General features: G+C 36.1%; 8 protein-coding genes and 2 pseudogenes across 11 annotated transcripts in view; 9 read left to right on the top strand and 1 right to left on the bottom strand.

Moving 5' to 3' along the window:
* Nucleotides 1–425, top strand: part of LOC122294971 — a 1,630-nt pseudogene extending 1,205 nt beyond the window's left edge.
* Nucleotides 426–32,539: 32,114 nt separating this feature from the next.
* LOC122293724 lies at nt 32,540–33,157 on the top strand. Its single transcript, XM_043102217.1, has one exon. It carries the CDS (start codon nt 32,540–32,542, stop codon nt 33,155–33,157), a length of 618 nt encoding a protein of 205 aa, XP_042958151.1.
* A 9,799-nt stretch (nt 33,158–42,956) lies between these two features.
* On the top strand, nt 42,957–67,043 carry LOC122293359. 2 transcript variants are annotated; one of them, XR_006237250.1, is made up of 5 exons: nt 42,957–43,204; nt 44,277–44,459; nt 55,608–55,792; nt 60,971–61,149; nt 66,713–67,043. XR_006237250.1 is itself a non-coding variant. In XM_043101918.1 (4 exons), exons 2-3 carry the CDS (start codon nt 44,298–44,300, stop codon nt 55,773–55,775), a joined length of 330 nt encoding a protein of 109 aa, XP_042957852.1. In that variant the 5' UTR covers nt 42,961–43,204; nt 44,277–44,297; the 3' UTR covers nt 55,776–55,792; nt 66,713–67,043. The 2 variants fall into 2 exon arrangements, 1 of the variants encoding a protein (XP_042957852.1); XM_043101918.1 differs by lacking the exon at nt 60,971–61,149 and having other exon boundaries at nt 42,961–43,204.
* A 2,805-nt stretch (nt 67,044–69,848) lies between these two features.
* Nucleotides 69,849–70,229, top strand: LOC122293723 (protein GL2-INTERACTING REPRESSOR 1-like). Its single transcript, XM_043102216.1, has one exon. The coding sequence runs from the start codon at nt 69,849–69,851 to the stop codon at nt 70,227–70,229; it is 381 nt and encodes a 126-aa protein (XP_042958150.1).
* A 17,442-nt stretch (nt 70,230–87,671) lies between these two features.
* LOC122293294 (probable CCR4-associated factor 1 homolog 11) lies at nt 87,672–88,770 on the top strand. The gene has a single exon (XM_043101826.1). The coding sequence runs from the start codon at nt 87,855–87,857 to the stop codon at nt 88,695–88,697; it is 843 nt and encodes a 280-aa protein (XP_042957760.1). The 5' UTR covers nt 87,672–87,854; the 3' UTR covers nt 88,698–88,770.
* A 2,871-nt stretch (nt 88,771–91,641) lies between these two features.
* Nucleotides 91,642–92,874, top strand: LOC122293721. Its single transcript, XM_043102215.1, has one exon. It carries the CDS (start codon nt 91,642–91,644, stop codon nt 92,872–92,874), a length of 1,233 nt encoding a protein of 410 aa, XP_042958149.1.
* A 3,428-nt stretch (nt 92,875–96,302) lies between these two features.
* LOC122293720 lies at nt 96,303–107,288 on the top strand. The gene is made up of 2 exons (XM_043102214.1): nt 96,303–96,969; nt 107,218–107,288. The coding sequence occupies exons 1-2, from the start codon at nt 96,303–96,305 to the stop codon at nt 107,286–107,288; spliced, it is 738 nt and encodes a 245-aa protein (XP_042958148.1).
* A 2,781-nt stretch (nt 107,289–110,069) lies between these two features.
* LOC122293193 lies at nt 110,070–112,348 on the bottom strand. 3 transcript variants are annotated; one of them, XM_043101690.1, is made up of 2 exons: nt 112,203–112,348; nt 110,070–110,566 (listed from the first exon to the last, which is right to left on the bottom strand). In XM_043101690.1, exons 1-2 carry the CDS (start codon nt 112,290–112,292, stop codon nt 110,318–110,320), a joined length of 339 nt encoding a protein of 112 aa, XP_042957624.1. In that variant the 5' UTR covers nt 112,293–112,348; the 3' UTR covers nt 110,070–110,317. The 3 variants fall into 3 exon arrangements, with proteins under 3 accessions (XP_042957624.1, XP_042957625.1, XP_042957626.1); XM_043101691.1 differs by having other exon boundaries at nt 112,162–112,347; XM_043101692.1 differs by having other exon boundaries at nt 112,166–112,347.
* Nucleotides 112,349–126,806: 14,458 nt separating this feature from the next.
* LOC122295204 lies at nt 126,807–127,906 on the top strand (annotated as a pseudogene).
* Nucleotides 127,907–137,035: 9,129 nt separating this feature from the next.
* LOC122294675 (nuclear speckle splicing regulatory protein 1-like) overlaps nt 137,036–144,179 on the top strand; it is an 8,380-nt gene continuing 1,236 nt past the window's right edge. The window contains exons 1-4 of the mRNA XM_043103588.1: nt 137,036–137,253; nt 138,861–139,053; nt 139,158–139,280; nt 140,294–140,512. Of these exons, the coding sequence (XP_042959522.1) occupies nt 138,886–139,053; nt 139,158–139,280; nt 140,294–140,512 (510 nt within the window). The 5' untranslated portion in view covers nt 137,036–137,253; nt 138,861–138,885. The remainder of the gene's footprint in view (nt 137,254–138,860; nt 139,054–139,157; nt 139,281–140,293; nt 140,513–144,179) is intronic.

Here is a 144,179-nt window from a genome sequence, read left to right as displayed (position 1 = left end):
CAACAGTGGAACTTGGACAGTTTGGCATTCGTGTGAATTGTGTATCGCCTTATCTAGTTGCTACACCATTGGCAAAGGATTTCTTGAAACTTGATGACAATGGAGTTTACAGTGTTTATTCCAACCTTAAAGGCAGTCTCCTTAAACCAGAGGATGTGGCTGAAGCTCTTCTTTATTTGGGAAGTGACGAGTCAAAGTATGTCAGTGGACACAATCTTTTGCTAGATGGAGGCTTCACCATTGTCAATCCAGGCTTTTCCATGTTTGTACCATCCTGATATATGAATGAAATTGTACATCCGTACGTACTAGTATATATATATATACAAGAAAAATAACTTTTTGCCTCAGTTAAATTAGTTGCAAAAAACATAAAATGCGTCTCGATTATTGAAATAAAGAGCCATTTTATGTTTTTTGCGATAAATTTAGGTGACGTAAAAAGCTATTTTCTTGTAAATCAAGCAAATCTATTCAAATTCCCAACGTACCCCTGTAAAACCACGAAATTGTCTACCAATTTCCTTGAACAAATAAGTTAGATCTCAATTATTAAAATTATGAAACGAATCAAATACTTTAAAATAAATAATCAAACTTGCAAAATACAACGATTGGTTACAAAGGGAAACCCTTTAAAGAACTCTTTAAAGGTAAAACCCTACGGGGCAGCCAAACTCAGGAAAGTCAATCTTATTTTTTGAAGAACAATTACAAGCAATAATCAATTACAAAACCTTTGCAATTCGACTCTCTTACTTGCCTAGACAAACGACCCGTTTGTCTTCTACTGCAGTAGCAGCCAGAACCTCTGGCGATCTTCAAATGTTGACTTCCCTTCTGGAACTCCAGAGGCTGAAATCCAATCGATGTTGCTTCACACTCAAAGCACGATCACACTCAAGAAGATATGAAAAATCCCATGAAAATTCTCAAGTGAATTTTCTCTCATAAACGCTCAGAATCTCCTCTGTAAAATTCGTGGCTTGAAGTCCTTGAGAAGATACAAAACCAAATCCCTTTAAATAGAAAGTCTAAAAAGAGTTCTAGTTGCAGTAGGACTCTACTGATGGTTAGCAACAGACGCGAAAACGCGTCCCGACGGACTGCTAATATTTCGTGATAACTTCTTCTGATATATACTAAACTCTGTTTCAGATTTCTTCTGGATAAGGGCAAAACTATCAGAACTCGATTTTGACTTCAGGGCCTTATCTAAACAACTCTTAAAACTTCTAGATAGACTCAATATTGTTTAGATACAAATCAATACTTATTTTACATTCATTCAAATTTAATCAAATAATGATAAGATAAACCTTATCATTTATCCAAATTTAATCAAATAATGATAAGATAAACCTTATCATTTAGTCATCTAATCTTAGCCAATTTTTACCTTTACAATCTCCCCCTTTGGCGGATTGGTGACAAAACCAACTTGATGAATGTCTTGCATATACAATCTTCCCTTTGGTGGATCGGTCACAAAACCAACTTGATGAATGTAGTGTGTACCTAAGACAAAAACAACCAGCAGACCAAGATCCCGTGAAAAATATCTTAATACAGTAATGATAAGAAATGACATAGAACATTCTTTGAAACTAGTCCCAATAATAATCAAAGGTTAGATGTAATGTAAACCTACAAAAAGAAAGTGTTCTAGTCATCATCAATAACCATGTTCAATACTTAGTTCTCCCCCTCAGTATTCTACTTCTCCCCCTAGAGTATATAGTTCTCCCCCTCAATATTTTGTTGCTCCCCTTTTTATATTTTCAGCAAATTCATTAAACTCCCACTTACTCAAACTCCCCCTAAATTTCATAATATCAAAATATTCCAATGTGCTCTTCCAATACTCTCCCTTTTTGTCACTAATCTGACAAGACACAAAATAGAATAAATATCACTTATGTGTGCCAAGATGAAAATACTAAGGAAGACATGATGAACAACTCCCATGTGTCTCAATTTTTCATGGATTAAATGCACATGATGTATGAGCATGAATGTATGTTAAGCAATGAACAAAGGATTGAGACAATTTGGTTGAGACAAAAAAACAAATACTTGGTGGGCATACCATGAAAACCGAATGACAAAGATCAAGAACCCACTCAAAAAACGTCCTCAATACATGCATATAGTAGATATAACAAAAAAAAACAATTGAATTTTTTTTTAATTTTTTTTTATATAAAAAAAAACAAAAGGGCAAGTAACATGCCTAGATGCACCTTAATTCAAATATAGTGTAACTCACAAAACAAATTCAATAGAGTACACCCTCTTATTTGTAACAATCACTATGGATGTTCACTTCTCATAAGATCATCAATGTCAAAGTTCATGTGAGTGTGTGAGTGAGTATACTTATACCATAGCATTTTTATGAACTCCTTTCTTCAATATCTTTTTTTTTTTTTTTTGATACCTTTGTTCATGAAAGATACCTTTTTATAGATGCTCACAAGAGTTTGTTGCTTCACCTTAAAAGTCAAACTTTATGTTAGGGCCTAGATGCATGAGCATCTCCTCTAAACACTAGTTTGTACACCCCCTTTTTGTGTTCATATTTGTTGCTCATCTTTTTCCATAATGATTAGAGCAAGGATTTTTTCTATAAGAACTTTAAGGTAGTAGATCCGTGTAGGGTGTTTGTCTTTTTCCGCAATGAATTAACACCGACTTTTTCTATATGGATCAACTCTTTGTGTTTGGCAAGAGGAGAGCTCTTTATTGATGTACTAGGTTCAACTAGTATTAGTCAATTCAAGGCATGAACTCCCTCTTTGATGAGCATCTCATTAAATGATGGGAACTTTAATTATATAAAAAAAACATACATATAAGTTTCTCACTGTGCATTGAAAATGAACTTTGCCAAGATAATCCATAGGGTTAGTATGCACAAAATGAATTGCACAAAGTAGAGAGATGCATAGGTTCAGGAATTTATTAAGTGAGAACACAAATGCTCAAACTTTGACATATCAAGCATGCACTTTCCTTAAAGAAAAGTTTTGAACCAAATCAGAATTTTTTTTTATATTATATTTTTCTTATTTAAAACTGAAAAACAGAAATATAAAACAAAACAGAAAAATAAAATGCATGTCCTAGGCTAATGCAATAATATAACGGATGCAAGAACATGCAAGTAATCCTATCCATTAATGTGACATGACATCCTCTTTGACCACCCATTTTGCTTTAAATTTTGGCCTATTCTTTTTATCACCATCACTTTGTATGATCTTTTCTTTATTTTGAAAGCAAAAATCTGCTATTTCACCAATTTTGAGATTTAAAAAATTGATTTGTTGACTCATATCACAAATTTGATTCTCTAGACTATTTCCTTTCCTTTTTGGATTTCTTTCACATTCATTTTTCTTCACTTTATTCAAGTTAAAGCAATTTGGCCTTATATGACCAATAACACCACAATAATGACAAGTAGGAATAAACTTACCTTGGTTGGGCTTCTTTGTCATTGATCTATCATGTGAGACTCTTGAAACATGAGTTGTAGACACGGCCTTCTTTGGAGTTTCCTCATCTTGACTTCCTTTAACAAAAATGATATCTTTTGATGAGGTGGCAGCGGATAATGAGTCTTTAAGTTCCATACCTTGGGAAGTCATATACCCCAAACCCGTGCGATCACAACTAGATTTTTGAAAACTCAACATCTCTTCTAGTTTCTATGTTGCTGTTTTTTCTTGAACCTTTTCCAATTCCTTTTCTAATGCAATTTTTTGATCCCTTAATCTTGCTATTTCAATATCAGAAATTTTGAATGCCTCAGACAAGTTATTTTTCTCACTCTCCATATTAGTGAATTTCTTGTACAGCTTCTTGTTGAGTTTCTTTAATTTGATCACTTCTTCACACACATCATTGTAAGCTTCTTGTAAACTCAACTCATGATCATCCACAACTAGAGCAACCTCCGAATCACTATTGTCATCATCACTTTCAGATTTTGTTAGCTCAATATCAGAAAAATCATTAACAACAGTAGAAAAAGCCACAAAAGTATTGTCATGATCAGATGATGAACTTAAAGTTTCAGATTCTGAACTATCACTAAGTGTGACATTCAATACTTTTCCTTTACTTTTCTTGAAATTTGGACATTCAATTCTTATATGACCATAACCAGAACATTCATGACACTTTATTTTATCAGATTTATCTTTATTCCATTTTTCAAAATAAGTTTTCTTTGCAGAAAATTCTTTACCTCTTTTTTCCTTTCCACTATACTTTTTATTAAACATGAATTTTCTGAACTTTCTTACTATAAGATCTATATCCTCATTGTTAAAATTTTCTTCATCAGAAAAATCATCTTGATTTTCTTCTATAGTTTTTAAAGCAATAGACTTACCTTTTCTTACTTGAGGAAGCGAAGATTCATACGTTTGTAAAGAACCTACCAATTCTTCTACCTTTATTGCATCAAGATCTTTACTTTCTTCAATAGCGGTAACTTTGAGTCGAAATCTTTCAGGTAAAGACCTTAGAATCTTCCTCACGATCCTTGAATCCTCCACCTTCTCGCCAAGATTAAACCTGGAATTCACAATATCATTCAGTTTAGCATAAAAATCATTAAAATTTTCGTCTTCCAACATTTTAATCTCTTCAAATTTTGAAGTTAGCATTTGCAATTTCGAATTTTTTACTATTCTTGTGCCTTCATGTGTAACCTCCAAAATATCCCAAGCTTCTTTAGCAATCTCACACATGGAGATTCTTTTAAATTCTTCGGAGGATACCGCCATGAAAATAGCGTTAAGTCCTTTGCTATTCAAATTGCAATTGTTGATTTCATCTTTTGTCCAAGTATCTATAGATGCCTCGGGTTTAGTCCATCCTCGTTCAACCAAATGCCATACACGTTCATCTAAAGACTTGAGAAAAGCCCTCATACAAACTTTCCAATAAGCATAGTTTTCCCCATCGAAGTATGGTGGAACGTGTAATGACGTCGACATGATCTACAAGGGCACGGATCACACTAGAATGAGTGAACCACGCTCTGATGCCAATTGAAATTCCCAACGTACCCCTGTAAAACCACGAAATTGTCTACCAATTTCCTTGAACAAATAAGTTAGATCTCAATTATTAAAATTATGAAACGAATCAAATACTTTAAAATAAATAATCAAACTGGCAAAACACAACGATTGGTTACGAAGGGAAACCCTTTAAAGAACTCTTTAAAGGTAAAACCCTACAGGGCAGCCAAACCCAGGAAAGTCAATCTTATTTTTTGAAGAACAATTACAAGCAATAATCAATTACAAAACTTTTGCAATTCGACTCTCTTACTTGCCTAGACAAACGACCCGTTTGTCTTCTACTGCAGTAGCAGCCAGAACCTCTGGCGATCTTCAAATGTTGACTTCCCTTCTGGAACTCCAGAGGCTGAAATCCAATCGATGTTGCTTCACACTCAAAGCACGATCACACTCAAGAAGATATGAAAAATCCCATGAAAATTCTCAAGTGAATTTTCTCTCATAAACGCTCAGAATCTCCTCTGTAAAATTCGTGGCTTGAAGTCCTTGAGAAGATACAAAACCAAATCCCTTTAAATAGAAAGTCTGAAAAGAATTCTAGTTGCAGTAGGACTCTGCTGACGGTTAGCAACAGACGCGAAAACGCGTCCCGACGGACTGCTAACATTTCGTGATAACTTCTTCTGATATATACTAAACTCTGTTTCAGATTTCTTCTGGATAAGGGCAAAACTATCAGAACTCGATTTTGACTTCAGGGCCTTATCTAAACAACTCCTAAAACTTCTAGATAGACTCAATATTGTTTAGATACAAATCAATACTTATTTTACATTTATCCAAATTTAATCAAATAATGATAATATAAACCTTATCATTTATCCAAATTTAATCAAATAATGATAAGATAAACCTTATCATTTAGTTATCTAATCCTAGCCAATTTTTGCCTTTACATCTATCATATTTGAAATTTTTTATCTCATATTAGTTGTATATAAAGTTTGGTTATAAAACAATGAAATCTTATCTCTGTGTTAGCAAGTGAAATCTTAGAAGCAAGTTGTGATTTCTGGGTCAATTCACAATGGGGGGAATTTCATATAATTTCTCAGCCTTTGCTTTTATGAACAAAATGTTTGTCATTTGTGATGACCTGTCGCATCGTGCACATGCAAATGAGAGTAAAATGCTTAAAGATGAAGAAAAATAAGTACGTAAATAAAAGGAAAAAAGAAATAGATATGTTTGACATGTGAAAGCATGCATTATGAAATATCTAATTTAAACCGGCCGCTCAAAAAGCAAAATCTAGGAACTCATGAAAATTGTACACAAGAGAAGAAATTAACGTAACTCAGGCTTAGTTTTTCTAATTGTTCTACGAGTGAATCTAGCGTACAAGTCTTCAATCGATTTGAGTTCGTTTTCATCCGATAATTGAGTGTACTACATAAATAAACTAGAGACACACCCAAACACCCACAACTTAGATACCTTTTCCAAGAGAGAATAGAGCTTTCTGAAAGATGATGATTGTACCAGCTTAGTCTCACACCACCAGAAGAAAGTACCCCAAAAATCCTTTAATCAAGGGGATTTTATCTGGGCAGCATTGCACTCGATCAATGCCTGCTGGCGTCAGCTGGGCCAATCATGCATGATTTAATGCATGCTAGAGTGTTTCTTATTATGTCGTGTGACCATTCTACAATCTTTAGGTAATTGGAGGATGCTTGGGTTTATAGTTCTACCAATCCTCCATTACTTTTTTTTTTTTTTTGGAAAGCTTAATTTTTCTTAACGGCAAATTAGCTGATCATAGATAGTTTCGAACCATATAAACAATTGAAAAACCTAACCCTAATTATTGTTGAATACCTTGTTATTCTCATTATTTATGCCTTTGGACACTATATATTATATCCTTTGAATCCTGACTGGTCATGTATTGAAAAATATTTTCAGATCTGTTGTTAGATAAATACTCTGAGTGAAGGTGAAAAAAATGCATTTTACTGCCCAAATTTCCAACAATACCAATATTAATATTTATGTTGAGATTGAGACATTTGAATTCGACATATGTTTTAAGTTTAATTTGTTTTATCACAGCTTGTTCAACATGACAGGGAATCAAGCATGCATGCACTCTCCCACTAATTATTCATGTTGAGCATGCTTTTAGTGGAATTGTACTTTATTTTCTTTTTTCTTTTGAATATTTTTCAAATATATTTAAATATTTTAAAGAAATACATACATACACTAGTAATCATTTCTTTAATCATTAAAAAATTAAAAAATTAAAATGCATATGCAGTCAAACTCAGAGGACAAAATGAGGGGACAAATTAGTATTTTCCATTTAAATAATATAATATCTTATGATAATATTTTAATATCGTCTTATTCATATTTCAAGACTACTTAATAATTAATTTAAATTTTCTCTCGCTTACCTCTCTAAGTGCTAATAATAAAAGGATGAGAAAAATATTTATGTCATGATGAAATGTTTTTGATCAAGTGATTATGAAGTTAGTATTATTATATTGTTAGTTGAGAGGAAGGTGTACTAAATAATATGGTAGTGGAGGGAGGAAGCATCTAAAATTGCATGATAAACGTGAATCATCACGCTATAAATGAACGTGGCTTGAATATTCTTCAATCTACCCCAAATAATTTATTTAATATAATATTCTTTATTTTATACTAAATAGATACCATCCATTTCTAATAAAATCAAATCGAAAGAATCCTGTCCCATTGACAAAGGGCTTTTTTTTTTTCTTTTTTTTTTTAAACTTGATGAAGATGGAGTTCACCGTATTTATTCCAACTTAGTATCATTTGATTACACAGATGAGATAAAATGAGTTAAGATGAGATAAGATAAAAGTTAAAAGTTAAATAAAATCTTATTTAAATATTTATTTTATTTTAAGATTTGAAAAAAGTTGAATTATTTATTATATTTTATATAAGAGTTTAAAAAAATTATAATGATTATATAAAATAAGATAATTTCATCTGTATAATCAAATCAGCCTAAGTAGGGTCCTCAAGCCAGAGGATGTGGCTGAGGCTGCTCTTTATCTGGGAAGCGAGAGTCAAAGTTGTCAATCAAGGCTTTTCCATGTTTGTACCATCCTGATATATGAGTAAAATTGTCATCAAGCATATCTTCCATTTTCGAAATATTTTTATTTATTTATTAAAGGGCTCTCATACTTATGCTATAAATTAGCTTATGGAACAATGAAATTTTACCCCTGTATAAATCTATAGTCAGAAACTTCATGACTTAAAGACTTAAATGATCGATGATGATTTTCAAAACGTTTGAAATAATTAACATAGAATACTTTTTAAGTGACATGAGAAACTCTTCACAGATCCTTGACTTTATGCCATATTTGTTACCAACAAAAGTAATGAAACCCAAAATGTTAATGAGGAACTATAAAATGAGCAATCACTCCATCTCTCTTAGCAATGTTTTACGAAAAGCTGAAATTATAGCAATGAAAGTAGGTTTTGTATTAGCAGTGAAACCTTATAAGCAAGATGTCCCCTATTCCCAAAAGAAAAAGTTGTCCTTTGTTTCGCTAATTGTTGGGTCAATTTATACTCGGGGGCAGGGCGATTTTACATAATTTATCAGTCTCTTTTCCTATGAAGGAAATGTTTGCCATTTGTGATGATCCGTTGCATTGTGCACATGTATGAGTCTAAAATGCTTAAAGATGCTATGAAAGAAACATAAGTTATGAGACTCAAAGTGATAAGAAGTATGCGACCCCTTTCTTAGATTAATGTGCTTGGGTGTTGAGGTGATTTCAAAATATTTGAATTGATCTGTTAATGGTAGTGAGTTAAGATGTTTGAGTGGCTTTTGTGGGTCGCATTTAATGTAACACCCTAATGAAAGCTCAAATCACATATGGGCCTATACTTTAAAAAAACTAGTCAATGATACAGTTGGAACCACATTAAAGACATTTTAAGGTGTAAAAAAATTCTCCTTACAAAGCAATGTAGGATTTCATGCACCATTTTTCCTTATCAATCATATAGGGTATCACAATGTCCCATTCTTAAATTCCCAACGTCTTCCTCAGGCCAATCTGTCTTAGATAGCACGACTCAATTGGATTCTCATTAGAATTGTTATAAAAGGTAAGAATTTATCATTCTCAAGTAATGTGAGATTTCATATATCACCAGTCCTTATCACTCATATGGGCTATTACATTTAATGTCTATTGGTGCCGTGATGTTTCATTTAATGTATGGCATGTTCCTCAGTCTCGGTATGTCCCTTTTGAGTAGCCTTGTATCACATCACGACATGCCTCCTTCAGAACTTCATTAGCCAATCTTATATTCTCTAATGCTCCATGTTTTCATTACACCATCAATGCTAACCTATTCCCCCGTCTCCCTTCTTCGAGATTACATGTGCCGATCTCCAGGGTCTCTACCCTAATTTGTATCCCACACTATATATGTTGCTAGCATATACTTCACTAGTACCTTCCTCCCCAATCGTGGGCTCCTCGCCTTTGCCTAAGTGACCTATGTGAATCTCGCCTATCTCCTAATACTCCTACCCATTGAGACTCATGCTTCTTGACATTCCTGTCTTTTGAGATTCATGCCTTTTAACATTCCAACTTATTGAGATTTGCTTATGGAACATTCTAGGTGGTGGTTAAGACTCTCCCTAGGCAGGGCCCATGCCTTAGCCTCCTATTTGTCATCACGTCACATTGTTTTGAATTCCCACATCCAATCAGTATGGGCTCAATCTTCGTTCTTGTATAAAATCTCACTCTTCTTCCCCTTTCATTTCTCCATTTTTTGTCGCACAATCCTTTTCTTTCTACTTTTTGCAGCTTGTTCTTCTTTCCACTTCCATCCCTTATTGCTCTTCGTCTAGCACTATTTCCTTCATAGCAATGGGTTCTCATAAACCCTCTTATGCTTCTACACTTCGTCCTATCATCCATCATCTTCTTGGCTATTGTTATTGCATCAATTGTTGCTCCTTATAAAGCTTCGCCTCCTTTGATGATATAATCAACTTCACAGCTAATGATTGGCACTCTAATGTGTCAAAAACTAAGCTAGAGCATCTAACGTCCAATTAGGGCATTTTTTATAAGATTGAGCGGGACAAGATGGTTGGGATGTTCCACTCTAGGTTGTGGTTTCCTTTTGTTCCGAGATTATGAACTTTTTGAATCTTAGTCTAGTTCAAATTAACACTAACGTCTAGCATATCCTCATAGCCTACAATGTGTTGTGGAGACAAGTGTTGGAATGGGAACGGGTCCCGAATGATAACATTACAACATGAGAGTTCGTCTACCTATACCACCCCAAGTCAATGAGTAGCCATATCTACAACTTTTTATCACACAAGGGGCACAAGCTAATAGAATTAGAGTTGCAATACTCCCACATTAAGACCTAGGACAATCGTCTTTTTAGGGTGAAGTCCCCTAGGGTAAGTTTCTCATTTGAACGACTTGGGGTTAGTGCTCCTCCATGCCCTTTTGCTTAGCAATAAATGTTTGAAGAATGTTTTCAAGCCAATCTTATCAACTTCTAGGTGGACGAGGACCCACATTGACATTTATCTATTGTGATTCTTTTAAAGAGGACATTCATTGGCATCTTTGGGGACCCAAAGTTTCACATGTTGACCACGACTATTTCCATGCCTTCCACATCTAGATTTCCACTCCTATCTAAGAGGCAAACAAGAGATACCCCATCAATTTTTCAAAAAAATCACCCTTGGGAGTCTCCATGTGGTGGTCCCATGAGCAATAAACCCAGATTCAAAGTTCCTCCTCCTCCCTTTGTTAGTGAGTCCTTGGCTAGAGCTTTTTCAACATTGACACTTGACATAGGCCTCTACAAGTGTCGAAGAAAAGCGTTCTCAAATAGACATGGCTTGATGTGCAACTCCAAGTGGTCTCCCTACCTCCCATGCAACTCCTTTGGCTTTACCTCCATCTTGTCCTACGAGGCCAAGATTTGTATGAATGAATATCTTTGACCTCGGGTTGCTAGGAGAAAGCCATGGAGTCAGCCTTAATGATCAGCCCAATCAGGCAACCACTTCTTTCTAGGGAGTCTCCCATGGTTGAAGCCAATGATAGTTTGATTGAGGTCTTTGAGGTGTAGAAGCTTGAGCCCGGAGTTTTCAATTTGGAGGGTGAGGACCATTTTGATATCACTACTCATGAGGGCGGATATTTCTTTGTTGAGGTCCCAATAGGGTTGGAAGAAAATGGTGTGGGCCTCACAGGTTATGCTATGAGTGAAAAGTAGCATTTCATTCTAGTTCAGCTCAAGTCCAACGTCAAGTGTAACATCCCACAATAAATTCAGTAGATTTTCTTTTGGTTTTAGGAACGTTGTCAAAAACTCAAAAAGGTCTCATGAATCACGTAATCGCTCAAGTTCTAACTTGTGAGGATAATCATTTTCTTACCCACTTGAATGTTATAAATGAGATTTTATTTATTTAAGGTACTTAAGACCATGAGAATAAGAAACAATTTTTTCCATTAGTGTCAAGTGAATATTTAGAATTTTACGGTGTAATAAAACAATTTTCATTTTGTAACACCCCAGCTAAAACACTCATAAGGACTTAAACAATTAGCTCCCTTAATCTTAGTTAGTATAAGTTGTTATTGTTGGAAATACGATTTCAGATTATTTTAGCATGAGAATCACATTTTAAATCATGGGAAGATCTCTAGTATTTTATTTTGGATTAATTACAAAGAGGCCAATAGGGGAATGACACTTGGCATCCTTAGTGAGCTAAGCTATAAGGGCTAAGTATGGATGGATTAAGAGGTAAGCCCAATAGGGTTTAGGGCCTTAATCACTAAGGATGTGATGTGCTAAGAATAGATGCCATAAACCAAGACCTATGTGGATTTAAGAAGCTTAGGCCTTTCTTGAAAGGCCTTAGAAATTAGGCCCAAACATGAAGAAGGCATGAAGCCTTTGGGCCTAACTTGGTGATAGTGGAGACCTTTGGCCCAACTTTAGAAAGACATACGATTTTGACCCAATTTTGGTAGACCTTTGAGACCATATATGAGCTCTCAAATCTGGACATAAGGTCCACTTATTGACCACACCGAAAGCCCACAACCAAGAGCTTTACACAAATAGCCCTACAAGCCCAACAAGGCCCAAAAGCCTTGTCCTCCATTTTTACATCATACCATTGGTTTCCCTCAAGCTCAAGAAGTACCCCACGCCCCTAAGGTCCCCATTTGAACATAATTAAGCTTCTAGCTTGAGTTTAGGACATTAATCAATTTACACATGATTAATGACCTTTAAACCATGTTTTAAGCTTAATATTTTTTTAAATTATTTCCCACATTTTTTTGGATCTGAAATTTATTGATTTTATTATAGAATCGCATCATTATTAGACCAAATTAAAAGTTTAATCTTGACCCAACACATGTTATTTTCCCTACACAAACTTTTCTTTTATAGGTAAACAATTGTATTAACAAGATTAGGCATAGTCCAAGTATACAAGATGGTATATATACAAAGATAACACCTATTTAGGTATTTTCCCTACACATACTTATTAGAAAGAATGAAAGAAAAAAAAGTGTACTTGTACATCTGATTCACATAAATCTCAGAGAGCATAAAGGATGCTCCAATCCTATTGTAAGATATATAGTGTAAACAAAATGCCATGGGGAAAGGAACATATTTTCTTCACTGATAATTTGCGTTCCCTAGATTGTTACACTCCCAAGTCCCATCTCCTAATCTCTTACACTGCTTTAATTGAAACTAGACAAACATCCAACTAGTAAAGCATAATGGGCATTTTTCAATTAGAGATCAACTCCCTTTCTCCTCAATTGTAAATAAACTATAGTGTCAGTTTATGTTCATGCCACCAATCTGTGTACTCCATAGACTAGCCATCTCCATCGAACACTTGACACATTATTTGGCTCGTATGTAAGGCATAATAAGCATTGTTATATATATTAAAAAAAAAAAAAAAACAACAACAACAACACCAACTCCCCCTCCTCATTAATTTGATACAAAATTATGATGCCAACAAACAACCCACATAAGAGGAGCTAGTCTTGGAAACATCCCTATCTCATCCCAATCATGGAAAATACATCTGATCTTTTCCCACGGTGGAGAAGGTCTCCAATCAGTATTTCCCACGAACACAAAATTTTTTTCCCTCCACCGAACTGGCCAAGAAACGAACTTATTCCCACAAGTCATGTTTGTTCTGGGAAATAATACTTTTTTCGGCGAGTTATTTCCAACGAGAAACCCATAGGACGTTTTTGTGAGGAGAAAAAAAAAACCTATTTAATTCCCACGGAATATTTCCATTTTGCCACGAAGTACCTCTATGGGAAAAAGCAGAATCTGTTGTAGCGTGGAAAGCAGTTCCATGATACTGATTATTTGAATATTCTAATGAACTCAATGTCTTACCTTGCAATGAGGCTCTTGAGGGACAAAAGGGAGGGGGAGTGGAGATCCATAGTTGTTTTTAGCTGAAATTGCAAAGATTAAAAAGCGTATACATCAAGCAAACCATGAACCACTACTTTTCATAGAAAACAATTTCCAAGAAAAGAGAATCATAGGCATTCGATCCTGAGCAAATAACGACCTTATCTTAACTCCAGAGTAATTAGATAATGATGATTTAGCACTGATTATGGTCTCAACATCCTATCCCATAAACTTGATCCTGGTTTTTCAACTCTAATCCTACTAAAACGTTAATTTGAGGTCAACTCCAAGTGCCCCTAGCTCATACAATTGAAAGGATAAAATCAAAAAATAAAAACCAAATGTGCAACTTCAGTACTTCAATGAAGTGAATCTCATATGGAGAGAGGGAGAGCATGGTTTAAGTTCAAGATCTATCCACAAAGGAGCCGGAGGAGGTTAAAAAAAAAATGAAGTGCCTTGTTGCAGTGAACAGTAAATTATGCCAATATCAGATCCAATTTTAAAAACTGTTCATACCAAAAATGCAAAATTTTATAGCAGGTAAATTGGTAGAGCTTTTATAAGATTTCACTGCGTAATTACAACAACAATAAACATATATAGAAAGGCACCCCAATGATGTAAATTAGTCACATTTATGTACTATTTGGATAGTGAGTTGGGATGAAAGTTGAATAAAATATTGTTTGAATATTATTTGTTAATATTATTTATATTAATTTAATATTTGAAAAAATTTAATTATTTATTATATTTTAAATAAAAATTTTAAAAAATTATAATAATGAGATGAGATGAATCACTTCTTACATCCAAACGGGACTTAACATCTATATCAGTAGTGATTAAGAAATAAATAAGAGAAGAACGACGTTCGTTTTGATTCTCCACTCAAGAAGTTTGCCTTTCTGATCTTTCCTGAAATGGAGAAGAGGTGAGTCCCAGAAACGTAATTCCAGTTTCAAATGGCCATTATGAGAATCGGGAAACTCTAAGCTTGATTCAACCATACAAGCACGATCAAAAAAAGAAAAATAAAAGGAAATAGAACATATATAGTCACGTTTCAACCCAAGAAGATAAGATGACTGGAAAAAAAGATATAAGAAGCAGCACATAAAATACCCATATAAAAATGCAGATCCTATAAGCTTCGTATATGAAACAAATGGAGTAAAAAACAAAATGTGAACATAATAAACAAAATAGTAGAAGAAGGAGAAGGCGTGTGACCATGGTGGGCATAAATATAGCCATGTCTCCAAGAGTAAATGAGATCTCCTGGTTTCAGTTTGTCCCTATCGATTTTGTTCGAGAGATATCCCATATTTTCTGAATTTTGTCCTACTGCAAGCCTGGAAGTGGAGAGAGATAGAGAGACACAAAACTTATAAAACGCAATGGCTTCCTTAGCCTCTACGCCTTCTTTAATTCTTTAGGATTTAGGACACTCGCAAGCAAGGCCCACCAGGAAGACAACTTTCGTTTTCGCCACTAGTTGCTTATATGTACTTTTTGAAAGAAAGATTAAAGTTGGTGGAATACATTCCTTGTATTTTCATTAAGTATAAATAGTGTTACAACATACGTATAGTTTACACTTGATAAGCTTTGCTAACAACCTTTTGAATAAGCACATATTGTTACAGATAATGATTACCTACGATAGAAACTAACTTAGATAAGATCTAAGTGCTGCTATTGTAGATAACTACTTAACTGATTGAGTTACACTAGGACACTTCAACTTAAGGTTATAAGCACTGCTATGTTGAGATGATAAGCACTGTTGTGCTGTTTCCTTAACAGCCCCTCTCAAACTCATGGGAGGAGCTATGACCATGAGTTTGTCTTGAAGAAATAAGAACCGTGAAGATGAAAGTCCCTTTGTAAATATATTTGCACATTGCTCAGCTGTAGGAATTTGTTCAGTAACAATGTCCTTGTGTAAAATCTTCTCTCTAATAAAATGATAGTCCACTTCAATGTGCTTGGTTCTTGCATGGAAGATTGGATTTGAAGCTAAGGCAAGTGCACCAATATTATCACACCAAATGCAGGGAGATGACAGCAGAGGAACCTCAAGTTCCTTGAATAACATCCTTAGCCAATATAATTCTACAGTAACTATTGCCATGGATCTATATTATGCTTCTGTGCTAGATCTAGATACAACAGGTTGCTTCTTAGCCTGCCAGGAGATTAAGTTAGGACCAAGAAATACTCCATAGCCACTGGTAGATCTACGATCAATAGGATCACCTGCCCAATCAGAGTCATAGTAGGCTTGAAGTTGTATAGGGCCTGCTGTAAAGTATAAGCCATAGTCTGGAGTCCCTTTCAAATCTCGTAGTACTCTTTTTGCTGCCTTGAAATGAGTTGTGGTAGGAGAAGCTAGAAATTGACATAGCTGATTCACTGAATAAGAAATATTAGGCCTAGTGAGTGTACAATATTGTAATGCTCCGATTATATGTCTGTAGAGAGTTGGGTCTGGTAAAGGGTCTCCATCAAATTTAGACAATTTGCTCCCTGATACACAAGGTGCTGAGTATGGTTTGGCACCAACCATGTCAACACAATCTAAAAGATCAATTATATACTTAGCTTGACTGAGATGAAGCCCTGTGTTATCCCTACAAACCTGTATTCCCAAGAAATAGGAAAGGTCTCCAAGATCCTTCAGCTTAAACTCAGTTTGTAAATTACAAATGAGTGTGCCAGTTATAATAATATCATCTACATAAATCAACACAAAAATGTGCATAGAAGATTTATGAAGTATCAACTAATGAACCAGTGAATCCTAGATTAAGCAAGGCTTGAGTGAGTCGATGAAACCAAGCCCGTGAGGCCTGTTTTAGACCATAAAGTGCCTTTTGAAGTTTACACACATAGGTTGGATGTTGAGGACTAGTAAAACCCATAGGCTGCTCCATATATACCTCCTCAGTTAAATGGCCATGCAGAAATGCATTAGACACATCTAACTGCTTAATAGGCCACTGAAATGTAACTGCAAGACTAAGCAATAGACGTATGGTTGCTGGCTTAATAACAAGATTGAATGTCTCAGAAAAATCAATACCATCTCTCTGCTCAAACCCCTTTGCCACCAATCTTGCCTTGTACCTCTCAATAGATCCATCTGGTTTATGTTTTAGCTTATAGACCCATTTGTTTCGAATAACATTTCTGTTAGATGGCCTGGGACACAGTGACCAAGTACCATTATCAAGCAAGGCTTGGTACTCACATTCCATAGCAGCACACCATTTGGGATCTGCAATTGCTTGAGAAAAAGTAGTAGGCTCTCGAGGAAGTGAGGTGATAACTAGTACTTTAAGAGGATGTTTGGTGGACTTGGCTGAATGATATAATTGGAAGTCTAGGAAGGACTTAGGCTTGAAGGTCCCAGCCATGGATCTGGTAACCATATGTGAGGAAGAGGATGGAATGGGAATTACAGGACCTGTCTCTGGAATTAGAGGAGCAGTATCAATTGTATTTGTCTCAAGAGTAGGAAAGACAGAGGAGGTAGGACTCAAGTTTTCTGGTATAGGGATAGATGAATCAGCAGAGCTATTTTGAGGAGTAGTGGCAAGATTGGAGTGAGAATGATCTATAGAATCATATGACTGAGTAGGCATAGAGTTAGAAACAAACTGAGAGAAGTCTAGAAGAATAAATTTTTGTGGGAAAGACTCTGCAGTAGAGTCTGTAGAGTGGAATTGATCATGTGCAGGAAACAATTCTTCATCAAACACCACATGTCTTGATACATAAATACGACTGTTGGATAAATCAAGACACTTATAACCCTTTTGGTTTGGACTGTACCCTATAAAAATATACTGCTTACTACAAAATTGAAGTTTGTGTTTTGTGTATGGTCTCAAGAGAGGGTAACAGGCACATCCAAAGACTCTTAAGAAGGTATAGTCAGGTTCTTGATGATAGAGTTTGATGTATGGAGTATCATGTTGAAGGACTGGTGTGGGCAACCTATTGATCAAAAAGATAGCAGTTTGGAATGCATCAAGCCAGTATTTGGAAGGTAAATGTGATTGAGCTAACAATGCAAGGCCTGTTTCAAGAATATGTAGGTGCTTGCGCTCAGCCACCCCATTTTGTTGGGATGTTTGAGGGCAAGTGATTCTATGGTGAATCCCATTATCAGCAAGGTATTTGATAAACAATTGAGAAGTGTATTCTCCACCTCCATCACTTTGAAACTATTTGATTTTGGTGGAGAGTTCATTTTCAATTATGCACTTAAACTGAACAAAGTTAGAGAAGAATTCTGATTTGTGTTTGAGAGGAATAAGCCAAGAATAACGAGTGAAATCATCCACTATTATTGCAATATTTACTACCATTTATTGATAAAATAGGAGAAGTCCAAATGTCACTATGGACAATCTCTAAAGGAGCAGTAGTCACATGACTTGAAGACTTAAAAGGAAGCTATTTATTATTTCCTAGCTGACATGAGACACAAATGGACTGACTAGACTCAAGTTTAGACACTGGGAGATGCTGGTTTTTGATTACATGCTATAGCAAAGAATGATGAGGGTGACCCAATCGATTGTGCCAAATGGAAGTAGTGGTCTTGATTCCAGTCATAGCCATAGGTGATCTTGTCTTTTTGATGTCTAATTGTTTCAGCTTCACAGGATAGAGTCCATCCTCACTAGGCCCCTGTAGCAGAATCTTCCCTGTGATTTTGTCCTTCACAACAAAGTGTTTATTAGTTAGCTTAAACCAACAACGATTATCTCTACAGAAACGATTTATAGAGAGTAAATTGGTTGAAACAGCAAGACAATGGAGTATATTTTTGAGTTTAACAGTGGAATTTTTGGTTACAAAAGAAGATGAGCCAATGTGAGAGATTGAGAGTCCACTACCATTTCCCACAGCAACTGCTTCTTTGCCTTGATATGGTTGCTGAATGGTCAGATTTTCCAAGTTTGTTGTGACATGGTTGTTGGCTCCACTGTCAGCAAGTCATTCCTCATTATCTTCATGCAAGAAATTCGATTGAGAAACCATGGCTGCAAGTTCCTTGGGTGGATGTCTGCCTTGGAAGGCAAAGTCCATACGATGGAAGTAGTCTAGTCCTTGATGATTGTTCTTTCCACATATTTGACAAGGAGTTCGATTAGTATCACTAGAAAAATGAACATAAGAAGATTTACCTTGTTGAGAACTGCCAGAATAGTGTTTCTTTGGAGTTGAGTTCTTTGCTCCTTATGAGAATTTGTGAGAAAAATTTGAACCAAACCTTGGCTTAGGACTACCTTTGCTTGAGTACAAAGCAAAAGATGTGCTTTCAGGAGTATTTTGATGCTCAAGCATTTGCTCATAGCTGAGCAACTCTGATTGGAATTCTTCAAGAGTCATACAATTATCTTTGGCAGCAAAGGAATAAGAAGTAATGAAAGGGTTGTATTGAAGATGTAAACCTCCTATAATGTAGGAAATTAAATCTTCATCTTCCACTGGTTTTCCTACCAATGCAAGCTGATCAGCAAGAGTTTTGGCAGCTTGAATAAATTCAGTGCAATTTTTGGATCCCTACTTCATATTCTGCAATTGTCTCCTGAGGTGATTCACCCGAGATAATGAAGGAGATGCATATCTATTTGCTAATGCACTCCAAACTTGACGTGAAGTATCAAGTCCATACACAATAGGAACTACCTTTTCAAATAAGGTAGCAATAAACCAGCTAAGTATGCACTGGTCTTTCTTCTCCCAGATTAAATAATCAGGATTCAGCATATCTTGGCTAGAGATCTTCTCATCTTTGGGAAGATACTTGGGAGGAGGAGGTTCAGACCCATCACAATGCCCATAAGCCCATTGGATCGAAGAATAGGCATAAATTGGCATATCCAGATGAGATAGTTACTATCATCAAGCTTGGTAGGAGCAAGATGAGCAGTGTTAGGAAGTGAAAAAGAGGGAGTGGAAATTGCAGCAGCTTTGCTGGATTCTACCATTGAAATATGAGTGGTGTTAACCTTGGTTTGCTCTGGTACCATGAAAGAAAGATTAAAGTTGGCGGAATACATTCCTTGTATTTTCATTGAGTATAAATAGTGTTACAACATATGTATAGTTTACACTTGATAAGCTTTGCTAACAACCTTTGGAATAAGCACATATTGTTACAGATAATGATTACCTACAATAGAAACTAACTTAGATAAGATCTAAGTGCTGCTGCTGTAGATAATTACTTCACTGATTGAGTTACACTAGGACACTTCAACTTAAGGTGATAAGCACTGCTATGTTGAGATGATAAGCACTGCTATGCTGTTTCCTTAACACTTTTTTCAGTACTGAAAAGTTGAGAGAATTTATTTAATTTCCACTCGAGAGGTTTTGGCTCTCGTGAAGGTCTTTTAGCCCTGCTTTCGTGCGTGGAGGTTCCTTTTCCCATGCGTGGGATTCTTATGCTGTGGTTGTAGTTTTATTATGGAAAGAAGCATAGACTAGCTTTGTAAAAGTCTCTCACTATCAGAACAGGAACAAGAGGAAAGAGAAGATATTCATTGATGACAAATTGTTTGAGAATTCCAAAACCAGAGGAGAGAGGTGCCCAATGGTTTCACTTCTTACATATAAGCATTACAATAAGGAAGCTTTTAAGCAAATCATGAAGAAGATTTGACGTCCAATGAAGAAGATTTCCTTTAAAGATCAGGGGTCCACATTGTCATTGGTAAAGTTTGAGGACTGCATAGAGAAGGAATGGGTGCAACGAGAAGGACCTTGGTCATTTGATAAGAACCTTGTGCTGATGAAAGATTTCGAGGGAGAGCTTCAGGTCAACAAGATTACCATCACGTAGGCAACTTTCTGGATTCGAATGTATGACCTTCCACTATATGCTATGAATGAGAGGGTGGCGAGACTCATTTGTGACAATATAGGAATGGTGGAAGACATTGACGTGAAATGAGGGGAGGTTGCATTAGGTTAATTCATTGGGATCAGAGTAAAGATTAAATATCTCAAAACCTCTAATGAAAGTAGTGGTGTACAAGAACCGTCTAATCCGGCCGGGAACCAAACAGACCGGGTGCTAGAGTAAGAAAACGGCCGAAACCGACAAGGAATAGGTCAGAGAGTGGCAGAAATTGATGAAAATCGATATCGACCGGTTCAATGCTGGTTCCCTTGGAAAACCACTGAACTAGCCAATCAATTAAAATTATTTTTTTTTAAAAAATACCCTACTCAAAACGAAACCATTCCACTTAAGTTAAACTGGAACGGCATCGTTTTATTCAAAACGTATGAAAAACAAATATGTATGAAACGATGTTGTTTCGAGATTGGGTCATATTCTTCCCCAGACCTTACCCGATTAGTTTCTCCTCTGCAACTCTCTCTCTTTCTCTTCTCTCAGAAGAAAAACGTAGGCAAAGTGAACCGAACACCAATCGAGAATTGCCAGAGAACTATTGGAGTCAATACAGCCAATTTTCTTCCTTCCCATCTACCAATCGTATAGGTTTTAGTCTGTCGACATAGTCAGTGTTATTACTCACTACAGTGACAGAATTGCGATTTTAATTATTTGAGGTAGTTAGAAGTGTCAAAATACGTTATGGTCTGCGCCACTACACTCAGTTGAATATTTAGGATTTTATGGCGCAATAACCAATTTTCATAATTTCGGACGAAATGCTTGTTCGAAATTGTGAAATTATTTTTAGGGGTACTTCGGGGTTAAGTTTTGGTAAACGATTTTCACTATATGTTAATATGAATTTTTAGGATTTTTCAATACTAAGTTTATTATGCATTTTTTCGGAGTGAATAGTAACCTCGATAAGTATACTAAGTGCAGTGTTTTCAAAATCACAGTGTGGAATGTCCAAATTAGGTTAGAGAAGTTTTATTTGGACACTTGGCAAGATCTTAGCCACACATAGTAAATAGTATTAGACATTTGGCACAAAGATAAACTATTAGGTAGATTTGTGAAGGAAATCAAGGTGTGAGATCATGCCACTTAAGCAAAACTTTTTTTTTATCTGATCAACCAATTTGAGTCAGATCAAAGAGGTTTTCAACCCTAGTGAAACCCTAAATGGTTGGAATCTAATTGAAACCCCAAAATTTTGGTTGAAACCGAATCCCTAAACGGTTTCCCCAAACCCTAAAGTTGGCCTTCAAACCCTTTTTGACCCAATTTCTAGCATTGTATTTAATCACTTGATTAAATTACTTCCACATGCTATTAATTTCTCAAATTCTTGTTATGACATCATTATCCAACATTTTAAACCTTGAAAATTTGATTGGGACAAGAAAAATTGGATTTGGGCTTGATAGTATCTCAAACCCTAACCAAACCCCCTTTAAACCCCAAATTGAAGTCCACTTGGTTGAGGCCCACCAAGGCCCACGAATTTGGCCACATTGGCAAAGCTTCTTGAAGAATTTTCCTCCCCCACATGGCAGACCATTCACTGCCTTTGGCTGCACCCAATAGTGCCTTGATGTGAAGGAGAATCCATCTAATCAACCTTCATTCCTCACAGCTTCTGCAGGCAGTCCTTTGCCCCTCTCTATTCTCCACTTTATGTCACATAGCCACTTACAATCAAGGGTCAGTCAAGTCCATATCTTCCCCCTCCAGAAGTCTTGAGTCGTGCAAGACACACTTCCTTCCCTTTCATTACTTCTTCACCCCGTTCTTAGAGAGAAACCCAAAAGAGCTCTCTCAGACAGATTTCTGGGTCTTTTGGCGTGGAGGTTTTTGACCTTTTGTAAGTATTTTCACACAATGAATCCTTCATAAAAATTGTTCTTCTTGGAGTCTAGTTTTTGTAGATATATTATTTGTCTCATTACATGATCATTTGTTTGGTTAAAAGTATTCTTAACTAGGGAAAGGTCATTCTGGTCGTGAAACTAGAGAGTATGTTATGTTTGAGAGTTTTTGACCAAGCTAATGGACATATCTTGATCCGAAAATTTTATGGAGTGTTATTAGCATGTGTTTATGAGTTTTCATTGAAGTTTTTTTTCATGACTAAAGTTTTTGATGATAGATTTTCTTAGATCTAGAAACTTGAAAACTGGAAGTGGAAAAACGGTTTTTGTTTAGAGAAAGTTTGAATATTTCGAGATTTGATCGTACTCTAAAGGGTTTTATATTTTTATATGATGATCCTAAGTCTCTTATTTGCATGTAAGGATCTTATTTTGAAGATATTTAGTATTATTTTTAAGAGAATTTTGGTTAGACCTAAGATTTGATGTTTTTGCATTATATCCATGTTTTATTGATTTTTAGCCATATGATTTTAAGTTTGATGGTTGGATATTCTTTACAACACATTTTTAAACCATGTGATGCTTTATTTCAGAGATCTCACCTTCTTAAGCCATTGATCAAGAGATTTATCAAAGCTAGTTGAGGAAAAAGTTTCTGTTTTTGGACTAAGTGTAAAACCAAAAACTCCAAGTGTTATTTTGTGATTTTGGTGACTTTAGTTTGATGATTTAAATCATGGTTGATGTTAGGATGATGTTATGAATATGTTAGAAGTAAGATTTTATTTTTTTAGAATTCTTGGAGATGTTTTGATTTAGGGTCAAAGTTTGTAATTCAAGTGTTTGGATCCTTTTACAAAACGTTTGGTGTTAATTATTAGCTTTTTCTAAATGGATGTTTTAAGTATGGTTTTAAACTTAGGATAGGAAGATCCTTGTTGCAAAATTTTGGATTAAGCATGAGTTTTGAAGTTGGAAGGAATTGCAACAAAAATCAAGAGAAATGGCCTATGGATGTTTCGACCGTAGTGTGTTTTCCATAGTTGTGTTTTGTTTTAAATTTTTCTGAGTGATATTTGAGTTAGGACAAAATTTACATGAAGAATATAAATTTTAGAAATTTTTGGAGTTAAGATGTGAAATCCCTAAGTTATAAGTAAAATTGTAATTTTTCCATATGTAGAGGGTAAAATGGTAATACATGTGGAAAAATGACAATTTTACTCTAAGTTAACTTGTTTTCATGTTTCTAATTGTTAGTAATTAAATTTCTAACTTTTAAAATACCCTCTTATAGTTCCTCATGTTTTACGTTTTATTCTCGTAGAACGCGACGATCCAAATAAGTTAGCTCTTAACTTACTATTAGTTTATTATACATGTGTGATGGGTAAGGAAACTACAGTTTTTATATGTATGTTACCATATATGTCATGTCATGCCATGTCATTACATGTTTATCTATTATGCATGATTTATTCTGTCATGAATATTTATCTATTACACAATCTATTCTGTCATATATTGCTATATGTTATAAGTATGCCAAGTTAAGTATGCCATATATTACATGTATGTCATATTATGTAATATTCACTATTACAAGTATGTCATGTTAAGTATGATATCTGTTACATGTTTGGTTATGTTACGAAATGTTTCCATCTCAAGTAAGTCATGTCTTTCGAGTTACGTTTAAGTCAGTTATGTCTAACATACTCACAATGTAATCATTATGATTGTCCGAGCATCTCCACTTGTAATGCACACGAGATACTTTTGGTGAAATCATTTTGATTGTCAGAATGCCATTCAAGTTCAGTTATGCAGATACTCTTAGCGTAATCATTCTGATTGTTAGGGTATCTTATTTAAAATACTCGTGATGGAATCATTCTGATTGTCAGAGTATTACCAAGCACTCCTGGTGTAATCATTCTGATTGTTAGGGTACGTGTTTTAAAATACTCGTGATGGAATCATTCTAATTGTCAGAGTATTACTAGGTACTTCTAGTGTAATCATTCTGATTGCTAGGGTACGTGTTTTAAAATTCTCATGATGGAATCATTCTGATTATCTGAGTATCTCTGATAGAATATGTTGGGCAGAATCATTCTGATTGTTCATTATTCCTGACAAAATGACTACCGGAATCATTTGATTGTCAGAATTCAAGTCAAGGTTTATGTCAAGAAGTTAAGAATAAGCAATCATGGTAACCCCATGAAATAAGAATAAGCAATCATGGTGACCTATGAGATAAGAATAAGTTTCAGATAAAGTCCACGTTAAGTCAAGTTTCAGATTAAGTTCATGTTATGTTATGTTATGCTCACGTACATGTTATGTTCATGTTCACGTTAAGTTTCAAGTTCATGTTCATATTATGTTATATTCACGTTTATGTTATGTTCAAGATCACGTTCATATTATGTTATGTTCATGTTCATGTTATGTTTCAAGTTCACGTTCATGTCATGTTATGTTCACGTACATGTTATTTTCAAGTTCACATTCATGTTATGTTATGTTATGTTATGTTCATGTTCACATTGTGTCTCAAGTTCACGTTTATGTTATGTATGCTCAGGTTTATGTTAAGTTCAAGTTCATATTTATGTTATATATGTTCACGTTCATGCTATGTTTCAAGTCCATGTTATGTTTCAAGTTCACATTCATGTTATGTTGCTAGTCCATGTTTTGTTTTAAGTTCAGGTTCATGTCATGCTAAGTTAAGTTCAATTCACGTTTCAGTTTAGGTTATGTCAGTTACGCCATGTTATATGTCAAGTTATGCTATGCTTACTTACAACTTTAATTGTGCATTCATGTTTTTACTGCCATGCATGCATCATTAACCTGTGTGGGAGTTTCATGTTAATTTAATGAGATTTGTAATCAAATCTCACCATGGTAGTCCCAACTACCATTCCCTATGAATGGTAGTCGATGTGTCAGGATCAGAGTAAGGAGCAGACTTTGGTAGACTGGAGGAGGTTGACTAGACGCCGCAGACACGACGCGGAGCTTACAGCTTCCATAGTTAGTTTCTGGACAGTATTCTGGCCTCGTTAGTCAATTTACTCAACAAACTTCCTCAATAGTGTATTTTGGTAATGTAAATATGGAGTCTGGTCTCCCATGTTTTTGAAATTACAGTTTTCTAAGACTCGTACTGAAATCGTAGATGTTTATTTTGTTAAGTATGCTTGGATTACGATTTAACTATTTGGGATATTATAAGTTTGGTGCATAGTATTGCTCAAGAAAAAAAAAATTATCCGCTGCGAATATTGCATGATGCTAGATGCATGTTAGGAAAATTGCGTCTTATATGTCATGAACGGGGGCAGGTAACCTTATGTTGCATGTCCCGACACTTCAGATGTCCTTCCGATCCCAAACGAAAATCTGGGGCTGTCATAGGCAATATGGAATTGCTGTCTGCTCTTCAAGGAAGATCACAAGGGAGATGAATCAGGAACTTACAAGGACATTCACAACAACAAAAGTTGAGGAAACTTTGCACCAAATGAATCCTACTAAAGCACCTGGTCCAAATGGCATGGTACCTATTTTCTTCCAACCGTACTGGCATATTGTTGGAAACTCAGTCACCAATTTTGTGCTGCAAGCACTAAATGAAGGTCAATTTCCTCTCTCTTTAAATCACACTTTTATAACTTTGATTCCCAAAACGCCTGAAAAAGTATCAAAATATATGCCTTTTAGCCTTTATATTGTTGTCTATATAAATTGCTCCCAAAATTCTTAGCTAATAGGATAAAGTTGAGCCTACCTGCTGTTATCTCCATAACTCAGAGTGCTTTTGTACCTGGTAGAATAATTTCTAATAAAATCCAATTGCTTATGAAATGATCCATTTTTTTAGGAATAAAAGAGCAAGGAAATCACGTGCTTAAAGTTAGATATAAGCAAAGCCTATGATAGGCTCGAATGGAACTACCTGGAAGAGGTTATGGTGCATATGGGTTTTGACGAAAAATGGATACAACCGATCATACTTTGTGTAAAGAAAATTTCCTTCTCAATTCTTGTAGATGGGGAACCTATAGGGTCTATCATTCCAACCAGGGGAGTAAGGTAGGAAGATCCATTATCTCCCTACCTCTTCTTACTTTGTACTGAAGGATTGGTTACTTTGTTGCATCAAGCTGAACATTCCAAACTAATAAAAGGCATCAAAATCTGCCGAGGAGCCCCTCTAGTAAGCCACCTTCTATTTACAGATGATAGTTTGCTTTATTGTAAAGCAACACTCAAGGAAAATGTAGTTGTGCAAAGACTCTTGGAGACTTATGAGAGGGCCTTAGGTCAAAGAATAAATAGATATAAGACTTCCATGGTATTCAACAAAAATGTACACTCAAAAACTTAAAAGGAGATCTTTTCTTATTGGGGCATCCAAGAATTCTAGCAATATGACAAGTATCTAGGCCTCCCTCCAATGATTGGAAGATCAAAACATAAAGCTTTCTCGGATATCAAGCATAGAGTTTGGCAAAAATTGCAGAGTTGGAAGGAAAAGCTCCTATCACAAGGTGGTAAACAAGTCCTCATCAAAGTTGTTGCCCTATCCATCCGAACTTAGGGCCTATTTGGGATTGCGGTGGGAGGTTTAAAAAGTGTGGTAGAACGGTATAAAGTGCTTATATGACAAAATTTATCCGTTTGGTAGTTTTACATTAAAGTACTTCTAAACCAAGAAAAAGTAGAAAACTACGTTTCAACAAAAGCACCAAAGTGATGCTTTTTATCAAAAGCACTTCAGAAAAAGTAATCTCTATTTTATCGTGCTATGTACATTACGAAATGACCCACACCATTTTAGCAAAATGACAACTTTGCCCATCTATATTTTTTATTATTCTCATATAATCTACTCAAGACTTTGTCCATCAATATTTTTCATTATTCTCCTATCACTTATGCATCGTTGAAAAAATTTTCTTTTTCATTATAATTATTGAAAACTTTATTAGACTATTTTTGTTATTATTTTACTATAATATTTTATTTTTATCAAGTATATGTCCTTTTATGTCAAAAAGTGTTTTTTAAATTTGTTTCCAAACAAATTAGTATGTTTAAAAGTGCTATAGACATACGGATCCCAAACAATAAATAGTTTATTAATAATAGAGCTTATTGCGTTAAGTTCTAAGCCATAAGCTTTAAGTTAAAAGTAATATTTTCTACTGCAATCCCAAACATGCACTTACTCGATGAGTTATTTTAAGCTCCCTGCTTCTTGGTGCCTTAAACGAGAGCAAATGATGGCTAAGTTTTGGTGGGATTAGACAAATGAGGAAAATAAAATTTATTGGGTGAACTGGAAGAAAATGTGTGATCCTAAAGGTATAGGTGGCGCGGGCTTCAAGGATCTTAGAATCTTTAATGATGCACTTCTTGCCAAGCAAGGTTGCAGGCTCATGCATAATGATGATAGTTCATTGCATAAGGTTTTCAAAGCTAGATATTTCCCACATGAAAAATTCCTTGATGCTAAGTTGGGCTATAACTGTTGTTATGCATGGAAGGGAATTTGGTCTGTCCAGACTAAATTGGCTCAAGGTTGCAGATGGAGAGTAGGCAATGGGGAAGATTTAGACGTATGGAATGATTGTTGGATCAAAGGTTTCAAAGACCTTAAGATGCATAGGAGGGAAGGGGAGCCTATGGAGTCTGGAGACAAAATGAAGGACCTGATTTATCCTTATAGTAGATGGTGGGATGTTTCTGAAGTTAGAAGAATGCTACCTCCTGTAGCAGTAGATAAGGTCCTCAAGTTGATCATCAATCCATCAAACCATGTAGATAAAATGCTATGGGAGTTGGAGAAAAATGGAAATTACGGTGTCAAAAGTGCTTATAGGCTGTTTAGAAATGTGGAAGCCAATAGTTTATAGGGGAAAACTTCAGATGCTAGCATACACAAACAAATTTGGAAAGGCATTTGGAAACTTAGTATCTCCAACAAAGTAAAATCTTTTCTTGGAGGGCATGCAGGGATAGGCTTCCTACAAAGTTTAATCTGAAAAAAAGGCAGATAGCAGAGGATGATGTTTGCCAATTGTGTTCAAAGTCTATTGAAGACAATACTCATGCATTGTATCAGTGTCTACATTTGAGAGAAAGCTGGAACAATTTTTTTCCTGATTTAAATATTGCTACCTCCAACATACTTTCTCTGTATATTGCCAGACATGTGCAAGAGAGCAAGAAAATGGGAGCTTTGGAATTGTTTTTCCTTATAGCATGGGGCTACTGGTTCAGAAGGAACCAGTGACTGTTTGAAGATAAACAGCTTTCAACAGAGGAAGTGATTAATCAAACTTTGAGTCTACAAAAAATTTCAAGACAATCAAGGGAGTTTCTCGGGGCAGCATGAACAAAAGTATTAAGTGGCGACTTCCTGCTTAGGGTGTGTTTAAACTTAATGTGGATGGGGCTAATTTTCATGAACAAGGTAGTGCAGGTGTTGGTCTAGTTCTTTGAGACAGTTCAAGCAAGGTTCTTATGGCAGCTAGCAAGAAGGACCTAGCAGTCCAAGATTCATCAAAGATTGAAGTGCTTGCTATCCTTAGAGGCTTACTACCATGTATTCCTCTTGACCTTGTTTTACCACCCTTTCCCTCACCTTGTTTTACCTTCTTCAAACCTTCACTCTTCTCATTCCCCACCACCCCTTCATTCCCCTTTCTTTTCTTTGAATCAAATCCCTCTATACTTTTTCCCCCTCCCCTTTCTCTCTAACCCTACGTTTCCATCTCCCATTGGTTTCATTTTCTTCTTCTTTCCCTTGGCCATCTACCATGTGAGGACTACCTTCCCTCTCTTTTTCCCCTCTTCTGCTCTCGATGAATTTTTTCTTCCTCCCTAGCTCCTCCTTCATACTGTCCCTATGTTCCTTTTTTCCCCCCCATCACCAACTCCACCAAACTACCCTTTGAAGGATTACCATCTACTTCCCTTCCTTCCCTACATTCAATCCTCTCTTCCAAAACTACTTCCTTGTTTTCATTACCCAAATCCCCCTTCTAACTCCTCTTCATCCCTAACCAATTGATTTTTCCTTAACAACTACCTTCTCTTTTATCCCTTGACTCCCTCCATCCACCAGACTCACCCTTGCCTCTATCGAGCCTTTATTTCCCACTTAGCCATCACAGCCTCCCTCTCTCTTCATAAGGTTTTTTTTTTCCATACTCCACCTTGTGGATTCTTCTCAACACGCAGCCATGGACCAAATTGATCCTTCTCCACCTTAGTCTCTTCTTGCACTGAACAACCATTATCATTGTGTACCATCCAACCACATTTTAAGCACATCTTTGGTAACTTTTCATACTTCAAATTCACCCAAATTCCCTCACCATTCACCGTGATGAACCTTCCTTTAGCGATTGCCTTTCAATTTGGAATCTCAACCCTTACCTTTAAGAACTTCACCAACCTATTCCATCCTCTGGAACATCCACCTCTATCACTCTTCTCACCGATCCCCCAATTTGCAATCCACATTTTTCATTCATACAACTCAGGAGTAAGTTATGTACCTGGATCCAAAAGGCTTCCCTTTCAAACTTCAAATTGCTTGGTTGTGTAATGCATTAAACAATTGGAGTATGAATAAGTGATTATCGAAGAGCCACGGACGTCCCTCTATCACCCTCATTTTTTCTGCTTGGGTTGCAAATGTAATGCTGAAAATGTTGCTTCCGATCTCTTGGAATCTTGCCTGTCTACTCACCCTCCACACTTTAGCTATGGTAGCAGCAATTACCTCTCTCCCTATTGTTCGATCCATATAGACTTTGCCCACTAAACTCCTATCCCCCTTTACCTTTTTTCTTCTCCTCCACTCCATTTAACTCAATCTTCATACTTTCCTCCTCTGTCAAATGCAAAGTTTCCAATAGTTCCTCCAATCTCTCTACTCCTCCACCCACCGTCTCCGCCATTCATGGAGAAAGTTAGTTAGAATATTCCCCACTCACACCACCTCTGGTTTCCCCAAGAGAATCTAGAGAGAAGACTAGAACTATCTACAAGTCTTTGAATACAAAGCAAAACTGATATTGTACCGATTAATTAATTATTAAGATCATCATGTAATGTAATTCATGTACAATTTATGAAGAAAATTGTGTAGAGTATTGTGCATTTTAGACAATAACATATATTGCATCATGCATGAGATCAAATGTTGGGAAAAGGAAATTTTGAGATAGTATCCTAATCACATGCAATTTTGGGGTACATGATAGCTTGTCCTTGTAGCTTTCTAAACTTATTGGACAAGGGATTTGAAGCTAATATATATATGGAAAATGCTAGTAGAGCCCCTCAACGTTACTACTCATGTATTTTAATTTTTTTAATTTATTTTTTTACTTAATAGTTAAGGAACTAATTATTAGTGAAATTATATATATTTTTTTATTTTTTTCCTAATAATTAAGGATGTTAAAAAAATATTTTCAAAAAATTAATAAAAAAAATTAATCCCTATATTTGTGCTAGCAGTAAGCCTAGCGATAAGTGCTGAGCGGCCCACTAGCACCTTCCAATAAATATATCCTAATGGAACTTAATTAATTATTCCATGGCCAGCTTTAGTTAATCACATATAAAAGGTGAGATCGAGTAGTTTGATAGGAAGCAACCAATATATGTGGGCTGATAGGCAGCAAGCAAAACTGACAATTCTATCCTGCAACCTTCCCATCAACCGGCTAAACATCTCCTCATCCTGACAAAGTCACATCTGTGGATAAAAAAATTTAGAAAGAAATCTTGTAAAAGCAAAACTAAAGGGAAACAATTCAGTCCTGGAACAAAAATTCCATGCTCTAACAAGCCCACACTTAGTCAAGAAGAGACGAAATCAAAAGCAACACAATTGGTCAAGAGGTGCATAAGCATACAAAGTCGAGCAATAGAGGGACAAAAAAGGAAAACAAAAAATGGTAGAAAGAACAATAGGGACATAAGGTAAATGTAAAAATAAGAAAGTGCAAAAAGAGAAAGCAGAGTTGGAAGATGGAAAACTGAACATTCGGAAGTTCGTTGTGTCCTATCTCAGTAGTGAGAAATGGAAAATGGCTTGTTTTCTGCCATAACCAATTATATCTCTCCTTCATTCATCCGTTCATTCCAATTTCTTTTCTTACTTACTCTGTAACCTCACAGTAGTAGCTTCCAACCTCCATTGTGTTCAACAACAACCACCAGCAACTTTAGAAGATGCCGATCAGATCATCCTCGTAGGCCATATCTGCCGACCTCTTTTTTTCCTTTCGGTCTAGGATGATTTTGCCTTCTTAGCTAAAGGGATATTTGGTATCCACATGCTCATTATAATGAAAGCCAAATAGCCAAGTGCAAATCCAACAATGAGTCTTATGTAGACACATTGAAGATAATAGGCAACACTTCCAACTTATTAGGAAAGAGAGCACTCCAATTAATACAAAGAGCATTCAAGATATACTGATCTAAAGGTTGGTCATCTTTGTTACGTCACACCTCTATAAATAACACCCTTTGGGTAACACATGTAATTCATTCATTCACTTACTCGATATAACTTCTTTAACTTAGGCATCATAGTTTCACTGGGCACCTCATGTTGCCCTATTATTTCATTGTAGGTATCCATGCAATTGGTGGTGTGAAACACGTCCTTAACAGTAGCACCATCTATGGGATCTTTACAAACTTCAACGTGATTTTTACATGCCAACTACCACACGATCACAAGCAACCAGAGATCAAGAGTTGAACATGAAAGAGATCGAAGCGAGGTAGGCAGATATAGAAGAGAAGCTTAAGAAAGCAATAGCCCTAGTAGAGTAGTTACAAAAAGAGAATGAGGAATTAAAGTGGTAGCACACTGCTACGCCACCAGTCAATAATGACCAAACAGAAGGAGACGCCCATAGTGCAGGGGAGGTCAATGCCGAAGAGTTAGAAAAGAAGAAACGAAAAGTCTTGTTGATAAATATGAAGAGATGGCAAGGAAGATGGGAGGCTCTTCCTCTATGGAGCAATTGCTAAACCAAACGGATCTCTCCTACAGTGAATGAGTGATGGCAGTACCACTCCCGCCTAAGTTCAAAGTCCCTCAGATTGATATGTACGATGGATCTAGAGATCATATGGATCACTTGGATAATTTCAAAGCACACATGACTCTCCACGACTTTCCAGGAGAAATCACCTATCGTGCCTTCCCACTAAACTTGAAAAGGATTGCACGTGATTGGTTTGGAACTCTACAGCCAGGGTCCATCAATAGCTTCGAAGAATTGGCCAAGCAATTCTTAACACAATTCATGGTGAGTAGACAATGTTGCGGCTCTACAGCCTACCTTCTTACCATTAAACAAAGAGAAGGAGAGAGCTTCAAAGCCTACTTGATCCAATTTAAAAAAGAGAGGTTGTCCACTGAAGATCAAGATGAAAAGATCACACTTGATGCTTTATTGGGAGGTATCTGGCCCCAAAGCTCATTCATAACCGAACTGGCTAGAAAAACCCCCTCAACTTTGAGGGAATTTATGAATAAGGATGACGACTATGTCAATGCGGAAGACACATTACAGGCTCTATTGGAGCCAAGGAAGCAGGAAGTGAAGTCCAAATCCAAAAACTCAAATAGAGACAAAAAAGAAAGTTATTTCAAGTCATCAGGGCGGAGAGCGTGAGAGACACTTCACCCAATAGGACCAAGGGCCCCGCCTGGTCCACAACAACTTGAACGCGCAAGAGAAGTCAGCGACTATAGGGAAAGAAGTGTGCCCACCCACTAAGGGCCAGGGCTATTGTAAGTACCATCAATCAGATACTCACTGGATAGAAGATTGGTCAGCTATGAAGAAGAGGGTAGCAAAGTTGACAGGAAGTGGGGAGCTTGAACGAATGTTAGCTGAATATGTGAGGCCAACAAGAGAACAAATTTGCAGGTGTGAACCCAGACAGAGTAGAAGCCCAAAAAGGCAGTGGCATGATAGAGAGTGCAGGCAAGAAACTCCCCACCAAACACGTGACCAAGATCAAGCCCCATTGGGAGAGATCCGTACAATATCAAGAGGATTTTCAGGCAAAGGGGTAACAACATCCAGTGAAAAGGTGCACAGACGTTAAGCTAGATATCATAAGGTGTACTTAGTAGATAAGCCTTTCAAGTACCCCAGGCTGAGTGTCTCTCCAACCATCTCCTTTGGAGATGAAGACTGTGAAGGCGTCTTATACCCACACAACGATTCCTTGGTGGTTACTTTGCTGGTTGCGAACTACGTTACCAGACAGAGATACTAATTGAAAACAAGAGTTCCACTGACATCCTGTTTTAGGATGCTTTCACTAAGATGGGCATTAGTTCTAATATGCTACGCCTATCACCCACCCCCCTAAAGGGGGTTCTCTAGTGAAGTTGTCCAGCCTATGGGCGCCATCTTGCTACCAGTCACAATGGGGCAGGAAGACAACATGGTCACAACAATGGCAGGTTTCTTGGTTGTTAAAACTCCATCATCATATAACGCCATATTAGGGCACCTAAATCTAAATTGTTTAAAGGTTGTCACTTCTACTTACAACTTAAAAATGAAGTTCACGATAGAGGTGGGCACTGACGAGGTAAGAAGAAAACAGATCCTGGCAAGAGAATGTTATTTGCAGAACTCAAGGTGGTGGCACCATCAGTATTTGTTGTTGAGAAAAGTGTTAAGCCACCACCCCCACCATTGATTGTTAATGAACAAAACACTAAAGCATGGGATGAGAGCAACTTGATGCAAGCAAAGGCAAATGAACCTTTGGATTTGGTAACACTCCATTTAGACCATCCAAACGCCACCACCCGTATAGGGACAAGACTTTCACCCGAGTATAGAGGGGCGTTGAAAGAGTTGTTGATTGAACATAGGGATGTATTTGCTTAGAGCTATGAAGATATGCCCTGCATTGACAATGCCATCATGAAGCATAGGTTATGTGTTGATCCAGTGGCATAAAAATTGCGTCAAAAGAGAAGAACCTCAGCATAGGAAAGTGCACAGCCATAGTTGAGGAAATTGATCATCTGTTGGCGATAGGATTACCCAGAGTAGCTTTCCAACATGGTATTAGTAAAGAAAGTAAATTGAAAGTAGAGGATGTGTGTTGACTTTATAAATCTAAATAAAGTTGTCCCAAGGACAAATTTCCATTGCCGAGGATAGATCTTATCATAGACTCCACGGCATGAGCAAGTCAAATGAGGAGAAAAAAACATTTATTACTAATAGAGGTCTTTATTTTTATCGAGTAATGCCATTTGGTTTAAAAAATGCAAGGGCAACTTACCAAAGACTGGTCAATAGGATGTTCAAACAACAAATTGGGAAGACTATGGAAGTATATGTTGATACCTATTGGTGAAAAGCAAAGAACATGCCCATCACTTGGTTGATTTACAAGAGTCTTTTGCTGTGCCTCACAAATACAAGATGAAATTAAATCCAGCAAAGTGTGCTTTTGGCATGGATTTTGAAAAGTTCTTAGTTTTCATAGATTCCAAAAAGTTATTAGGCTTCATATTCTCTAAAAGGGGCATTGAAGCAAACCCTGAGAAGATCGATTTCATACTGAACATGAAGCTGCCCCAAAACAACAACGACGCCCAATGACTAGCGGGAAAAATAGTAACCTTAAACAAGTTTGTTTCAAGGTCCATAGACAAATGTCTTCCTTTTTTAGGGTTTGAAGGATGGTCCATTCATGGAATAAAGAATGTGATTTGGCTTTTCAAGAGTTGAAACAGTACCTTTCCAACCCGTCGCTATTAAAGCAGCCTAATCGTGGAAATACCCTATACGTACATTAAGCGGTATCTCCACATGCCGTTTCTACAGTCCTAGTTAAAAAGGAGGGTGCCACCCAAGCACCAATTTACTATACGAGCTGCGCAATAAGAGGCACCGAAGCCCTATACCCAAGAATGGATGTTAGCGTTTGCCTTAGTAATGGCTGCTAGAAGGTTAAGCCCATACTTTCAAGCCCATCCCGTGAAGGTGTTGACTGAACACCCACTTGGAAGAATCTTGCATAAGCCTGACCCCGCAAGCAAGTTGGCCGCATGGTTAGTGGAACTTAGTGAGTTCGATATTGAATATATACCCAAGAGTGTAGTTAAGGGGCAAGCTTTCGCAAACTCCGTCGTCGAGTTCACAAGGTCTTACTTACATATTAGAAAAGCGTTGGCAAATTTAGGCAATTTCTTTTCTTACTTACATATTAGAAAAGCAAATGTCTTCATAATTCCCGCATAAAAAAATTGCCTAAATTTTAGGACTCATCTTGGTAGCCACGTACGTGCTTTAGGAATTTGAATTTGGAAATCCTAATTCGAGACAAATTTATAGCCCTTTAAGATATCTTTCTAAGCATCAAGAATCGCATCAATCCAACATGTGAGTGGAAAGTTACAATTAAAATACTAAAATATATCCAGTTTATCTTCTAGTGAATTTCGAACTTGGACTTCTTGTAGTTTGCTTTTATGATTTTTTTTCCTTTTTTTTTTTCCTGATCCAAATTGCTCTCAAACTCCATGAAAATCCTCATTTGAATTTAACTGGGCTTTAACTTGCATTTTTATAGACTCTAAAATTAAATATAAAAATCTGCTTAGGAGTTTTCCGATATAAATAGAAATTCAATTTAAAAATACACATTAATTTCGATTATTTATATTCACATTTTAACATTTTAATCTAATAATAGGGTATTTAGCAAGCTATTATTGGCCGAATGCACTCCAAGATGCCAAAGAATTTGCAAAGAAGTGCATATCTATGCCCCATATCCCTCATTCCCCCCAGAGAAGCTATTTTCTATAGCAGCACCTTGGCCATTTGCCCAGTGGGGAGTTGATTTAGTCGGCCCCTTCCCACCAAGAAAGAGGGGCGTGAAGCACCTCATAATAGTCATGGACTATTTTACAAAATGGGTGGAGGCGGAACCCTTAACAACCATAACTGCGAAGACCGTCACCAAGTTATTGTGGAAAAATATAATTTGCCAATTTAAGATCCCTTACAGTATAATATCAAACAATGGGAAATAATTTGACTCAAAGTATTACAACGAATGGTGCAAGGAGCTAGGAATCCAAGCCAAGTATTCATTACCTAGGCACCCACAAGCCAACGAACAGGCAGAGTGGATCAAAAGTCTTTACTTGGGATCTGAAAGAAGAAGCTAACAAAACAAGAAAGAAGAATATGTAGTAGAGCTCCCAAGAGTATTATGGGCATACAGGACAACAGTAAAGACCCCAACAGGCAAGATACCATTTACATTGACTTTTGGAAGCGAAACATTTGCTCTAGTGGAAATATGTATGCCTACACACTGAACTCACCATTTTAATCAAGCAGAGAATGACAAAGCATCGGAGGAGCACCTTGACCTCCTGGAAAAAAAAAAAAAGAGAGAAGAAGCCGAGATCCAGAATGTCCTCCACAAAAGGCGGACATAACACTACAATCAACAGGTCAAGCCCAGATCCTTCAAAGTAGGTGACCAAGTCCTTAAAGAAATGAGAGTAAACACAAGACTAAGGAAAGCTGGGGCCATGTTGGGAAGGGCCGTACATAGTGATAGCCAACCACCGATCGAGATCATACCGCCTTAAAGACAGCCATGGAAAGGAGTTGTAGCACCTTGAGGAAATTCTACCCTTAGTTGTTATTCGCTTTTCTTTTCTCCCATGTATTCAATAAAGACAAGATCAATAAAAATAGGCGGTTTGTCCAGTTTGCGTGCCCACGATTCCCATACTTAGCCACTAAAGTCGAGCCAGAGACTCCCAGTGTAGTGAAATGAGAGTGGAGCTAACTACTATACCTAGTCACCAAAGTCAAGTCCAAAACTCGCGGTACAACCAAAATGGCATGGAGGCCAAAAGACCCCACGACCCCATACTTAGCCGCCAAAGTCAAGTCAGAGACTCGTGATGCAACAAAACGGGCGTGGAGATCAAAATACTTAATATTTCCTATACTTAGCCACCAAAAGTTAAGTCAAAGACTCACAATGTAGCGAAATGGGCATATAGGTTAAAAGACCCCACGATACCTATACTTAGCCACCAAAGTCGAGTCGAACACTTGCAGTGTAGTGAAATGGGGATGGAGATCAAAAGACCCTATAACCCACATACTTAGCCTCAAAGATGAATCAAAGACTCACAGTGTAGCGAAATGGGGCTGGAGGTCAAAAGACTCCACGACTCCTATACTTAGCCACCAAAGTCAAGTAAAAAACTCACGGTGCAGCAAAATGGGTATAGAGGTCAAAAGGCGCTACGACCCCCATACTTAGCCACTAAAGATGAGTTAAAGACTCAATGTGCAGCAAAATGGGCATGGAGGTCAAAAGACACCACGACTCCTATACTTAGCTACGAAAATCGAGTTGAAGACTCACAGTGCATCCAAAAGGGCATGGATGCCAAAAGACTACATGACCTTCATACTTAGCTACCAAAATCGAGTCAGAGACTCGTGGTGCAGCCAAATGGGTGTGAAGGTCACCACGACTCCTATACTTAGTGACCAAAGTTGAGTAAAAAACTTACGGTGTAGCCAAAAGGGCTTGGAGGCCAAAATACCCTATTACCCCCATACTTAGCTACCAAAGTCGAGTTAGAGACTCCCGGTGTAGCCAAATCAGTGTAGAGGTCAAAAGACCCAACGACTCCTATACTTAGTCACCAAATTCAAGTAAAAAACTCACGATACAGCCAAATGGACTTGAAGGTCAAAAAACCCCATGACTCTCATACTTACCTACAAGGAGGCGACATATATACAAAGCACAGACTCAATGCCAATTTGTCCAAAAGAATATACAAGTCCTGGTTACAAAAACTCAAATTGATACAACTATTTGAGAAACAAACACAAAAGCTAAGATCTTCAAGAAGAAGGAGCTGATGGAGGCTTTGAGGATGTCGAGGGTGGCGACAAGTTCAAGAAAGCGTCAGGCATGCTCTTGCGCCCCAAGGAGTCAACAAATTGGAGCACTGCATTGTTGGGCTTGAAATTGTCAAGTTTTAAATGCTTTAGGTTAGTTAGGGTGAGCCAACATATGAGCTTGCAGGTGAGCCATGCCAGCTGCATATCCCTCACCTTCTTATCCAATTGGAACACTGCACTATTGGGCTTGAAATTGTCAAGTTTGAAACGCCTCAGGTCAATTTGAGGATGAGCCAACATATGAGCTTGCAAATGCGCCATGCCAGCCTCATATCCCTCACCTTCTTATCCAAATTTAGTAGGGTTTGGTTCTATCTATCTTGACAAGCATAAAGGGCTACCCAATTTTTCTTGTAAGTGTCAAACCTCTAGCGCAGGTCTTCATAAGACCCCTTAATGTCGGACAATTGGACATTAAACTCCCTCTAAGCTGCATCATGTGACACCTTAGCCCTCGAGAACTCAAGGGAAAACTATTTACAACTCTCCTCAAAAGCAGCTAGTGCTTAAGCATGCTACGAATAGTCTTGCTCAGCAACAACCAACTGCTGTTGAGAGGATTCCAACTCCTCCCTAGCATCATGCAGTTGGGCACGAGCTAGGTCACGCTCAGATTCTGCCAAGCGAAGGGCAAAGCCTTGCTTGGCATTAAGGGAACCAACATGAAGTAACTGCCCTCGCAGCTCAGAAGCCTCATAATGGAGGATATCAAGTTTGCCTTCCAGAGAGCGAATGTGTCCATTAGCTAGGTAAGACTCCACGTCAGTTTTCTCAACTAGCAATTGAGAAATCTCCCATTTATCATAGAAGGCAAACTTTTACAGCTCGTGAACCTCAAACTCCAGATTGGACTAGTCGTTAATGATCTAGGCTGCCAAGCTGTCTTCGCCCTATAAGATACAACAACAAGTTAAGGCGTGTGCATATAAATAAAGGAGAAAAGCGGTAACAACATAGGAAAAAAAGTTATACTGGAGTGAAGAAGCTCTTCAGTCAAGCCCTCATCTTGGGGAGGGGAACTCACGTGAGAAGGGCCCTCAACCCCCTCCCCTGACTTGATGACCCTCCACTTGAACCCTTCCTAAGGGATGTATCTCTAGCACAATAGAAGGAATTGTGGTTTCTACTAGCATAATGGGCTTGACAATGGACTCCACCTCTAGCGTAGAAGTTTAATGGGCTAGAGTGGCATTGAGATCTTCTTCATCTCTACTAACATCTTCTTCATTACCTTCTATTACATGATTTCCCCCCAACGACCCATCCCCCTCCCTAGGGGTTGAAGTTTCCATGACGCCGCCGAATGAGGAAAGGGAAGGTGAGGGGATAGAGCCCGTTCATTGCCTATCGAAGGGGTATACCCCCAAAATTAGTTGCAGGTAAAGTGCTGGGGCTAGAAATTTGACATTGGTGCTATCTTAGGAGTCACGATCCCAGCCATACCAATAGAGAAGGCGTTGAAAATCTCAAAGTTGGATTCGCCACCGCTAGGTGTAGAAGCAAGAAGGGAAAGAAACTCGAAAGGTAGAGTACTCATCAAATTTGACCCTTTAGCATGTATTTTGAAATCAAAGGCTATGACCAAGTCAACAAGGGCTAGGCCCATAAGTCCATCAAGATCATCCAGCCTGGGAGAGGTAAGTGGCAATGTAGGCATGGTAGGCATAGTAGGTGCCTCCCTTCCAAAATTAGGCTCAGCGCTAGAATCAATGGTTCTATCTACACCCACGTCAACATCCATGCCCTTAACATCTTTATTTTGGAGGCCGGTAGGCATCTCACCCTCTGTCTGGCGAGGGTGCTTCACGGGAGTTTTAGAAGAAGGCAAAGAAGCAGGCCTCTTTTTGGAAGAAGCCCTTTTCACAGCCTTTATTTTACGCCCCTTTAAGTGGGAGTGGTTGGGTACAGAAACCTATCTATATTGGCTGGCGTCAACAGTTTATCCATCCAAAAGGCACCTTCGTTGCCTTCACTATCATGTTCCTGAGCCCAGTTAAGGATTGCATCAATGCATTCTTGTTCATGACCAGTAAGGTTAATAAGAATCTTCTTGTCATCAAGGATCTTTCTTGAGTTGTCTCAAATGGAAAGTTAAGAACATCTTTTTTAGAGATTGAATTCTCAACACTTCCAGCAAGAAGGAAAAATTTCCTAGTCCAACCTTTGGCATTAGAATAGTAGGGTTCAAAGGCCGCCAATCGTTGAGAATGAACATGAAAACTACAGATATTAGTTGGTAGTCGGCTTACGGAGTAGAAGGAAAAGAATTCCTAACTCGTCAAATTTGGGTATCTCTCCCCCAAGGGTTCCAAAACCATGCAAAAAACCATGCAGGAGCTTAAAAGTACACGCCAAGTGCATGAGTGAAGTTGGTAGGGGATATCTGAAGAAGATTAAGAATATCATGAACGGGACGACAAAATGACAGGCGCAATCCATGCGATAGTGCACAAGCCGTGAGAGCAACTCTCTCAGAGAAACCTTCCTCGTCTATAGCACCAGAGCCCTCAGGAGGAATGATGAATTCGACTGAATCAGGAACACGACAAGAAGTCCTTAACTTTGTCAACTCTCGAGTAGTGATGGTGGAGCGCAGGGTAAATCTCTCGAAAGAATGGGACATTTGGCCCTTGGAGATTGACGAGGAGAAGAGTCACGGTGAGCCATTTGGTGATTGTATTGAAGAGAATGAGTTTGAAGTGATGAGGGATTGTGAGTTTTCGGAGGGGGAATGCAGGGAACGGAAAACTTGAAAAGTGAAAATGAGCCAAGGAAATGGAAAAGGCAGCTAGAAGAAGGCAATGATGAGAGATTCTTGGAAAATTGAGCAATCACTTCTGCGTCGTCAATTATCATTCTTGAAAATAAAGAGTGAAAGTGCGAGAGCAGTTACAGACGTATGTCACATCTGGGGCATGCAGGGAATTCACTGACTGCATAAGGAAATACCTTAATTAGCATAAAGCTAGAGGGGCAAATCCTAGACTTGCCACGTGTCCAAAGCCCAACAAGGTAGACAAGAAGACATGATATGTTTAATTTCCCATGAAGAAAATTAACGGGGTAATTGGAAGAAATATTTAGTATCCACGAACCCGTTATAATAAAAGCCCAATAACTAAGTGCAAATCCAATTATGAGTCTTATGGATACACATTGAAGATAATAGGTAATACCTCCAACTTATTAGGAAAGAGATCATTCCAATTAATACGGAGAACATTCAAGATATACTCTGGATGTTAGTCATCTTTGCTATGTCATACCTCTGTAAATAACACCAAAAAATAATACATTTACATTCATTCATAAACTTTAAAGGAATTAATTTTTTAAAAGCTTAACTTTAAACATGATGTGATGGGTATATATGTTTTACACTCTTCAATTAAAACTTGACATGTAGGTCATATACGTTATTCACAATGGATGCGAGTTGAGAGTAGCAAAAGCCTTTTACCTTTCGATCAACAAATCTCTAAGCCCTCTTTCTCTTCTCCATTCTCCCTCTAAAGTCCTAAACTCCACTCTCATCTCCCACTCTCTTTCTCTTCTCCTCTCTCGTTTCCCTATTCATCAATCGGTCTCTCTCTCATCTCCTTCAATTGCAAGCCAGAAACAATGCTTGTGCATCAGTAGGCCAATCATTTTGTTGGGTTGTTACTCAAAGTTTTGAATTACATCAAGAAGGACATAAAAGGAATTACCCTTTGTTGTTACCTTGGAACCACTGAGGAAGAATTAAGAAAATTATTTCTTAAATAAAAGTGAAGAAGGTTATTGCAAAATATATGACTTAAATGCAATCATCTTTCAACATTTGGGTCTCTATCTTATATATATATATATATATATATATATATAATTTGGTGAAATGATACGTGTGCTATATTGGAGGGCTGAATGAAGCTTGAACCTATGTTGTAGATTTCATTTTGCTGATGTTGAAGTGGAGTTTGATTCCTTGGTGATTGCTAACTGTCTGTCTAGAAAGGTTTAGATGCATTGGTTGTGAGAGAAATCAAACCTCGAGAGTTTCGGCTTTAGGAGAGAGTGAAAATCAAACCTTTGGAAGAGAGAGAGTGAGAGGAGAAAGAGAGATCGAATTTGGAGGGTAGAGAAAAAGAAAAAGAGATCAATTTAGAAAGAGGTATACGGCAAGGATAATGATAGACTTACAATCATTTTACCATTATTTTATCATTCTTAGTGTATTTTTTTAATCTTCTTTTTAAGTTTTTTTTTTTATATTTTTAATCATTAAGAAAAAAAATTTTAAAAATAAAAAAGATTTTAAAAATTTAAAAAAAAATAGTAAAAACATAATAGGAGAGCGGTAAACCTATAGAAGAATAATTGCACGGGTTGTTTCGCACTTAAAACTTTATATATAACGTTACTCTCAAACAAAATTTCTATTTTCTCATTTTCCAAAAGAAAAAAAATTCTATTTTCTCTTAGGAAAAAGGCATACGCGATGACGCATAAAAGATGGAAGTCCGTCCAGTCCGGTCTAGAGATGCACTGGCATACACATAAAAGAAGCGAACGTCTACTTTCCAGCAATCTACGGTTGGTGGTACCTTTTTCAACTCTTCCATTGTTGTGCGTACCACTAACAACCGATAAGGCAGACACAAAAAACGCTTTCCAAGTTTGAAGAAAGTGCAAGCACCCGTCCCGAGGAAGTCGATCATGAAGTTAGGGTTTTCTTGCCGGCACCAGTCTGTGAGTCTTCTCTAGGTTTTTATTTTTATTGGTATTGCACGTTGATCACGAGTTTTTGGTTTGTTTGGTGGCTACCAAATCGCTGGGAAAGAAATGAAATCAGTGTTTGAATTCTTCACTGGGCTTAATGTAACCTGTTTAAATTTTTTGGGACCTTTTACATTTCCATGGTTTGCCTTTTCTTCTAAAAGGGAAAAAAAGAACAGAAAATTAACTGCGTTGAAGTTAATTGAACTATTTCTGTCGAGTGGAGTTTTTCAAGTTCTGGAAACCTAATAGCACGTTGAAAGTTAAAAATAAAAAATAAAAATTGCTTTTGTCTCTTTCCTCTTTTTTCCAACAGTTTCGCTTAGCTATCAAACACCGAAAAAAAATACTATCGAACTGCTAGAGTTTTATGGCTGAATTTCTTTTCTTTCAGTGTAATAGCTTATTTGTTTTTTTCTTTCTTGGTTTCGGTTCAGTTCTCATATAATTTTTTGTAAGGGTTTTAGGTTATGGTCATAGATTTTGTGAATTTAAAAGTTGTTTTGAATTGTGCTGCATCATTTATCTTATCAAAAGATCGGTGATGTTATTTTTATTATTATCTGTACTTCCGTTGATTTTAACTTCATTTGGTTGCTTGGAAACGAGGGAATATGTAATGCCCCAATGGAAGGCCCAAACCACATAGCTTATACTCTAAAAAGACTAGTCAGTGATACAATTGGAGCTCCATTGGAACTTTATAAAGAGCAAGAACTTCTCCTTCCCAAGCAATGTGGGATCCCATACACCACCTGCCCTTAATCTTATCATATAGGGGTATCACAGAATATAATTAAGTTTAGAGTTAAGAATCTTGGGGGATTCATTGCTGGAAAGTCATGTTCTCTAAGGGCGCTTTTATGGCCCTGTGGTTGGACTGACAAGTATGAAAATCAAATAATATAGGATATTGCTTGTAGAACTCCATTTCTGTTTTTTCCCCAGTTTTCTTTTAGGTCAAAAGGAGGGTTTTCTTGCTGGAGATGTTGTGGTATGGCAAGTGTAATACAGTGATGCTTATAGAACTTCTTACATTGTACAGGTTTTGTGAGAGCTGCTTGCAATGATGTCAAGACCCATGTTGCTTGTTTTTCTGTTGCTTATACTTATCATCACTTCTCAGTTTGAGTGGAAGCAACAACTTGTCTTTGACCTTGACTCAACTCCCAGCATCTCACCGAAGCACCCCCAAATTTCAAAGAGGGAAGAAGCTGTAAAGGAGAAGGTAAGAAGCCTCTCGTATCTTTTGGTTATTGGGCGAAGATGTTGGTTGTGTGAAAACCTTTTTCTTTGTCTCAAAGATATATCACAGTCAGTTATGATGCTTTTAATATTCAGTAATCTGCATATGATCATTAGTGTGTTGATTGTTCTTGGACCTGCAAACTTCTTTTGTGAATTTGGTCCCTTAGTTAAAGTTGCAGAGCCTGAATCTCCTAACTTAGTTAAGGTTATAAATTGTCTTTTAAGATGTAATCTCTGATTGCAGATGCCGGCATCGATAATGAATGCATTTATCAAAAAAAAAGATGTAATCTCTGATTGCTGTTTTTTATTTTACAGGGTTAAACTTAATTTTTTGCATGAGTTCATTATTTTGAGAAACCAAGCCTAGATTGCTTAGGATTTATTGCCGGTATTCAGAATAGAATTAAGTTATGATGTTGACCTTGCAATTCTTCTTTTCAGTCAAGACAATGATGCAGTCAGGCCTTAAGGTGTGAAAAAATTTCTTTGGTGTTTTTTATATCGTTGTGGGAAACATCATACAAAATATCCTATGGCTAGAATGTGTGTGCATAACTGGAAGGAAGTTGCCTTTTTGTGCATGAACATGAATGTTATCTTTAATGGGGGCACAAAAGGGATATAACATTAACAATCTTTCCCTGCAATTATCTCTACATTATCCTTAGCTCTTTGATTTTTCCATTTAATGCAATTAAAAAATGATTTACACCCCCTCTCAAATATATATGTATATATATGTCTTGTGCTTGTAGTTGTATTCCCTACATTAACTTGTGAACCACTATTGTATGTGTAACTTGTAAGCAAAATGGAGAGATTTTCAATTGTTTGTTCACTGCTCAATTACTATGGAGCTACCTGCCTGTCTTTGTGGTTTATGCTATGGTATGGGTTGTTGGTGTATTAAACCCACTTCATTCAGGAATAGGGCATGGAGTGTGGTTCCAGGCTCTTATGAGGACTGTGTGGTGGGAACGAAATAATGGACTTTTGCAGGGACACAGCCCTTCTATTGATATAATCAAGTGTTGTATTGTATAATTGCCTCAGTGGTTTTTGAGGTCTTTAATTGCTCATACCGACTTGGATTGCCCAATTTGTTTTATCATTTTATCTATTGCTGACATAATTTGAAGAGCTGCAGTCAGCATGGATGTATGTGCATTTTTTACATATTCTCCGGTGAGGTTGAAACTCTCTCTCTCTCTAGAAACTCTCTCTAGAAACTCTCTCTCTCGCTAGAAATTCTTTCAATCATGCGAGTTTGATTAAGTATTTAGATTCATGGGTTTCTCAAAGACTTTAGTGATAGAACAGAAATCTTTTGTGGTGTCGAGGGAAGGTCGATGGGTTGTAGTCACGGAAAAAGGATGGAAGTTGGTAAAGACGATGAGGCTAGAGCTAACCACTGCTAGGTGGTTCTCCAAAGCTCTGGACGACTGTGTAAAAGAAAGGAAGACGGAGTTCTATGCAGGCCATAGAGTGGGTGACAGGGGATTCATAGCACAGAGGTGCTCAAATTTGCAGGGGGTCTTCATGGCGTTGGTAGAGTATTATGGGGGTGGACGTAGGAACTGCATTTTTATCCCTGAAGATTTTGAAGGTTTGGGTTGGAGAAAAATGGTGGAGACATTGAAAGAGATGGAGCAAGATGGTGGTCTCACACGGGCGACACCAGCAGCAACGTTATCGGAGCATCCACAGTGGCCCTCACGGTCATACAAGGAGGCTTTGCAGCAAAAGAATGGTAAGGTCCTGTCGCTTCAACAGGCCGGGCCAGATGACAGAGTAGCAGGTGGTAGGCAGCTAGGGAGGAAGACCATTTCGGAAGATTTGCAGGGACGTGATGGGGGTGAAAAGGAAACTGTTGGCTTAAATAAAGAAACTTATCTTCGGGTAATGACCGACATGCAGATTCAGTTGGAAGATCTCCAACTTAAATTAAAATGTTTAAAGAAACTAGTTGAGGACGGGTCAGATGGAGGGGACCTGGGTGTAGGGTAGGCTCAGAAGATGGGCTCTGGAAGGGAGTGGGGGCCCTGTGTTCTTCGAAGGACAAACAGCCCGTAGTGGAAGGATTTAATCCGGCTGTTTTAAATAGAAGGGCACCTAACGGGTTAAATGGGCAGGCCTCTAAAAGCTTAAGTAACGGGCCCAGCCCGGGTAACGGGCCTAGCCCAAGCGAAGCCCAGAGGCCTTTGCCTAACGCAAAGCTCTGGAGGCCCCGAGAGCAGGTCACGGACGCGGTGGACTCGAGGCCACCTGTGCCGGCGAAGGGACAGACGGCGACGGCGAAGGGACAGACGGCGTCGGAGAAGGGACAGACGTCGACGGCGAAGGGACAGACGTCGGAAAACACCGTAGTCGACCCCAGAGAACTTCCTGGACTGGATCCGACGCGTTTTTCGGGGGGGATTGTTCATGTAACTCCGGCGACGGTGGAATCTCTGAAGGTGAAACAGAAAACGCCGGTGATGATGGAGCAACAATTATTACCGCCACGAGAGGAGGTCTGTGCAGTACGAGAACATCTGTCCATGTTTTTCCCCGAGATCTGTACACAGAAGTTGCCGACTCCATCAACGGAAACCAAAGCTGACCAGAAAGAGTTACCTGTCACGGTGGAGCATTTGGATCTTATTGAGGAAAATGGAGTTGAGCAGAACATGGAGCTTGTGGAAGACAGCAGCGTGAGCTTTCATCAAAGCAACTTAGCGGAGAATACTGACATCTCGGTGGTACCAGAGTCTCAAGAGATAAATAAAATGAACTCTGTGGTTGAATGGGAAGGCTACAACTCGTTGGATGACGAAATTGAGAATGGGGACAGAACTCCATTCCCATTGAATTGTGAGTTACCTGGTGATTTTGATACATCAACTTGGGTGTTCAATAAGGTAAAAGATATTCAACATGTGGTGGGATTGAAGTGTGTAGGATATGAAGAACAATTTTTAGCACTCCTTACGGCTATTGAGGCGGGGCACATGATTGATAAAAAGATGGGATCTAAGAAACAGAGGGAACTCAAGAGACTTAATTGGTCCTTAAATGAAGGCAGTTCAAGTCGGGATAGATCTAAAGGGAAGGGCACCGTGGTTTCTTTATGAAGCCTAAAATTGTCTTGGAATGTGCGTGGGCTAAATGAGTTTAATAAGCGCCAGCGCATAAAATATTTGCTTCGGGAATGGAGGGCAGACATCGTTTGTTTTCAAGAAACAAAACTGAAATTGGTGAACCGAAAAATTGTGAGAAGTGTGTGGAGCTGTTCGTATGTAGACTGGGTGTATTTGGCTTCAAATGGGGCCTCTGGCGGTATTCTTGTGATGTGGGATAAAAGAGTGATGGAAAAAATGGAGGAATATATAGGAGATTACACAGTGGCTTGTTCGTTTAAGATGGTGGAAGATAACTTTATGTGGGCTTTTGCAGGTATCTATGGACCAAATGTTGTTAATATCAGAAAACATTTATGGGATGAACTTGTTGGATTACACACTTGGTGGGACCTCCCATGGTGCATTGGTGGTGATTTCAACATTATAAGATTCCCTAGTGAAAGATCTGGAGATAACCGTCTTCGCTCAGCTATGTCAGAGTTCTCAGATTGCATTTTTGACTTGAACTTGATAGATCTTCCACTTACAGGAGGCCTTTTTACCTGGTCCAATAGCCAAACGTGGTCTCGCTTAGACCGTTTCCTCATTTCGCCGGAGTGGGAAAGTAAGTTTCCAGAGGTGTGCCAGAAGAGATTGCCACGAGTGGGGTCCGATCACTTCCCCATTTTACTAGATGGAGGAGGCATTCAAGGCGGTCGGCGTTATTTCAAATTTGAAAATATGTGGCTTAAGAGTGAGGGTTTTGTGGAAAGGGTAAGGCTTTGGTGGACATCATATCAAGTTTTTGGTAGTCCCTCTCACATACTTGCAGGTAAACTAAAAGCTTTAAAGACTGACTTAAAGCTTTGGAATTCTCATACCTTCGGAGACTTGGGGGAACAAAAGAAAACCATGCTGGAGGAACTACAGAGTATAGAGAGGTTCATGGAAGTTAGAGATCTTACCCCAGAGGAGATTTCGCGCAAGGCAGAGTTGAACTCAGAAATAGAGAAAGTATTATCTCTGGAAGAAATTTCTTGGCGTCAGAAGTCAAGAGCATTGTGGCTGAAAGAAGGGGACCGAAGCACAAAATTTTTCCATAGAGTGGCCAACTCTCATAGGAGAAACAACACTATTGAGATGCTGCAGATTAATGATAGAGAATGTACGGAGGCTCCAGTGATTAAGGAACATGTGGTAAGTTTCTATGAACAACTTTTTACAGAAAAGGAGAGATGGAGGCCAAATTTGGATGGACTCAGTTTTGATTCTATTGAGCCACAAACTGCGTCATGGTTGGAAAGAGCTTTTGAGGAAACTGAGGTAATTGAAGTGATCAGAAGAATGACAAAAGATAAAGCACCAGGACCAGATGGTTTCTCAATAGGATTCTTTCAAACTTGCTGGGAGGTTGTGAAAGAGGATATTATGAATGTGTTCCAAGAATTATATGTGGGAGGAAAATTCCAGAAAAGTTTGAATGCTACTTTCATTGCCTTAATCCCGAAGAAGACAGGGGCATCGGAGGTGAAAGACTTTAGACCCATTAGCCTCATAAATGGGGTTTACAAAATCATCTCAAAGGTGCTTGCAAACAGGTTAGGGGTGACCTTGGCTAAAATAATCTCAAAACCACAAAATGCTTTTGTAAGGGGCCGTCAAATTCTAGATTCTGTCTTAATAGCCAATGAATGCCTGGATAGTAGATTAAAATCTGGATGTGCAGGGATCATTTGCAAGTTAGATATGGAGAAGGCATATGACCATGTAAATTGGGATTTCCTCCTTTATTTATTGAAGAGATGTGGTTTTGGAGAGAAATGGTGTATGTGGATCAGATGGTGTATCTCAACGGCCAGATTTTCAGTTCTGATCAATGGCAACCCAGAAGGTTTCTTTAATAGTTCCCGGGGACTAAGACAGGGAGATCCGTTGTCACCACTTCTCTTTGTTATCATCATGGAAGCACTGAGCAGGATGTTAACGGCCCTAGTTAACAATGGTCTTATGGCAAGTTTTTCACTGGGGGATTTAAATAGGGGCACTGTTTCAATTTCACACTTGCTTTTCGCCGATGATACTTTAATTTTCTGCGAGGCAGAGCAGGACCAACTTAGTTCTCTGAAGGCGCTCCTTCTGTGCTTTGAGGCAGTATCAGGGCTGAGAGTGAACTTTGATAAGTCAGAGATGGTACCGGTTGGTAGTTTAAGTAATACTCGGCAGTTAGCGGGCATACTTGGGTGCAAAGTGGCTTCTTTCCCAATGACTTATCTGGGCTTACCGTTGGGGGCTGCTTCAAGAGCCTTAACGATTTGGGACACAGTTATTGAGAAGATAGAACGAAGATTGGCAGGATGGAAAAGATTATATTTGTCAAAAGGAGGGAGAGTGACCCTTATCAAAAGCACTCTTTCTAACTTACCAACTTATTTTTTATCTCTATTTCCTATCCCAGCAGGTGTGGCGGCGCGGCTTGAAAAACTATACCGAGACTTTCTATGGAGTGGGATGGGGGAAGAATTTAAGTTCCATCTAGTCGGTTGGGACAAGGTGTGTAGACCAATTCATTCAGGTGGACTAGGGATAAAGAACTTGAGATTGTTTAATCAAGCTCTCTTGGGAAAATGGTTATGGAGATACAATGTGGAACCGGACGCTCTTTGGAAACTAGTAGTTGATTGTAAATATGGTCGGTCTTGGGGAGGTTGGTGTACTAGAGAGGGCAATGGGCCGATCGGTGTGGGGATTTGGAGGCATATAAGACGAGGATGGAGGGCTTTTGCTAACTGTACTAGTTTGGTGGTGGGGGAAGGAACGCGTATAAAATTTTGGAAGGATGTTTGGTGTGGGGAGGTGGCACTAAAGGATTCTTTTCCTTTAGCTTTTCGAGTGGCAAGTGACCAAGAAGCAGCGGTGGTGGATCTCATGACCCTCTCAGGAGATCAAGTTCAATGGAATGTGACCTTTACTAGAGCAGCGCAAGATTGGGAAATAGACAATTTTGAGGCCTTTTTTCGTTTGCTATACTCCAAGAAACCGAATGGACTGCAAGTCGACAAATTGTGGTGGATACCAGCGGGTAAGGGTATTTTTTCAGTTCGCTCATTTTATAAGGCCCTTACAGCTTCACCGAATCCTCAATTCCCATGGAAAAGACTGTGGAGGAACAAGGCGCCTCCCAAAGCACTGTTTTTCACATGGACAGCAGCCCTGGGTAAAATTTTGACCACTGATAACTTGAGGAAGCGAAGGATAATCATTTTAGATTGGTGTTGTATGTGTAAGAAAGCCGGTGAGACAGTGGACCATCTCTTATTACACTGTGAGACAGCCAGGTCTCTGTGGTGCGAAATTTTCAGTCGTGTAGGGTTAAGTTGGGTGATGCCGGCTTCAGTGGTTGGGCTTTTGGCGAGTTGGGTGATGCCGGGAGGTACTTCACAAATCAAAGATATTTGGAAGATGGTCCCTATCTGCATTATGTGGTGCTTATGGCGAGAGCGTAACGAGAGGACCTTCGAAGAGAAGGAGCGCACACTAGGGGAGCTGTGTCTGTTTTTTTTCAGTACTTTGTTTCAATGGGCCATTGCCATAGATTTCAATGGCCTAAATGTACATGATTTCCTTTTGTCCTACTTAGCGAACTAGATAGGTGTTATCTCTTGTATACCTCCTTGTGTACTTGGGCTATGCCTATTCTTATTAATACTATCGTTTACTTATCAAAAAAAAAAAATATTCGTTTCATAAATATGTCTAAGTTGCTGATGTCTGAATATAATAAGTTATACATTTTTCCTCTGTAATTTTGAAAATGAACACTTAAAGAGCCCACCCAATATTGGAGACATTTGATGTCCTGCACAAAGAAGAAGTTTAAGGCCCTTCTTTAATAATCTGTGGTTCTCTTGGGGGTCCTAGAAGGAATGGATTTAGAATGATACACATTGTTTTTGTTAGAAAGATGGTAGGAAAACGTCTACATAAAGAATTCTAAAAAACCACAGATTATCTGAGATATTTAGGCTATGTTTGGTAAGTTACATTTTTGGTAGTTTTTGAGCATTCTTCAAAAACTTTTTGAGATGTATTTTGTACTGAGTTTTGTGAAGTGGGTAGGTAGAATAAAAAACTGTTTGGATAAAGTGTTTTTTAGTTATAGTTTGTATTCTGTCTGTTAAAGTATATGTCTAGGATTGAAAGGTTGTTTGGATAAAAAATTTTGCAAGATTTTTTATTTTTTATTTTTTTTTTATGCTATAGAAACTTAGGCAAATGTTTAAATAATTTTTTTAAGTAGATTTTTTGTTCTCTTTTAAAATATGTTTGAATTAAAGTTGAATGAATTTTAAAAATATAATTTTGACAATATTTGGATTAGAAAAAAACCAAACATTTTTATAGAATTCCCTCAAAACTACCCTTTGCTGATAAGGTGGTGCTTCAAAGGACGTAATCAGTGAATTCAGGTTTAGCCACCATGTTGTGTTCTACATCTGCCTTTAATTCTCCTTCTTTATTGAGAAAATGGGTCTTGGGACACAGTGAGCCCAATTTCTCATTGGCTTTGATAAAACGTGGAAAGGAAAATTAACACTAGATGTTTGTGAAAAGTTCATCCAGAACTTTGCTTCAGAATATTCTTTGTATTTCAGAGGGTGATTTTCTACATTTTGCATCATACACGAGCTCAGCTTTTATAGACCTTTTTAGATAACAGAATTGCAGCCTAACACCATACATTTGTTGACACCTAGCTAGCCTAGTCACCCTTTCGATTACAACAAGATTCTCCAGAATTATTCTCCACACTTCTAGTAGGTTCCTTGATAGCAGGCAATTCTTCTGCCTTAACAGGCTTCCTGTTACTATTTCCCTGTTTACATTTCTGCTTTGATATTATTTTTGCATTTTACTTGTCAAAAAAGAAATTGGGTCTTGGAAAAAGTAGTTGACCTTATGTATTTGAGCAGTGTATGAGTTATTCAAAGCACAAGTGAATCATTGAATCTTTTGTTAGCCTTGATCATTTAGTGTTGGTAGCCAACATGATGTCATGCTAAACCTACCAGCTTAGCTTAGGAAAACATTTCAGTGGTGAATAAGCTGCCTGTTTAAGGGGCTAAAAGTTGTATGTAATTTGGAAGACTTCTATATTTTGATAGCTAAGTTTTACAGAATTTTTTTATCCTCCATCTATGGTATTGCTTGAGTATGCAAGAGTGTATCTTGAAAGCAGTCATGGATATGACTGAGGTTAAATTACTGATAAAAAAGAAGAAGGTATGACTGAGGTTAATTCCTCAGATTGCCAGAATTTTGACCCTCATAGCCTTTTGTTATTTGGCCTGAAATGAGCTGCTGCCCTTTTGGAATGGTAAAAGATAACTTTTAAGACTCCACAATCCAAAGTTCTAAACTTTTAGGGGTATATTTGGTTTAACAAAAATTTTCAAGAGATTTTTAAAGTCAAGCCAAACATCTTTAAATCTCAAAAAAATTATATTTTAACTTTTCATTCAATCATTACCCAAACACAAATAATAAAACTAACTCCAAAATAAAAATACTCTCAAAGAATGTATTTATTAAACAACTTCTCAACTCTACCTATCCACTTTCACAAACACCAATACAAAAATTGTGGAATGGTTGGTCGATATTAACCGGAGGGTCCTTTCCGGTCATTCTAGAGGAAATAATACTCACTGGTGGTTGGGGTATGCACTTGAGAGGATTTGGTGGGAGGTCTATACAAATTGTGTTTTGTTTGAAAATAATATTGTGGTATTGTTCTTGTATATGTCCCGTTTACCTGGGCTATGCCTAGTTCTCATTAATAAAATCCTTATCTACCAATCAAAAACAACATTGTGGTGACTGTACAGCCCAAATAGTTATGGCAAAGCTTAAGGTACTGCAATACCAAAACCAATATTGTGGTGACTACACATGACCATGTGTAGTGTGTTTATTATGATACATAGTTGTGAGGTTCATGGGGTCTTTAGTATGCAGATTTGCCTGGTTTGGATGGCAAAAGCCTCACATCTCATTTCATCCCATCTTATCTCAATATCCAAACACCACAAATACAAACACTTTTTATTTTCAAATCTTCAACATTTTCATCTAATTATTATCTAATCATTACAACTTTCCCAAACTTCCAAGCAAAACACAAAAAACATTCAACTTTTCCAAATTCCAAAACAAAAATAATATAAAAAATTATATTCTAACAATATTTTAACTTTATAATACTTTTATTCAACTTTTTCTCTCTTCTTTCCCAAAACTCCCATAAAACATCTCAATTCAAACCATTTCAGTACTATTCACAAATCATCTCATCTCATCTCACTATCCAAACGAGACCTTAAATTTGATGGTCTCACCTTTGACTAGTGATGAGCCAATTTTCTCCAATCAACTCATTCAGGCATTTGGTATTGTGTAATGGATTTATGACCAACAGTTGGTAATTTAGGTATGCCAAAGTAATTTGGTTCTGTTTTATAATGGCATTGGTTTGGCTCCTTGGGGCATGTTTGGATAAGAAAAATTTTCTGTTGCTGAGAAAATTTTTTAAGATGCTTCTTTTGTTTGAGCTTGTCAAAGTGGTTGGGTCCACTGAGAATATGTTTGGGAGAACATTTCTCATGAGACTTGCGACTTTTTTGGGCTTTTTTGTAATTTTCCTTCATTTTATGTTTTTTAATATAAACAAATCCTGATGATTAGCTGATTCTTTTTTTTTTTTTTTTTTTCGGGAGATGAAACATTATTTTTGGGTTTAAAACACACTTAGATTGAAAGTCGAATTTTTTCTAGGAAACTGAAAATCCTTTTACTGCCTGAACCTAGATTAATGTTTCAGATAGGCATGCTTCTATGACCTATCTCATTAAACAAAAAACAGAATACTTTTGTCAATATCATGACTGCTAACATGTATTTCATTGAATTAGTTACCAAATTATGATTTATTTTCTTTTGATTTAGTGGGATATTTCTTATGATCATCAATGTTGAAGTTTATTTCTGTGACTTTTTCTATTTTATGAGCAACAGCTAGGTCTTATTGATCCTATACTGACAAAGGCTTTGGTTGGAAACTGTTAAAAGTCTAACAAAGACTAGCTGTATAGAGTGGGTACTTTAATCATCACAGTTGTTTTACATGAACAACTGCGGTAATAGTGGTGCTAACTTATATATATATATGAGCTTTTCTAATTCGCATGTGAATATGGCAACCTTTTTCTGCTCCATGTTATGTTACAATAAAAGTTATTTTATTATGAAGAGTAGAAACCTACTGTTGGCTGGGAAGATACTGACTTTGTGCTAAAACAGCTTATGAGTTGTGAAATTTGATATATTTTCCAGCAATATGCTTGGTTAGGTGGTTCTTGGGGTGGGGGGAGATTGGGAACGTGCTATTGGTAGGGGGTGCCTAACACAGATAATTTGTTTGTATTGAAGATTTTTCTTCAGATTTTTAAATCATAACAATGCTTTTCAGGTTTTGTTAAAGATATGGAGAGCATAAAAATTATGTTTGAATTGAGAAAATCTTTTAAATATGTTTCTATTTGAGTTTGTAAAAGTAGTGAAACGGACTGAAAAAAATGTCTGGAAAGAAAATTTTGTGAGATGTATTATTTAAAAATCTTGTGAGAGCTATTTTGATTTATGTTTTTGTCATGGAGATCAAGGAAAATTATTAGTAGGAATTTTTTCAGGGATGACTTTTTTTGGACGTGCAAAAGATGTTTTGGTTGTATTTGAAAAAAAAAAAAATCTGATTTTTTTTTGTCCAGATATGGTCTAATATTGATGTTGGTGGTTTAATGTATCTCATTTAGTTACTTGTCAAAAAAATGTATCTTGGTAATGTGTTTACAATTTTCTTAATCCTTTTCAAGCCTGCAATTGCAGTGTGCTACTGTGGCTTGTCAATCATGTAGTGTTTGTAGCTTTATTGAATTCATTTCCGATTTATTTTTCACTTGGTGGTGCAGATAATTTTATCACAAGAACAGAAAATTCAGAGACTCAATGAACTTGTACGGAGTCTCAGAAAACAATTGCAGCAGTGCAGAAACAATAATGAGACTTCAGATCGCAATTTAAGCCCTTTAACTGAGCATGTTATCCGGCTTGAACGACAGCAGATCCTGGAAAACTGAAATGAGTATGGGACCAGGCAAGTTCTTATCAATATTTACTGTTTTCCCATGTTGTATGACCTCTGTTTCTTCACCCAGCTTTCCATTTGTTTTTCCTTTTGGACATTAGCTTCCCATCTTCTTGTTTAAATGATCATATGATGCACAATGTCAAAAGCCCCACCCACTATTCCCCATCTGTTGAAACTGATAGGAAGAGGCCATTTATATTTCACTTTTCATCTGCATTACATTAATTAATCTCATTGTAGCTAATATAAATAGGAACTCAATTAAATTGAAATCACATGACAAAATTTTCTGTTGCTGCAATATGATACCTATGAAGCAAGTCTAGGGCATGAGAAGTGTGGCTTTATTAGGTAGTTTTGGAGTGCAAACGAGGATGTCATATCATTGGATGTCATATCGTTAAATATTTATATGTTACAAATTCTTTTAATGAAATAATACCCTCTAATAGGATGAGTCTTGCGTGTTCTTATTCCGGAATTTTTTAATAATTACTTGGGAGTCCATTTCGTGGTTATTTTCCAACCATAATATTCGAGGGATTTTTTTCCCGCATACCTAAGCCAAAAAAGTTTCAATTATGTTTTACCGATGAGACACTCCCAAGTTGGCTTTTGCATGGTGATTTGTCTGTTGGTGAATGGTGGCTTGGGGGTGAGAGATTTGAATCTTTTTAATAAGGCATTATTGGGGAAGTGCTTGTGGAGTTATCATGAGGAAGGAGATGCTTTATGGAGAGAAGTGATTGACCGGAAATATGGGTGAGAGTGGGGGAGATGGTGTTCTAAGGAGGGTAGGGGGTCCTATGGTGTTTGCTTTTTGGGAATTTATTAGAAAGGGGTGAACATTTTTGAAAAACATATCAAGTTTGAAATTGGAATCAGTGATAGAATGTGGTTCTGGTTTGATGAGTGGTGCTGTGGGAGACCTCTTAATGCTGTTTTTCCTGTTGTTTTCAGTTTGGTTGGTAATCAGCAGTTGCTGTTTCAAAGGTGTTGTGTCGTGTGGATGGGGCTGTACATTGGAATGTTATTTTCACTAGAAATGCACAGGATTGGGAACTTGATGAGATTGCAGGTTTTTTGAGTTTTTTGTATTCTGTAAAGATAGGTGCAAATGGTAGAGATCGGTTGCCGTGGAAACATTCGGGGTGCAATAAATTTTCTGTTAAGTCATTTTATAAGGTGTTGTCTGCTCAACAACATGTTTTATTTTCCGTGGAAGAGCATTTGGAAGGTTTGTATGCCGTCTAAAGTTGCTTTTTTTACTTGGACTGCTGCTCTAGGGAAGATCTTGACGATTGATAATCTGAGAAAGTGTGATATGATTATTATGGAATGGTGCTTACAAATGATGGTGAATCGATTGATCGTCTTTTTTTTCATTGTGAGGTGGCTAGGGAGTTATGGATTGGTATTCTTGATAGAGCTGGGCTGAGTTGGGTTATGCCTAAGAGGGTGGTGGAGGTTATAGCCTGCTGGAACAGAAATCATAAGAGGGTAATGCCTAAGAGGGTAATGCCCAAGCTACTCCCATTCTGTTAAAAAAATAGTTCCATATCTCACTTGCGAACTTGCAATGTAGGAGTAAGTGGTCCACTGTCTCTCCATTGTTTCTACACAAACAGCACCAATCCACAATTATCAGGCCACGTCTTCTAAGATTGTCAGTGGTCAAAATCTTCCCTAATGCTGCTGTCCAAACAAAGAGGGCAGCCTTGGTGGGTGCTTTACTTCTCCATATATTCTTCCACGGAAACTTGGGCCTTTGTTGCATGGTATTGGCTTCGTAAAAAGAGCGTACCGAGAATTTTCCCTTTCTATTCGGACTCCAAAACATCACATCTTCAGTTGTGGCAGCAATGGGCACACTGTACAGTAGATTCATAAATTCCAGCAAGTCATTGACTTCCCAATCGTTTGCATCCCTGGTAAGGCTAATATTCCATTCCTGTGTGTCTTGATTGATCACCCTCAAATCAGCCACCACCGCTTCTTTTTCCCGTGCAATAGCGAAGATTGTGGGATAGGCATCTTTTAGGACCAAATCACCCACCCACCTATCCATCCAAAAACTGATCCTTCTACTATCTCCCAAACATAACCAGGTATTACGAGAAAAGGAATCCCACCCCTTCCTTATATACTTCCAAAGCCCCACCCCGTAATTCCCCCTTCCCTCTCTTGAACACCAACCCCCACACTCACTGCCATACTTTATATCAATCACTCCTTTCCATAATGCTTCCCTCTCAAAGTTATACCGCCACAACCATTTACCCAATAATGCCGTATTAAAAGCCCTTATGTCCCGAACCCCCAACCCACCATCTCTCAATGGAGTACATATCCTATCCCATCCCACCAAGTGATACTTAAACTCTTCTCCTATCCCACCCCATAGGAAATCTCGCTAAAGTTTCTCCAATCTCTGCTCTATGCTAGCTGGGAGTGGGAATAAGGATAGAAAGTATGTAGGAAGGTTAGATAGAGTACTTTTGATCAAAGTTATTCGCCCCCCTTTTGATAAGTATATCTTTTTCCATCCAGCCAGTCTACGTTCAAATTTTTCCAGCACCCCCTCCCAAACAGACCTTGCTTTGAACGAAGCCCCCAGTGGAAGGCCCAGATATTTCAAAGGCAAGGAAGAGACCACACAACCCAAGATATTGGCTAACCCCCTGATATTATTTACTTCCCCCACCGCAACCATCTCCGTTTTAGCGAGATTGATCTTCAACCCGGACACGGCTTCATAGCAAAGCAAAATAGCCTTCAAAGACTCTATATGACCTGCCTCTGCCTCGCAAAATAATAAAGTATCATCTGCAAACAAAAGGTGAGAAATAATGATGGAGTCATGATTGCCCCCCACGTTAAAACCTGAGAAAAAACCACCCCCTACTGCCGCTGACACCATTCTACTTAATGCCTCCATCGTCAGAACAAATAAGAGGGGAGATAGAGGATCTCGTTGCCGCAGCCCCCGATTAAAGAAACACACTGGGTCCCCGTTAATCAAAACCAAGAATCGCACCGTTGATACACAGTGCCTTATCCACCGCCTCCATCTTGCCCCAAAACCATATCTATCCAACAAATAAATCAAGAAATCCCAATTCACATGGTCGTACGCCTTCTCCATATCAAGTTTACACAAAATACCTGGGATTCCAGATCTGATTCTACTATCCAAACATTCATTTGCTATAAGAACCGAGTCTAGAATTTGCCTCCCCTTCACAAAGGCATTTTGAGATTTAGAAATGATCTTTTCCATTACTGTGCTCATTCTATTAGCAAGAACCTTTGAGAGTATTTTATACACACTGCCCACAAGACTTATTGGTCTGAAATCAGGGACCTCCATTGCCCCAGCCTTCTTAGGGACTAAAGCAATAAAAGTTGCATTTAAGCTTTTTTCAAACTTGCCATGCGTAAAAAATTCCTGAAAAACCAGCAATACTTCTTCTCTCACCACCTCCCAACAAGATTGAAAAAAAGCCATAGTAAAACCATCCGGCCCTGGTTCTTTATCCTTATTCATTTTCTTAATTACTTGGTGTATCTCTTCCTCTTCAAACGGTCTCTCCAACCAAGTTCTACTAGTTTGATCTATGGTCTCAAAAGCTAAACCATCTAGAGTCAGCCTGCATTCATGCGGTTCCGCTAGCAACTGTTGAAAATGACCCACCACATGTTAGCTATCAATTGGATTCGGCTTGGAGGATGATACCATTGTATTTATTGTGGTGTATGGACAGAAAGGAACGACAGATGTTTTAACAACAGGGAAAGAGCAGCGGGGGATATCTGGAATTTCTTCATGTCTTCTCTTTTTCAGTGGTTTTCTGCCATTGTATTAAAAGGAGAGTGTTCATGAGTTTTTGTTTTCTTTTCAGCCTTCTAGAATGTAATTAAGTGTCTCATCTTGTATATTTCCTGTGTACATGGGCTCTGCCTAGTTTCATTCGTTTCAATAAAGTTTATTACTTAAAAAAAAAAAAAAAAAAAAAAAAAAAAAGAAAAAAAAACCCGACAAGACACTCCAAAAAAAAACAAAAACAAAAACGAAAACGAAAACCTGTGCTCTTTTGGGTTAATGGAAATTGCTCTCATCTAATTTTATCTGAGAATCCCTTTGGATTGCTTAAAAAAAATTCCCACAAAACTGCCACATTCAATCAACCCAGTAAGCATAGTGTGTTTGTGGGAGATTTTTTTTAATGTCAAAATATATGTTTGCTAGAATTTTTTTAAATTACTTATTTGTAACTAGTGATTGAACCCTTGAACTTAATCTCCAAAGGATTTACTATTAATTGGCTGGGGCTGAAAATTTTACTTTCCATGGCCACTTTGAGACAATTCTGAAGTTCTATGCAACTAATAACATTACGTTAAAAAAAAAAAACGCAACAACAGTTTTGTTCTGGAGGCAATGTTCTTTTTCCTTTCTCATATATTTTTCTCTTCACACTTTAAGTCCCTTTTGTTTTGAAAATATATATATATATATATATATTTCAGCAATTTATTTTACAGGGGCATAAAAATAGTTTTCTTATTTTGGCTCTTATTGAAAATACATTTTTGAAATCACTTCCTATTGTTTGGTGGAGGATAATGCGATTTTTCCTAATAAATATCCTAGACGAATTTTCATAATTATAAATAAAATGATATAAAAATTTTGCAATCTCACCTGATTTTAGGTGATAGTCTTGAATCCTTAAAGGACAACTTGCATATTGTTACGGGTGCCTTGGGGGAAGCTGTGAGGAAGAAGATGTTAATAACTGTTTTAACAGAAAGAATGGTGTTAATAAAACGATCTGTTTTGAGGCTTAATAAGGGAGGTGTCGTTTAGTGTTTAGTGGGCTGCGTTTGGTGTTAATGAAACGGGGAGTTTAACTTCCCATGTGTTTAGTTGGCGTTTTATTCCTTGTAACCTGCGTTTTGTGCAGAACCAAATACTGATTCAGTGCTTCACGACTGCAGTATATAAGCAGTAGTAAGCTAGTAGTTTGCATCTTGGATTTTTCAGTGAAGTAAATTTCTCGGAGGTTGGGAATCCCTCGAAGATTCTCTGCATGATTCAACATTGAATCTTGCTTATCAATTCTTGAGTTTTCTGTGTGTGTGTGATTGATTCTTGATAGTTCCCTGCGTGTGTCTGTATAGTGCTGAAGGTTCTTGCAAGAACCTTACAAGTGGTATCAGCAGTGGGCGATCCTTGGAGAAGAGATTCTGATGGCAGAAGGTACACGTGCAGCGATGAAAGAAGTATCTCAGAAGCAACAAGATTTGTTTCAGAAGCAATTGGAAGGACATCACCAGGCAATTGCTGCTATAACAGAAAGGTTAGATCAGTTTTCGAATGTTTTGAGTTCCTTGGTTGAATCTATAAATGTAAATTCGTTTAGAGACAGAGAGGTATCTGGTGAGCCTAGGAATCATGAGGATAGGGCTGTGTTTCAGAGAAGTATTAGGTTGGAATTTCCACAATTCAGTGGAAATGATCCTTCGGGGTGGGTCTTTAAAGCCAATCAGTACTTTGATTGCTTTCAAATACCTTTCCATCAAAAGTTGATGATGGCCTCGCACCATATGCAAGGAGAGGCATTGGTGTGGTATCAAAATGCATTGGATTCAGGGCAGTTTAATTCATGGGAATCATTAGTGGTTGCTTTGCAAGGGAGATTCGGACCATCAATGTTTGATGATCCAATGGAAGCTTTAACCAGGTTGAGACAAACTACTTCTATTAGTTTGTATACTTCACAATTTGAATCTTTATCAAATAGGCTGAAAGGTTTATCCGAGAGGCATAAGATGAGTTGTTTCATCAGTGGCTTGAGAGATGAGATTAGAATACCTGTTAAAATGTTCAATCCTCTGAATCTTGGGGCTGCCTTTGGCTTAGCAAAATTGCAAGAAGAATATGTCTTAGCTTCAAGAAGGTCTTGGAGGCAGTATGGTCAGTACTCAGAAAAGCATTCTGGTGATAACACAGGTTCTCTTGAGTTGCTGAATAAGGCTTCAAAGGGTATGTTTCCTTTAAGAAAGGTTAATGCCTCTCTAATGGATGAAAAAAGGAAGAAGGGATTGTGCTTTCACTGTGATGAGAAGTGGAATCCAGGTCATGTGTGCAAGAAACCTAAGGTGTATTTCTTACATGGAGAAGATGCTGAAGACCAGGAGGTTATTGACAGTGTGACAGAAGTTGAACCCCAACTGATGCAAGAATCCACAGAGTTAGTGAGGAAGGAATCCGAGGTACTTGAGGTTTCTATTCATGCTATCTCTGGATGTGTAAATAGTAATGCAATGAGGTTGCTAGGCAAGATTGGTTCTTTTTCTTGTGAAATCTTGGTGGATTCAGGAAGTACTCACAACTTCTTGGATCCTTTGGTGATAAAGGCAACTAAAATGAAGGTGATTGATGATGGGGGGCTTCAAGTTAAAGTGGCTAATGGGACTACCATAGTTAGTCAAGGTACATGTAAGGAGATGATAAGCATTCAAGGAACTAAGTTTTTGGTCCCTTTCCATGTTCTAACGCTTGGGGGTTGTGACATTGTTTTGGGAGTCCAATGGCTCAAAACATTGGGTCCTATTCAGTGGGATTTTACAAGAATGTCAATGCAATTTCAGATTGGTGCTAAGCAGCTGCTATTGCAAGGGTTATCTGACAAGGTGCATGTAGAAGCTGGAGTTCATATGATGAAATCTTCTTTCATTGGCCAACAAGGGTGGTTCCTGCAACTTGTAGCACTACAGAAGGATAAAGAGAATGTGCAGCATTTACCTGAAGTTGAAGAAGTTTTGCAACAGTTTCAATCTGTTTTTGCAGAACCAGTGGGGTTGCCACCACCTCGAGTTTTTGATCATCAAATTGTCTTGAAGGAGGGAGTTGCTCCAATTTCTGTAAGACCTTATAGATACCCCCACTATCAAAAAACAGAAATTGAAAAGATTGTTCAAGATTTGTTGAGTAATGGTGTGATTAGACCAAGTCAAAGTCCATTTTCTTCACCTGTCCTTCTTGTAAAGAAAGCTGATGGCACATGGAGGATGTGCATGGACTATAGAGCTCTAAATCAGGAAACTGTCAAGGACAAATTTCCAATTCCTGTGATTGATGAGCTCCTTGATGAGTTGTATGGAGCAAGGTATTTTTCTAAACTTGATTTGAGGTCAGGTTATCATCAAATCAGAGTAAAGGAAGAAGACATTCCTAAAACAGCATTTAGAACTCATGAGGGCCATTATGAGTTCTTAGTAATGCCTTTTGGGCTTACTAATGCACCTGCCACTTTTCAAGGTTTAATGAATCATGTTTTTAAACCTTTTCTTCGAAAGTTTGTATTGGTTTTTTTCGATGATATCTTGGTTTACAGTCAAGATTTGGAACAACACTTAGTGCATCTAAAAACAGTCTTATCTGTTTTACAGCAACATTCTTTGTTTGCTAAAAAGTCTAAATGTAGATTTGGTGTCATGGAAGTTGATTATTTAGGCCATATTATATCTGGAGAAGGGGTGAAAGCTGATCCTTCTAAGATTTCAGCAATGATAGAGTGGCCTCTTCCTAAAACAGTCAAGGCTTTAAGAGGATTTCTTGGCTTAACTGGCTATTATAGGAAGTTTATCAAGAACTATGGTTCAATTGCTGCCCCATTGACCATCTTATTAAAAAAGAATTCTTTTTCTTGGTCTGAAGAAGCTGAAAAAGCTTTTTTACAACTCAAGAATGCCATGGCTCAGCCTCCTGTTTTGAGGTTACCAGACTTTTGCCATGAATTTACAATTGAATGTGATGCTTCAGGAGTTGGGTTGGGGGCTGTGTTGATGCAGAAAAATCAGCCTATAGCTTTTTTCAGTAAGGCTCTTAAGGGTAAAGCATTACTCTTATCAACTTATGAGAAAGAATTTCTGGCACTTGTAAGTGCAGTGGGGAAGTGGAGACCATACTTGTTGGGTCAGCCATTTAAAATCAAAACTGACCAACAAGCCTTAAAGCATTTGTTGGAACAGAAAGTGGCTACAGAAGCACAGCATAAATGGATGTCCAAGCTTATGGGTTATGACTTTAAAGTAGAGTACAAAAGGGGGAGGGACAACAAAGTAGCTGATGCACTTTCAAGAAAGATGGAAGAGGATTCAGCTACGTTGGCCATGATATCATTTCCAAATCCTTTATGGATAGATGAACTTAAAGAGAGCTATAAGGAGTCTTCTGAGTTCATTCATTTACTTGATGAACTACAAAAGGGTGGACAGGTTCATAAGGATTTCTCTGTGCAACAAGGCTTGATTTTAAGGAAGAGGAAACTGGCTATAGTTCCTGGATCCTTGTTTCAGAAGAAAGTATTGCAGCATGTGCATTACAGTCCAGAAGCAGGTCACCGTGGGTATCATAAAACATTGCAAAAGGCCAAGCTTGACTTTTATTGGCCTGGTATGAGAAAGGATATCAGAAGAGTAGTGAAAGAATGTCAAGTCTGTCAGGTTAATAAATCTGAAAATGTGCTGCCGGCAGGTTTTCTTCAGCCTTTACCTATTCCTCAGAGTCCTTGGTTAGATATTTCTATGGACTTCATTGATGGGCTTCCTAGTTCAAATGGTATGACAGTCATCCTAACTGTGGTGGATAGATTGACTAAGTTTGGTCATTTCTTTCCTATGTCTCATCCATATACAGCAGCTACAGTGGCTGAAGTATTTTTTTCGGGAGTCTTCAAACTTCATGGTCTGCCTAGGACCATTGTTTCAGATCGTGATGTGGTCTTTACAAGCAGGTTTTGGCAAGAGCTTTTTAAAATGCAAGGTACCATCTTGAATATGAGCTCAGCTTACCATCCTCAATCTGATGGTCAAGCTGAGGCATTAAACAAAGCTGTAGAAGCTTATCTAAGAGCATATACTGGTTCTAAACCAAGAAGCTTGAGTACTTGGTTGCCTATGGCTGAGTGGCATTATAACACAACTGTGCATTCTTCCACAAGAATCTCTCCATTTCAGGCCTTATATGGGCTGCCACCACCAAGGTTACTCTCTTATGTGGCAGGCACTACTGCCAATGCTGCAGTTGATCAACACTTGAAGTCTAGAGAACAGATTTTGTCTTTTTTAAAAGAGAATTTACAGAAGGCACAAGAGAGGATGAAGTTCTTTGCTGATAGAAAGAGGTCAGAGAGGAGTTTTGAGCAAGGAGATTGGGTTTTTCTTAGACTACAACCCTATAGACAGAAATCAGTAGCTATGAGGCATAACATGAAGCTTGCCCCTCGCTTCTATGGTCCTTTTCAGGTGATTCAAAAGATTGGTTCAGTGGCTTACAAGTTGAACTTGCCTCCTACATCGAAAATCCATCCAGTTTTTCATGTGTCTTGCCTCAAGAAAAAGTTAGGAGACCAGATTTCTCCCTTGTCCACTCTTCCCCCAGTTGATGATGAAGGGAGTGTTCAGCCTGAGCCTGAAATGATTTTAGAAAGGAGGATGAAGAAGTTGGGCAACCGTGCTGTTACTGAGGTATTGGTAAAGTGGCTAGGAGCTGCAGTTGAGGATAATTCTTGGGAATACTTATACAAACTGAGATCCATGTACCCTCATTTAGTGGGCACTGTCTTGTGATTGTTACGGGTGCCTTGGGGGCAAGGCCTTGAAGAAGGGGAGATTGTTACGGGTGCCTTGGGGGAAGCTGTGAGGAAGAAGATGTTAATAACTGTTTTAACAGAAAGAATGGTGTTAATAAAACGATCTGTTTTGAGGCTTAATAAGGGAGGTGTCGTTTAGTGTTTAGTGGGCTGCGTTTGGTGTTAATGAAACGGGGAGTTTAACTTCCCATGTGTTTAGTTGGCGTTTTATTCCTTGTAACCTGCGTTTTGTGCAGAACCAAATACTGATTCAGTGCTTCACGACTGCAGTATATAAGCAGTAGTAAGCTAGTAGTTTGCATCTTGGATTTTTCAGTGAAGTAAATTTCTCGGAGGTTGGGAATCCCTCGAAGATTCTCTGCATGATTCAACATTGAATCTTGCTTATCAATTCTTGAGTTTTCTGTGTGTGTGTGATTGATTCTTGATAGTTCCCTGCGTGTGTCTGTATAGTGCTGAAGGTTCTTGCAAGAACCTTACACACATATATATATATATATATGATTTATACACATATTGGCCTTCTCACCACCACCATAATTGTTGTGGAACATTTAAGTGTCGCCAAGTCCCTGGGCTCTTTTGCTCCCACTCGTGCCCGTCTCCCCCATAATTGCTGATGCCACACTTGTGACTTTCAATTTATGTCTCCCCCATAATTGCTGATGCCACACTTGTGACTTTCAATTTATGTCTGCTCCATGATTTTCTTTCTCCTTTGTCTCAATTTCATTCAATTGTTCTTCCTTGTGAGTTGAAATTTTGTGTTCGAAAATGCCATTTCACTGCCATAAGACCTGTTGGTTTTCATTGCCTAGGTTTTGGTCCATTATGCCCATTTTCGGCAGTGCCTAAAACAAGTGATTTTATTTAGTGATTCAACTTGGGATTTTGGATTTTGTTATTGATTCAGCTTGTTAGTAGTTTTAAGAGCAGTGACGGAAATCTTTGTGAGTGATGATTCAACTTATTTCATTATCATGTATACATTGCTTACTGATTCAACTTCAATCTTCATGATTTTCATGTATTGTTGGCTAGTCATTTATTCAGCTTGTGAGTAGTTAAGAAGCACCCATCGAAATACTAAAATGTTATGAGTTAGTTAATCAGCTTGTATACGTACTGATGAAGTGCCATAAAATGTTTTATACAGAGGTGTTAGTGAATATATACCCAAGTGTTGATGAAATGTGAAATGTGATTTGTTAGTAGTTCAGCTTTAGAATCAACTAATGTGTGGTTTGCCATTTCATTTGAACAGGCAAAGTAGCTAAGTTTTCATCCATTACGTTATTGTGGCATTCCATCCAAACTGAGAACATCTAGCAAGGCAAGAAGTTTCGGTAGATGGTTTTATAGTTCACATTACAAGATGAATCATCTTTTTCTTTTTCTTTTTTTAATGTTGTTTACTGTAACATTGGCTGTGTATCAAAATTTATTCAGCAGTTCGATATCAATCAACAGAAACTACAGCTTTCTTTCATACCTACCATGTCTTAGGCAGTCTTGTTCAACACAAATCTAATGAATTAAATTCAGTTCCACTCTTCGTTACAAGATCAATAAACAGTGCAGATTTTCTTTTTTAATGAGTTTGATCTCAAAATGGAACAAAGTGTTTGTTGTAAAAGGACCATTGGAGCTAGCGCAATGAAGGATGAAAGAAGAATGCAAGCGAAATTCCGAAAGTATAATACACCTTTGAGAGACAAAGGGTACGTATGGTAAATGAGATGAGATGAAAAATTTTGCAAATCCAAATCTTCCTTACAAAATCCATGCATCAAAACGCCCCAGTCAGGATTGAATTTTAGTCCTGTATTAGAGGACTTGAGCAACGATCATCCTCGATCTAATCTCTAAGATTAGTTAAGAGTTGGTGAAATCGTACTGTTTGTATTAATTAGAGAGGCTGTAGTTCCAGTATCTCCTTAATATGAGAAATTAAAGTCAGTTGTTATACGCATTAGATTCTCAATGCACCTCATATGCTTGCGTGGTTGCCTTCACCTCATTTCATGTATATCTTCAAATTCTCTAGGGATTAGGCTGAAAAGTCAATGACTTAGGAAACTTGCAGTGTCTCCATCATAATATTTCATCAGCAACGATAATACCTGCCACCTAGACACCTACCTAACCATCTTACATTATAGACGTAAGAATCATAACTGCCCACATTTACCTGCTAATTTATTACCCTTTTTCACTCTTTAGGTCCTCGTTATAGCACATCTAATTCATTTATAATTTCTATAAATGAAAGCCCACAAATGGCAAGAAAATGTAGATGGTCATGTTAAATTCCATGAGAAAGATGGTTTGTGAATAGTAATGAACTAGTTTGAGTTAAGTATTTATTAGGTTAGGAGAAAGAAGAGAGGCAGAATTGTATAAAAAAATATTATAAAATTAAAATATTGTTATAATATAATTTTTTAATATTATTTTTATTTTAAAATTTAAAAAAATTGAATTATTTTTTATTTTTTATTTAAAAGTTTAGGAAAATTTTAATGATTAGTTTGAAAGTGTTTGTATTTAAATGATGTTTGGAAAGAAAATGAAATGAGATGAAATTTTTTTCCAAACATCCAAACCTCGAGTTGGAATTCAATATTTTTTTATTGACGGAAGCGTGGTGTTCGATCGCATCTTTTCATACGATGATGTGTCATTAAAAATTAATATTTATGTGACTAATTTAGTGATTTATCATGATATAAAAACACCTCATCATCCATACGCAGAGGATATTTAATAATTATCGGATTTGAAGAGGTAGCTAGCTGTATTTTCAAGTAGAAATTTACTTGCATATTGGTAGTTAGATAGAGTATTAGGAGAGTTGATAGAGGGTACTGTCAGAAACTTGAAGCCGGCGGCTAAAAAAAATGTCGGAGGAGTGCTATAGCTGCACTGTGAGGATAAGATCATATAAGTCATAATAATAAATGGAGCATCGATCCCCTGTAGAAAATTTATTTGACAAATAATAAACTTCAACAGTAGTTTTATTTGACATAAAGTGTTCAAAAAAGCAGTTCATGGGTACACGCGGCAAGAAGTACTTAGAATACCGACACATTCACGCACGTGCATACTCCATAAACATAATGGGAACTAATTCATGAATCATAATGACAGAAATTGATGTTTTGCAGCAAAATGTGGTCAGGAGTTGTTGCTTAATCTTCCAAGTTTCTAGGTTGAGGATTGTTAAATGCATCCCAAGTTTGGGTGATCTTAGCAACCACAAACAAAAAAACATGTTCAATTCAATAAACCATTTGTTGAATTTGCTACGTACTCCGATCGCTAATTAATTAGTCATATACATTAAAGTCAATATTCAATACTATATAATAAATGATAGCTTAGACTTCAAAAGCCCACATGATAAAAGTTGGTCACATTAAAAGCTTTGGAAAAAAAAAATATCATATTTTTTAAGAATAATACTTTTTATTATACTTTTAATTTATCATGGTGCAAACAACTTTTTGAGACCAGACTCTCAAGCTGTTGAATAGCTAACAATTTAACCAGTTTGGTATAGAAAAACTTCTTAAGGTGCAGTATATGAGATTGAGATTTATTCTACAAAAATGGGTGATCATTAATTATTAATCATTTAATGTCACGTCATGAGATGATTAATAACATTTTTTAAAACATTTTATTAATCACCATTTTATACATTTGAGGGCGGCCGAAAAAGAAACAATAATTTTGATATGGAGATAATTAGCAAGTGAATTATTGTATGACAAAAATAGGTCAACCACCTACATGTTATATATGCGCCAATTAATCACCCAAACATTTTGAAAAGTATAAGGTATACCTTTCTTCCTACCAATATTAAGCATCTTGGCATTCTTTCCTACCTCAATTAATACATTACAAATCATAATTTTTGACTTCCTACCGATCGATCCATCCTTTGTTCTCTACAACTCAATCCAATCCTCCATATTTCTCGTCCCTTCGTCTTAATTCATTTCTCCTAACACTGTATTTGTACCCATTATTTATGGAGGATTAAAGCTCTCTCTCTCTCTCTCTCTCTCTCTCTCTCTCTCTCTCTCTCTCAACTCTACTATATAATGATCTTTTGAGATCGATCCAGTACTGTCAAAAACAAAGGACAAACAACCTTTGTTGATGGGGCCGTAGGTAAATGCTTAACAGAGAGTCCTAAGTAGCAGAACTTTGTCCAATTTTCCAACCAAACTCCATCTGATTCTCTCCAGCTCTGTTCTTTCATCAATATAGGTAAGATTTACTTTTGAAATAATCGAACACTATTCATCTTATATATGTTCTTATTTTGCATTAATCTTTCTCGCATTACCTGAACTAATTTCCATTAACTGATGCACTTTTGTTTCATGGCGCATGCAGACAGAAACATGAGCCGAACAGTTGCAAAGAGTCCAAAGTTGGATCTGAAGCTGAATTTGTCTCCACCAAGAGAAAACCCTCCAGATGAATCACCTGATGTTTCGACTCCTTCGCCGACGTCATCATCGTCCGAAATGTCGATTGAAGGCTCCTGCGTTTCGTCAGAGGCTGAAGGTCAGGTAGTGCAGAAGTGGCCCAGAAACTCGGAGACGACATCGATGATGCTGGTAGGGTGTCCTAGATGCCTCATGTACGTCATGTTGTCCGAGGTTGATCCAAAATGCCCCAAATGCAAGAGCACTGTCCTCCTCGATTTCCTCAAAGACGAAAAGAATCGTGCGTATGCCAAGAATAATACCAGCAACTGAGAGCAACTGCGCGCATGCTTTTCGATCGATGCATGCCAGCTTAAATTCGTGAACTTTGAGCACTACCTTTTCTTTTTTTTTTTGTTCCATGTTTTCCTTATTTTCTTGTCTTCTGTTTTTTTTTGCCCAGAAAGAGCGCCAAAAAAAAAAAAAAAAAAGTTTTTCAGTTCTTTGTTATTAATCTCCTGTTTTCTTTTATTTCTTTTATTTTATTTTTTTCCTTCTTCTTCTGCATGTATCTTGTGAAATTTGGTTTCCTAGAAGAGAAAAAAGTTTTGGTTCACTTCTCTATTACTCTCCTTTTTTTTTCTTGTTTTGTATTTTCATTATCTTTATGACGAAGACTTTCTCCGCAACCAAACAGAACCTTATATTTTCTTCCTTATTAGTTAGTTATTATATATTCAAGATGTGGCTAAGCCTGTATTCTCATTAACTAGTTATTGGCACGCAACTTGTCGATAGGAAGATGATTCTCGTAGTTACTTGGGCCCAAGCTTTTTTAACCCCTAGGAGTTGGCTCAATTAGTATCGATTCCACTCTGTCGGGGTAAGATCGAGCACCCATCAAACGGAACCGGATCGGAGTGTTTATCGAAAATCTTGATCGGAGTCAGAATCGGACAGCAAGTGTTTAATCCCTCCGACTTTGAACTTACTAGATATAAGATATAAAATATATATTACAATTATTTTCTATAGTTATCATATATGCATATAATATAGACATAAAACAAATTATATTCAATACTATACTAGTATATATAAGAGTTAATTATTATATATAGCATCATATGCTTGTAGTATTCATTACTCAATACAAGTTATGTGCGTAAAGTATTCAATACAATATATAACAAGTAGTTATAATAGTTATACTAGTTTATTGGTAATAGATATTCTAGTTGTATGTTTTGTTAGTAATCAATACTAGTACTTGTTAATACATATAGTAGAGTTTTAACAATTAGACCAAGTTTATATATATATATATATATATAGAAATATCATGTATTGTCATTAAAACTATATCAAAGTTTGGATACAAAAGGGGATAGTATCAACAGAAATGATACCATCAGTACTTATGCTTAGAGCATCTTGACATAAAGCATGAGATAAGGAGTTACAAGCTCTCCTAATATATATGCCTAACTGTCCAGTTTGTAAAAGAGTCTAAAATAAAAACTGTGTCCCTTATCAATATGCCTACGTAAGAATTTGTCTATGTTGAGGCCTTGAGGCTGTTAACAACTTGCAAAGGATCTCCTTCCATTATCACATCCTGCCAGCCAAGTGTTTTTAGGAACGTAGAGACTTGAAAAACAGCAAAGGCTTCAGCTAGTAAAGGGTCAAGGAACATGTTGTGATTCATTTTCAAGGCAGCTCTCACTTTCCTTTCCCAATCACGAATTACAACCCCAACCCCCCACCTTGTTAAATATAGTATAGTGTTAACAATTAGACAATGCCTTGTTTAGTTATACAGATGAAATAAGATGAGAAATTTATATATAGTAGTGAGATAATTTGTTAATAGTAATAAAATTGTTTTAATTAAAATGTTTTTATGGAGTTTTGAGAAATGAGAGAGAAAAAATTGAATAAAGATATTAAGTTACAATATAGTTAGAATATAGTCTTTTAATATTATTTTTATTTTGAGATTTAAAAAAGTTAAATTATTTTTTGTGTTTTGTTTAAAAGTTTAGAAAAGTTGTAATGATTAATTAATAATTAGTTGAACAAGTTGAAATTTTAGAAATTTAAAATTGAAATATATTTGTATTTAATTGATATTTAAATATTAAGATAGAATGAGATGAGAAAAGATGGTTTCAAAGATTCGTGAAACCAAACCAGACCTTAGGATTAGTTTGGTTATACATATGAGATAAGATGAGAAGATAAGAAATGAAATAAGAAATATGTAAATAATAGTGAGATAGTTTGTTAATAGACAGTGAAATGGTTTGAGTTCAAATGTCTTATATATGGGGTTTTGGAATATGAGAAAGAGAAAATTGAATAAAATCTTATAAAGTTAAAATATTGTTATAATATAATTTTTTTAATATTACTTTTATTTTGAGATTTGAAAAAGTTAAATTGTTTTTTATATTTTGTTTAAAAGTTTAGGAAAATTGTAATGATTAAATAAAAAAGTTAAAAAGTTGAAATTGAAAAGTGTGTGTGTATGCGCGTGTGTTTGAATAGTATTTGAATGTTGAAATAAGATGAGATGAGATGAGATCAAATGGGTTGAAACCATCTGTGAAACCAAACGGGACCTTAGAGTTTCAAGTAAAATAAATTTAAGGTTTAAAACAAAAAAATATTAAAAATTCAAGATCACGATTTCAAATAAAAGAAAGAAAGTGGCCTACTCATATCTAAAATGGCATCGTTTCATTTTCTAAACATCTAAACCTATGTTGTTTCCCTTCAACCTTAGGTTAAAAATCCATATGAAACCCTTAGCCTCACTACCTCAAGTCTCCATCCCTCACTTTCTCTCCAACTCTCGTTCCTCTCTTTCTCAACCACCGCTTACCCTCTTCATCATTGCCCCTCACTGATGTCACGACCAGATCTTTCTCATCCAGATATACCTCATTGCAATTTATTATCACATGAAACAGAAAAAGAGAATGAAGAAGGACATTCTGAGCAAGCAAACAATGACATGCAGGAAACACCATGCAGCAGACAAGTTGGTGTAAAGCAAGATGCAGCAGCTGAAAAGCATAAAGCACGACACAGAAAAGTAAAGCAACAGAGAAGCATAAAAGCACACATCAACAGCTAATTAAGAGTGCACACAATTGCAGATAAAGTGATGTAAAGCAGTGTCTTAGGTTGTCATGAAAAGCCATGTCCTAGATTACTTGTAAATCAGTAGAAACTGTAAAGTTAATTTTAGGACTCTTCCTCTTTAGTTTTTCTGTTTTCTGTAGTGTATATATACTTGTAACAGAACTTGTATTCGATAGTGTGAGTAAAAAGGAGATTTCCAATAGCCTTCTCTTCCATCTGAAGCTATACCATTTTCTCATATTCACCTTCCACCTTCTGTTTTTCCACAAGTGCTACTCTGCACCTTACTTTCTTACACAATTGACCCTTGCCCATGTTGTGGTCGATTTAACTCATCCAAACATTCCTTGTTGTCACTACCCCTCATCGACACTTCCATTGGTTTGTCTTCATCCATCCCCGTCCTCATTCTCAGCACTTCATTCGAAGGTAACTCAAGGTAAGATTAAGCTTGTTTTCTGGTCATTATATGTGACTCCAAAAGAAAAAAAAAAAAAAGTTCAAATCTAATTCCAGTCCACCATCCACTCTGTTTTAACGAAGCCAGAACGAGGTAGAGTTTGTTTGGAGTCAAAGTCAAAGTTTGATTTCAAACTCCAACTAAACATATATCGGAGTTGGAGTTTTGGATATAAACTCCAACAAAATTGGTGCACAATCCTAAATCCTAGTAACGGACATGAAAAATGATCTTTAGATTTTTGTGTGAAATAGAAGATATCAATTGGCCTAAGTGAAATAATAGATCATACAGTATTTATTATTGCGTGTAAAGATCTTAACTCCAATATGTAATGTGGTATATATAAACATGGATAGTGGATGGAGTAGGAAATGAGTTAATGAGTTGATATTGTTGTTATGGCTACCAAAATATATAACTAAAGTCACGTACAGACATAGATTGCATCGACATATCCTGCACCCAACGGTTAAAAGAAGGTGGTTGAGCTAACTCCCTGTCCTTATTTTACGTTGAATATATATGTACTTAACCTAACTGAAAACCTGCAGGAACTAAATAATGCCTGCCTTTAAAACTGCCCATGGAAAATTTGGAAATATCTAAGAAATTAATATCATAGACACAACACTTGTCTATTTAAGACAACTAATCCACAATGCCTTGGCCCCAAACCCAGACTGTTTTGCCTTCAAAAGTCACTCAAATATTCAATGCGCACACCAAAGCATGGACCACAAAAAATTAACAACAAGAGACCAGATGGCAGCCACCCCCAAAAGGACTTCACTCACTCTAATTCAATGTATCAGTTAGAGACAATGGAAGCACAACGGCATCATTATGCAGATCAGACAATGGAAGCCCAATTTTTATCCTAACAGATTTCATCAACAGCACAAATCCAAATGTTGGAGAAACCTCAGTAACTCTGATGATAATCCAAGAAGCAGAAAGGAGGAATCTAACAAAAATCATCATAGGAGACTCCAAGCAAGTGATACAAGCTATTTTCAAGTCAAAGTTCGCAGCAGACTGGATGATGCAACCAGTCAAAAAAGACATCAAACATTATCTCCGATATTTTGAAAAATGGAAAGCTAAAAAAAATACATCGATCTTAGAATCAATATACACATAACATAGCGCAATAGGTAGCTTTCAAACATGTGTGTGGAAGCATTCCCCTAGACTGGATCCACCCAAACCTATTAGATTTCCATAGTGAAAATGATCCCCCTTATAATGTTGTATAAATACTCTCAACTCATGACTTATGGTTTTATGCAATATATGAATGCTTGCTTATGGAGGAAAAAAAAAATAATAATAAAAAAAAAAAAAAAAAAAAAAAGAGACATCTAACATTACTCATTAGTTTATTGTTATTCGCTTCTTTCCTTTTGCAATGTTGTGGTACACAACTTTATATAAATATGGATTTAATCCATTCTTGAGGTATGAAAGTTATTTTTAGAAGAATAATACTAAATACAGTTATAGAATATGTAAGCGTTACATAATTATTTTAAAAAGTAGTGGAGTATATTATTAAAAAATTAATTTTTTTATATAAATCTCATATTTACTCATATTTTTTAAAAAAATTATATAGTACTTACGCAATCCAAATATCATTTCTCTTCCAAAAATCGTATATGCTTTTATTCTTTTATTGTTTGCTTGCTTTGATAAAATGATAACGACGATCGACCTAATTGTTCTTTGCTTAAAATTTGATGCGCTTTTCTGTCCGTTCGATTCTATCTATTATTTTATTACTATATACAATCATGCCTATCAGCATTACTTCAAAAGCCTATCTTCCACTACTAATTTAGGTTAAGCATTACGTACAATAATATTCATCGTTTTAAGCACGTGTTCCATGTGCAACCCACCATGACATCAGTGATCTTTTCAATAATCGTATAATAATCTACCGTATTGCTTTAAGCTGTACCATCATATTCCCATTAATTTAATATCTATTATTCTTTAAATATGTTTTTCTTAATTATAATTAGTAGAAATTTTTACTAATTATTATATAATATTGTTTAGTTTAAAACCAAACTGATATTTTGCTAATTAAACATGTAATAAAATGTTTACTTTTTCCTCACTTAATTGAACATCTTGACCATTTAACTGCCACGTAAATTGATTAGGCGACAGTATATAATATATACTCGATAAATATTGTATGATTCAGTTTATATATTTATCTTTCTCACGCTAAAATTTGATAATCAAATTTCTCATATAGTATCATATATATACATTATAAGAAAATTAATGTTTATTAGCTGTCGAGTATTTCCTATCAAAATAATTTTTTTTCTATTATAATAAATTTATTTTTATCATAAATAATTATTTTTGTTATAAATAACTTGTCATAAATTAATATTTTTATATATATTTATTTATAGAAGGGAGATACTTGTGCAAAACTTCTAGAACTAGGAGACGTAGTAAACACACAGCACACAGCATGCATGAACGATCTATAGCTTCCTTCCCTCTTGACCAGCACAAGTCACACACAGAACTGCCTAAATATATGTACTATGTAGCACACCTTTGTTGACCAGTTTATTATTTGTTGGCATGTTATTGTTTTCAAATTAATTAAAATTTAAATAAAAATTTTATATATAATTATTTTTATATATTTTTTATATATTTTATTAATGATGATTAATTATATTATTTTTTTAATATAAAATAACTCATATTTTGATCAATCACATTAATAAAATATATAAAAAATAAATAAAAATATCTGTATGTAACTAGAAATCATTTATGTCCCGCGTTTTTGCTAAGGGTGGTTGCACTACATTTCTGCCGGGACTCTCTTTATTTCTTTTTTGAATTATTTCTTAATTATAATTTTATTATTATTATATTTTTGTTTGGTTTTTTGTTAGTTTACTATTTTTAAGATTTTTAGATTATATAGATGAAATGAGATGAAAAACATATAAATAGTAGTAAAATTATTTGAATTAAGATTTTTATGAACTTTTAGAAAATGATAGAGAAAAAATTTAATAAAAAATTATAAAGTTAAAATTGGTTAGAATATAATTTTCTAGTATTTTTTATATTTTAGAATTTGAAAAGGTTGAACTATTTATTATATTTTATTAGGAAGTTTAAAAAAATTGTAATGATTAAGTAATGATTAGATGAAAAAATTGAAAATTAAAAATTAAAAATATTTATACTTAAATAATATTTAGATATTGAGATAAGATGACATGTGACAGAATGATTTCAAAGATTTGTAAAATCAGACTAGGCCTTAATTGTTTTTAATTTTCAAGTCTCAATTGTTGGCTTAAAGTTGGTCGATGTTTATTTTTTAAAGTATTCTTTCTAGTTTTTGGATTATTTTTTTGTTTTGTTTTCTATGCGTCCCAGTGTACCTTGCCTATGTGGTATTTTTTGGAATGACTAAACTGCCCGTGGATTTATTTTTGGTCCAAATCACTCGATCGACTTTTCTAAATGAAATTGGAGACATATTCCCCCCCCCCCCCCCCCCCCCCCCCCCCCCTTCTCTCTAACATAGCTCTCATAGCATACTTCCCCTTTTGTACCCTCTTCTCCCACTCAACAACGGCTCTAGTCACCCACCCGAGTATGCAAACGGATCCTCTATCATCCTCTCCCTCATCTCCATCATGCTACACCATTCTTGCCATTGGAAAGTGGTCCAACTAACCTTCATAGCATGCGCACACAATGTGAAGCCCCTAAATTCCGTTTGGGATCGGACGGACATTTGAAGCGTCGAGACATGCAACACAAGGTTACCTGCCCCCCGTTCATGACATATAAGATGCAATAATCCTAACATGCATCTAACATTATGCAATATTCGCAGCGGATAATTTTTTTCTTTAGCAATACTATGCACCAAACTGAAAATATCCCAATACTTAAAACATACTTCATACATAAAGATTCATTGAATAACTAAGATCACAGCACTATTCCAAAATAGTTATGATCCAAAAGTGCTGGAGATGCAACTCCATCGTACAAGTAGTAATTTAACTACTATATTAACATTAACGACGCACCGTCGTTCAGTCGACTGTGTCTAGTTGGTCAGCTCCTGATCCTCCTTCAGGTCCTGTAACAAGATCTACCATTCGAGAGGAATGGTAGTTGAGACTACCACAGTGAGATTTGATTACAAATCTCAGCAAGTTAACAAAAAAACTTCCACACAGACTAATGATGCATGGATGACAGTAAAAGCATAAATGCATAATCAAATTCATAAGTAATTAAAGAATAACTTAGCGTACAACATAGCATAATTGACATAACTTAAATTGAAACATGAACTGAACTTGACTTAGCATGAACTTGCTCTGAAACTTGAATTAACATGAAAAATACATACTCCACAGTTGTTGTGGCCCCATGTATTCTATATGTAAATACATACTCCACAATTGTTGCGACCCCATGTATTCTACACAAACTTGACTTAACATGAAAAATACATACTCCACAGTCGTTGTGGCCCCATGTATTTTACGCATCACAATTGTAGTTAAATACATACTCCACAGTTGTTGTGGCCCCATGTATTCTACACAAACTTGACTTAACATTAAAAATACATACTCCAGAGTTGTTGTGGCCTCATGTATTCTACACAAACTTGACTTAACATGAAAAATACATATTCCACAGTTGTTGTGGCCCCATATATTTTACGCATCACAATTGTAGTTAAATACATACTCCACAGTTGTTGTGGCCCCATGTATTCTACACATCATAATGTACTCAAGATGAAATGTGACTGGAATAAGAAAGGACTGAAGTCCTGACGTAACATAACGTGACTTGAACATAACTTAGAATATATGACCAACTTGAGATAGAAACATTTCGTAACATGGCATAATATATAATAGACAACATATTTAACATGACATACTTGCAACAGTGAATATTACATGACTTGACTTACATGTAATAGATGACATACTTAGCATGATATACTTGTAATGTACAGTAATACATAACAGAATATATTATGTAACAGATAAAAATTGATGACAGAATAAATTCTGTATAATAGACAATTACATGATAACTTGACATGGCATGACACATATGATAACATACATACATACACTGTAGTTCTTTTACTTAGCACACATACACAGTAGACTGCTAGTAAGTTAAAAGCTAACTTACCTCGATCTCCGTGTTTCTTATAAAACTTCAAGTGCGATCACGAGGAACTGTAATTAGTGATTCTAAAAGTTAGAACTAAATCACTAATAATTTGAAATATGGAAAATACTAACTTAAAGAGTAAAATTTTTATTTTACTCTCTACATGTGGGAAAATGACCGTTTTACCCATAACTTAAGGATTTTGCATACTAACTCCAAAAGTTTCCAACCAATCAACTACTTTAAACATTAATAACTATAGATAGAGGGTTATACCATCACGATGCACATCACACGGTGCATCGCCATACAACACGGAGTACACTCCACATGTACTCCTTTCCTTCTACGCCACACATCACTATATCACACGTCACACGACGCGTCGCTGTACTACACAGAATACGCTCCACGCGTACTCTCTTCACACATCATGCTATATCACAACTACGGCATCCATCTCATGTCCACACTTCATGGTACAATCCACAATACTACAATTCAAGCCCAACACTTCACAACTACATTTCGCTTCACAACTACGCAGCGAACTCCACAATTATTAATTACGCAGTCTACGATCCAACCAATTAACTACTTTAAACGTAAATAACTAGAGATAGAGGGTTATACCATCGACGGGCTAACCCGTGCGTCGCTCGCTGCTCGTCACAGTTAAGCATCGGAGGAACGTACGTGGCGGTAACACCGCGTACGATGGCTGTCCACCACGTAAAGTGGCAGTTTGGGCTTGAGAAAAGCTAGGCGTGGCCTTGTAAGGCTCATGGTGGCCTCGTGGTAGTCGAAGGTGGCGGAGCATGGCGGCATCATGCCGTGAACAGTGAATCCGAATGGTGGGTGTTTGCTTGAGGTGGTGGAAGACCATAGAACTTCATGGGAAGTTAGGGAAAGGTAGAGGAACATGTGGTGGAGCTGTGGTAGCGAGGTGGTGGCCATACGGTGGCTCACGGCGGCGGATCGGCCGTTTGAAGTCATTTTCGGCCTTGGAGAGTGAGGGAGAGTGAGAGCTACACATAGCTCCGTTGGCCATGGAATTTCTTGGGGAAGTTCGTGGTGATGAGAGGAACAAGGTGGTGGTGGTGAAACACCATGGGTGGCCGTGTACGGTGGTGCACGGCGGTGCAACCGAACGTGTGTGTGTGAAGACCCATCGGAGAAAGAGTGAGAGTTAGGGGAAAAGAAAGACATGGGGAGGAAGCTCTTGATGTGGTGAATCCGTTGGTGGTGCTTGGTGGCCGTTTCGGCCGTGTATGGTGGTCCAAAGAGGTGAAAAAAGGTTGAAGACTCATTTCTTTGAAGGGAGATAGAGAGAGACTCGGTGGTCGGTAAAGCACACCACCGGTGCAGTGGAGGTCGCCGGTGAGGGAGGATCACGCCGGTGTGGGAGGTGAGGCACGGCGGCCGGAGGTGACACCGGCTGGGAGCTTGGACCGAATGGACATGGAGGAGCAACCAACAACACGTACGTCGGCCATGAAGAGGAAAGGGAGGAGAGAGAAAAGAGAGAAAGAAAGAAAAGAAAAAGAGAAAAAGTGAGGAAGAAAAGAAAGAGGCTTGGATATTTAATCTCAGTCCTACGTTTCGGGATCTTCAAAAGGATCTAACGATGAGTTTAAACACTGATTTGAAAACGCGTAAATGTTTTATTTTAATACAACACTTAAATAAAACACTAAGAGAAATTAAGATAGAATATTATTTTATAAACTAAGGTTTATAAAATAATATTTTCTTCATCATTATATAAAATGATAAAGTATCATTAATTAATCAAAGTGCATAAAACACTTAAACAAAACACTGAGAGGAATTAAGATAGAATATTATTTTATAAACTAAAGTTTATAAAATAATATTTCTTCATCATTATCTAAATTGATAATGTATCATTAATCACTCAAAGAGGATAAAACCATTTAATTTAAATGAGAATTTTCAACATAAAGTTAAACCTCTTAATATTTTAAAATAACTAAAATATTTAATATAAGATATTATCCACAATTATAATATTTTCAGAGCTCATTAAAATATTATAATTGTGCTACATTAAAACATACTTATCTAATAATACTGAAAATATATTCTATAGATATTTTCATAATATTTAAATATTCGTAAGCATTAAAATATCTATCTTACTTTGAAATCCACAAGATAGCTTTCAGAACACGCCATCGAGATACAGTACGTAGAATAAGTTTCAATAAGTAGATCGAGGCTCGTCAGATAGACTGACTCTCAACACGTAGAACGAGGCTCAGCACCTATACCGAATCCTGACACGTGGATTGAGGCTCATAAAGAAGAAGAAGAAAGGAGCGGATATTACAATAAGCTAACTTATAGAGTTTTCACGGGGTTTCAAAAGTCAATAGAAATTCTTTAAATTAAATTTCTAGCGGGTTGTTACACACAACCCATAATTTCAGTATCCAAGAACCAAACAAAAATACTAAGAATTTGTTAAAGAAAGACCTAAAGATGAGATGGGTTTGGAGTCGAGTGCTTTACCTATGGATGCAACTGGGTTAACTCACTTCTTGGGGTTGGAATGTTGGGGCTTGCTAGTGGCCCTCTGCAAATGGTTAAGGTTGTCTCTGGTATCCTAGTGGCATTGCGGGTGGCTCTTCTTGCATCTCCATCAGTCATCACCCCTTCAAGACCGACCTTGTCCTCAAGGTCAAGTTCTGGAAACTGTTCCTTGAGAATCGAATATCCTCCCATATAGCATCTTCAATTGGGAGGCCTCACCATTGAACCAAAGCTTCGGTTCTCACTTGGCCACCCTTCCTCGCATGCCTATACTCCAAGATCTTCTCGGGCTTAATTGCCATCCTTCCCTCTTCCTCCATCATGATCAACTCATTCACCACTTTGGTTGGATCTCCAACCTTCCTCATTAGCCATGAAACATGAGAAATAGGATGAATGTGAACCCCTGCTGGTAAACCCAACTTGTAAGCAAGTTGTCCGCACTTCTCCAACACTCGGTATGGGCCAAAATACTTAGCCCTCAACTTGCTCAATGCTGCCTTGGATAGTGCCTTGTGCTCCCTTAGTAAGTACTTGAGAAAGACCCAATCTCTCGGCTCAAAGGACTCCATGCTCTTTCTCTTGTCAAAGTGCTTCTTCATTTGGTCTTGAGCACATGCCAAGTTCTTTTTGAGTTCTTTCAAGACCTCATCCCTCTCTCTAAGCTCCACATCCACCAACTCATTAGGTGAACCCCCAACTTCATAGGCTACAAGCACCGGTGGTAGCTTTCCATAAAGAGTCTCAAATGGCATCATCTTGATCGATCGGTGGTACAAGGTGTTGTACCAAAATTCAGCCCAAGTCAAATGCTCCTCCCACTTCTTCAGATATTGGTGCACAAAGCACCTAAGGTATTGCTCAAGAATCTAGTTGATCACCTCCATTTGGCCATCGGTTTGAGGGTGATAGGTTAAACTTCGGGCCAATTCCATTCCATGCATCTTGAAGTACTCCTTCCAAAAATTACTCTTGAACACACAGTCCCTATCCGTCACAATACTTCTTATCATCCCATATACCTTCATCACATGATCTACATAAAGTTTAGCAATAGTCTTGGTCATGTATGGATGCACCATTGTAATGAAATGTACATACTTTGTCAAGCGGCCTACCACGACAAGCACCCCATCACATTTATTGGAAAACAGCAACATTTTCACAAAATCCATAGTGACATCCTCCCAAGTGTGAGTAGAGATTGGTAAAAGTTGCATCAACCCCTTGAGCTTGCTACTTTCACTCTTAACCATTTGACAAGTGTCACACCTCTTAACATACTCCCTTACACCGCCTTTCATGCCATCCCAATAGAACAAGTTAGCCACCCTTACCCAAGTACGGTACACCCTCGAGTGTCCCCCCTCCTTGGTATCATAAAATTGGCCCAAAATCTTATTTTTAAGATCTCTCATACTCGGCACTACTACTCTCCCCTTATACTTTAGAAGCCCATCATGCATCTCAATGTTTTCTACTCACTTAGCATCCACATCTAACTTCTCCATCACCTCCTTATATCTTAGATCAGATTTTATCCCCTCTCCAATCTCATCCCACACTCCCCATGAAGGACCCGAAAGGGCCTCCAATACTTCACCATCTTCCCTCCTAGATAAGGCATTGGCTACACGATTCTCTCTACCTGGCCTATACACCAATTGAAATTCCAACCCAAGCAACTTAGATACACACCTTTGTTGATCTGGAACAGTGACTATCAAGAACTTCCGCCCTAACAAATAATGCTTCTATACCCTCACAGCCTCCATGATAGCAAGCATCTCTCAGGCATACACACTCCAACCTTTCTTTTGAACACCAAGATACTTGCTAATGAAGGCTAGTGGTCTTCCTTCCTGTATCAATACTGCACCTACTTCTACATTACTTGCATCCATGTGTAACTCGAACACCTTCTCAAAATTAGGCATAGAAAGAACGGGTGTAGTTGCTCAAAATTAGGCATAGAAAGAACGGGTGCAGTTGTCATGGCTTTTTTCAAAGTTTCAAATGTCATCTCCGCCTCTTCACTCCAAACAAAATTATTATTCTTGAGTATGTTGGTGAATGGCCTTGCAATAAAAGCATAATCCTTGATGAACTTTCTATAGTAACCTGTGAGCCCTAAAAAGCCCCTCAATTCAGTGATGGTATTCGGTATGGGCCATGCCACCATACCTTCAATTTTTCTTGAATCCACCTTAACCCCCTCATGTGAGATAAAGTGCTCCAAATACTCAATTTTCTTTTGGTCTAATGCATACTTGGACAATTTAATATAGAAAGAGTTGTCAAGTAGCACCCCCAAAACAACCTCCAAGTGCTCCAAGTGATCCTCCCATGCCTTGGAATAAATAAGAATGTCATTAAAAAATACCAGCACATACCTCCTCAAGTACGACTTAAAGATTTGGTTTGTGCATGCTTGAAAAGTTAAAGCAACATTGCATAGACCAAACGACATCACAAAGTACTCAAAGTGGCCATTGTGAATTTGTGAGTTTGGAAAGCCATTTTGTGAATGTCCCCTTCATGCACCTTTATTTGATGGTACCTGACCCTTAGATCAAATTTGGAGAAGAACATCGAACCTTCAAGCTCATCCAACATATCATCAATGGTCAGGATTGGAAATCTATCTTTGATGGTAGCCTCATTTAAGGCTTAGTAGTCGGTGCAAAATCTCCATGTGCCATCCTTCTTCTTTACCAAGATAACTGGACTTGAGAATGGGTTAGTACTTGGGCGGATGAGCCCATTAGCCAACATCTCATTGACTTTCTTTTTTATTTCGATCTTTGGATAGTATGCATATTAGTAGGAGACCACATTAACTGGCTTGGCTTCTTCCTTCAAAGAAATGCGGTGGTCAAATTCCCTTGAGGGTGAAAGTGTTTTCGGATCCTCCATCACCTTGGAAAATCTCCCCAACAAATCCCTCAAGTCACTAGGCACCTCAGCCTTTAACTCCATGCCCCCACCTTCCACTTCATGCCCCTCGGTTGTGAGGTCAACGTGATAGCAAAGCATTGCCCCATTGCCTCAATATCTTCTCCGTCTCATTAGGCCTCACGGCCTTACAACCTCCTCTCACATTCATTCTTATTGTCACCCATTTGCCCTCCATCTTAAAATCCATAGTCGTTTTTCTATAGTCCAAGACTATCTTCCCTAGCTCCTCTAGCCATTGCACACCTAACACAACGTCTAATCCCACAATAGGCAAAGAAAATAGATCTACTACAATCTCAAGGCCTTGTGTTTTTAAACACACATTCTTATATGTTTCCCTACACATCAACTTCTCCCCACTAACTACCTTGACCTCAAATAGAGTGATAGAAGTCATAGGCAACTCCAAGCTCTCAACTACCTTCGAGTTGATAAAGTTTAAGGATGAACCATTATCAACAAGAACCGTTACCTATATCTTGCTAATGTGAGCTTATGTTCTCATCATTCTAGGTCTCGCAACACCGGCCAATGCATGGATTGAAATGTGAGGGTCTCCTCCCTCGGCTTCCCCTTGTTCTTCCTCTTCTTGCCCTTGCTCTTCCTTACCTAAGTCTTCCTCCTCCTCCAAATCCATCACAATAAGAAAAATTTGCTTCACCTTGCATTAGCCCATTGTGAACCACTTGTTGCAATTGAAACAAAGCTCTTTCTCTTTTTGTTGTCGTATTACTTTCTATGATAGCCTCTTAACACCCACGGGTAGTGATTTGGCTCGACTTGATGCACCTCTACTAGGGCCTCCCAATAAGAAGTCCTTGTTAAAAGTTTTTTTTTTTTTTTTTGCATCAAACTTGGAAACCATTATTGGTTTGCCTCCCCCTTAAAGAAGTAGGTAGCATAGGACACATTAGCATGGCCCTCCATGTAATTGTGTTCAAAATATTACTCGACCCTACAGACCCAAATGCTCGAGTCATCACTATTGAATTTGAAAATTTTTATTTTTGGTTTGAGCACTTCCGCCCTACGAGCGCCTCTTCTCTCACCTCAGTTTCCTTCTTTCCTTTCACTTTCCTCAGTTGATTCCTCATCAAGATTTAAGGAATCTTGATTAGATGAATCCAAATCCTCCACCCTCTCACGGTGTTGGCTTCTTCTAGATCCCGCGGAATCCTTGAGACTATAGGCTCTTCTTCTATGGCACCTTCCATCTCCATGCCTCCTTTGATTCACCAATTGGTGGAGCACCTCCTCTAACCTTCCAAGCTGTTCATTGGTGGCAGTGTGTTGTGCCTCCAAAGTGGCTTCAAGGTTCTCAATCCACTCTCGATACATTGGTTGTTAATCGGCCATGATCTTCCTTCTTGGCTTCCTCTCCACGGGTTGGATGCCTCTCAATGAAAGTACCAATAATGGAAGCCTCACTCGTACTCAAGTATTTAGGATCGCGTTGTGTGGATGAATCTAGGGTTACCTCAAGGCAACACCAAAATCCAAATAGTTGAATGATGAAAATCAAGACTAACTCAAGTTAGCACTCAATTATCAGCAACAAGCGTTTAAAATATTATTGAAAAATAGTATAATGAAAATACAATGTAAAACTGAAATAAATAGAGCTAGGGTTCGGCTAGTCCTTCCCCAATCTAGATCTCAATCTAAAATAATTCAAACTCCTAAATCTAAGGGAAACAATCTTTAAAATTAATAAAATAAATCTACTGATTAACAAATTGCTAAAATCCCTAATTTTTAGAATTAATAACTCGATCTCTTCCTCCAATCTGCCTCATCCTTGAAATCAAGGAATTTACCTTATCCTCATCCTCTAAAACCAAGGGGTTTGTCACCCAACTTGATCTCTTCTAGGTGTCCTTGCCTTGTGCGCCCAAATCATCACCTTTCGAAACATGCAAACACCCCAAAGTCGTCCTCCTAGCCTCGGCACATCTAGCCCTCTTAGTGCATTGCAAATGGCCCTTCTTGCATCTCCATCACTTAGGCATGTGCAGGGACTCCCTTAATCGGAACTATCTTTAGAATTATTCTTTATTTTAAGGGTAGTTTGAATAGTAAATTAAGATAAGATGAAAGTTAAAAATTGAATAAAATATTATTAGAATTGAAGAAGGATAAAATATCTCAGGCCCAAATAACCAAGCCAAGTCTATCAGATGACTCCTAGTAGAAGACAAATAAGAAGAGAGAGGAAGAAGAGATAAAGAGGAAATAAAGAGGAGATAAGGGAAAGAGAGTGTCAAGAGAAAAGAAGGAAGGGACGAAGAGAGAGAGAGAGAGAGGAAAGCAAATCAGGCATGCCAACGAGGAGTAGAATAAAATTATTATCCCTAAGCACCACCAAGGCCAAGGATAAAAAAGGATCAAACTGAATGAAAAAAATGTTTCTTTGACTTTAGCTTCTTGACCAGTTTCTTCAACCTTGCAACAAGAGCTCCAGTGAGAATATCTCATCCAACAAATAGATTTAAGGCTTCTATTATATAATAAGAAATGAGAGACTGAAAAATATTCATATTATAGTATATTTGCCCTTCAAACGACCCGTGGACGTATACTTAATGCCAAACCACGTAAATCTATGTGTTTCCATCTCTTTTATTTTTCCTGCATTTATTTTCCATTCACTATCATGGATATATGTATGCACAGCCACACCAAAGCATTGCCAAGGGCTCCAAACCACACCGATCAAGTCTCAAATCGTCACAGTAGATTGAAAATAATTCTCTCTCCTATTTCAACTTGTTGTGTGATTTTTCGATATTAACAAGAATATTATTTTTATTTTGATATTTGAAAAAATTAAATTATTTATTATATTTTGTGTAAAAGTTTGAAAAACTTGTAATTATGAAATGAGTTGAAAGGTTTTCTCAATCCAAATAACTCCCAAAAAATTAATACTATTCTTCATCTTTCGTTAGGCTATCTCAATCAAACCACATTTTAAATAGTTTTAAAAATAAATTGTTTAATTAAAAGGTTACTTAAATTATAATTTAATAATAATTGAAAAAAATCATAATAAAGAACACCTCATTTTTATGAAAAAGATAAGGAATAAAAATTAAATAAAAAATTTACTTCAAATCAACTCATGATAACGATTCATTTTTATTTAACTCATGAAAATAATTAGGAGAAAGAACATAAACACAATTTTAGTAAGGAAAATGCTAGTTATATCGATGAAGCCTATAGATAAAACCGACCTTTATTTTTTATTTATTAAAAATTTTTAAAAATAAATAAATAAAAATATACATTTCCAAAATGTCGGAACAATGCGGTTCACCGTTCTTTAGCCGACGTGGACCGAGTATCCGATCCTATAACTTTCCTCGGTCAAAACAAAGCAAGAAACGCGTTGAACTTGTTACGGTACTGTTTATAGTCTTCAGACACCCCTCTCTTTCCGAGCAACATCCCTACGCAGTCTTCTCTATAAAACCTCTCACTCTCACTCACTACGGCAACCCACAGATCAAACGCCAACCAACCTCGTAACGCTTAAAGAAAGAAGACTTGTCTTCTTCTGATCTCTCAAAAAGCCTCATCCGTTTCTGGCCTTTATTTGACTCCCATCGACCATGATTACCGACGATTCCATTCCGCATCTGAGACCGATCGTGATACGGGAGGTCTGGGCGGCTAATTTGGACTCTGAATTTGAGCTGATAAGGGGCGTCATCGACAGTTACCCATATATTTCCATGGATACCGAGTTCCCCGGCCTTGTTTTCCGGCCTGCTGTAGATACCGCCAAGCCGTACTTCGGTCAGCTTCGGCCGTCGGATCATTACCGTGTCCTGAAAAGCAACGTCGACGTTCTGAACCTTATACAGGTGGGCCTCACTCTCTCCGACGCCGACGGGAACCTTCCGGACCTCGGTACTGGGAACCGGTTCATCTGGGAGTTCAACTTCAGCGACTTTGACGTGGCACGTGATGCCCACGCTCCTGACTCGATCGAGTTGTTGAGAAGGCAAGGGATTGACTTCGATAGAAATAGGGAGGAGGGGCTCGACTCGGCCCGGTTTGCGGAGTTGATGATGTCATCGGGACTTGTTTGTAACGATTCTGTGAGTTGGGTGACGTTTCACAGCGCGTACGACTTTGGGTACCTGGTGAAGATCCTCACGCGCCGGAGGCTGCCGAGTCGTATGGAGGAATTCTTGAAAATCATGAGGGTGCTTTTCGGAAACAAGGTTTACGACATCAAGTACATGATGAGGTTCTGTAATAGCTTGTATGGCGGCCTGGACCGGGTGGCCAGGACCCTCGACGTGAACCGGGTGGTTGGGAAATGCCACCAGGCCGGTTCAGATAGTTTGCTGACGTGGCATGCCTTCCAAAAGATGAGGGATGTGTATTTTGTAGCTGATGGGCCGGAAAAACATGCCGGTGTCTTGTATGGCTTAGAAGTGTTTTAAAAATTGAAAATTATATATTCTTTATTCTATTTGAAAAAATTGTTTAATAAGATTGATATATTAATTTTGGCAACTTTTGTCTCTTGTTTGTCAAGTGAGAAAAATTGATAATTACACCTAATTAGTGGGCACTGCTAGAGTAAACTAAACCCTAGTGCTTGTTTGGGTTTCAGTTTGGAGGTTTAAAAAGTATTTTAAACAGTTTAAAAGCCCTTCTAAGAAAAAAGTAGTATGTTTTGGGCTTATTTGGGATTGAATTTTAAATTAAAAAAATATTTTTAACTATTTAAAAAATTTTTTAAAGAAAAAATAATATATTTGATAAATTTTTATAAATGTTTTAATCATCTAAAATAGTAGAAAATCTATTTTTTTTTAGAAATATTAAATTGAAGCTTTTATTAAAATGTTTATGTAAATAACTATATATTTTTAAAAAAAGTAATACAACTAATTTTAAAAGTATTTTAGAGCCTAAGAACCTAAGAAGACCTAAAATGATAAAATCTACTTTAAAAAATTTATAAAAAAAAAAACAAATATCTAATTGAATCTTTTGTTAAAAAGCTCGTTAAAGATATTACTACAGTTTTTTAAAAACCATCTTAAGTAACTTTAAAAGCATTTCAGGTACATGCTTATTAAACAGTAAATAATTTATTAATATTGAAGACTTTTAGTAAAACTTTATTATTAATATGATGTGAAAATGATGAGTATAAATTTTTTAGACTTTGCTACATATAGTCGGTAAAAGCAATCGGCGTACAGTCGGCTGTACAGAATGAATAAAAAAAATTATAAAAAAATTTTTTATATTCAGGGAGGCCTATATGAATAAAAAAAAGTTATAAAAATAATTTTTTTTTTCATATAGGTCTCGTATTAATTCACTTTTTTACAGCCGACTGCACATCCACTACATCTGCCGACTGCAAAAAGTATTTCTCAAATTTTTTTTTACTATTTTATAACATAGTGAATTTTTTAATAGGTAGTCTGTGGAATGTTGACACACTGACCTATAATTATGCAGTATTATCAAGCCCTGTTTGGAGTTTGCACTAATTTTAAACTGAGTCTAATATCAAAATATTTAATTATAAAATCATTAAATTCATCATAATTCAAAATCTTTTTATTTTTTTAATTTCTTATAAATATATTTAAACTCATGATCTAAATATTTAAATACATATAAATCCATCTTAAGTGGATTTTATGAAACTTACTCAACCATCTCAACTCATTACTATTAATAAAGAATTCAATTTATTTCAACTCAGCTTAAAATCTAAAAGGGACCTAAAAGTTTACAATTTGTATAAATGATTTTATAGATTTAATATCTTTAAGATTAGTTGAGAATCTCATCCTAATTATATTTCATAAATACTTTATAATTGCTTATGATCACTCATCAAACTTTGGCTTCAAGAATGAAACTTGACCAACATATGTACGAAATTGGTCTCATTTGTTTTTGTAGATGAGATGTAATGAATTGAGATAAAAGTTGAAAATTGAATAAAATATTATTAAAATATAATTTTTTTAATATTATTTTTATTTTTAAATTTGAAAAAGTTCAATTATTTATTTTATTTATGTAAAAATTTTAAAAATTATAATAATTAAATAAAATAAAATGAGATGAATAGTTTTATAAAAATAAACTAGAGTAGTCAATGTAAACTCCAAAAATGGTATATATATGCCTTATCCTTATACTTAAAAGTTATTAAATTAGGATGGTCTGGTCATCATAATTTGTCAAAGTGAATTGATTTGATTTTAAATATTAATTACACGTTTGATTAATCGTACACGTAACATATAACCCTATTTTTGACTTTTTGACAAGGGGCCTACCGCAGCTACAGCCTTCATTGAATGCAAGTATGGTTCTGGCAACTCTTTTTAAAAAACTTTATGTATACTTTTAAATGTATACTTTACAAATGCTACGATTATAAAAATAAATTTATAAATTAATAATTTTATATAATATATTATATATATTTTATAATAAAAATAATTTTATAATTTAATATATTATATTAAATTATGTTAATTTATAAATTTAATTTTATAAAAAAAATTTATAATTAAAATATTTCTTATATTATTTTGTGTGTTGCTCGTTATTTAGGCGAGAGTCTATTTTAAACCTATCTAAGTGGGTGTATATTTTTTTAAAAAAATATATACAGCAGTCTCATATTTTTTTTTACATTATTAAAAAATATAAATTTATTATTTTATTTTTTTTATTTTATATTTTAAAAATAATAATGTGTTGGATATAAAGCTGTTATGTAACATATCTTTGTTTTTTTTTTAACTTTTCCCCTCAGCCCCATCCCGTACATGTAGGTGGCACTGTCGAGATGGAAATTGGCCTATAGGCCATCCGGCCACTTGTGGCTTTCTAAAAATTCAAAATAGTCTTTTTACAACACACTTTTTTACAATTTAGAATGACTTTTCAGCACATATCTATCATAGTATTAAGTGATTTTTCAATCTAAACTATATATAAATAGAATTTATATCTAAAATATTAGAAAATAATTTAAAACTAATTTCAATCAGATCTATAACTTAAAATTTTAAAATATTACAAATTAATTTAAATCTATTTGCATCACAAAATTATTATTATTATTATAAAAAAGACTCAAATGTTGATATTTGGAAACCTAGAAACCAATTTAGTCGCCTCTTCAATTGACTTTAGAAATCCAAAGTCGCCTCTTCTTTTCTCTCTAGGAAAAGGAGGTGGTGTGTGGGGTCCACTCAAGATTCTAACAGAATCAGGTACTGGGAAGGAGGGTGCGCAGTGGTGTGGGGTGGACTGGAAGCCAAATAACGGTTGCTGGGGGAGGAAAAAGGTTGTAGCAGGGACAAACCAGAGTGGTCTACGGTGGCTCTGGGAGGAAAAATGAACGAGATAGAGGAGAGATGGGGTAGACTAAGGCTTACTGAAGAAGAAGCAAGTGACATTGTAATAGGTGAAGAAGTTTTGGAGGATCTGCAGAAAAAGGCTGAGTGTAGTGTGGTCGGCAAAATCTGGCTGGACAGAAGAGTGAGTGCAGCGGTTGTGGAGAACACAATGGGGAAGGTATGGCGTATCAGTCGAAGAGCAAAATTCCAAGAAGTAGGAGCAAACATCTTTGCTATACAGTTTGCTAACGAAGCTGATAAGATGAGGGTAATGGATGGCAGACCATGGCTGTTTGACAGCCACCTGTTCATAATATTGCCATTCAATGGTCTCATTCCACCTCAAAGAATGGATTTCTCGAAAGAAAGAATGTGGATCCAAATGCTAGAGATGCCGTTAGTTTGCATGAATGAAGAAGAAGGAAAGAGGATTGGCAATACCATTGGTGAAGTTATTGAGGTTGAGACGCAGGTAGATGGCAGTGGCTGGGGTAGTGTGTTGAGAGTCTTATTGCTAATGGACCTGACAAAACCGTTAGCAAGAGGAAGAACTATTTTAGTTAAGGGCATCAAGTATTGGATCCCTTTGAGGTATGAAAAACTCCCTCATCTGTGTTTTGTGTGTGGCTGTATCGTCCATAAGAATGGGAAATGTGGGAAAAAAACAGGAGTAGAGGGGGTTCAGTTTGGGGCCTGGTTGAGAGCTGATGTGAGGGTAGGAGGCTCAAAGTTCAGAAGTAAGACAAAGCAGGATTATAGTAAGTATATGGAGACAGATGGGATAGAATCAGACAATATAAACTCTAAAGAAAGGGAGGTCAGGGGCGAGTCTGTTGATAATTTCCAGTTAGTAGCAGAAAAGTCCAATGAGATAGATTTTAGAGAAGGACAAAAGGAACAAGATGAGGGACTAACTGAGGTTTTAGTTGAAGAGGCTGAAGTGATAGCCCGAGCAGAACATAGAATAAAGGAGGGGGAAATTCAAGTTAGTGCAGTTGAGGAAATTTTGCAAGGGAATGGGAAATGGAAGAGAAAAGCTAGGGGGATGGCAGGAGGAACAGAGGCTGGTGAGTTTGTTGGTATACAGGAAAGAAAAAGAAAAAGTAAAAAGGAGAAGGGGGGCAGAGAAAAAAAACAGAGAAAGATAGAAGTAGAATTGGAAGAGGAGAAGATGGAAGTACTAAAAAAGAAAGAGGTGGAGGCTGTCAAACAGCCCCACCTCTCTCAATGAAAACACTTAGCTGGAACTGCCAAGGGCTTGGGAACCCTTGGACAGTTCAAGACCTCTACCATATGGTGGAGGAGAAGAGGCCCAATGTAGTTTTCTTAATGGAAACTAAGTTGACAAATAGAAAAGCTAAATTTGTGAAAAGTAGATTGAAATGTGATGGGTTCTTTGTAGTGGAACCTTTGGGAAGGAAGGGAGGCTTGATCATGCTGTGGGATCGATCTATAAATGCTGAGGTGGCCAATTACTCACAAAGACATATAAGTCTCTGGATCTTAGATGAGAATAAGCAAGACAAATGGCTGCTAACAGGTTACTATGGAGAACCTGATGTGAGTAAGAGAGGTGCATCTTGGAGGTTTTTCTCCTCACTCAAACTAGATGATAACATAAGATGGGGAATAATTGGAGATTTTAATGAAATAGTAACACATGATGAAAAAATGGGTGGTAGACCAAGAAAGGAAAGTCAAATGGCAAAATTCAGAAATGTGTTAGGGGAGTGTGAATTGTTTGATTTGGGTTGGAGGGGGGATAAGTTTACATGGAGTAATAGACATGAGGATGACACTTTCACCAAAGAGAGATTAGACAGATCCCTGGTCAATGCAAAATGGAAAGGTTGTTTCAAGGAAAGCTGGGTTGAGGTGCTGGCTGCTAGATGTTCAGATCACAGACCTCTACTATGGTTTATTAACCAAGATAGGAAGGTGGGGGGTAGAAAGAAAAGGATGTTTAGATATGAAGCCAGTTGGGCATTAGAGGAGGAATGTATTGAGGTACTGAAGCGAGTTTGGAAAGATAGAGGGAATCACAACCTGCAGTCATTCTTAGAGAGAAGTAAGATATCATTAATAAGGTGGAGTAGACATAAAGGAGCTAATACAGAGAAGGTACTAGAAGAAAAGACAAAAGAACTAGAAAGGCTGCAAGTAGAGGAATGTAGAGAGAATATTCAAGTAATTAAGAATCTGTAGAGGGAGGTTGAAAAGCTACTGGAACAGAAGGATCTGAAATGGAGACAACGAGCTAAGCAAAACTGGTACCAGCTAGGGGATAAAAATACCAAATTCTTTCATTGCTGTGCCTCTCAAAGAAGAAGCAAGAACAGAATTTTAAAAGTCAGTGATGAAGATGGTAGAAGCTGGACTAGTCAAGAAGAGATAGAGGTGGCTTTCAATGTTTATTTTGGGAAGCTGTTCACTTCAACAAATCCTAACTCAGAAGAGGTAGAGAAGTGCATTGCTCAGATGGATACCAAAGTTACCAACCAAATGAATGAAAGCTTGAACAAGGAATTTACTAGAGTGGAGATTGAAGAAGTCATCCATCAAATGGCACCATTCAAGTCCCCGGGACCCGATGGCTTTGGAGCTTGCTTTTTTCAAAAGCATTGGTCTATTGTTGGAGAGGAAGTTAGTACAACAGTTCTTTCATGGCTGAATGGTAACTCTTTTGCCCCTTCTATTAATCATACCTTCATTGCTCTCATTCCTAAAGTTAAATGCCCTGTAAAAGTTAGTGAATATAGACCCATTAGTCTTTGTAATGTTATATATAAGGTCATGTCAAAAGTGTTAGCTAATAGGATGAAAAAGTTCCTGAATGCTATTATTTCTCAAAACCAAAGTGCTTTCATTCCCGGGAGGCTGATTACTACAACTTAATGATAGCATATGAGCTGTTGCACTCTATGAAAGCTAGGAAAAAAGGAAGAGTTGGAACAATGACCATCAAGCTAGACATGTCAAAAGCATATGATCGAGTAGAGTGGGGCTTCCTGGAAGCTATCATGAAGAAACTAGGATTTGATGCTAAATGGATCAACCTTATAATGGGATGTGTGAGATCAATATCATACTCAGTGTTGGTTAATGGGCAGCCTGGCCCCATTTTTCATCCCACAAGAGGTTTAAGACAAGGAGATCCCTTATCTCCTTATCTTTTCCTGCTGTGTGCTGAAGGTCTCTCAACTTTGTTCAATTTCTCAGATTTGAGAGGGGATGTAAGAGGAGTGAGTGTGGGCAGGGGAGGATTTAGAATCAATCATCTGTTATTTGCAGATGATTGTGTTCTATTTGGTAGAGCAACAATGAAGGAGTGGTTCAGGATTCAAGAGCTCCTACAGGTGTATGAAAAGGCCTCTGGTCAGGTGTTGAACAAGGAAAAGTCTGCCATTTTCTTCAGCTCAAATACTAAGTTGACAATGCAGTCCCAAATCAAAGATGCTGGTGGTTCAGTAATGGTGGGGTCATATGAAAAGTACCTGGGGCTTCCTGCTGTAGTTGGGAGATCAAAATATCTCACTTTCAGAGGCATTAAGGAAAGGGTGTGGAGAAAAGTGTCAAATTGGAAAAATATCCTCCTATCAGCTGCAGGGAAGGAAGTCCTCATCAAAGCAGTCCTTCAAGCCGTACCTACATATACTATGAGTGTCTTTTTGTTCCCAAAAAGACTATGTTATGAATTAAATGGTCTGCTGGCCAAGTTCTGGTGGGGTAATCAGAAAACTGAAAAAGGCTTGCATTGGGCTAGATGGGACAGATTAGGGCAACCAAAAGATAAAGGGGGATTGAGATTCAGAAATGTGGAAGCATTCAACTTGGCCTTGCTAGCCAAACAAGGGTGGAGAATTCTTACTTACCCTACAAGTCTAGTGGCCCAGATCTTCAAGCAAAAATATTTTAGCAAGTCCTCTTTTTTGGAAGCTAAAGTGGGAAGAAGTCCCTCATTCATCTGGAAAAGTATTTGTAAGGCTACTGATCTAATAAGGGAAGGTATGAGGTGGAGAGTTGGAAATGGATTGAGCATAAAGATATGGGAAGACAAATGGCTTAATATCCCCACTAGTTTCAGTGTACAATCTCCAGTATCAAAGTTACAAAGAGAGGCAAAGGTGGTAGAGTTGATAGTGGAAGGGGAAAAAATCTGGAATGAGGCCCTTATTCGAGAGATCTTTGTGGATACTGAAGTGGAGCAAATTCTCAGCCTTCCATTGAGCAAGATGGGTGGAGAAGATAAAATGGTGTGGGGCCCTTCACAAAAAGGAATTTTCTCGATTAGGAGTGCATATTTTCTTGAAATGGAAAGAAGAAGAAGGTCTAGAGGGGAGTCTTCAACAGAAGCCAAAGAAGATCAGAGATGGGGCAAAATTTGGCAACTGAATGTGCCAGAGAAAGTTAAGCTTTTCTTATGGAAAGCAGGGAACAACTATGTAGCCACAAGAAGCAACCTGGTTTTAAAAAAAGTCATGGAAAGTGATCTATGTCCAGTTTGCAAAGTGCATAAGGAGACTGTCATGCATGCTTTGTGGCAATGTGTGGCATCCTCTGATGTGTGGACAGAATCAAGTGCTAGAGTTCAGAAATGGAGTACAAGGGAAGAGAGCCTAATGGACTTGATTGAGAAGATGGCACAGAACAACTGAGGAAATGGAAGAAGTAGCAGTGGTAATGTGGAGAATCTGGCTAAGAAGGAACCAGCTCATTTTTGAAAACAGTTTTATGCCACCTAAGCATCTTATCAATATAGCAAGAGAGCAGCTCAGAGAATTTCAGATGGCCCAAGTTGTGGTAGAACACCCAAATCCTATTAGAGGTCTGTTGGGACAAGTTGGATGGGTTAAACCTACTGCAGGGAGTGTGAAAGTCAACTGGGATGCAGCTCTAGATCAAAAAAAAGGAAAAGCAGGTTTTGGGATTGTTATAAGGGATGAAAAGGGAGAGATTCTCACGGCATGTTGTGATCAGAGACCTCATGTTCAAGTTCCAGCTATGGCTGAATGTTTAGCTCTATGGAAAGCCTTGGAATTGTGTAGAGACCTTGGTTTCTGCCGAGTCTGGTTTGAAGGTGATGCTCAGACAATAGTCAAAGCTGTTAATGAGGAGATGCCAGATTTCCCATGTTATGGAAGCATTGTGTTAGACGTGAAGAAGCTGTTAGAGCAAAAGGTGGGGTGGAAGATTCAGTACATACACAGAAGTTCTAATGGAGCTGCACATAGTTTAGCTAAGGAGGCTCTAAAGTTAGACACAGAGGTTATATGGATGGAAGAAACACCAGCTTGTATAGCCGAATGCATAGAGATTGAAAAAAGATGTAACTCTGAAACGATTACTTGATTAATACAAATACTTTTTACTTCAAAAAAAAAAAAAAAAAAAGAAACCAATTTAGTCCCTCCAATGGTCAAAATGCAATAACTAAATAAAACTTGAAAAAAAAAAAAGATGGATGAAAAATTAGAAAAAAAGAAGAAGATAAATATAATGAATGAATTAGCAAATCATATGTATATCAATGTGTAACCGAAGTAGATAAAGATTGAGTCTATTTTCTCGAATTTGTCTCTAAATCACTTGAAATAAAAAATCTTTTTTATAAGAAATATAAATCAATTTAGAACAATGATTAAATTAATGGCAGTTATAGCTTCTGAAATTCTTGATGTATCCCTATAAAATAATGAAATTGTCTACTAATTTCCTTCAACAAATTGATTAGATCTCAATATTATGATTATTAAACGAATTAAACACTTAAAGAAAATAATCAAACTTGCAAGACATAACGATTGGTTACGAATGAAAACCCAATAAAGAACTCTTTAAAAGTAAAACTCTACGGAGCAGCTAAACTCAGGAAAGTCAATCTTATTGTTTAAAAATCAATTACAAAACCTTTGTAACTTGACTCTCTTACTTGTTCAGACAAATGACCAATTTATCTTCTACAGCAGTTTCAGCCAGAACCTCTGGCAATTTTCAAATTCTATTAACTTCCTTCACACTTAAAGCACGATCACACTCAAAGAGAAATCACAAATATGAAAATTCACTAAAGAATTTTATCACCAAAATATACACTAGAAAGTGCTCTAGAAAATATGTAGCTTTAAATCTCTACAGATCCTAACCAATAGGATCTCTTAAATAAATAATCCAGAAAGAGTTCAGTTGAAATAGGATTCTGCTGACGGATAGAATCTACAGGGAGAACGTCTTCTGACAAATTGCTAACATTTCATGATAACTCTCTTCTACAGTGACTGATTTTTGTTCAGCTTCTGTTCTGGATAAATGCAGATCCTCATGAACTCGATTTTTACCTCAATGACTTATCTAAACAACGTCTAAAACTTCTAAATAGACTCAATATTATTTAAAGATAAATCAATAATTATTTTACATTCATCCAACAATTTCAAATATAATGATAAGATAAGTCTTATCATATAGTCATCAAATTTAAGCCAATTTTTGCCTTTACAATCTCACCCTTTGGCGAATTTGTGAAAAAACCAACTTAATGAATGTAGTGTGTACTTAAGACAAAAATAACCAGCAGACCAAGATCCCGTAAAAAAAATCTTAATACAGTAATGAGAAGAAATGACATAGAAAACTATTTGAAATTAGTCTCAATAATAATCAAAGGTTAGACATAATGTAAACCCACAAAAATAGTATTCTAGTCATCATCAATAACCATGTTCAATACTTAGTTCTCCCTCTCTTCATAATCTGCTGCTCCCCCTAAAGTATATAGTTCTCCCCCTCAATATTTTATTGCACCCCCTTTTTATTTTCAGCAAATCCATTAAACTCACACTTACTCAAATTCCCCCTAAATTTCACAATATCAAAATATTTCAATTTGCTCTTCCAATACTCCTCATTTTTGTCACTAATCTGACAATACACAAAAGAGAATAAATATCACTTATGTGTCCCAATATGAAGACACTAAGAAAAACATGATGTACAACTCTCATGTGTCTCAACTTTTCATGGATTAAATGCGCATGATGTAGAGCATGAATGTATGTCAAACAATGAGCAAATGATTGAGACAACTTGATTGAGATAAAAAATCAAATACTTGGTAGGCATACCATAAAAACTGAATGACAAAGGCCAAGAACCCACTTCAAAAATTGTCCTCGATACATGCAAACAAGATTCGGAAAGAGCAATCTAGTCGCTATCTAGGCAACCCAAATACAAATCCAAGCCAAAACTTCACATAATCAAACTTTCCATAGAATAAAAAAAATCAATCCGAGCACTAAAGAATGAAAATTTCGAACACCATAGAAGACTTACCTTGATTAGAAAGTGGAAAATAATAGGATATGATTTACCTCTGAATTCGAAAGTCTAAGAAGAGATAGAGATTTGAAGGAGTGTGCGACTGGGCTCAAGAGAAAAAGAGATAAGAGGGAGGTGGGTGAGGTCCCGTATAGATAGCGGGAAATAAGAGAGAGGGGGGAGGGGGAGTCTGGACGTGAGTTTGTCAAAACCAAAAAAAAACTTAAGTAACATAAGTGATTTGCACCTATGCGCGTGCCATAAGTCATAGAGTCCCACTGGGACTTTAGCTAATATTTTAGAGTTCATTTTCAGACTTAGAAAAATACCCCATATTGACCAAAATAGAAAATTAATTTATATTTTAATTTTTTAAATATTAAAAAAATTGCAACAAAAAATAATAAAATAATAATAATAATTTTTTAAATTTTTTTAAAAAAATATAAAAATGAAAGAAGAGACAAGTAATATGTTTAACCTCATCTTAGTTCAACTATAGTGTATCTCACAAAACAAATCTGATCATTTACACCCTCTCACTTGCCACAATCACTACGGATGTTCACTCCTTATAAGATTATCAATGTCAAAATTCATGTGAGTGTGAATGATTACACTTATACCATAGCATTTATTTTTTTATTCTTCAATATATTTCTGATACTATTATTCAGAGTATTTTCTTCTTATGGATGCTCACAAGAGTTCGTTACTCACCCTAAAAGTCAAATTTTATGCTAGAGCCTGAATACATGAGCATTTCCTCCAAACGCTAACTTGCACAACCCTTTTTTCTTATGTCCATTTGTTTTTTTTTTTTTTGTTGCTCATCTTTTTCCACAATGATTAGAGTAATGATTCTTTCTATAAAGACTTAAGGAAATATATCCGTGTAAGGTATTAATCTTTTTCCTTAATAATTTAACACCGACGTTTTGGATCAATTCTTTGTGTTTGGTAAGGGGAGAGCTCTTTATAAATATACTAGGTTCAACTAGTATTAGTCAATTCAAGGCATGAACTCCCTCTATGATGAGCATCTTAATAACCAATATAAATTTCAATTATAATATGCATACATACAAGTTCCTCACTGTGTATTAAAAATAAACTTTGCTAAGATTACTCATAGAGTTAGTATGCACAAAGTGAATTGCACAAAGTAGAGAATTCCATAGGTTCAAGAATTTACTATGTGCGAACACAAGTATTCAAACTTTGACATATCAAGCATATACTTTCCTTAAAGAAAAATTTTGAATCAAATCAGAAAAATTTTATATATATTTTTCTTATTTAAAACTGAAAAATAGAAACTTAAAAGCAAAACAAAAAAATAAAATACATGTCCTATACTAATATAATAATATAAAGAACATACAAGTAATTCTATCAATTATGTGACATGGCATCTTCTTTAACCACCCACTTTACTTTAAATTTTAGCCTATTCTTTTCATCAACACCACTTTGTATGAACTTTTCTTTATTTTGAAAAACCAATCTACTAGTTCATCAAGTTTGAGACTTATGGAAGTTATTTGATGACTCAACTCTTCAGCCTTATTTTCTAAATTTTTTCATTTCTTGTATATTTTATTTTTCCTTTTTTTTCTGTATTTTTTCCATGTTAAAACAATATGGCTTTATATGGCCAAAAATACCACAAAAATGACAAGTAGGAGTAAACTTACTTTTGGACTTACTTTGGTTGAGTTTCTTTGTCATTAATCTATCATGTGAGGCTCTTAGAACATGAGTTTTAGACACGGCCTTCTTTGGGGCTTCCTCATCTTGACTTTCTTCAATAAAAATGATATCTTTTGATAAAACGGCAGCGGATGATGAGCCTTTAAGTTCCATACCTTGGGAAGTCATATATCCCAAAACCGTGTGATCACAACTAGATTTTTGAAAACTCAACATCTCTTCTAATTTCTATGTTACAGTTTTTTGCTTCCGCTCCTGAAACTTTTTCAATTCTTTTTCTAGTGCAGCCTTTTGATCTTTTAATATTAATACTTCAACACTAGAAATTTTTAATGCCTCAGAAAGATTGTTTTTCTCATTGTCCACAGTAGTAAATTTATTGTACAACTTCTTGTTGAGTTTCTTTAATTTGATCACTTCTTCACACACATCATTGTATGCTTCCTGTAAACTTAATTCTTAGTCAGCATCAACAAGTGATACATTTAAATCACTATAATCACAACCACTTTCAGATTTTGTTAGTGCAATATCAGGAAAATCATTCACAATAGGAGGAAAAGCTATAAAATATTTTTATCATTAGATGATGAGGTTAAACTTTCAGAATATAAACTGTCACTAAGTGTGACATTCAATACTTTTTCTTCATTTTTCTTAAAGTTTGGACATTCAACTCTTATGTGACCAAATCCTAAGCATTCATGGCACTTAACTTTGTCATTTTTCTCAAATTTATTTTTATTTGAATTTTTAGACTCATTTATCTTTGCAGAAAATTTCTTACCTCATTTTTGTTTTTCATTAGTTTTCTTGTAAAACAAGAATTTTCTTAATTTCCTTACAATGAGATCTATATCATCATCGAAGTATGGTGTGACATACAATGACATCGACATGATCTACAAGGGCACAGATCACATTCGAATGAGTGAACCACGCTCTGATGCCAATTGAAATTTCTCAAGTATTCTTATAAAATCACGAAATTGTCTACTAATATCCTGGAACAAATTTGTTAGATCTCAATAATACGATTATTAAATGAATTAAATACTTAAAGAAAATAATCAAACTTGTAAGACACAACGATTGGTTACAAATGGAAACCCTTTAAAGAACTCTTTAAAGGTAAAATCTTACGGGCCAGCCAAACCCAGGAAAATCAATTTTATTGTTTAAAAATCAATAACAAGTAATTTTCAATTACAAAACCTTTATAACTTGACTATCTTACTTATCCAGACAAATGACCCATTTGTTTTCTACCGCAGTAGCAACCAGAACCTCTGGCGATTTTCAAATTATTGACTTTCCCCCTGGAACTCCAGTGACTGAAATCCAATCGATGATCTTTCACACTTGAAGCACGATCACACTCAAAGAAAGATCACAAATATGAAAATTCACTAAGGAATTTTCTCACCAAAATATATACAAGAAAGTACTCTAGAAAATATATAGATCTGAATCTTTACAGATCCTAACCAATAGGATCTTTTAAATAAATAATCTGAAAAGAGTAGTTAAATTAGGATTCTACTGACGAATAGAATCTGTCGTGGGAACGTCTCCTGAAGAATTGCTGACATTTCGCGATAACTCTCTTCTGCAGTGACTAATTTCTAGTTCAGCTTTTGTTCTGGATAAATTCAGATCCTCATGGACTTGCTTTTTACCTTAATGACTTATCTAAACAACCTCTAAGACTTCTAGATAGACTCAATATTATTTAAAGATAAATCAATAATTATTTTACATTCATCCATTAATTTCAAATATAATGATAAGATAAGCCTTATCATATAGTCATCTAATCCTAGCCAATTTTTACCTTTACAGCTTCCATCTTGATCCTCCTCCTCGTAGCTCTCCACAAAGTCCACCACCTCTAAATCTCAATCTATTTCCCTTTAATCAAATTTTGAATGCAAATTAAAGCCTCTACAGTGTTAGGAGACAATTAACTCATAAATAATATGTGCCTCTAGTGCTCAATCCAGACTCTAAGGCTATTGTAAAAATAGGAATGGTCAAAATATTACAAGCTATCTTTTTTATAACAAGATATTTATTCTCCACCAACTTAAAATGTTAAAATTATTCACATAAGGGTACACTGAAAAGTACATTTCCAAATCTGATTGTTGGTTTAAATTCTTTTTTTGTTTTTTGACATAACTAAACCTCATACGTCGCTTATGCTTTCTCGCACTCCCGGCGTCGATAAAAGGCAATACGATGGGGATGTGTAAACCTCGGTTAGTCGTAAGTAATAATTAGAGTACTTTAATGCATGATTGGTTCTTAGTTGTTATATCTATCGTACACGTATACTAGAATTATTACGAATATTATGAGGTCTAGGTTAGGATAAGATGAGAGTGTTAGCCTTTAGAGCATTGGCAATGGCCTCGCCATTGCCTAATGCAAGTCCAAAATTTAAACTTTGTTGGTTATTTTCCTTAGCATCTGACTAGCCATAGATGAAAAGTTAGAAACTACAACTACAGTAATTCTTAGTCACTTAGCATATCTGGAGAGCTGTACACAGACCAAATTTCTATTTTATTATTTTATCTAACTCCTACACTCTGCTTCTCTAGTTTTTTCTCTTCCTTGGTCCCGTAATCACCGATTCACCCCCATTTCCTCTTTGTTTCATTCTTCTCCCAAAATCACCCCACGTTCGTCTCTTTTTCAACCCACCTTGCCTCCTTGTCTCCATCACCCACGTTCTTCTACATCTTCTAGCACAGTTATTTCTCTTCCTCACTCCTCTCTCCCTCTTCTCTGTTTGTGTGTGCAAGGCTTTCCATAACCCTCTTCTCTTTCGATTTTCTCCCATTTTCTCTTCATCGAGTGTATGAATCACCGTGTATTTTGCTTCAAATGACCATTGATGTGTTGAACCCTTTTCCTTGTAGGTGAATTGTTGTCCAGAAGGTTGAAGGATTTCCTCCAAGAATTTGCCACAAGAGATCGCGATTTGGGTAAATGATTTGGTATTTGTTGTTTATAAATTGGTAGGATTGTGGTTCCCTTCTTATTCTAAGATTTTCCAGTTTTTTAGTTAAATAAATACAAAGAAAAGAACCTTTAGGAATAGCCATGCATTTCTACTGAGGAATAGCAAGAATTCCAGTTTTCTGGGCTTGTTCAATTATTTTATGCTGACAAAATTTTTCCTCTGTTTTTAACAAACCAAATGTTTTATACTGACCATTTTATCCAACCCATCATGATTTAACAATTTGAAGTTAGTGTTTAGAATATGATATTACATGTATATATAATACCGTCATGCTTATGTGTGGTGAGATTGGCTTGTGGGATATATACTATCATTTCCTTGGTTGTTTGGTTTTTATTGAATGCATCTGAGATTCAGGAGCATAAGTTCATTGGTTTTTACTTGGTATTTGTAATCTTCTTCATATTGTACTTGTCATAAAAGTTTTTTCTTAAGCTATCTTTATACATTTCACAAGCCATATTGTACTTATCCAGACATTATGGTACATTAATGGACTTGTGTTGTGTTGTGTTGGGTTGTTACTTGCATGCAACATGAAAAATACACCAAAAAAAAAAAAAAACACTGAATTATATGGTAAAAATACCACCTAGGAAAAAACTGGACCTTAAACACTTGGAACATGTTTGCTTTTCAGTTGCTTTTTAGGTAAATCATTGGGGATTTTCCATGGATGAGCTAAAAAAAACTTTAGCAGAAGAAAGATGACTTTTTTTTTTTCCCTTTTCTTGTTTTGAAACTGTTTTGACAATGAGTTTTAGGGATTAAACTTTGTGGAGAAAATCGAATTTTTTTGGTCCATTTTCTCTATGGGTTGGATAAACAAGTGGTTGGGTAAGCAACTAAATTAATGTACTGATTAATGGATTATTTTGGTAATTTCTGAACAATTTTAGTAATTTATAAACTATTTTGGTAATAGTGGACTGTTTTGGTAATTTTTGGACTGTTTTTGGATATATTAGTGGATTGTATTTCTAATTTGTGGATTGTTTTGGTAATTTGTAGACTGTTTTGGAGTATATTTCCACAAGTGAACAGATAGAATATATAAAACTCAATGAATTATATCTCTTTCTTTCATGATACCTTTTTAGAGGTAATGCTTTATCTTCTTTGGCCTCAAAGTGTAGAAAAAACCATCAAACCATGCTATATAGCTGCAAAAGGTTCAATTTAGTAGATTTTAATGCTTTTCAGTATCAGTACCACGCTAGAGGGTGAGGTTTAAGAATTTCCTACAGCTTGTATGCTAGTGAAATTGACCCCCCTCCAAAGAGTTCAAAGGAAATTTCAAATGAATAACAACTTCCTACATGTAGTGTATTTATAAAATAATAAAAATAATCATCAAATATTATTAAAATAAATAATATTATATTATTATTTGAACTTGGGGATTGCTAGTCCAATATGGACTAATCTAGCTAGAAGTCCATATTATGGCCAAAATACAACATTTTAGCTAAATTTTAGACTTGGTCATTGCCAATGCTCTAGATGTTTTAGTATACGAATTTTTGGAGAGGGATAGAGACAACTCTGGTTGGAAATTATTCTAGAAACTCAAAATAAGTAAGGGTATAACCAGTTTGGTTTGGTTTGGTTTTGGACAAAATTTAAGACCAAACCAATAACATCGATTTTGCATTTTTTAAAATCGATTACGCATTGGTTACTTTGCTAAATCGGTACTTCCGGTTTTTTGATTGTAATATATTAAGTGTATTAGTATTACTAATGTATTTATCAAAAGAAATATGTTGAGAATCCATTAGGCAATAAAATTTATTTAATATATATATATTTTTATATTTAAAATATATGATCGAATAAATATTCATATTTAAGATTAAAATGTTATGCTATAAATTATATTATATTATTTTGATACATAATTATATATATTATATAAAAAATATATAATATAAAATGTATTATATATAATATTAATAATTAATAATATATATAATTGTGAATCGATTTGGTTCAGTATTGGAAAACATAAAACTGATTCCAGACCAAACTAATCGGAAGCCGGATGAACCAACCGGTCTAAGCAGATTTTTCGGTTTATTTTTACGCTCCTAAAAATAAGACGGAAGCTTTCATGAAAGTCAAACCGCGACCCAAACAGTGACCTGTCCATAAGACCTTGCCTAGTAGCTAGAGTAACTATACCAACGTAATGTATGAAATAGGTAACGTCGCATCTCTAGTCGACTCACCATCCTATAAATACATTCTTCATAAATCACTTCCCAAAATTTTCAACCTTTTCTATTATTCTTCCTTCCCCCTCATCTTTTTGCTACTAAGATTTGTGAGTTTAGACTCAACCACATGAGAAAGAATAACATTTTGAGGGTGGAAAAGTTGTGTGAAGTCATCATATTCAGATGCCACTAAGACCTCATTCATATGCTGTTCATGGACTATCACTAAAATCCTATCTATCGTAGTAGCATTTATTACCCATGCTTAATACACAAAATCACATTTCACACACTCTATTTTGTCAACCAAAAACAAAGGAGGACAAGAGCTATCTAACATACCTCTACCGTACTAAGCCACCACAATTGTGCAATTAAGGGTTGGTGACAAGCATTTGTCCGCCCGAACAAGGGAAAACAAAAGAAGGAAGACTATCATGTTACTATAACATATGATGATTAAGAATACTTATGACACTACTGAAATATTATAGGTTTGGTTTAAATCTTGGATACATGCACTATTAGCACAAGGACCGAGGTAAGTAACTATGATCACGTTCTTCCATAAATTGTTTTATGTGACTTTAAGGCCTCATTTACAATTATGTGTAAGTAGTAAGGATTTATGAAAGTATCCATATGTATGAACTTTCGTTAGTAGCCCCATTTTGTGAATCCTATTTATGATGAAGGTAATTGTAAGTGATTTTAGAGTTTGCATAAATGATGATGTAACTGAATATTATATAGTATATATTTTAAAAAATGAGATGCGTGGTAAGGTGAGTTTAATGAAAAAAAAAATAATATAACTACATGTGTTTGATGAGATTAATGAATGGGTCATATATGAATGAGGATGGCACCATGAGGTTGCGAGAGATGGCAACGTTGGAATGCATCAGTGGTGGTACATGTAGTGATGACCCATTCCTGAGCTTCGGTTATTATCCACTAGCTATGGGAAGAACAATTGATCGCACATGTCGCTAACCCTAACACACGTGAGTTAACAATGTGTAATGGCCTTAAAGGATGAGATTAACAAAACGAATGATTGATGCTTTGAGGTTGAGAAAATGATTTTTTTTTTTTTTTTTTGTAATACACTATGGTAAAAGTATATTTTCTATAATGTTCTGAGGTAAATATCTTATGATCTAAAGTAATATTTCTCAAGAATATTAATGTTAACTGAAACCATGCGTTTATATTATGTTTATTGCATTATGTGGTTTTTACTAAGTATTTGACTCATTTATTTTTTCTTATGCTTTTTCCACTCTAGGTGAGAAAGCTTACGAAGATGTTGCTAGTGGGGATGCTAATCCGAGGAATGACAAGGATATTGAGGCTTGAGACATTGACAAGACTTCATTTTCTCTCTATTATCTCAGTTGAAATGAAATTGTAGTACAAAACATTTTACTCTTTTAATTATATGTTTTCAAACAACGATATTTTGAGAGTTTTGTTTTAATGCAATATTCAACTTTATTTTATAAATGTCATTAAATTTTTATATTTGGTACAAAAAATTTATGCTTGAGTTATTAGCATCTGGTCTCTCTATCTTTACAAGCTCTAGAGATGCGGGTTGTTATATGATGGAACCTCAATATTAACTCCCTTGAATGAGGCAAACTTATCATACATCTATTGAGGGTGTCTAATAGACATTGGTCCACCCTTCCCAATGATGTTTTCGAACCCATATATCATTCTAATAATTTTGTAGTGCAAGTTAAGAATAACAACAACATATAGCAAAGCTTTTATCTTACTAAAATCTTTCAAATATTTTTAATACTTTAGTCTCGTATTCAATGCCATAGTACGTAAAGCAAGTTCAATAATGTTACATATTTTATCAAATTGCTTCTATACCTAACAAGCTCGTTGACAATCTTCATTTCATGTCACATACGAAAAGCTAATATGGTGCATGTGACATCATAATAAAGGCTCACACATTTTTCCATTCCCATCTTTGGGATGCACTGATCTCTTCTCTCTTGTTCCTCATCAAAGTAACAAACACATTGCATATTCTCATCTCCCGTGACATCAAAGACATTTTCTATATTGTTTGGCCATTTCTAACATTTAAAAAAAAAAAGGTTGAGTTCCATTTTGTAGGAACATCAAGACACATCTTTTTAGATACATCATAAAGAAAAGTCTTGAATTTCTGAAGTCTCGCGGTGAAGGCCTCATAGGACTCACTGCATTTCTTACTTTTGAACCAAGTTTTTAACATCTTTCAAACCACTAGTCACAATAAGGTTAAGGACATGTGCACAATATTGCACATGTAACAGCTCACCACCTAAGATGAACATATTTTCTTCTTTGACCTTATTCTTCTAGTAGTAAAGTGCGGTATCATTAGAAGATGCATGATCCAATGTAATTGATAAAACTTACTCCAAACCCCACTCTCTTATTTCGGATTCCACCACCTTCCCAATAATGTCATCTTTGTGATTGGTAATCAAACAAAACTTAAGAATTTTCCTGTTCAAGTTTCAATCACTCTCTAGAAAATGTGCAATATGACATATATAGTTCAAATTTTGTATTGATATCTGTGTATCACTTATAAGGCATACTCTTTAAATATTTGATAAATTCTTTAATAAATCATTCTTAAAGTCCATATATTTTAAGAACATATTTCACCACCGTGTGCCAAAAGGAAATATTAAACAAGGCTCCAAGTCCTTAGAGTAGATTTGCAACTCTTCACCATTCACAAATCTAAATGGTTGCTCGTCAATTATGATCATACGAACTAAAGACCTTTCACACCTATCTGGGTCAAATTTCACAAACTCTTTCAATGTATTAACCCTACTACTCTCATCTGTTGTCTTTTGAAGTACAATCTCCTATCGACTTTGATTTTTCTCAAGTACGACGCATCTTATGGGATTCTTCTTGCATTGTTCTTGTACTTGGTTTTTTTTATTTGGGAAGTGCCATATCATTTATATTGGCAACTATAGAAAATACCACAATAGTTACATTTTACCTATGGCCCGTGGTCATTGGGGTTACTATCCTCTAATTTTCTAAAGTGGTCCCCCACACTACAAATGTATTTTCTTTTTTTTTTTGGGTGGACCCATAGGCATTCAGGTAAAGATAGGTGTAGGGGACGAATGTCAGTGGTATTTGGGCTTGTAGAAGTATTATGATCACATACAATAAAACAATAATTACCATTCACTTCAATTAACAAAGTACTAACCATTTGACAACATGCAAAGTATCAAAGATATAAATTAAAATCACACAAATTTACATAAAAATTTAGGGATGAAATATGAAAGTATCAAAGAAATAAATTTACATACATAATTTAGAGATGAAATTCGAAATAGGGCTCCAAAATAGATTATCTGCCTGTGACAGGTGGTGGGACCTAGGCAAGGGATTTGGGTAGGCCACATGTGGATATACCAGCATCCTTAGGACATGCTTGTGGAGTGAGATGAGATGGAAATTTTGTAAATAATAATAAGATAGTTTATGAATAGTAATAAGATATTTTAAGTTTAAATTTTATAGAGTATTGAAAAAGAATAGAGAAAAAATAGAATAAAAAATATTATAAGGTTAAAAAAATATTATTAGAATATAATTTTTAATATTATTTTTATTTAGAGATTTAAAAAATTATAATAATTAATTTTAAAATGTTTATATTTAAATGATATTTGAGAAAGAAAAGAAATTAAATAAAAATTTTGAGATAGAAACTTTTTTCAAACAAACACTTAACTATTTGTTTTACGATAAAAAGATCTTAATCAAAAGAATAATAAAAAAACATTCTTTCACATTGGCCAGACTTTGCTTTGAACACCTCGCCATGGAAGCATTTCCTAGGCTGGGGGCTTCATGCAGCCATCTAATCTTGCATGTGAACGTCATAACGAATGAGATTAGGAGAGTCAAACCTAACATCTGGTCCTCGAATAATAACTTCACGAAAAGACACTATAATTTGCTCATCTCAGCCTTTCCTTTTCAACTACAGCGTGCGAAGGACGATGCTTTAATTCTACATTTTGTTGATTGTATTAATTTGGTCAAAACACAACAGCTTTGGATCTTGGTAAGGATAGACTTCAATTATGAAAACTATCTTCTCAGAAACAAGAAGATATATATATATATATATATATATATATATAAGATGCTGTTCAGGAGCCTTATCAGAATTCAGAACACCTTGTAATAATGCACATAGAGCAAACAAAACTACAACTGGCCGACTTCTACAAGCCAAGGCCTATCGCCTCCCCAACTTTCCAACCGACTGGTACTTTATATTTAAGCTACATTTGAACTGGAATTTTTTTGGATAAGTACTTGATTAATTACTTGAATAAATGGGCGAGATCAGGATCATCCAAATCCACATCCAACCATCCATTCAAGCGCATGTATTCGATATAATGTTCTGGCGGCTTCACAGCACGCGGATTTCTTGGAGTATAGCCATGCATCCGCTCAATGTCCCGAGCAAGCCACCGAGCATATGCAGGATCCAGAGGAGGCACAATCTTCAATAGTACCTCTTCCCTTTTTTGTTGCTTCACGGGTCGATTTCCCATGCCGACTTCCAGCTTAAAAAAACAAATAAATAAACCAGTCAACAAGAGGCACATTCCATAAGCAAACAAAATAATGCTTTCCTTTTAATAACCAACCAAAGATTCTATGATTGCAAAGGCATAGCCAAGTACATATACAAGAAGCAAAGAAGCAAACAAATTTATAATTGCATCTAGCTAACTATTCATGCTAACGGCTGTTAATGACAGTGGGGGAACCACCCCGTTGCATATCATTGCAACAATCCACAATATGGTCCGACACCATTGCATCAATGTGGAGCTCGTATTGATAAATTGATTGTCTTATTAAAAGTGCCACCTTGACAAGATTCCTAGAGTTACATCTAAAAATTTTGGTTGAAACATATGAAGGAAGCAGAGATAGATAATGCATTTTGACAGAAAGGCCTTTTTGACAAAGCTAAGCAGTTGACAGGAAAAAAAAGGTCAGAGCACAATACTTTGACGTTCACAGATGCTGCTGGCCAACATTCATTATAATGAACAACTCATTGGCACCCAAAGATTTCAAATACTGTGAATTGGAAATCTAAGAACGCCGCCCGCCCGCCCGCCCCCCTCAAACACACACACACACACACACAAAAAAACCAAAACAAATAAGAGAGGAAAAAAAAAAAAAAACGAGTAAGGCTTACAAATAGAAGCTGCAAAAGCACAAGGTTGCATCAGAGCTTCACTTCCAAGAGATTTAAGTAGATCATTTAATACATGTGAAAAACTATAACATGAGAGAAGGATGAACAGAAATACAGAACGGCTTTGCATAATGGTAATCCATTCGCAACATGAGGCAAATACTAAAAAGGTTACAACGACCAAGAAATACACTGTAAACCGTTTTTCAGGCAAAAATTCACATCTCCATCGAGTTAGCATTGAGATTGCCAGAATTCCACTTAACTGAACTAAACAAATTGAGCCCTAACCACCAGTATTTACTTAGTTGCAGGAGATATGATTCACATCCATTAACTAGTCTCTCAGGAGAAGTGAATCATATTCCATCCAAATTGAAAAAAAGAAGAAGAAAGAATGGAAATGAGATAACTCAGAAGACATCATGTAAATTTCCTATGTATCAACCCTAGTTTGATAAATCAAAGAAACAGATCGCGTCATGCAAATTCGAGCAATAAATGTCAGAAAATACTTCTGATTCTCAACCAACCCCGGTTCATCATTAACCCAAATCCACGGACACTAAGTTAAACGATTTTTTTTTTTTTTTCTGTTTTTGTAAAGATCACGTTTAATTTTTTCTTGCTTCCGACCATTTCTCAGCGGCCACACAGAAAAGTGGGATTAACAGAACCGCGAGTATCAGAAACAAGAACTGAAGTCGGTGTTCAAATTATACCAATTAATCAGACAAGTTAGATTACAACAGTTAAGCAATAAACCCAATATTCCAGTCCCCATACGCCCAACCGAAATATGAATCACAAATCCAGAAAAACCGTTTCCTAGCGGAGAAAACATGAAGAATCAAAGAGAACAATGGAAACAAATACAATGACAGAGCTCTCGAATCAAAATGAGCTAATAGGATGTTAGTACTGGGACAGTGAAGGAGCACTAACCTACCCGTAAATCAAAGAGTTGTTTCGCTTTTCCCTCTTACCTTTCTCTGCAACCAAACAGCTAAGGACAACCAATCACTTCGAATCGAGGAGTTTCGGATAGACGAGGCATGATACAATGGGCCTTCCATGGGCCATGGGTGCTACCCGCATATGCGGGGAAGGTTCCCCTCACCCCACCCTTGCAAATGCTGGGGTAGTCTTTATACCCCCGCCCACTCCAACAGTACCTACAGCCCATTGGGTTAAAAAAATATTCCTAAATTTAGAAGTGACCGAAAACATATTTTTGTATCTAAATTATAAAATTTAAATTCGTAAATATGATTATAATTTAAAATAAAAGAGCAGTTTTTAAATTTATTAGTGTATATTTTATATAAGTTATAGTGTAATCTAATGGCTTTTTATATAGAAGGCGTAGGCAATATAAGTCTCACATTTAAACAATATAGCACTATGAGCGGGTAGAGGGGGGAGGGCAGCGGGGTGCGGGGCCCTGTTCGACATTAATTTCGGATCTCCCGGGTGGCCTGTTATGGAGAACTAAGTGAAGCTAAAAAAATTTAATATTTTAAATATTTTATATTTTATTAATAATACTTGTATTGTGCAAATCCTACACACTTTCTTTAAAAGAAGTGAATAAATTTGAAATCCATATAATTTTTTTTTTTAATGATGAACCTTACTTCGTTTTAAATATAATGTGTGGGACTTACATATTCTAAAACTATATTTAACATTACTCTTTATATTTAACTCTTAAATTTACCCTCAGGCTAGGATTATCTTTAAAGTTATGTCTAAGCTTTCTACTTAATGCTAATATATACACATTTAAACCAGATTTCACAAATTAATATCTTAAATTCAAAATTAAAAATTAAAAATTAAAGAAAGACAGTCAAACCACTCCAATTGAGGTGATATGCCGCCATTTTAGGTCTCGTTACTAGAGTGGCTATAGACAAACCCAACTATAGGATGGCGGAGATCCACACCAATTGGGGTGACGGCAATCTAAATTTCTCTTTTAGCGATTTCACTAATCTATAAGTATTCAATAATTCAACACTATGCCCATACAGAGTACCAAGGCTCTTTAATCTAGTCTATAAGTTGCCCCATTCGTGACTTGAACTCGTGATGTAATTTTTATTTTGATACCAATTGTTAACACTTCTAAGGTATTTGATCAAATACATTGAGGATCGCTAACGTTGAGGGGAGCACCTCCAACAAAGAAGAAGAATGAATGAATGAATGAATAAGAAAGCTAAAGTTTCTAGTGTATTTCAACGGGTCCCTTCTGAGAAGGGAATGCTCCTTACATATTGAAATCCCCAAATTGGGATTACCTAGATAATAGGAAAATTAAATGCAAAGGATTCAAAAGTTTCGGACCAAGGTCCAATATCTGTTATAATCCGAAATAAAATAAAATAAAAGCAACTAATAACATAATAGGAAAATAAATGTTGGCCCATGGCCATGTACTTCTTGCCCAAATTTCAGCTTCTTCCTTTGGCTGTGACATCCTCACATATACTTTGTAGCAATCAATACTTAGGTTTCAATGCTAAAACAAGAAAAATAAGTTTTTCTTCTTTTTATGTTCTTTACCTTATGGAAATTGTTTATTCTATGTGATCGGTTCAAAACTGTAAATATACAATATCATAATTTTATAATAAAGTGATGAGAAGAATATCGTCCTTAGGAATTGGTAACTTACTTTTAATAAGTATCAAAATTATATTAATCTTGATTTTATTTAGAAAAGTCACTTAGATTGTTTGTAATTGCAATTTGAAATAAAATCAATTCAAAGAAAATATTTAAAGGAAAAGAAAGCTATTGTTCAAAAATCAAATTAATGAGAAAGAAAACTTTTAGAAAATCGATTTAATCTAATCTCTCACTATGCTTTGTGTATCTAACTAATTGAATTTAATTCTCTCTATTTATTAGCAAATCTTCAAAAGCATCCAAAAGCCTCTTTTGATAATCAATTGGAAATGATAGATCACGAGGTGAGGGCTAAGAAAGAAATGGATAAGGAAAATTGAAACAAATTGAAAAAATACTTGGTGGAAAGAACAATAAAAGAGATATCCACAGGATTCAAACCATAATTTTTTCTCGACTATATGCTCATACTGATAACATTATTGTCCCTGTAATCAATGAAGTAAAACCAAGTACACATTTAACAAAATCTGAAGTGATCCACACTTCACTTATTGAGTTTTCTCTAATTTTTTTTTTTTTGTTCAGCCACCTCGGTTCTTGAAGCCTTTTCCAATTTTTAACCACTTCAGCTTTTTTTTTTCCTTTTTTTTTTTTTAGTTTTTTTGGTTGTTCACTTTTTTTTCACACTTTGATCAAACTGAGCAAACATAATGTGGATAATTGCCTTTGAACTAACTTTCTCTTTAAATGTAAATTTTTATCAAACTATTTTCTTAAATTGTAAAAGGTAAATTCATGGTTTTTCATGCTTAGAATGAGAATGGTTTATGTAGTTAAAAGAACAAATAAATGTTTATGTAAAATAAGGTTCAAGGGAGTTGACTATGGAAATATACCATGCAATGATGGCATGATAACTAGGACGGTTGGGAAAATTTTTTTTTGGTTATGACAAAAAAATGCCTAGATCATTTCTCTAATATTTGGTATCAAGTAAGATTTCACCTCAAGGATCCATCAACAGATTCTAGAGTAAAGTAAGACTGAACTTCATTGACCCAGTTAATTCAACTCCTCTTCATAAATAAAATGGAATTAAAAAAAAAAAATGACTATATGCTTAATTATATTCAAGGACAAAGATTTAAATCAAAATACCCACAAAACTCCACTTGACATAAAATGAATTTTTGCAAATTTTTCTCAGTCCCATCCTCAATCACAAATTTTAGAGTCATAGAGAATTAAATCATATTCAAATACATGCTTGGTAAGAGAATCCAACAATTGAAGACTTATAAAATCACAAGTAAAAAAAGAAGAAGAAATAAATAAATAAATAACAAATAAAAAATAAAATCAAATAAACCAAATGATAATAGGAGTTTACACCCCCAAATTTAAACTAAACAACGTCTTTATTGTAATTCAAAAGTGAGAAAGATTGAAGAAATGAAAAGAACTTCTCTAGTTTTATGGTGGATCAACTGTAGTTTACAATTTCAGCTCTTTATTCTTGCTAAATAAACCTACATCAAAATCCAAATTATTCAAAAAATAAAAATAAGAGAATAAAAGAAAGTTATATGAGTTGCCTCCCATAAGCACTTGTTTTAAAGTCTACAACTAAACTTTTTAATCTTTATCAATTAAGATCTCCAAGAGGAATAACTATATAGTTCCTCTTCAATTGTTCTCCATAATAGTGCTTTAATCTCTAACCGTTAATTCTGAATATATTTCTTGTCTTATCCTTCAAGTCTATTGCTCCAAAAGAGGAAATTTTGTAAATTGTACAAGGACTTGTCTATCTTTATTTTAACTTGCCAGGAAAGACTTTAAGTCATGAATTGAAGAGTAAAACATGTTGTCATGATGCAAACTCACTCCTAAGAATATATTTGTCATGCCACTTCTTCGTCCGTTCTTTGTAGATCTTTGCATTTTCATAAGCATCATTCTGGAACTTATCCATCTCATTCAATTTAAGAAGTCGCTTTTCCCCTAATGCCTCCAAATCAATATTAAACTTCTTTACAATCCAATAAGCTTTATAATCCAACTCAATAGGGAGATGACACGTATTTCCAAATACTAATCGATAAGGAGACATCATGATAGGTGTTTTAAAAGCTGTATGGTATACCCAAAAAATATCATCGAGCTTCTTTGTCCAATCCATCCTATTGGTGTTGACAGTCTTCTCAAGAATATTTTTAATTTCTCGATTTGAAATTTCAGCTTGGCCATTAGTTTGAGGATGGTAGCTAAGTGCTATCTTGTGCTTCACACCATAATTACAAAGAAGGTTGTCAAACAATTTGTTGCAAAAGTGGGTTCCTTCATCACTAATAATAGCTCATGAAGTACCAAATGTTGTAAATATATTCTTATGCAGAAATTTGAGTACTACTTTTGCATCGTTTGTTGTTGTAACAATTGCTTCCACCCATTTTGACACATAATCAACTGTAAATAAAGTATAAATGAAGCCAAAAGAAGAAGGAAAATGACCCATAAAATTTATTCCCCAAACATCAAATAACCCAACCTCTAAGATATTTTTCAATGGTAACTCCTAATGCCTTGAAATATTTCCCATACGTCAGCACCAGCCACAAGTTTTCACCAAAGTATAATGACTCGCCTTAAAAATTGTTTTAAGAGTTACTCCCAAGTATAAGAGTTGTCAAGTAATAGTAGGAAGTTCCTAAGTCATTTCCTCAAGGAACGATTAGTTTAAAGTGCAAATTCATTCACAATCGAAAATAAAATAAAATTATTAACTAAGGCTATCTACAATAAGAATTGATTCTTGGGTATTATAAAAAATACCCTCATTTCTTTTTGCATAAGATGGTGAATGAGTGTTAAAAATATGCAAGAAAAGTAAATAAAATGATGCATTAAACACGAGTGACGAATGGGAAATATTTAGCTAACATGTAAGAAATTTCCGCTTTAATGCACCTTGACGCTACTTCATTCGCTTCCATACATTAAGTGGATTCGTGAACATGCATTGATTAAATTATGATTATCATCGCTTAAGAAGCTAAACCACATTCATCAATATCATCTAATCTAATGTTTCCAAACAATAAAAAGAAGTTCATGAAAATTACGTTATAAGGGACATTTCATCAAACACTATGTGTGCAAATCAAAAAGCCACTATTTTCCATTCAATAAAGTTCAATCTAACCCCAAAAAAATTGCACTACTTATACTAATCATCACCAATGAAAATAATCCAATGCACATCCAAACAACCAACGTAAATCAAGCAAGAATATGCTTGAAGGTAATTGAAAATCACTGGAAGGAGAATTGCACACTACCGAAAATGAACCCAAATACAATAACTGCTGAAAGTATTACGCTGAAACTGAAAACAAACTAAGTGAAAACAATTTAAATGTAAGTGCAATGTAAACAAATGCTTGAATTAAACAGAAGGCAATGAACTATAAAAGCTGAAAACTTAGAAAGGAAAATTGGGTCTTAAGAAGTCCTCATGAACTCTCCAGCCAAAGCCAATTGATTTTCTCCCATCTTCTTCTATTTTCTCCCATCTTTGAGGTAACAAAAGAGTTTCCTTTCTATGCACACAGACCAAGAGCCTTCGAAAGGGAGCAAGCATGATTTTTTTCTTCTGCTATGTAACCATGAATTCCCTCTAGCAGCAACTGTACATGTTGAGAGCTTTTCTACCTTCAATAATCATGTGTCCTAGAAAAAGCAAAAATGTGCTCTGCTATAGTGTGGAGTGAAATGTGTGAAGTGAAAGGCATGGCTGGATTGTGGAGTGCTTTCTGTAAACTTTGAAAGTGCAGCCTTAACGTAAATGAACTGTGAGGTGCAGTATGATCTCCATAATTTGCTCTTGACGTAGGCATGGAGGAGGAGTTTCCGAAATGAAGTTGAAAAGTCAAGGCCGTGGGGTCCACTTGAAGACAAGCTAGCTTGTAGAGTCAAAATGAGTCCTGCCTTTTCCGCGTGATTTACATGTTGTGCTTTAAGTTGAAGAAGAGTCAAGGTGAGTCCACTTTGAAGATAAGCATACGTCCATTTTCAAGCAAGAAGCTGTGTTGCATGCCAAGTCTAAAGTTGTCCACGTAGAAAGCTTGTTGTCTGCATGTTTGAGAGAATTGGTGTTCAGTCAATGGCTCTTTACCCATGTGGTAAAACATGTTTAAACTTTATACACCCAGAATGAAGATATATGTTGCTTCAACATGTTGCGGGGTCCACGTTCAAAAAGCTGGATTCTCAATTAATACTTCTTTTGTATCTATGTTGAAGAGTGAGGTTTTCCATAAATTGATTGAGGCGTGACTAGTGCGATTAAATTCTGTATGGAGCAAATGGGCATTGCGTAAGTGTGCTTTTCTATAAATGCCTTTCCCTTTCCATAAGTGCCTTCTGTAAATTAATGTTCTATGAAATATCTTGGACCACATGGTATGAAATGGAAGATTTTCAAGCAAGCAATCCTTTTCTCCATAAGTTGACGTAGGGGTCACATGATGGGGTGTATGTGGGGTTCACCTTCAAGAAGCTTTTGAAATTTGCAATGTGAGCTTTGAAATTTTCGAATGGCCACCTGCATATATGCACAACAATTAACTTTCTCAATTTCATGTAATAAATGAAAGATTAAGATCATAAAATTAGACTATTATCAATTGAATTAAAATTGATTTATCGATGCCCAACTCAATCAATTACTATTAAAAAAAGTGTGATTGACTCGAATTTAAGTGTAAAATAATCACAATATTATAGTTCAATCATATAATTATCACGAATAATAGAAGGCCAAAAGAAACCACTTTGAAATACCTTAACTGCTGTTCGTGTTGCTCCAGAGTGTCCTCATATGGTGAGAAATTGTAATGATGGAGAATAGCTTTCATCTCTTCTTCTAGTACACATCTTCGGATGATTTGATCAGGGCATCTTTTGAACAACAAAAGCTCATCCCAAAGATAATATTTCACATCATGCAGAAATTTCTTTCATTGGTGGTAAGGGAAATCTGGTGGCAATACTTTACAAGATAGGTAGTTTACAGTATTAGTATGCCAATGAAACTTGATCTCACATGTAAATAGCTGCTCATCAGGGAATACTTCTTGGATCACTAAATCTAGTCTTACTTCCTCTTGCTCTAACTGAGAAAGATGATCAGCAATTGAATTTTTGCTTCTTTTCTTATGTTGAATCTCCAAATTATATTCAAACGAATCAGCCTAAGCTTAGCATCATTCTTGCCAAACAAGTAACGAATTGCTGCATGATTAGTGAAAACTATTATCTTTGTACCAATGAGGTAAGATTGAAATTTGTCACAAGCAAACACTATAGCAACCATCTCCTTCTTAATTGTTGTATAATTTAATTGAGTTTCATTCAATGTCCAGCTTGTGTAATAGATGTTCCTGAACAGTTTGTCTCACGTTTGTCCTAATATTGCTCCAATTGCAAAGTCACTTACATCATACATGACTTCAAAAGATTAACTCCAATTAGGTATAGCCATAACTGGTGCTGAAATTAGTTTCTCCTTGCATTAAAGGCCTTTAAAAAAATATCATCAAAGTCAAATGCAAAATTTTTTTCAAAAATATTACATAAAAGTTTAGAGAGTTTAGAAAAAATCTTTTATAAATCTTTTATAAAATCTTGCATGTCCTAAAAAGCTTATGATTCCCTTCACATTTTTTGGAGGTGGTAGTTTTTCTATGGTTACAATTTTAGTTCAATCAACCCTAATTCTTTTCTATGACACTCTATGACCAAGCACGATCCCTTCTTGAATTATGAAATGACATTTCTTCCAGTTTAAGACTAGATTTTTATCTTCACATTTATGCAAACCAATAGCTCAATTATGCAAATAATGATCAAAAGATGTACTAAAAATTGAAAAGTCATCCATAAAAATCTCTATTATATCTTCCACCATATAAAAATGGATGGCCATCATGCAATGCTGAAATGTTGCTGGGGCATTGCACAATCTGAAAGGCATCCTCCTAAAAGCAAATATTCTGTAGGGGCATGTGAATGTAGTTTTCTCCTGATCTTCAGGGGCTATGGTAATCTGGTTATATCCCAAATAACCATCTAAGAAGCAATAGTAGGAATATTGAGCCAATCAATCCAACATCTAATCAACGAAGGGAAGTGGAAAATGATCATTCATTGTTGCTTTGTTTAACTTGTGGTAATCCATGCATACACGCCAACCCATGACTTTTTTTGTAGGAATAAACTCAATGTTATCGTTTTTTACCATCGTCATTCTACCCTTTGTTGGTACAACTTGCACTGGACTTACCCATGAGCTGTCTGAAATAGCATAGATAATTCCAACATTAAGAAGCTTCAAAATTTCAGTTCTCATAAGTTTCTTCATTGCTGGATTTAATCTTCTTTGGTGTTTAATTGATGGTTTGTAAAGTTCCTCTATTTAAATCTTGTACATGCAAATGGAGGGACTTATATATTTTATACCGGAAATAGTCCATTGCAAGGCTACTCTATGCTCTCGTAACACACGCAACAGCTTTTTCTCTTCTTCAGGTGTGAGTGATGCAGCAATAATCATTGAAAATGTGTAACTATCACTCAAAAATGTACAATGAAGATGCTCCGGTAATTTCAACTCTAGAGTTGTAGTTTGTTGCATCTTTTCTTTAGAAATTACAGAATTCGGCTTTGCTACCATCGGTTCTAGCCTCTCCACTTCATTGTTAAGTGATGTAACCTGTTGCAAGGCTCCCAAGGCAAATACATAGTGGAGAAATTCTTCACTAACAAAAGGTAAATCAAAATCACAAACAACAGAATTATTAAAATTATAAACTTGAGATGAGGTGGTGATACATTGTTCTAGGTGATCGGCTGGTACATCTTCTTGAAATGCTTCTTCTACACATTACTTAATGATATCTACCTAAAAGCAAGTGCTTAAATCTTCTAAAAATCTCATGGCTTGGTAGATGTTAAACATAACCTCTTCCTTATTTACTTTCAATGTTAATTCACCAATTTGAACATTAATTAAAACCCTTTCAGTGGCCAAAAATTAGTAGGACTTCTTGGTCTTTCTCCATATCTAACACCACAAAATCAGCAAGAAAAATAAATTTATCCACCTTTATGAATATGTCTTCTGTGATTTCACGTGGATACTTGATGGATTGGCTTTTTAGTTGCATAGAAATGGTTATTTGTTTCATCTCTCCAAGTCCTAATTTCCTGTAAATAGTAAATGGCGTAAAATTAATGTTGGCACCAAGATCACATAAAACTTAATCAAAAAATGAATTTTCAATAATGTAAGGCAAAGTGAAACTCTCCAAATCTTTTAATTTTTGAGGCTCTTGAAGAATAGTTCTGCATTCTTCAAAAAGCTTTATTGATTCGAACTTCTCCAACCTTCGCTTCTTGGAAATGATGTCCTTTATGAATTTGAAATAATTTGGCATTTGTTCCAAAGCATAATCAAAATGAATATTTATGTGAATTTTCTTAAAAATATCCAAAAACGTAGAAAATATTGAAGATAAGGAAGTGGAGTAGGGAGAATAGGAGGATTGTCAGGAAATGAAATTGGTAGAAGTATGCCAGTCTCTCTTAGTGTATCATCAATAATCTTCTCTTCTTCTACTTTATTCTTGGTTTGGCCATTGTTTAGAGCTGTAGAGGTGGACTTAGTTTCCTTTGATGGTGATCTCTCAATTTCTCTTTCACTCGTAAGTGTGATGGCTTTGCATTGTTCTTTTGGATTCACTTATGTGCTGCTAGGAAAAGTTTCTCTTTATTGAGCAAGCTGGTTGTGGTCAGTTGCCCAATTTGTATTTCAAGATTCTTCATAGTGGCTCCCATATTGTTACAATAAGTTTCAATGTTATCCAACCGTGAATCAGTCTTTTTAAACCTTGTTTTTGTTTCCTCAACAAAGGAAATCATGGAATCCTCAAGTGACATCTTCTTCTCGCTTGGTTGACTATCAAATCCTAAAGGAGGTTGCAGCACATTCTTTGTATTTTCATACAACAAATTTTCATGATTTCGAAACCCTGGATAGTGGTAATTTGGCATAGGATTACCACGACAGTTGTAGTTCTGATTGCTGATGTATTGAACTTATTCTTGACTTGCTTCATTACTTGGAACTGTCATACTTGTAACTGCAACATATTCTGCACTTTGTAATATCCTTTGAGTTGTGAAAGCTGAAACCTGATGGGATAGAAAAGCAACTTGAGCTAAAAGGGCTGCTAACAGCTCCAATTCATGAATCCAATCAACTTTCTTAGCCATAGTTCTTTCGATTGGCCATTGATAGTTGTTTGAGGCAATTTCTTCCAAAAGATAGGTAGCACCTTCAGTTGAATTTGACATTAAAGTTCCACTAGAAAGAACATCAACTATGGTCCGAGTTTGTCCATTTAACCCATTATAGAACATCTGAACTTGCAACCAGTCTAGCAATCCATGTTGATGGCAATGTCGAATCAAATTTTATACCTTTCCCATGCTTCATATTGATTCTTAATCATTTTACTTAATTTGACCAATCTCACTCTTGAGTTAGATTGTTTTTGTAGATGGAAAGAATTTGGCAAGAAACTTTTCAGCCATATCCTGTCCACTAGTGATGCTTCTTGGTTATAGATATTGTAACCAACTTATTCCCTTGTCCCTCAAAGAAAAAGGAAACAATCGCAGTCTAATAGTGTTTTCAGTAACACCATTAATTTTTACAATGTCACAAATCTCTAAAAATATCACCAAATGAATATTGGGATCATCAAATGGTGAGGCACTAAATTGAACTTGTTGCACCATGCTAATCAAGGCTGGTTTGAGTTCAAAATTGTTGGCATTAATAGGTTGGCATCTTATACTCGAGTAGTTGTCATTCACAACTGGTCGTATATAATTCTTCAAGATGCGTGGCTGTGCATCATGTTGTCTATCAGCCATTACTAGTACTTTCTTTTTTCTTTGTGATCTAAGAGTTTTTTCAATCTCCTGATTAAAAGGAGTAATGTCATGAGATCTAACATGACGCATCTAAAGTCAAAAACACAACTGTAGAACAAGAACAAAAATAAAAAATAAAAAAATAAAAAATAAAAAATAAAAATAAGAATAAAAATAAAAAATTTTAAATTAAAACTAAGATTGCTTTGTATCGATATTGGTAAAAATAAGAATAAGTCAATCCCCGGCAACGACGTCAAAAACTTGATCGGTGCAAAACTGCAAGTAGACAATATCATAATTTTATAGTAAAGTGATGAGAAGAGTATCGTTTTTAAGGATTGGTAACTTACTTTTGACAACTATCAAAATTATATTAATCTCGACTTTATTTAGAAAATTCACTACGCTTATTTGTAATCGTAATTGAAACAAAATCAATTCAAAGAAAATATTTAAAGGAAAAGAAAGTCGTTGTTCGAAGATCAAATTAATGAAAAAGAAAACTTTTAGAAAATCGATTTCACCTAATCCTCACTATACTTTACTCATCTAACTAATTAAATTTAATTCTATTTATTTGTTAGGAAATCTCCAAAAAATCCAAAAACCTCTTTTGATAATCAATTGAAAATATTATTTTTTATCATTTTACACAAGAGTATGTAAATTAATAAAGCAAGAAAGCATCAAGACTAATGATTTTAATACTAAATAGGTTCATACAAATCTTTCGATCTCTATATTTACCTATGCCGAAATATCCAAGATCTATCCTATAATTCTCTCTTTTGATAGAAAATCACAAGATCAAAATTATCTAATTAATGGTCAGTCAATTAGAAGTAATAAGTTTAGAATAAATCATATAAACATGAAAGAGAATTACTTCAATTTAGCATAGAAAAACAGCATAGTTCAAAACTCGATTACAACATTTTCCTAAAATAAAGAAATTTAGTTTATGCTAAAATTATATTCAACATAAACAAATTCATCATAATTTTGTTGAGAAGAATGGAAGAAAATTAACACTAAAAAAAAATACTTGTTGTAGTTGCAATCTCATCTCTAAGTCGTAGCCTGCCCCTTCTAGTGAAAATTAAATCTGCACCTCTTCCCTGCGTGGTTCTTCTTTACGTTGATAGAATCCTAGCCAAACAATTTAAAAATACCTCCGTCTGTTTCGTGCCTTGCCAAAACCAAAGACTATAGCTGCCCCTTTCTTTTCTACGTACTTGTCACGTCTTCATTCAAACCAGAAGAAATGTGTTTCATCCTTTGCTGGGTTGCACTCAAAACGGATAAAAACAAACTATTCCTATTTCATCCAGCTTGCGTCTGCTTTTCCCCAACAACCCAGCTTGCATCTCCTCTCTACATCAAACTTGGATGGTAGCTTCTAAAATCCAAACCGCCAGCTTACATCTCGCACGTCCAAGAGCTCTCAACTTGCATCTATGTTCCACGCGTAAAATCAAAATGGATCTAATAAAATCAAGTCAAACCGTATGTGTGTCTTCATGTACCAAGTTAAGCCGCCAGCTTCCTTCACCGTGCATCTCGCGTCCCACCTTCGTAAATAACGAGAGCCCCTCGTGTTGCGTCTTGCTCTCTTTCCTTCAAATCAAACTGCTGCTGCATGTCATGTCCAAGAGCTCCCAACATACATCTCGCATAAATTCACAAGCCGCTCAAAACTTCTGACCATGTCTCTTTTATTTTAATAGCTACTATATTCAAATAAAATCTTCATTTAAATGAGAGAGAGTCCCTAGACGATGAGCTGCTAAAATTAGAATCTTGCTTTTCTTCAAATCTGAAATAAAATTTAAATAACAATAATAAAGTCTAAAATCAAAAAAAAAAAAATTACACTAAAGTTTAAAGTTAAAAGGTGATAAAATCTACTAAATTATGCAAATGATCAATATGCAATTTTATTTGAGATTTTGTATTATTTCATTATCAAACAAGAGATTTCATTCTACCTGGTCAATCTTGTTGTCCATATGATTAACTTAGGAGGAAATGAATTGGGTATGTTAAAAAGACTTCACAAATATAAATCAAATAAGTAATATGATAAAAATATGAACACAAAATACTAAGCATTGATAAATGTAACGAGGAAGGATAAGAGAGATTTAAACTCAATATTTTATGGAGAGTCAGTTCCATTACTTGCGTCTAAGCCTCAAGCTACCCCTCAAGCTACATCTCGATTTGAAAACATTTGGGTGGTGGCAATGTAAAGCTTATTGTCTAGTCACGTAATGTTTTTAATATGATATTATTTCACTAGAGATATTAAATTCACATAATATGTACTTTTCTTGGATGATTCAACAGCTGATGAACGTTTTACATAGGCATCAATATGATCTAGTAGAGTTGAGTAATGCTAGGCATAAATCTCAAATGTACAAATCTCGTAGAAGTTCTTTATAAAAAAAAAATAGAACCCACAATGGAAAAGTGTGAAAAAAAATCACTTTTTCTTGATGAGTCCCACATTTTTATAAAATGATTATACATTTAGAATTTGTACCTAGTATTACTTTTAGTCAGGTAGTCTTACACTGACCAATATCATGACTTAATATTAATCTGAGTTAGATTTAAATCTTTAAATAGGATTGAGTTTGAAAATTTGATATTTATAAGCGTGGTTCTTATCACTTTCTAAATGAAATAAACTCAACCCACTTCTCCATAGGGTAGATGGGCCCCACATACATTTTTACTTTTATTCATAAGGTTCAAAGAAACAAATATTTTTTAGTTCAATAAACAAAGAAAACAAATAAGATATAGGCTGCATTTGGATAATGAGATGATTTTAAATATTCTGTAAATAATAGGAAAAAAGTAATAATAAAATATTAAATAGTAGTAAATAGTAGCAAAAAGTAAGAGAAAAGTAATAATAAAATAATGAATAATAGTGGAGTATTTTAAGTCTTATATTTATGATTTTGGATGTCTTTGTGAAAAAGATTGAGATCCCATATAGTTATCTGCCCTAAATATTTTCTATAATAAAGAGAAAAATCAACAATATTGCATCCTCATATATATCTTTAACGGAAGACAATTAAACCATCTTTTGTCCCCAAAATTAAACAACATCCGAAAATATAAAGAAGCTTTTGTCCCCAAAATTAAACCATCTTCCTAAAGTAATCTATCCCATTTTAACAAATATTTAGTAGTTTCATTTGAAGTTTTACGAAAGTTTATTTGTCTTGCTTTCAAAACCATCACATTATTTGTCAAACCTTGTAAAATAAATTTGGGTGTTTGAAGCGTATAAGTTAGGAATATGCTACCAAATTCCGAATATCGACCAGTTATTATAGAAGTTACACATTTTAGATGGGATAGTTTTGAGGCTCCAATATTATGTTCATGGTAAGGTGGAAGTTCAAATCTTTTAGAGTGATGTTGACATACGACAATAGATAAATCAACTCCTAGTGTTTTAGTCATGTATTAAATAATTGTCATGACTCACATATGCATCGTTGATCTAACGTTGCTATTTGTGTTCCAACTTTTCTTTCATATACAAATGTAACGTTGCGTTGAGACCATTTTGGTTTGATTTGATTGGTGAAAGCCCCAAGTACAATTACAAAATACTAAACTGTTTGCTATCAACCAAAGCACATATCCTTTTATGATTTGACCTAGACCAATATGATCATAAAGAGACAAGTGTGTAACAAGAAACTCCAAAATGGCAATTGAAAATTAACCAAATTAAATAGTTTTATAGATCTAAATCAGGAAGTTCTCCCAAGCACGATGATGTGCGAGTCCTCCTCTAGTGTTACCATAGATTAGCATGCAATTCAAGGAGGATTATCTCTATATAAACCTCTTGAGTAGGTATGGCAGTAACTCATTCAATTCATCAAGTCTTATTTGCAACAATACAAGTCATGGGGTTCACTAACCATTGGCAAATCATTTGTGTAGCTTTGATTCTCACTTTGGGAGCTTTGGCTTCTCAAGCTGCTCCTCGCACCCTCCAGGATGTAGCAATGCATGAGAAGTACGAGCAATGGATGGCTCGATATAGGCGTGTATATAAGGACACTTATGAGAAAGAGAAGCGTTTCAAAATATTCAAAGAAAATGTGGCATACATAGAATCATTTAATGGTGCAGCAAACAAACCATACAAGTTAGGAATCAACCAATTTGTAGATCTTACAAATGAAGAATTCGTAGCCACACGAAATAGATTCATGGGGCATGAATGCTCGTCACAATCTTCTTCTTTCAAATATGAAAATGTAATTGTGTTGTCTTCTGTAATGGACTGGAGAAAGAAAGGAGCAGTAACACCCATCACAGACCAAGGCCAATGTGGTAAGTGCCTAATTTTGAAATGATGATCTATACTCATGGTAAGATTGTTAACTCGTTCTTGTAATGGAATGTAGGATGTTGCTGGGCATTTTCTGCAGTGGCAGCCATGGAAGGAATTACTAAGCTATCAACTGGTAAATTAATCTCTTTGTCCGAGTAAGAGTTGGTTGACTATGACATTAAAGGAATTGACCAAGGCTGTGGTGGGGGTTTGATGGATAATGCATTCCAATTCATCCAACATAATCAAGGCCACACTACAAAAGCCAACTATCCTTACAAGGGTGTTGATGAAACCTGCAACACAAAGGAAGAATCCAACCATGCAGCCAAGATAAATGGCTATGAAGATGTGCCAGCCAATAGCGAGAAAGCACTTCTTAAAGTTGTAGCTAATCAGCCTGTTTCTGTTGCCATAGATGCTGGAGGTTCTGATTTCCAATTCTATTCAAGTGGTATTTTTATAGGAGCTTGTGGCACTAGCCTGGGCCATGGTGTTACTGTTGTTGGTTATGGGATCACTAATGACGGGACCAAGTATTGGCTGGTGAAGAACTCATGGGGTACAGAATGGGGTGAAGCAGGGTACATAAGGATGCAAAGAGATGTTGATGGAGAGGAAGGCCTATGTGGTATAGCAATGCAAGCCTCTTATCCAACCGCATAAGTTTTGAAGCTATAATCAATGTCATAGTCAACTACATCACATACAAATATAATGCGCTGCTCATTTTAAATCCGCTCAATTTCTATTGTGCATGTTCAGAGTCTATGTACGTATTCTCTGGTTTGCTTGTAGTTGCATATCTATAAAAGTTTTCCATACTATATTGTTGTGGACTGTAAAAATTCAAAAGAAGAGAAAATCGTATGGATAAAATTATTTGTATTTCAGATATCTTTTTGGGTAAACAGCATATATAATTTATATACAAACTATCCAAAACCTCTCCTGTACATAAGCTAGTTGAAAATCAAAAGATAATATCACAAAGCTAACAATTAAAGCTAGGGTTGTTCATCTGACCCAACCTGACCAGAATTAGAACTGTTTCGACCCGATCCAATTGTTTCCATTACCGATTCTGGCTTTTCGAACCGTTACCCATTACCAGATTAACCAACCCCCTTTTTTTTCTTCCTTCTTTCCAGGTTTTCCGTTTTAATTTTTTTGGTATGCTATAAAGGTGATTTTGGACATTGCACTACTCTCTCTTCGAATACCCAAATCTACAGACATTGTGGTTCACCTTCTCCTTCTTCGCTCTAGACCCAAACCCAGATGGCTCTCTCTACTGTATGCGGGGCCATTGAGTTCTTCGTAGGCTTAGGGCCATGGCGATTTATTCTTCGGTCTCCATGGGACCCTCGTCGAAAGAAGGTGGAGGAACAAAGCTTGAGGAGGTTCTGGAGGGTTGAAGACGGTGTTGTTTTCATTATTGGGATTGAAGTTGTCGAAGGACCGAGGAGGTGTCAATGTCAGAAGATTTGGCTTTGAGCTAGGGTTGGGGTTGGGGGTGTTGAAAAGGAGCAGAAAAGAACAATTAGGCTGCTCCTTGTTCCCCTCCAGCACGATCGAGGACAAAGTGGAAGCAGAGATTCCAGTACTATATGTTCCTCTTCTTCTCTTGACCTCTTCGTGGGAGAATCCGTGGACCCAGAAATACCCTGATCTTTAACCAAGGCTTTCTCGCTGTCGCTAACGTTCACTAAAATATGCAGTCTCATTTGTTGTGTTTCTTTGAGATCTTGTGAGTTTGTTTTGAAATGATTTTCATTTTGTTTCAAATCGTCATGTAAGACAAATGCTTGCCTACTAGGGTTTATGAGCAAAAGACAGAGAGCAAGAGAAACAGGTATCGGCTAATTTATGATTAAGTCATAAATAGGTGCGACCATTCCCACTTCCGAAGAATATTGAAATGGTTCTAGTTTTTTTATCGCACCGGGTCGGTTAACTCGATCAGGTCGGGTCTGCGGTTGATTTGTTCACCCCTAAATACAGCAATTATCCCGAAGTATCAGTCACAAGAAAATCAAATAAAGCAGTTGGCCAGAAGTATCAATAACAAGAAAATCCTTAGATCACGTTTTGCACAATTGTTGACTTGGCTTGTGGTGTGCTATTATGATCAGTTTGAATTTTATCTCCAATATGCCCCCTCAACCGAATGGGCAGATCTTGAAAATGAAGGTTGTCTGCAGAAGCTGAAAACAAATAGTAGACAGCGGCTTTGTCAATAAATTAGCAAGCTGATTCTTAGTGGATAGAAAGGAAACCTGAAACTTTTTAGCTAAAACTTGATCCCGAATATAATGAAAATCAATTTCAATATGTTTAGTTCTAGCATGGAAAATTGGATTAGAGGACAAATAAGTCGTGCAAATATTATTGCACCACAACCTTTGACTGGTTACCAAGGGAAGCCACAGATATGCAAAATTGACTGGATCCAATTTAACTCAGCTATTATATTTGAGAGGGATTTATATTCAGGTTTGGTGCTACTGCGTGCAACAGTTTGTTGTTGTTTGCAGCTCCAACTAATCAAATTGGATCCATGAAAATGCATTATACTCCAACACTACGTCTGTCATCTCTATCGCAGCCTAGTCAGCATCACTAAATCCTTGAAGAGAGTGATTGGATGTACTGTTGAAACAAAGTCCATAGCCCACCATGAATTTTAGATACCGAAGTTTCCATTTGATAGCTTGCCAATTAGTAACGTTTGGTTGATGCCTGAATTTGCTAACACGTTGAACTGCAAATGCAATATCTGGACAAGTGAAACCCAAGTAATGTAATAAAGCAACCGTGCTTCCATAAAGTTGTGGGTTAGGAAAATCATTACGTTCAAACTTCGATAAAAATGCAGGTGGTACTCATAGGGTTTGAACAATGTTTTGCTTCATGCATGTTAACTCGTTGTAACGGTCGGCTACATATTTTCTCTGCGTCAAAAGAATATCATGGCCATTGAACAAAGCCTCCATACCGAGAAAATAGGATAGATTGCCCAAATCTTTTACGGGAAAAATAGCTCCAAGTTTCCAAATAAACTTATCAATTTCATAGGAAGAGTTTCTAGTGATGATTATATCATCAACATATATAAGGAAAAAAATAAAGAAACTATTTTTGTGAATTGTGAATAAAGAGGTATCGGCCTTTGAACCAATGAATTCCAATTGCTGCAATTTTTCGATTAGCCTAGAGGACCAGGCTCTTGGAGTCTGTTTAAGGCCGTATAAGCTCTTTTTTAGGCGGCACACATGATTAGGAAAATCAGGGTGAACATACCCTTGAGGCTATTGCATATAAACTTCTTCCTGCAGTAGGCCACAGAGAAAAGCATTTTGTATGTCGATCTACTGAATACTCCATTGCCCTGTAATAGTTAAGGATAATAATAACCGTATTGTCCCTAGCTTAACCACGAGACTAAAGGTCTCCGTGTAGTCAACATCAGATTGCTGACGGTAGCCTTTCGCCACCAATCTCACTTTAAAACGCTTAACACTGCCATCTGCATGTCTCTTAATTTTGAATACCCACTTGTTCCCAACAACATTATTACTCAGATTGGGTGGAACAAGATCCCAAGTACCATTATTGACAAGAGCATTAAACTCAATGTCTATGGCTTCACGCTAGTGGCGATGTTTAGAGGCCTCAAAGAAACAAGTAGGCTTTATAAGAGAGGAGACATGATTAGTAACCAAACACTGAGGTAGTGGGTGCCGAGCCATACCAACATAAGGAGTTTTCGGCTTGAGAGATTTTGTTTGAGATCGGGTAAGCATGTGGTTCGATCAATTTATATTTTAAGAGATATGCGAGATATCATTTGGAGGATTTGGGTGTTGAGAAGGTCCAACAGCACCATTTGAAATTTAAGTGAGATTCATTGCTGGTACTTGAGCATCACCCGAGCATAACAAAGTAGATGGAATATCCGAAGACGCCTGATTTTGTGGAATGACCTGATCACTTGGTAGCTGGTCAGTTGAAGATATTAGTGAACCTGCATGGTTAGTATGAGTACTCGGGTGAGATATTGGAGATAAAGTTCAAACTGATTATCATGAAATAATCAGTTGCAAATTGATTACCTTTTTGCAGAGTAGATAGTTGAGATCAAACATGAATTGCTTTAGCACATGACTGTGATGCAAAAGCAGAACTCAGGGCTGACCAAACATCAGCAAAGGTGCTGCAATGAGCAACCTAGGCCAGTACCTCATCCGAAAGAGAAGAATTGATGCAGTTAAGGATAAGATTCTCTTGGGTTTCCCAAACATCATACAACGGGCTGTGTGTTGTAGAGCCATAAAGGCAGTGATGGTTTTAGCAGGCTACCGAATGGTGCCATCAATATAGCTGAAAACTTTCTAGCCTTTGAGGTAAGGCAACATGGTGGCTTTCCATGTTGGATAGTTCAAACGTGTGAGTTTAGTGAGGTTGATGGAGGAAGACGGGTTGAAGGTGGGAAGGTTGGAAGTTGATAAATTTGAGGAGGCAGACACCTTGAACAGGATCGGTTAGACGTGAGTCTTACTGGTAGATGATACCATATATAAATTCAAAAGAAGAGAAAATCGTATGGATAAAATGATTTGTAGTCCAGATATCTTCTTGGATAAACATCGTATATAATTTATACACAAACTATCCATAACCTCCTCTTATACATAAACTATTCGAAAATCAAAAGATAATATCACAAAGCTAACAAATATAGCAACTACCCCGAAGTATCAATAACAAGAAAATCAAATAAAGTAGCTGGCCCGAAGTATCAATAACAAGAAAATCCTCAGATCATGTTCTGCACAATTGTTGACTTGGCTTGTGGTGTGTTGTTACGATCAGTTTGAATTTTATCTCCAATATGGACAACATCTTTTGTTAATTCTATGAAAATTATATCCACTCCATTTCAAAATGCATACTATTGCCTACCTTACAAATTATATTATTAAAAGTAGTTGTTCAATAGTAATAAATGAATATGAAACCAAAAGCTTAAAATTAATTAGAATACAACCAAATTAAACAACCAAATCAACATCACCAATTCCCCCAATATTTTTTCAACCCAACCACTAGATTTCAAATTACAACTGAGAGCTAATTCTCTTTTCTTTTACAATTTATAAACTAAACAAGTGATTCAAAAGAAAATGCTAAAGATGATAGGGCTCACCATCAAGTAGGGACTGTAAGCCAACAAAATTGAGCCATAACAAGAAGAGGTAGCATATTATTGTTTGTGATTTATTGGCATCAAAAATATCTTATTTAATTTAAATTCTTGCACTTTTATCTCTTTGTTTCTTTATCTCTTTGTTTCTTTCTCTCTTTCTTCGGCATAAAAACCTTTTCATTTCGTTTAAATTCTTGTACTTTTATCCCTCGGTGTCTCTCTCTCTCTTTCTGGCATCAAAATCTTCTATTTTCATTTAAATTATTATTCCTCTCTCTCTCTCTCTGTGCACACGCGTGTGCTAGTTACTACACCATTGACTAAGAAGAATGAACCAACAAGATAGAGTTGGGAGAGGAAGCTAAGAAAAGGGGGTTGGGGCATTTGGTTTGGATAATCTAATATTTTCTTGGATACTTACATTCCAAAGATGTGATATTTGATTATAAGAGCAGAACGTGATCTTAAAAGATTCTTGAAAATACAACACTCTCTCTCATATTTGGTTTAGAGTATGTCTACGTACAACCCCCTTAGTGGCCTACATGTGCGCAAAATGGATCTTTTTGTAATTTCTCCTATTAATTTTGGTTAAACGACATAAATGCCCTTGAGTCCATTTTCCCTCTCTCTAGCTATTCTCTTCAGTTAATTTGTCTCATTCTCTTTGACAGAACTCTCTCCAGTGTCTCTCTTGTCCAACACCATCAACCAATCTTCAATTTCTGTCCTCCAGCACCGTCTCCCACCTCCACCACTGGCTTCCTCATGTATCACTTTACAAGCAACAAGTTTCGTATATCTTCTTGGCTCTCTTCGATTCAAGCTCTGTCTGCCAGAGTCGACGTGATCTTCTCCACCAACATTGGCCATCATCCACATAAACCCTTTGAACCTTTGTTGTTTTTGTTTTTTTTTTTCCATTTATTTTATTTGGTAGATTTATATATATTTATATATATATATGCACATTATTCAGTAAATTTATATAGGGTGGGTGAAGCGTGAATCCGAGTGTGGTGAACCTTCAATTTTCTCTCTCTCTCTGTTTTTTTTAGTTGCATTTCTTTTGGTTTGGTAGATTTATATATATAGGATATAGTGAACAATATTTGGTAAATTTATATGGGCATTGTGATTTTATACAGACACAAAAGTGGTTGGGTGAATCGTAAATCCAAGTGTAGTGAAACTTTGTTTTTCTGTATTTTTTTTTTTTGTTTTTTGTTTTTGCATTTCTTTTGGTTCGGCAAATTTACATATAAAGGATAAGGCATGGTAAATTTCTATGGCCATTTGTGTATAATACGGGCACAAAAGTGGTTGGGTGAAGCATGAATCCAAGTGTTTTATTCCCATGACATGATTTATAATCTCATTTCAATATTTATGCATATGCAATTAGATAGATATTTTGTAAATTTCTTTTTCAATACCTACTTGTCTCTCTTGTCCAAAACTTTTTCTATAGTCATCAAATCCCACATTCCTTTGTTCTCTTTATTATTACAAAAAGGGGCTGCTAGAGACACAGAGAAATCCCACAGAAGGATCTCACACGCTAATGTAGTACACTATTAGTATGCCACGTGTTATCTATTTTTTTTTTTTTTGTGCGTTTCCCCTCCCCTCCTCCCCTTTCCCTCTCCCTTCCTCGCGCCGGCTGTTCCCGACCACCGTGGCCACCAGACCGTCAATCGCCCTAGACACCGAACAACGCCCGTCGACCACGCATGCTGCGACCACCCCAGCCACATGAGTGCGACCACCCCAGCCACGCCGCGACCACCTTGGCCATCGGACGCCAACCACGTAAGCCACAACCACCCTTTCTACAATGCACAAAATGTGCACGGAAAGCTATGACCCCACCCCTGCCGTGAGCTCCCATGTCCTAGTCGATGGTGCCACTTGGTCCACTAGCAGCTTCTGTCCACCTTGAGGTGGTCCCCGACCACCATGACTGGTGCAAGAAGGGGGAAGAGAGAGACATGGGGGAGGAGGGGAGTGGAAAGGCACCGGGAGATAAGGGGAGAAGGGAAAAAAAAGGACACGTGGCACATTATTAGTGTGCCACATTAGTGTGTGGAATTCCTTTGTATCTATAGTGTTTTACCTACAAAAAGACTGGGTGTGAAAGAACTAGAGCCCATGGATTTTTTTTGTTATGAACACATGATGGAAAGAAATAGCAAAAGTAATCAAACGAACGAGGTGGCTAAACCCACCGCATCTACTAGGTGATCACTATTTTCTTATGAAAGTGGAACTTATCTGAATACCCCAAATGTGTGAGTGTGTGTGTGTGTGTGAGAGAGAGAGAGAGAGAGAGAGAGAGAGAGAGAGAGAGAGAGAGAGAGAGAGAGAGATGTAGATGAGAAGGTACTAGAGCCAACACCAGGAAATGCTAATGACGAGGCACTAGAGCCAATGCTAGGGAATGCTGATGATGAGATTTTAGAGCCAACATCAAGCTCTAATACTAATGAGAAGGTGTTAGAGCCAATGCTAGGGAATGATGATGAAGAGCTTTTAGAGCCAATAACTGGGGTGTTTTTAAAAACTAAATAGGAACTCATTTGGTACTATAAGAAATATGGAAAACAAGTTGGGTTTCGCATAATGACCTAATGAAGTAAAAATGATCATGATGGGAGTGTTACATATGTAATATTTGGCTATGCTTGTGGTGGTAAGGCAATGAATTATACTACCAACCTCGCTAAACCATGTTCAACAATGAAGATTGATTGAGAGTGAAGATTAATGCAATCTTGGTTTGTGGGGTGTTGCTCATAAGTACTGTTAGAATGCACATAATCATGACCTAAGTTAAAGAAAGGCAAGATTCTTTAGATAATCAAGCTATTGATGATTCTGTCAAGAGGCAGCTAGACATTAACGACAAGGCAAGCATATGTATAGCTAAAAGTTTCGGCACATTGGTTGTTAAGGCTGATGTATTCGAGAAACTTCCATTTATTAAAAAAGATGCACGAAATTATATTGACAAAACCCGACACATTAGACTTGGAAAAATGAGGTGTTGATGCATGGGTATTTTGAAAAAATACAGTATAAGAATAAGGGATTTTATTCGTTGATGGATTTGGATAATGATAGAAGATTAGAAAATGTTTTTTGAGTCGATGCAAGTAGCAAAGTAACGTATGGGTATTTTATGGATATTGTAACATTTGATACGATGTGCCTTCAAATCAATATGGCATGCCATTCACCCCTTTTGTATGTGTTAACATAGATAGTCAATACTATTTGGAGCAAGTTGGATATCAAGTAAAAATACTAAAACATTTGTCTAGTTATTTGAAACTTGGTTGAAATGTATGGATGAGAGAGCTTCAAAAGCTATCATCATTGATCAAGACGGGGCCTTGAAAAATGTTATCAAAATAGTTTTTTCAAACACACGACACAAATACTGTTTTGGGCATATAATGTGAAATTACCTGAGAAGTTGTGTTCACATTCCCAATACAACTGTAGTTTGAAGATTGAATAGCATAAATGTGTTAATGATTGTCAGACTCTCAATGAGTTTGAGAAATCTTGAGAGGTGTTTCTTAATACTTACAATTTGTACAAGCATGTATGGATTGAAAGTTTGTATAACGAGTGAATGTATTGAATTAATGTATATCTAAAAGATGCATTTTTGGTTGGGATGAGCACAATTTAGATGAGTAAAAGCATGGATGCATTTTTTTATGGTTTTTCAAAAGTGTTTTTTTTTTTTTCATATCATTTTTTTAACACTTTTAAATATTTTAAAAAATGAAAAAAATTCACAATATTATTAAACAATATTTTCTTACTCACTATGTAAAAAAATAAAAAAATAAAAAATAAAAAATAATAATAAAAAAATTTGAGCAGGATGCTCCAACGGGATCATCTAACGGATCCTTACATTTTCATAATTTAAATTATTTTACTACTGTTTATAATTCGATTAATGGACATAAAATTATTATCTTTTCTAGGAGTGTAATCAGTATGGTTTTGGATAGAATTCAGGACTGAACTGGTATGCACCAGTTTTGTATTTTTTAAAACCGATTAACACTAGTTATTCTCCTAAACCGGTACTCCAGTTTTACTGATTTCTGGTTTAGTTTGGTCTAATTTTTCAGTTTTAATGTATTATATTATATATTATATTATATATTATATTATATAGTATATTATAATATATAATACTATAGTGATAATATATTGTAATATATTATAATATATATTATAATTTTATTATAGAATATAATGATATATTATAATATATAGTGATATAGTATTAGTATAACTATTAATATAATAAACAAAATGATATAAAATTTTAAAATTTAATATTATATTAATTATTAATTTATCATATAATAAAAAATTATTTTATATATAATTATATATAAAAATTATATTTAATAAAAAAATAAAATATATAAAAATCTGTCTAGTCCGATTTTAAAAAAATAAAAATTATTTAACCAGTTTAAAAAAAAAATAAAATCATACCAGATTGAGATTGAGCCGATGCCACCTATCCGGTCTACCGGTTCACCCATTTTTGTTTACACCCGCTTATTCTTTTCATTCTCCCGAGCGTCCCAAAATCGAGAAGGATCTCCCCCTGCGACCGACAAGCCGTGGAGATCCGGAGTAGACGTCGTCTTAATCCATTGCATTTACGAAACTCCCCGATTCGAAGTGATCGATTGCCCTTTGTCTGTTTGGTTGCCGGGAAAGGGTAAAGAGAAAACGAAACAAGACTGTTTGATTTGCCGGGAAGGTTAGTGCTCCTTCATCTTCCCATGAAACTGTTTCTATTAGCCCTTTTTGAGTCAAAATCTCTGTCATTGTCTTTGTTTACTTTTCTTTCTTTCTTTCGATTTTCAGTTTTTTCTCCTTGGTTTTCTCCGCAAGAAACCCTTTCTGTATTTTGGGACTCATGATTAAGCTGGGCATCTGGGACTGAAATAATAATTTTATTACAGATTATTGTAGTTTAACCGTTAACGTAGTCTGATTTATTAAAAGCTAATTTTGATCGCTTTCTACAGTTCTTTTTATGGTAATCGCGGTTCTGTTAATCCCACTCTTCTATTTGCTTACTGGAAAATGGTACCATTACAAAAAGGGACACCTTTCATATAAAATGGTCCCGTGGATTTGGGTTAATGATGAACTGAGGTTGGTTGAAAATTAAGTTTTTGCCGACATTTATTGCTCGAATTTGCATACCCGCTTTGATCTTGGATATATCAAACTAGGAGTAATATATAGGATTTCTACATGGAGTGTGTTATGAGTATTCTCATGTTTTTTTTTTCCGCTTTCTATTTGATGGAAAAGGATTTATTGATCATGTTAAGCTAGTTAATGGGCGTGTATCATTTCTCTTGCAATTCTAAATAAATACTGGTATGCAGGGCTCAATTTTAATTAGTTTGGTTTCTGTGGCATTCTGATTAGTTCAATGCTGATAGAGATATGAAAACTTGCTTGAAAAATGGGTGTATCAGTATAACCATTGTATTTGCCTCAATTCCCCAACACATTTCCATTAGTGTGGAAGCTGTACGTAATTCTGTCATTCCTGATCTCATACTTTCTTTCTTCACATGCATCAAACGATCAACTTAAATCTCCTGGAAGTGAAGCTTTGATGCAACCTTCTGCAACTCCTATTTGTAGCACTTGTTAATTTTTTTTTTCCCAGGAGAGAGAGAGGGGGGGGGGGGGGGGAATTTCTTAGATTCTCAATTCCTAGAATTTGGTGCCAGTAGCTGAGACGGTCTGCCTCTTTCTACGAGTTATTCCTTACAATGAAGGTTAGCCAATAGCATCTGTGAATGTCAACGTATCGTGCTCTGAGCATTTATTTTCTGTTGCCCTCGTTGCTAGATACTTCTCTTTGAAAGTGCATCATCTTTCTCTGGTACCTTCAAATGTATAAACCAAACTTTTTCACTTTTAAGTGGTTATATGCTTGAGTTTTATAAGTTTTGTGAAATTTTATCAGCCTTTATTTATTTATTTATTTTTTTTCCCCGATGGATTTTTTGTACAGATTTTCAGATTTATAGATCCTAAGATGGTTTTTTTTCCTTCCTTTTGGGTTTCATAGCTTCTAATTGGGATTCCACTATCATTTGAAGGATTCACTTGGCGATATAGGAGAAATACTACTCCATAGTTATCAATAGTTTGATCTATTCCCCAGTTTAGCTCTCTCTCTCTCATGACAACAAACACTTTGAGGCCCTAATTGTTTATTGTTGAAGCATTTTAGAGAATAAAGCTGTTTAATGTATTTTACTTGAGTTATTAGATTGATAAAAATTAGAAAATTGGTTTATGACAATGATCTTGCTGCTTTTTTGCTCCTTATTTTAGAGAAAGGGTAAGAAGAGAAAGTAAAATGAACAAGTTAGGATATGGGTTGAACCTGAGGCTGTCGGCGCAACAGAAGAAGCAACAGTCGTCAAAACCACCCCGTCCACCTCCTTTTGGCTTTAATGATGAGGATGAAGACAATGTCGAAAGAGAGATTTCTCGGCAGGCTAGCAAGAACAAGTCCCTCAAGGATGTGAGTAAAAGCCATTGGGAAATATGCTCGTTCTTTTGGGTTTAATTTCTTCTTCATATCATTTCTTATAGGTCTGACTTATTTATAAAATTCTGTTTTTGAAGATTGAGGAACAGCAAAAGAAAGCCCTGGAAGAGGATCCCACAGTATTTGATTATGATGGAGTTTATGACGAAATGAAACAGAAGGCTGTTCTACCTCGAGTGCAAGATCGGGAAGAGAGAAAAGTAAATCTTGTTCATTTCTTCTTTTTTCCAAGTGCTTTAATGGAGCATAATTGAATAATTTACAACAAAAATAAAAGGTTTGATTATCAATCAAGTGGTTAAATTACTGTAACTTCTTAAATATCAAAGAACAAAAGGATGAGGTGTTTTTTTAAAAGCAGAAGTTTTAATACAAGTATCATAATATCATTGGCCTATATTTATTCCTAATTTTGGTATGGGAGTGGGGGTGATTCAATGGATGTTATTTGACGTATGAATCTGCCAACCAAACTGTATTTCCTCTCTAGGGATGTTGCTAGTGGTTATCCAATGATACAACAATTTGAGTGAGTTATTCAGCTCCTTTAACGCTCTCTCACAATGTTCATATTTTGCGGGCATTTTTCTTCCAACCATATGCTTCACATTAAGCACAAAAGAGCCATCCGTCATACCACTACATTCAATTTACTTCCCCAGGGTGCATAGTATTGCGAGTGTGGCTTTAGTGGCTGAATTATTGGAATTTTCAAGTGGCTCCCCTTAGTGGAATGTTAGGTTTTTAGAGTGGCTCATAATTGAGAACTTGAAGCCTTTACAGAATGTCTTAATCTCTTGCACTCTACCAGATTTTATGTTGAAGTTGTGGATAAGACCCTCAGGACCCCTTCTATGAAAGGGAGATTTAATGCCGGTTCATTCTATCAGTTCCTATTATTTTGTTTTCACTTCAGTTTGAAGCTTTAAGCATTAGTTTTTTAAGATTTTTCTGGTTGCAATAAAGGGGTAGGGTTTCAATTGATCTTAGTTACAGTTCCTCCCAAACCTTTGAAATAAAAAAATAGAGAGCCTAAGGCAGGCTTTATGCTATAAGAAACTGGATTATTTATTTTTAACTAAATAAAGAACAGAAATGGGACCCTTTTTTTGGTTTTGTGTTCTTCATGGATGTGGTTAGATAGTGGCTATACTTGCCAAAAAGAGTAGTTAAAAAGTGATTGTAACCGGTTAATTGTGTGTTTCTATTTCAGTCAAGATATATTCAGCTATTGAAAGAAAAAACTAAAGAACGTGAGCAATACCGCGAGGTTGTGTTTGAGAGAAAAATTGCTAAAGAGAGAAGCAAAGATGACCACCTCTATGCAGACAAGGACAAATTTGTTACAGGTGCTTACAAAAGGAAACTTGAAGAGCAGGCAAAATGGATGGAGGAAGAACGTAAGCGTGAATTGCGAGAGGCAAAGGAGGATGTATGTCTAACTTTTGCCTGGTCTTCTTGTAATGCAGCTTCAGTATAATTTACTGACTACCATCATTTTGCTTGTTTTATATTTTACTATTTTTAGCAAAGAAATTAAAAAAAGCTATATATGGCTAAATTATGCCTAATTGAAGATTCCTAGTTTACATTCTTTTTTTTAGTAATTAAAATAAAATTTTATTGAAACAAGTAAACCCAATTTACATTCTTGCATGCTCATGTTTCTGATGTTGAGTCTTTGCTATTCTATGTTCTGCATGAGACAATTTTTTATGTCTTTTCTGTTTGTATTTGGCATGTAATTGTGGCTGACAGCATATGGACATTTTAATAATTGGATTTAAATGTGATGACTTGAAAGTGGATAGTCTCTATTTGGTGCAGAACATGGAGTATTTAGGTCATTTCACATTATGTTAATCAGTGAAATGATCAAAATACTAAATTTTTTACACTGAATAGATACTTATATTTCACTTGGAATGAAGAGGATCCTTATCCTACAATGAGTGGGGAGACTGATGATATTCAATGCTTCATAACATCACTGTTTGCGTTTATCTGTTCCCTGTTAGATATACACTAGGGTCTTGGTTGCAATTGGAAGAACATCTGTAATGTACTTTCCCTGCAGCTATCCCAATGCATGTAATGCTTTCATATGTTATCTTCTGTTGCAATTTGGATGAAGGCTTCAAAATTTCCAAATTAGAACTTTAAGCAAAATGCCACTTCAAATGATAATCTAAATGAAACAACACAAGGGAGTTTCAGGAGCACATGTGGGATGCTAGGATAGTTAACTGCTCTCGCTTAAGAAGAAAGAGTGGGTGTTTAAATCTTATTGGAACATTTTATTGCTATTTTTTTATGAGTAACATTTCATTGCTAAGTTGGTAGTGCAGCGACTGGTCTCCTTGATTTCTATACAATTGTAGATGGATGAATTGAATTGGTATTAGTGTGTGATACAACTGTCCTGCATGGGGTATCAATGCAATTTCAAATCATGTGTGGGCATTTGCAAAGATTGTTTAGAATCAGGACCACTGGAGGTTTACCTGGCCATTAACTTCAGGGGCTTGTGGGATTAGTTGAGGTACGCGCAAGCTGGCCCAGATACTTACGGATATAAAAAAAAAAAAAAAAAAAAAAAAAAAAAAAATTGTTTAAAAGGGATTTCACCTATAGACATGAGCTTATATTTTTGTTTTCAAAATCAGGAAACACTTGATGATTTTTAGGACTGATTAGGTGATCTAGGTCGATGCACCCAACTTCTTGTTTGTGCGACATGTTGTGTTGGTGGATTTTCCAGATTTTGAGGGAAAGGCTGATCCTGTGGTGTTATATCAGTTGGCTTGCTTCATTTGAGAAGTTATTTTGAGATGAGTGATGATCAAAGAGTGAGCTTTGCATATATGAAACCTGATAATCTAGGCCTGGGATGGTTGATGTCATGTTGAAATAGATGTAAGAAGGTGGTAACCACCACCACTAAGCACAAGACAAGATATGAAGACTAAGCTTCTTGAGAGGTATATGATTCCGAAGTGCCATGATAAGTTTGATTGAGTTTTTGTTTTTAAATCAAAAGCAAAGCAACGGGCCAATTGTCAAGTATAAACAAAATTCTGGTGACTAGATGTGAAGTATTGAAGGACACCTGCCATGAACTTCCTCTATTTGTGGTTGGTTTTAGGGCTGGTATGAGGTGAGAATTTTGTAGGAAGCTACTATTTTTGTGGAGTAGTTAGAATATCTGATTGGTAGTATTATTGGGTCTCAAACCACAGAGACGACAGTTCGAAGGACCCAAGCAAGACCAGCAGGCAGAAAAGCCTGAAACATGCACCAAGCGGCCACAACAGAACACTGACTAGGTAGAACAGCATGTCAGTGGGTCAGAAAAGAATGCAGGAAATCCAAAAGCAAGGGCAGGCTGGTAGCAGAGCCTAAACTGCTAGCTGAATGGTGCAAAGCACATACAGAAAAGTCAATACTGCTTGCTGAAAAGATAAGATCAGAAGCTTTAAACAAAAGATACTAAGGCTCCGTTTGGAATTTGGATTGAACTAAAATCTAATTACCAAAAAAAATAAAAAAAATTGGACTGTTTAGTTTTAAGCTGAATCTAACATCCAAACACCAAACTCTCAAATCACTAAACTCATCTCAACTCAAAACCTTATTTACACGTGGGACCCACAACCTTTTTTAACTCAACCCCTCTTTACACGCAGAACCCAGAACCGTTTTCAACTTCTCATAAATACATCTAAACTCATCTTAATATTCAAATACATCTAAACTCATCTTAGGTGGACTCCACAAAACCAACTCCATCATCTCAACTCACTATTACTAATAAAGAACTCAACTCAGCTCAACATCCAAACGGGGCCTAAGAAGTTCAATAAATACATCTAAACTCATCTTAATATTAAAGCTACTATGCCCTAGCAGAGTTCAATAATTGTTCTATAAGAAGTAACAGGTGTATAAAGGCAGAAACTTTTGAGTGAAAACTTAAAAGATATGGAATCCTTTACACTTGTTAACAAAGATTTCTCATAAATAATTAAGAGACTGCAGCATGTAAACAATGAAATAAGAAAGACCGAGAATCTTATTCCAACTATTTTATCTTTGTATCCGAATAAGAAAGTACTAGTCAAAAAAAGTATTCAGCTAAGAAAGTGTCTAATGCAATCATGGTCTGGATTTTCGATCTTGCGATCCCAGCTCATGGTTCCCACCAACAAAGAAAAGGAAGAAAACTCAAGTTCAAGCTTTTTATCCCATGTTAGGGATACTCCTTAGAAAGCCAGGCATTGTGGTACATAATATCATCAAAACTCGAGGTCAGGGTTTTCTTCAGCTAAGGGAGATGACTGATGCTATGGAAAACAGCTTTCTCAAAATTGAGATCAAAGTTATTTGGAAAATATGGTGTAGTTCGATCACTTAATTGGCCTACTCTTAGGCTACTTAACTTTACTTACAACTCTGCCCTATGCTTTTTCTTTTAGGTTATAAAATTGCTGGTTCAGTGCTAATTAAGTCATAGTAAAGTAGGGGGAAGTCTTCTAGTTTTAAATTTTCTTGAATGGAGTGTACCATAGGCTCTGACTCTTATTTTAAATATGGACGTTTTTGTTATGATATGTTCCGGTAGTTTCCCATGGTGTGATTGTTTTCCTTTCTCGGGTGTGATTTGTTAGACTGATTGTTTTGTTTTTCTATCCTTCAATTCAATGTGTTAACCCCAAACAACCAGTAAACTCCTTAAAGATTCTGCTTTTTTATTTCTTAGAACTGTTTTCTCAAGTTTTAAATCACGGGGGCTTAATTTCTGTTTTATATGATTTTTTGTTATTTAATTAGTGAAAAGTGGACATGGTTCTTTGATTTGGATAAGACTGAAATTTGGGTCTTGATCTCAGAAAATTCGAAGCTGTGATCTTAGAATCCCACTGACCCAAGTCACAGGGGTTATTAAACTTAATTTCTCATTATTCATTTGAAGAAAAGCATCTTTAAGAGTTTTTCTGTGCGTCTTTTAAAAAACGTACAGGAAAAAGCTAAAAAAAAGGAGCCAGTTTATTGGTGGTTTTATGCTATATTTTAAACAACTTCCATTCTACTGGCTTGAT

The sequence above is a fragment of the Carya illinoinensis genome, chromosome 14, assembly GCF_018687715.1.
Source record: "Carya illinoinensis cultivar Pawnee chromosome 14, C.illinoinensisPawnee_v1, whole genome shotgun sequence".
Taxonomy (NCBI): Eukaryota; Viridiplantae; Streptophyta; class Magnoliopsida; order Fagales; family Juglandaceae; genus Carya; species Carya illinoinensis.
This window is presented reverse-complemented; position numbering and strand designations above follow the sequence as displayed.

Bases quoted from the DNA above. Each gene is read 5' to 3' on its own strand.
- LOC122293724 (XM_043102217.1), top strand. From the start codon at position 32,540: ATGGCAGTACCACTCCCGCCTAAGTTCAAAGTCCCTCAGATTGATATG.
- LOC122293359 (XM_043101918.1), top strand. From the start codon at position 44,298: ATGATGTCAAGACCCATGTTGCTTGTTTTTCTGTTGCTTATACTTATC. The intron at 44,460-55,607 runs GTAAGAAGCCTC...TTGGTGGTGCAG, and splicing joins AAGAAGCTGTAAAGGAGAAG to ATAATTTTATCACAAGAACA.
- LOC122293723 (XM_043102216.1), top strand. From the start codon at position 69,849: ATGGCGCATGCAGACAGAAACATGAGCCGAACAGTTGCAAAGAGTCCA.
- LOC122293294 (XM_043101826.1), top strand. From the start codon at position 87,855: ATGATTACCGACGATTCCATTCCGCATCTGAGACCGATCGTGATACGG.
- LOC122293721 (XM_043102215.1), top strand. From the start codon at position 91,642: ATGAACGAGATAGAGGAGAGATGGGGTAGACTAAGGCTTACTGAAGAA.
- LOC122293720 (XM_043102214.1), top strand. From the start codon at position 96,303: ATGGAAGAAGTAGCAGTGGTAATGTGGAGAATCTGGCTAAGAAGGAAC. The intron at 96,970-107,217 runs GTAACTCTGAAA...TTTCCACTCTAG, and splicing joins CATAGAGATTGAAAAAAGAT to GTGAGAAAGCTTACGAAGAT.
- LOC122293193 (XM_043101690.1), bottom strand. From the start codon at position 112,292: ATGGAAGGCCCATTGTATCATGCCTCGTCTATCCGAAACTCCTCGATT. The intron at 110,567-112,202 runs GTAAGAGGGAAA...TGTTTTTTTAAG, and splicing joins CTGTTTGGTTGCAGAGAAAG to CTGGAAGTCGGCATGGGAAA.